The sequence below is a fragment of the Myotis myotis genome, unplaced genomic scaffold (assembly GCF_014108235.1).
Source record: "Myotis myotis isolate mMyoMyo1 unplaced genomic scaffold, mMyoMyo1.p scaffold_m19_p_3, whole genome shotgun sequence".
Lineage (NCBI taxonomy): Eukaryota > Metazoa > Chordata > Mammalia > Chiroptera > Vespertilionidae > Myotis > Myotis myotis.
Window position 1 is genome coordinate 98,015,760 of NW_023416335.1, and position 144,179 is coordinate 98,159,938.

A 144,179-nucleotide genomic window follows, 5' to 3' on the forward strand; every position below is an offset into this window, starting at 1 on the left:
CTATGCTATTGTATGTGTCCATGAGTCTCTCTTTTTTCTTTACTTAATCCCTTCACCCTTTTCACCCAATTCACAATCCTCTCCCCTCTGACAGCTGTCAGTCTGCTCTCTGTATTCATGAGTCTGCCTACACTTTGTTAGTTTATTTTGTTCATTAGATCCCACATATGAGTGAAATCCTATGGTACATATCTTTCTCTGACTGGCTTATTTCACTTAGCATAGTACTCACAGTCCATCATTGCTGTCATAAAAGGTAAGATTTCATTTTTCTTTTTCTTTTTTACAGCTGAGTAATATTCTATTGGGTAAATGGACCACGGCTTTTTTATCGACTCATCTATTGATGGGCATGTGGGCTGCCTCTAAATCTTGGCTATTGTAAAAACACTGCAATGAAAATAGGGGGTGCATATATTCTTTTGATTTGCTGGTTTGGATTTTTTAAATAGATTCCCAGAAGTGGAATTGCTGGGTCATAAGGCAGTTCCGTTTTTAATTTTTTTGAGGTAACTCCATACTGCTTTCCACAGTGGCTGCACCAATCTGCATTCCCACCAACAGTGCATGACGGTTCCCTTTTCTCCACATCCTCATCAGCACTTGCTGTTTGTTGATTTATTAATGATAGCCATTCTGAGAGGTGTGAGGAGATATCTACATTTCAATTTACATTTCTCTGATGATTAGTGATGATGAGCATCCTTTCATATGTCTATTAGCTGTTTGTCCTTTTTAGAGCAGTGACTATTTAGGTCCATTGTCCATTTCTTTTCTTTTTTTTAATTTTGTTTTATTGCTTAAAGTATTACAAAAAGTATTACATATGTCTCCTTTTTTTTCCCCCTTGACATTCTCCCGGCCTCCTCTACCCCCAAGTGTCGTATGTCTATTGGTTGTGCTTATATGCATGCGTACAAGTCCTTCGGTTGATCTCTTACCACCCGCCCCCCCCCCACAACCCTCCCCTGCCAGAGAAAGGGAGAGTGAGAAAGAGATAGAAATAACAATGATGAGAGAGAATCATTGATTGGCTGCATGCCCTACACTGGTGGTCAAGTCCACAGCCCAGGCATGTGCTCTGACCCGGAATCGAACCATGACATCCTGGTTCATAGTTTGATGCTCAGCTACTGTGCCTCACTGGACAGGTCCTTTGTCCATTTCTTAATTGGATTGTTCAGGGTTTTTTGTTGTAGAGCTGGTTTTTTTTTGTTTTTGTTGTGTTGTTGTTTTAATTTAAATTCTTTATTGTTGAGAGTATTACATATGTTTCCTTTTTTCCTTTATTGACCTCTCCCTAGCTGCTCCCACCTTCCAGCACATGCCTTCACCCCCTATTGTCTATGCCCATTGGTTATGCTTATATGCATGCATACAAGTTCTTTGGTTGAACTCTTACCATCCCTCCCTTACCCTCCCCAATTTCCCTCTGAGGTTTGATAGTCTGTTCAATGTTTCTATGTCTTTGGATCTATATTTGTTCATCAGTTTACCTTGTTCATTATGTTCCACAAATGAGTGAGTTCATGTGATACTTATCCTCCTCTGACAAATTTCAATTAGCAAAATGATCTCTAGATACATCTATGCTGTTGCGAATGCTAAGAGTTCTTTCTTTTTTATAGCAGTGAAGTATTCCATTGTGTAGATGTACCATTGTTTTTTATTTTTAAAAAAATCTTTATTGTTCAGATTATTACAGATGTTCCTCTCCCCCCCCCCACTTTACCCTCCACCTGGTTCCCACCCCACCCCATGCTCTTACCCCCTCCCCCCACACTATCCTCATCCATAAGTGTAAGATTTTTGTCCAATCTCTTCCCACACCCTCCACACCCCCTTCCACCTGGGAAGTGTCAGTCCACTCCATTTCTATGCCCCTGATTCTATTACATTCACCAGTTTATTCTGTTCATCAGATTTTTTATTCACTTGACTTTTAGATTCACTTGTTGATAGATATGTATTTGTTGTTCATAATTTTTTATATTTACCTTTTTCTTCTTCTTCCTCTTCTTAAAGAATACCCTTCAGCATTTTATATAATACTGGTTTGGTGGTGATGAACTTCTTTAGATTTTCCTTATCTGTGAAGCTCTTTATCTGACCTTCAATTCTAAATGATAGCTTTCCTGGGTAGAGTAATCTTGGTTGTAGGTTCTTGTTATTCATCACTTTGAATATTTCTTGTCATCCCTTTCTGGCCTGCATAGTTTCTGTTGAGAAATCACCTGACAGTAGCATGGGTACTCCCTTGTAGGTAACTAACTGTTTTTCTCTTGCTGCTTTTAAGATTCTCTCTTTGTCTTTAGCCCTTGACATTTTGATTATGATGTGTCTTGGTGTGGTCCTCTTTGGATTCCTCTTGTTTGGGGTTTTCTGCATTTCCTGGACTTGTAAATCTATTTCTTTCACCAGGCAGGGGAAGTTTTCTGTCATTATTTCTTCAAATAGGTTTTCAATATCTTGCTCTCTTTCTTCTTCTGGCACCCCCATAATTCAGATGTTGGTATGCTTGAAGTTGTCCCAGAGGCTTCTTACACTATCTTCATATTTTAGGATTCTTTTTCCTTTGTTCTTTTCTAGTTGGGTGTTTTTTGCTTCCTCGTGTTTCAAATCTTTGACTTGGATCTTAGGATCCTCTTGTCTACTATTGAATCTCTGTATATTAATCTTTATTTCAGTCAGTGTATGCTTAATTTCTGACTGATCTTTTTCCACTTTTTTGGCATTCTCACTAAGATCCTTGAAGGTCTCACTAAGTTTCTGAGAGGTTTCTGGAAGATTCTTGAGTAACTTTATAACAGTGGTTTTAAACTCTATATCCAGTAGTTTGCTTTCCTCCATTTCTTTCATTTGTGACATGTTTCTTTGTCTCCGCATTTTGCTGCTTCCCTGAGTTGATAGAGTGGCCTTGTGTGGTAGGTTCCCTATAGAGCTCAGTGTCTCAGCCTCCCCAATCACCTGAGGTGGACACTCTTGGTGCACCCCTTTGTGGGCTGTGTGCACAGTCTTGTTGTAGTTAAGCCTTGATTGCTGTTGGTATCACTGGGAGGAATTGACCTCCAGGCCAGTTGGCTGTGAGGACCAGCTGTGTCTACAATGGAAGAACTTCTGTGCAGGAGACAGCCTTATGGGGCAGGACTTGCTTCAATGGGGCTTTGGTGCTCACTAGTCTGTCTCTTGAGTGTGTCACTTATGGATGTGAAGAGTTGTAATCTGGTATGGTCTCACACTGACCACTGGATACACTGGCTCTTGGATCTCCAAGGAGGTGCAAAGTCAGCCACTGACTGAGGCCACCCAGCAGGAGCTACAGAGAGGTCTGCAGATTCTTCCTCTTTGTATGGAGTTTGGAAGTGACCAGATGAGGCCCAGCTGTGAAGCAAGGAACGCTGCTGCTGCTGGGGCCTTGGGCCTTCTTTTGGAAGCTTTGGAGCTCTCTGACCCAGCTGCAGTTTGATAGGTTTTAGGCTGAGAAAGGACAGGCCATTCATATGCAAAAGCCGCTGCTCACAGCTTGGTGGGGTTGTAAATTGGGTTGTGTGGGGTCTCAAGGATTCATTAGGGCAGAGAAAACAGCAATGGCTGCCAGTCAGCCCTTCACCAGAGAGGTCCCCAGGTCTCCATCTCCACATCCTGTGCCCCCACGCAGGAACAATGATCGCTGTGAGCACCTCTGAGAGAAAGCAGGCCAGCCTGATGCAAGACAGTTTAGTTTCTCCCCATATGAGTCTGGGTCCCCACAGTCTCACCCAGAACTGGAGTTCAGAGCAATCGGGAGCTTGTATCTCCCTCCTGATTGAAAAAAACAAACACACACACACACACACACACACACACACACACACACACACAAAACCCAGCACACCCGGTTGCCAGCCCGTCCCGCGGGCCTCCACACCACTGCACCTCCTACCAGTCTCAATGCGCTTTTTTATTTCCTTCTAGTTGTAGAAAGTCCACTCAGCCAGCTTTCCCATGGTTCTGGATGATAGATGTTTTGTATTTTAGTTGTAAATTTGATGTGCTTGTGAGAGGCAGCAAGCACAGGTGTTTACCTATGCCACTATCTTGGTTCTCCCTCGCCACTGTTTTTTAATCTACTCATCAGCTGATGGGCACTTAGGTAGGCTGTTTCCAAATCTTAGTTATTATAAATTGTGCTGCTATGAACATAGTGGTACATATATCCTTTCCAATTGGTGTTTCTGAGTTCTTGGGATACATTCCTAGAAGTGGGATTACTCGGTCAAATGGTAGTTCTATTTTTTTTTATTTTTTGAGGAAACTCCATACTTTTTTCCACAGTGGCTGGACCAGTCTGCCCACCAACAGTGTACCAGGGTTGCTTTTTCCCCACATCCTCACTAGCACCTGTCCTTTGTTGATTTGTTAATGATAGCCATTCAGACAGGTGTCAGATGGTAACTGATTATCATTTTGATTTGCATCTCTCAGATAATTAGTGACTTTGAGCATGTTTTCATGTGTTTCTTGGCTTTCTGAATATCCTCTTTCAAAAACTGTCTATTTAGGTCCTTTGCCCATTTTTTGATTGGAATGTTTATCTTCCTTTTGTTAAGTTGTATGAGTTCCCTGTAAATGTTGGAGATTAAACACTTATCTGGAGACTGCGTGGGCAGCCAGGCTGGCAGGGGAGGGTGCAGTTAGGGGAGACCAGGATGGCAGGGGAGCAGTTGGGGGCGACCAGGCCAGCAGGGTGGGCAGTAAGGGGCAACCAGGCTGGCAGGGGGGGCAGTAAGGGGCGACTAAGCCATCAGAGGGAGGCAGTTGGGGACAATCAGGCCAGTGCGGGGGGGGGGGCAGTTGGGGGCAACCTGGCTGGCAGGTAGGTGAGCAGTTAGGAGCCAGTGGTCACAGATTGTGAGAGGAATGTCCAACTTCCAGTTTAGGCGCAATCCCTAGGATCGGGCCTAAACCGGCAGTCAGACATCCCCTGAGGGGTCCCAGATTGGAGATAGTGCAGGCTGGGCTGAGGCGACCCCCCCCCCCGCATGAATTTCATGCACCAGGCCTCTAGTATAATTATCCTATCTAATAAAGAGGTAATATGCAAATTAACCCTCATGCCTTCACAAGATGGCTGCCTATGACCAGGCCGGCAGGGGGGTTAGTGAGGATCGACCAAACAACTGAACAAGCAGGCTGCATGGGGCAACCAGGCTGGCAGGAGGGTTAGTGAGGGACCACCAAACAAATGAACAGCAGGCTGCGTGGGGCAACCAGGCTGGCAGGGGAGCCGTGAGGGGTGACCAGGCGGGAATGGGGGGCAGTTGGGGGTGACAAGGCTGGCAAGAGGGAAGTTGGGGCGATTAGGCTGGCAGGGGACAGTGAGGGATGACTAGGCCTGCGGGGGAGGGGCAGTTGGAGGCAACTGGGGGGGGCAGTTAGGAGCAACCAGGTTGGCAGGGAGGGGACAGTTGGGCACAACCTGGCTGGCAGAGGGGGCAGTTGGGGGCAATCAGGCCAGCACACAGAGGCAGTGAGGGGCAATCAGGCCAGCAGTGGGGGGCAGTTAGAGGCAACCAGGCAGGCAGGCAGGTGAGTGATTAGGAGCCAGTGGTCCAGGATTTTGAGAGGGATATCTGACTGCTGGTTTAGGCCCGATCCTAAACCAGCAGTCAGATGTCCCCCAAAGTGGCCCCGGATTGGAGAAGGTGCAGGCTGGTTTGAGGGGACCCCCCTCAACCCCCTTTGCATGAATTTCATGCACTGGGCCTCTAGTAACTATATAAAAATCATGATTATAGTTATACATGTAAATCATGAACATTAGAAACAAAAATAATTCTGAGTTAAAGAAATTAAGAATTATGAAATATTTTTAAGTAATGTTTTATGTGTCACCTTCTGCAATTTTTCTCCACATTATTTCTCAAAATGCTTAGCAACTAAAGGTCAAGTTTTGCATCTGATTCACCCTAATATCAACTACAGTTGCTCATAGTTGCCAGTAGTTTTATATAAATCAGGATAGATTAGATTGTGTTGCACTAACAAATAACCCAGAAGTCTTGAAATAACAACAGTGTATGTCTTGCTCTGGCTACAAATCTGTTGCGGTTGGATGGAGCAGTGGGACTGTTCTGCTCATCAGTCACTCAGGAGAGAGTGAGAGCAGCCACCACTCCAACCATTGATTAACACCATGCCAGAGGTTTTTTTTAAAAAAAGTATGCAAGCTGCATATTGGATTTTAATGCTTCTGCCACATTATTTCCACTCACATTTCATTAGCCAAAATAGGTCACGTGGCCATGCCTAAGTTCAAAGGAAGAGGGAAAGTACACTTCTCCCATGTGCCTGGAAACCCCAAATATTTGGCAAACAGCCCTAATGACTACCACAGGGTTACAACAAATGGCTATTGGATGCCTAACACTGTTATATGTGCAGGAGGTAGACTTTTTTTTTAAAGCCCTAGTGAAAAAAAAAAATTTAAAAAAAAAATTAAAAAAAAAAAACCCTTATCTGAAATAGCATTGGCAAATATGTTCTCCCATGCAGTGGGCTTTCTTGTTGTTTTGTTGATGGTTTCTTTTGCTGTGCAGAAGCTTTTTATTTTGCTGTAATCCCATTTGTTTATTTTCTCCTTAGTTTCCATTGTCCTAGGAAATGTGTTGATAAACATAGTGCTATGAGATACATCTAATATTTTGCTGCCTATGGATTCTTCTAAGATTTTTATGGTTTCCCATCTTACATTTAAGTCCTTTATCCATTTTGAGTTTATTTTTGTGTATGGTGTAAGTTGGTGGTCTAGTTTCATTTTCTTGCATAGATCTGTCCAATTTTCCCAACATCATTTATTGAAGAGACTGTCTTGACTCCACTGTGTGCTCTTGCCTCCTTTGTCAAATATTAATTGAGCATAATGGCTTATGTCGATTTCTGGGTTCTCTGTTCTGTTCTATTGGTCTATATGTCTGTTCTTGTGCCAGTACCAGGCAGTTTTGAGAACAATGGCTTTGTAATATAGCTTGATATATGCACCCAATATAGGAGTACCTAAAACTATTAAAACAAAAAACTTCTAGAGGACTTAAGTGGAGAGATCAACAATACAGTCAAAATATGGGAATTTAACACAACTCTGACTTCACTGGATAGGTCTTCCTGACAAAGACGTAACAAGGAAACAGAGACTCTAAAGGACACACCTGATAAGATGGATTTAATTGACATTTATAGAACATTTCACCCCAATGCAGCAGAATATACATTACGCTCAAGTGCACATGGATCATTCACAAAGATAGACCACATAGTAGGACACAAAACAAGTTTCTACAAGTTCAAGAAGATTAAAATCATATCAGGCATCTTCTCAGATCACAGTGAAATGAAATTAGAAATCAACCACAGTAAAAACACCCCTAAATATTCAAACACATGGAAGCTAAATTGCATGTTATTACACAATTAATGGTTACCAATAAGATCAAGAAAGAAATAAAAAACTTCCTGGAAACAAATGAAAATGAATGCATAACAACCCCAAATCTCTGGGACACAGCAAAAACAGTCCTGAGAGGGAAGTTCATAGCACTACAGGCATACCTAAAAAACAAGAAAAATAAGTAATAAACTATTTAACCCTACACCTCAAAGAACTAGAAAGAAAACAAAAGAAAATCCCAGAGTGAGTAGAAGGAAGGAAATAATAAAGATTAGAGCAGTAATAAATAACATAGAAACTAAAAAAAACAATACAAAAAATCAATGAATCAAGAGCTGGTTCTTTGAAAGATAAACAAAATTGATAAACCATTAGCCAGACTCATGAGAAACAAAGAGAAAAGACCCAAATGAATAAAATCAGAAATGAAAGTGGACTAGTAACCACTGACACCACAGAAATGCAAAGGATTGTAAGAAAATACCAAGAACAACCATATGCCAACAAGCTGGACAATGTGGTTGAAATAGACATATTCCTAGAAAAATACAATCTCCCAAAACTTAATCAGGAAGAATAAAAAAACCTGAATAGGCCAATGAAAACTGATGAAATAGAAGCACTAATCAAAAAGCTCCTACCCAAAAAAGCCCAGGTCCAGATGGCTTCACAAGGGAGTTTATCAAACATTCGAAGAAAACCTAACACATATACTGCTCAAACTATTTCAAAAAATCCAAGAGGAAGGAAACTTTCAAACTCTTTTTATGAGGCCAGAATTATCCTCATCCCAAAACCAGGTAAAGACACTACAAAGAGAATTACAGGCCAATATCCCTCATGAACATAGATGCTAAAACCCCCAACAAAATATTAGCAAATCACATCCAGCAATATATTAAAAAGATCATACACTATGATCAAGTGGGATTTATTCCAGGATGCAAGGCTGGTAAAAAATTCCCAAATCAATAAATGTGATATATCACATAAAAAATTAAAAGACAAAAATCACATGATCATATCAATAGACACAGAAAAAGCATTCGACAAAATCCAACACCTAGTCTTGATAAAAACTCTCAGCAAAGTGGGAATAGAGGGAGCATATCTCAACATGATAAAGGCCATATATGACAAACCTAAAGCCAACATCATAGTCAATGGGCAAAAACTAAAACCATTTTCCCTAAGAACAGGAACAAGACAGGGATGCCCATATTCACCACTCCTGTTTGACATAGTACTGGCAGTGCTAGCCATAGCGATCAGACAAGAAGAAGAAATAAAAGGCATCCAAATTGGAAAAGAAGAAGGAAAACTGTCATTATTCACAGATGACATGATATTGTATATAGAAAAACCCCAAAGACTCAATCAAAAAACTACTAGACTTAATAGATGAATTTGGCAATGTAGCAGGATACAAAATTAAAACTCAGAAATCTATGGCTTTTTTATACACCAATAATGAACTCACAGAAAGAGAAACAAATAAACAAAACAAAACAAAAAACCAATCCCATTTAACATTGCAACAAAAAAAAAATATTAAGATACCTATGAATAAACTTAACTAAGGAGGTAAAAGGCTTATACTGGGAAAACTACAGGATGTTGAAAAAAAAGAGACCTTTTGAAAGAGGACATAAGGAAGGACATATAAAAACATGCTCAAAGTCACTAATTCATCTGAGAGATGCAAATCAAAACAACAATGCAGTACCATCTCACATCTGTCAGAATGCCTATCATCAACAACTCAACAAATGACAAGTGCTGGCGAGGATGCAGAGAAAAAGGAACCCTCATGCACTGCTGGTGGGAATGAAGACTGGTGTAGCCACTGTGGAGAACAGTATGGAGTTTCCTCAAATAACTAAAAATGGAACTCCCATTTGACTCAGTGATCCCACTCCCAGGAATATATCCCAAGAAACTAGAAACACCAATCAGAAAGGATATATGCACCCCTATGTTCATAGAAGCACAATTTACCATAGCTAAAATTTGGAAACAGCTTAAGTGCCCATCAGCAGATGAGTGGATTAAAAAACTGGTACATCTACACAATGGAATACTATGCTGTGGTAAGAAAGAAGGAATTCTTACCATTTGCAACAGCATGGATGGACCTGGATAGCATTATGCTAAGCGACATAAGCCAGTCAGTGAAAGAAAAATACCACATGATCTAACTCATTTGTGGAATATAATGAACTACATAAACTGATGAGCAGAAACAGATCCAGAGACAGAGAAGCATCAATCAGACCTTCAAACCTCAGAGGGAAGGTAGGTGAGGGTGGGGGTAAGGGGGAGACATCAACCAAAGGACTTGTATGCATGCATATGTTATAAGCCTAACCAATGGACACAGACACCAGGAGGGGTGAGGGCATGAGTTGGGGGGTAAGGAGGACATTGGGGGATAAGGACACATATGTAATGCCTTAATCAGTAAAGGGGGAAAAAGTGAAGATAATTTAAGAATTCCAGAATAAAAAAATAAAAAAATAAAAGAAAGAAAGAAAAAGGAGATAGGGGAAGATATAAACATATGGATGAATATACCGTGTTCATGGATTGGTAGAATCAACATCATTAAAATGTCCACACTACCCAAAGCAATCTATAGAGTCAATGCAATCCTCATTAAGATACCAATGGAATATTTCACAGGCTTAGAATGAACTCTCCAAAAATTCATCTATATAAATAAAAATGTAAATGTTCATTTGTTCAAAATCTTAAATCTCCGAAAGTTCTTCACCGATTGCTTTGAAATTTTGACACAATGTTGCATTCAAATACGCATGTGTTTTTATATACCTATATACCTACTATTATATAGGTGTCACACCTGTGACAGGTAAAAACATGCTTTTTTGAAAACCAGCGCCATCTGTTGGACGTAAAAGCAACACATGCTATACTAAATATTTTATGATTCCATTTCAATGTTTCTGTTTACAATTATAAATTGTAGATAAAATTAACTACAAATATGTGTGTCCAGCTGCAAAATGATTGATCAGCTGAGATATTCTCATATCAATTGCTGGAAATTGGGAACGGAAAGGTGCCGGTTGATCTGACCTCAGAACGAATTTCATTGCCTCATAACTTCTGCAATTTAGTGACGTCAAAAGAAGAATTGGTTGAAAAAGTATTTCCCAATATTCAAACCAATTATAAGAATCACGATTAGCTGAGTGAACGAACTATTCTTGCAGCCAAGAACAAAGACGTCTACGAACTTAACAATATTATTCAGTCTAACATTCAAAGCGAGGCAATCACATACAAGTCTGTCGACACTGTTGTGAAGCAGATGAAGAGGTTAATTATCCAACAGAATTTTTGAATTCATTCCATCTGCCAGGGATGCCACTGCAAGTACTGCAATTGAAAATCGGCCTGCCAATTATCATGTTGCCAAATATCAACCAGCCAAAGCTTTGCAACAGCACACGGCTTGCAGTAAAAAAATTAATGAGCAATGTCGTAGAGCAACAATCTTGACAGGACCTTTCAAAGGTGAAGATGTCCTCATTCCTTGCATTCCTATGATTCCAACGGATATGCCATTTCAATTTAAGAGATTGCAATTCCCAGTTCGATTGGCATTTGCAATCACCATCAACAAAGCTCAGGGCCAATCTTTAGAATTGTGTGGTTTAGATCTAGACACAGATTGCTTCTCACATGGACAATTATATGTTGCGTATTCTAGAGTCTGCAAACCAGACAATCTCTATATCTGCACAGACAATGGAACAACCAAAAATATTGTATACCCACAAGCATTGTGAAATTAGACATATTAGAAACGTGCGCTTTCTCCTTTCTTTCTTTTCCATTTAACCAGACTGAGCCGCAGCAACGCGTGGCGGGGAAAAGCTAGTATGGAATAAAAAAAGACTCCAAATAGTCACAGCAATCCTGAGAAAGAAGAACAAAGTTGGAGGGATCAAGTAGTTCTTAATGATTTATGAAAAATCAAATAAAAATTATTTTTTTAAAAATCAAGATACAAAACAGGATTAATTAGGGTTAGCTTTTGAAATATTTTTGGAAATGACTGTCTGGCATGCCACATTGAAGGGTAATCTGAAAGAGTATCTGGGTTCAGCAGGAAAGAATACTAGGATCACTAATATCTTCCATGAGCAGGAAAGGGAGTAGGAACAGCACACATGCAAAAAATCTGCCATCCCTAATAGTCTAGGCAATATGGATCCAATCATTTATTAGCATACTAGAGGCCCGGTGCATGAAAATTTGTGCACGGGGGGCGGGGGGCGTGGTCCCTCAGCCCATCTGTGCCCTCTCACAGTCCAGGAGCCCTCAGGCGATGTCCAACTGCTGGCTGAGGCCCATGGGGAGCGGGCCTCAGATGGCAGTCAGGCATCCTTAGCGCTGCCACAGAGGCAGGAGCAGCTCCTGCCACTGCTGCTGTGCTCACCAGCAGTAAGCCCAGCTTCTGGCTGAGCAGCACTCCTCCTGCATTGAGCCCCCTGGTGGTCAGTGCATGTCATAGTGACAAGGCATTCCATCGTTCGGTCAATTTGCATATTAACCTTTTATTATATAAGAGAGGTTTTCTGTGCGTGCAAAATCTCTACATTGTAAAACTGATTATCTTCAGAGTATAATATTAGGTTGATTGGGGATTTTTAAAAAATATTGAACACACATTGGTTTTGTATTAATTTTTTATTTTTAGATCTTTAAATTGTTCAAGTGATTTTTTCATTAGAATATTACACTTGTTCTGGGGAAGATGACAGGGGTAGGGGGTAAAAATACAGGCAAATAAATTTTTGAGAGATGTTGTAGATGCTTTCATTTTCTTCTCCAGGAGGTAACTATATTATTACAGTTAGGAATATATTTTGCAGGACCCATCAGCTCTAAATCACTTCAAAACTGGTTATGAATTAGAATGTGACCTTTTATATCCTATGGAAATCCATGCACTTGAAAGATTTCTGTGAATAAGCTTTAAAAAAGAACCAACTTTTGTCATTATAAATAGTCAAAGGGAACTAATAAACCTATATTTGCAAATGCCAGTCTTTGGGTGAGTTTTGAAAAATTTTAAACAATTAGTGACCATTTTTATTTTTCCCCAAGTTTGTATTCTGCTGAGTTATCTCTATTTTAAAAGCTAATTTTGATATTTTCAAAGCATAGGTTTATTTATAGAGAGTAATTACCTGGTAAGGAAACAAGCGAGTGTGGTTTTATGGCTGAATTTCTTCCACCTCTTGAGATGGAGCCTCAGAATTGAAAACCATAGGCTTCTGGGAGTCAGAAACAAAGGTCCAGATGCAGCTCTTCCTTTAATTAGCCCTGTGACATGAGACAAGTCATTTGCTCTGTTTTCTTTCTGAATTTCTACATTGTAATGTGGAAATAAAGTGATAGTATTGTCCTCCAGGGCATGATATGTGAGGTTAAATTTAGTAAAAGATGCAAGATGTCTAAACCAACTGATGGCCATACTTTCTACCACATCTGTCTCCCAGATGACTGTGTACAAATCCCTCCTAAGATGTTAACTGATAATTAGGATGTTAACTAGCAGTCAAGGAGTCCATGATTTTGAATTCTGAAAACTAAATTAAGTGGGATTGGGCCAAATTTCAGAAGTAAACAGTGTCAGCAAGCTCTACTGCTGACCTCAGAGAGCCTGGGAAGGATGTCTGGTTATAATTTCACACAGCCTCCCTGAGTTCTCTCAAAATTAAAGCCTGGAAGTATTCCTTCCTAATGGATTTTTTGGAATAGTTTCAGAAGGATAGGTTTTTATTATTATTATTATTATTATTATTATTATTATTATTATTAGTTAAGGTATTACAAATGTGTCCTCATTGCCCCCATTAACCCCCAACCTCCCCCCCACACACAAACTCATGCTCCCATCCCCCCGTTGTCCATGTCCATTGGTTTGGCTTATATACATATATACAAGTCCTTCGGTTGATCTCTTCCCCTTACCCCCGCCCTCCCCTACTTTCCTTCTGGGGATTGATAGCCTGATCGCTATTTCTCAGTCTTTGGGTCTGTCCCTTTTCATCAGTCTATGTTGGTCTCTGTAATCCACAGATGAGTGAGATCATGTGGTATTTATCTTTCTCTGAATGGCTTATTTCACTTAGCATAATGCTCTCCAGTTCCATCCATGCTGTTGCAAAAGGCAAGAGTTCCTTTTTTTTTTAACTGCAGCATAGTATTCCATTGTGTACCACAGTTTTCTAATCCAGTCATCTGCTGATGGGCACTTAAGCTGTTTACAAATCTTAGCTATGGTGAATTGTGCTGCTATGAACATAGGGGTGCATATATCCTTTCTGATTGGCGTTTCTGGTTTCTTGGGATATATTCCTAGTAGTGGGATCACTGGGTCAAATGGGAGTTCCATTTTTAGTCTTCTGAGGTAGCTCCATACTGTTCTCCACAGTGGCTGCACCAGTCCGCATTCCCACCAGCAGTGCAGAAAGGTTCCTTTTTCTCCACATCCTCTCCAACACTTGTTGTTTGTTGATTTGTTGATGATAGCCATTCTGACAGGTGTGAGAGGATAACGCATTGTCGTTTTAATTTGCATCTCTCGTATAATTAGTGACTTTCAGCAGGCTTTCATATGTCTTTCGGCCTTCTGTATGTCCTCTTTCGAAAAGTGTCTATCTAGGTCCATTGCCCATTTTTTTATTGGATTGTTTATCTTCCTTTTGTTAAGTTTCATGAGATCCCTGTAAATGTTGGAAATTAAACCCTTATCGGTGGTATCATTGGCAAATATGTTCTCCGATGTAGTGGGTCTTCTTGTTGTTTTGTTGATGGTTTCCTTTGCTGTGCAAAAGCTTTTTATTTTGATGTGGTCCCATTTGTTTATTTTCTCTTTAGTTTCCATTGCCCTAGGAGCATTATCAGAGAAGAAATTTCTTCGGCATATGTTTGCGATTTCGCTGCCTGTGGATTCCTCTAGTATTTTTATGGTTTCCCGTCTTACGTTTAAGTCTTTTATCCATTTTGAATTTATTTTTGTGTATGGTGTGAGTTGGTGATCTAGTTTCATCCTTTTGCATGTATCTGTCCAATTTTCCCAACACCATTTATTGAAAAGACTGTCTTGACTCCATTGTATGCTTTTGCCTCCTTTGTCGAATATTAATTGGGCATAGTGGTTTGGGTCGATTTCTGGGGTCTCTATTCTATTCCATTGATCAATATGTCTGTTCTTGTGCCAGTACCAAGCTGATTTAAGAACAGTGGCTTTGTAATACAGTTTGATATCTGGTATTGAGATCCCACCTACTTTGTTCTTTCTCAGGATTGCTGCAGCTATTCGGGGTCTTTTTTTTATTCCAGATGAATTTTTGGAATGTTCGTCCTAGATTTGTGAAATATGCCGTTGGTAATTTAATGGGGATTGCATTGAATCTGTAAATTGCTTTGGGTAGTATGGACATTTTGATGATGTTGATTCTACCAATCCATGAACACGGTATATTCTTCCATCTGTTTATGTCTTCCTCTATCTCTTTTTTCAGTGTCCTGTAGTTTTCAGCATATAAGTCTTTTACCTCCTTAGTTAAGTTTATTCCTAGGTATTTTAATTTTTTTGGTGCAATGGTAAATGGAATTGCTTCTGTAGTTTCACTTTCTGTAAGTTCACTATTGGTGTAAAGAAATGCCATGGATTTCGTAGCATTAATTTTGTATTCTGCTACATTGCCGAATTCATTTATTAAGTCTAATAATTTTTAATGGAGTCTTTAGGGTTCTGTATGTACAGTATCATGTCATCTGCAAATAAGGACAGTTTTACTTCTTCTTTTCCAATTTGGATGCCTTTTATTTCTTCTTCGTGTCTGATCGCAATGGCTAGTACTTCCAGTACTATGTTGAACAGGAGTGGTGAGAGGGGGCATCCCTGTCTTGTTCCTGTTTTTAGGGGGAATGGTTTTAGTTTTTGCCCATTGATTATGATGTTGGCTGTGGGTTTGTCATATATGGCTTTTATTATGTTGAGGTATGATCCCTCAATTCCTATCGTGCTGAGAGTTTTTATCAAGAAAGGGTGTTGGATTTTGTCAAATGCTTTTTCTGCATCAATTGATATGACTATGTGGTTTTTTTCTCTCAATTTGTTTATGTGATGTATCACGTTTATTGATTTGCGGATATTGTACCATCCTTGCATCCCTGGGATAAATCCTACTTGGTCATGGTGTATGATCTTTTTGATGTACTGCTGGATCCGATTTGCTAGGATTTTGTTGAGGATTTTGGCATCTATGTTCATGAGGGATATTGGCCTATAATTCTCTTTCATTGTATTGTCTTTATCCGTTTTTGGGATTAGGGTGATGTTGGCTTCATAGAATGAGCTGGGAAGTGCTCCTTCCTCTTGGATCTTTTGACATAGTCTGAGGAGGATAGGCTTTAGGTCTTCCTTGAATGTTTGGTAAAATTCCCCTGTGAAGCCATCTGGCCCCGGGATTTTGTTTGCTGGAAGCTTTTTGATTACTGCTTCGATTTCCTCCATAGTTATTGGCCTACTGAGATTTTTAGATTCTTCCTGGTTAAGTTTTGGAAGGTTGTATTTATCTAGGAATATGTCCATTTCCTCCAGGTTGTCTAGTGTGTTGGAGTAGAGTTGTTCATAGTATTTTCTAACAATCCTTTGTATTTCTATGGGGTCTGTTGTTATTTCTCCTCTTTCATTTCTGATTTTGTTTATTTGGGTCCTCTCTCTTTGTTTCTTGGTGAGCCTGGCTAGAGGTGTATCAATCTTGTCTATCCTTTCAAAGAACCAGCTCTTGGTTTTGTTGATCTTTTGTATTGTTTTTTTGGTCTCTATGTCGTTTATCTCCACTCTGATCTTTGTTATTTCCTTCCTTCTGCTAACAGTGGGCTTTTTCTGTTGCTCTCTTTCTAATTCTTCAAGTTGTAGAGTTAGGTCATTTATTCTCATTGTTTCTTGTTTCTTGCAGTAGGCTTGTAGAGCTATGAACTTCCCTCTCAAGACTGCTTTTGCTGTGTCCCATAGGTTTTGGATTGTTGTGTTTTCATTGTCATTTGTTGCCATGATGTTTTTTATTTCTTCTTTGATCTCACTGGTGACCCAGTCATTGTTTAATAGCATGCTAGTTAGTCTCCATGTGTTTGATTTTTTTGGATTGTTTTTGTTGTAGTTGATTTCCAGTTTTATGCCTTTGTGGTCTGAGAAGATACTTGATATGATTTCAATTTTCTTGAATTTGAAGAGACTTTGTCTGTGACCCAATATATGGTCTATCTTTGAAGATGACAAATGTGTACCTGAGGAGAATGTATATTCTGTGGCTTTGGGGTGAAATCTTCTGAAGATGTCAATTAATTCCATCTGATCTAGTGAGTCATTTAGGATTGATGTTTCTTTGCTGAGTTTCTGTTTAGAGGATTTGTCCAGTGGAGATAATGGGGTGTTAAGGTCCCCTACTATGATTGTATTGCTGTCAATCTCTCCCTTGATCTTCTCCAGAAGATTTCTTACGTATTTGGGTGCTCCTATATTGGGTGCATATATATTTACCAGAGTTATTTCTTCTTGTTGGACTGCTCCCTTTAGTATTATGAAGTGGCCTTCTTGATCTCTTTTTATGTCCTTCACTTTGAGATCTAATTTGTCAGGTATAAGTATTGCTACCCCGGCTTTTTTTTCACTTCCATTGGCCTGAAAAACCTTTTTCCATCCCTTCACCATCAGTCTGTGTGCGTCTTTTTTTCTGAGGTGGGTTTCCTGTAGACAGCAGATATATGGGTCATGTTTTCTTATCCACTCATTTACCCTATGCCTTTTGACTGGAGAATTTAATCCATTTACATTTAAAGTTATTATTGATAGAAACTTGTTAGTCGCCATTTTTGTTCTTTACCGCTGCGTTCCTTCTTTGTTTCCTGTTTTTTCTATTGACAGCAGACCCTTTAAGCATTCCTTGCATTGCTGGTTTGGTTGTAATAAACTCCCGTAGACCGTTTTTGTCTGTGAAGCTCCTGATTTGACCCTCAATTTTGATTGATAGCCTCTCTGGGTATAGTATTCTTGGATTCAGACCCTTCCTTTGCATGACTTTGTATATTTCATTCCATTCCCTTCTTGCCTCATGTGTTTCTGTTGAGAAATCGGTCGCTAGTCTGATGGGGGATCCTTTGTAGGTAACTTTCTTTCTCTCTCTGGCTGCTTTTAAGATTCTTGCTTTGTCGTTGGTGTTTGCCAATTTAATTATTATGTGCCTTGGTGTCGGTCTTTTCGGGTTCATTTTGTTTGGGACTCTGTGAGCTTCTTGGATTTGTGTGAGTTTTTTCCTCCCTATATCAGGGAAATTTGCTGTTACTATTTCTTCAAACAGGTTTTCTATTCCTTGCTCAGTTTCCTCTCCTTCTGGCTCCCCTATTTACTCGGATGTTGTTTCGTTTAGCATTGTCCCAGAGTTCTGTTAGGCTCTCCTCCTGCTTTTTAATTTTTTTTTCTAGAAGCTGTTCTGTTTGGGTATTTTTTTCTACCTTGTCATCTAGCTCGCTGATGCGGTCCTCTGCTTCTTCTAATCTACTGTTGATGCTTTCTATTGAGTTCTTTATGGTAGTGATGTCGTTTTTCATTTCTTCTTGGTTTCTCTTCATTTCCTCTTGGTTCTTCTTCATTTCCTCTTGGTTCCTACACATATTGTTGAATTGGTCTTCCATTCTTTTCATCCACCTTATGGCCATTACTCTGAATTCTTTCTCTGACAGGTTGCTTGCCTCCATTGCCTCCATTTCGTTTACTTCCTTTTCTGATGATGCCTGTTTTTCTTTCATATTTGGGTTGGTTCTTTGTTTCACCATGATTTCTCTTCTCAAGGTGTTTGGTTATGTAGTTCTCTCTCTGCTGCGCTGATTCAAAGGCACAAAATACAACACAACAAGGCACAATGTACAAGGCACCGAACTAAATGCATTCATGATATTAATAACCCCAAATAAAGGTGACCCCCCCGCGCGAAGAGAATTAGGGGATAAAGAAGAAAAAAGAGAAAAAGATTAAAGAGAAAAATAAAAAACAAAAAGGAGTGCCGAAATGAGATTGGGAAAAGGGAGAGAAGAAAAAAACAAAAAGACAAAAAACAAACAAACAAACAAAAAAAGTTAGAGAATGAAATAGGTGGGGAAGAGGCTATTTGTATGGGGAGAGCGAGGGATTGGAAATTAGATATATAAGTAGGGTCAAATTTAGACAGTGGGTAGAAAGAAGGAATAGGTAAAATCCAAAGCAGGAATAGGGTAAGAGAAACAGGACAACAAAAGGGGAAAAGTGAGGAAGAGAGTTTTGGCTTAAGGGTAAATGTAAGATAGAGAGAAATGATGCTAAAGGAACGATGAAAATAGAGTGTAGAACACTAATCCCAAAATAAAATAAAGAAAAATAAAAAAAATAATAAAAAATAAAATGACACTTGAAAAAATGGTAAAAGGATAGCAATAATACTGGTTAAAAAATGTAGTAATTAAAAAGGCAAAATCAAGTGATGAAAAAAATAAAAAATAAAATAAAATAAAATAGGTTCTTAATGAAATGGTGAAAAAAGAATTAAAAAATATATATATAAAAATATTCGGAAGTGAAGGTGCTTCAGATCTTCCACTCTTCTTTTTGGCATGCCTCAGTCCTGCCAGGGATTCAGGGGAGTGTTGAACTTCCCTGCAATACACTGTCCCTCCGTGCAGTAAACCACAGACCTGATTTTAAGGCAGGTTGTATTTGTTGACCAGACTGCCTTTATTTGTGATTGCAGAAGAGACAGTTCGTGGCTCTGCCTCTGGGTGGCAGTGTGTCTGGATTGACCTCCGAGGCTATAAGTCCTCTCTATCAGTAGGGTTTTGTTTTTTTGTTTTTTTCCTCTATGGTATTTGGAACTGATTCGGGAAAGACCACTGCCCAGAGCTGGTTCCTTGCCACTCCCCGCTGTTTCCCAGGCTCCCCAAAAAGAACTTTCCCCTACAGGCTCTGCAAATGACCCCAACTGGGGAATCCCATGCACTGGGTTTAATAATCAAATGCACGGATCTAAGGGGAACTGTAACAAGAGCCTGATAGTTGTGTGAATTCGCAAGCCTCCACCTTCCAGGTCTGCGCACAGTCTCTGCGCGCAGTATCCGCGCGCCCACTCGCCCCTGGCACCAAGCAGCCAGCAGATTGGCAAAGTCCAAGGCTGCTCCTTTACATCCAGTCCAGCTATGGGCTCATTTTTCGAGTTCCCTTCTGCCAGCAGCCCTGTGGGGCCCCTTCCCCACTCGCGGGTCACGCTGGTCCCAACGGCTGCAGACTGCGCGGGGCGCAGATTCCGCCCCACGCGCGCGAGCTCGGTCCTCCCTCCAACCCGAACTGCAAACCGCACCTTTAGGGGATGTCCAACCTTTCCGTGAGAAGAAGCAGTGCTCGTCTGAGTTCAGGCAGTCACGCTGCTTGAGATCCCTTGTTTCCAGGTTAGTAGCTGGTCTTTGGATGCCGGCAACAACCACCCAAGATGGCGCCGTCTCCGCTGCTTAGCTGGCGCACCACGAGAGGCTTCAGCAGCAGTCTCCAACCGTCCTTTTTTTTTTCCTGGGGGTTCTCGGTCTTTCCTAGCTGCAGGCAGTCTCTCAGCTGAAAATCCTCTGCCTATTCAGGCTGCATGTTACCCGTTTCAGCTGCTCACCCTTATCTGCTCCAGGACAAGGCACAGGACAAGTCTGTTTATACCACCGCCATTTCCCGATCCAATCAAGAAGGATAGGTTTTAGTTCTTCTTTGAATGTATGGCAAAACTCCCCTGTGAAGCAGTTAGATCAGGGCTTTTGTTTGCTGGGAATTTTTTTTTTCTTAATTACCACTTCAATTAGATCAGTTGTTATTGGCCTATTCAGGTTTTCTGATTCTTCCAGATTGAATTTTGAAAAATTGTATTTTTGTTCAAAATTGTCCATTTTGTCCACATTGTCCAGCTTGATGGCATATAGTTGTTCAGACTATAACTTCATGCCATTGTGATCTGAGAAGATGCTTGATATGATTTCAAGCTTATAAAAATTTGCTTTGTGTCCTAACATGTGGTCTCTTTGAAAATGTCCTATGTACACTTGAGAAGAATGTATATTCTGCAACATTGGTGTGAAATGTTCTGTAAATATCAATTAAATCGATCTTATCTAGTATGTAATTTAGAGTCACTGTTCCCTTTTTTATTTTTTGTCTGGAAGATATATCCAGTGAAGGTATATCCAGTAGGATGTTAAAGTCCACTACTATGACTGTATTGCAGTCAATCTTTCCATTCAAGTCCTCCAGAAGGTTTTTTATATATTTAGGTGCTTCTATATTGGGGCATATGTGTTTTTCAGGGTTATATCCTCTTGTTGAATCAATGTTTGCCTTCATTTTGAAGTCTATTTTGTCAGATATGAGTATTGCTGCTACAGATATTTTTTGTTTCCTTGTGTGGAAAATTTGTTCCCACACCTTTACTCTCATGCTGCGTGAGTCTTTTGTTCTGAGGTGGGACTGTTGTAATCAGCATATATATGGGTCAAATTTTCTTATCTATTCAGCTACCCTATGTCTTTAATTGGAGAATTTAATTCATTTATAGTTAAGGTTATTATTGATAGGTACTTATTTATTACAATGTTTATTCTTTATGCCTATGATTCTCCCTCGATTTCTTTTTCTTATTACAGTAGTACCTTTAATATTTCTTGCAATGCTAGCTTGGTGGTGATAAACTTCATTAGCCTTTTTTTGTTTTGTTTTGTTTAATAAATTTTTATTGATTTCAGAGAGAGAAAGAAACATAAATGATGAGGGGGAATCATTGCTCGGCTGCCTCCTGCATGCCCCCTACTGGGGATCAAGCCCACAACCAGGCATGTGCTCTTGACTGGAATTGAACCTGGGACCCTTCAGTCCAGAGGCCGATGCTCTATCCACTGAGCAAAACTGGCTAGGGCTCCATTAGCCTTTTCTTTCTTTTTTTTTTTTTTTTTTTTTTTTTTTTTTTTTTTTTTTTTTTTTTTTGCCTGGGGTGCTCTTTATTTCACCATCTATTTTGAATGATGGCCTTGCTGGATACAGTAGTGTTTGTTTCAGATCCTTGCTTTCCATGACTTTGAATATTTTAGGCCATTACCTCTGTCCTGTAGATGTCTGATGAGAAATCAGCTGACAGCCTTATGGGAGTTCTTTTGTAGGTAAAACTTGCTTTTCTCTTGTTACCCTTAAGGTTCTATCTTTAAAATTTTTCACGAGGCCAGCATTATCCTAATTCTAAAACCAGATAAGGGCCCAAATCATTTTGGCTTAGTGGACAGAGCGTCGGCCTGCGGACTGAAAGGTCCCGTGTTCGATTCCGGTCAAGGGCATGTACCTGGATTGCAGGCACATCCCCAGTAGGAGATGTGCAGGAGGTAGCTGATCGATGTTTCTCTCTCATCGATGTTTCTAACTCTTTATCTCTCTCCCTTCCTCTCTGTAAAAAATCAATAAAATATATTTTAAAATAAAATTAAAAAATAATAAAACCAGATAAGGACACTACAAAGAAAGCAAATTACAAGGCCATAGCAATGATGAACTTAGATGCTAAAATCCTCATCAAAATATTAGCAAATCAGATCCAGAAATATATTTTAAAAATCATATATCATGACCAAGTGGGATTTATTCCAGGGATGCAAGGCTGGCACAATATTTGCAAATTAATAAATGTGATACATCACATCAACATATTGAAAGACAAAAGTTACATGATCATATAAATAGACATAGAAAAAGCATTCAACAAAATCCAACACCCATTTTTGGTAAAACCTCTCAGCAAAGTGGGAATAGAGAGATCATATCTCAACATGATAAAGGTCATATATGACAAACCTACAGCTAACATCATACTCAATGGGCAAAAACTAAAACCATTTTCCCTAAGAACAGGAACAAGACAGGAGTGTTCACTTTCACCACTTTTACTCAACATAGTACTAGAAGTCCTAGCCACAGTGATCAGACAAGAAAAAAAATGGCATAAAAATTGAAAGGGAGGAAGAAAAACTCATTATTTGCAGACAATATGATATTGTACATAGAAAATTCCAATGACTCCACAAACAAAAAATAGATTTAATAAATGAATTTGACAATGTAGCAGGATACAAAATTAACACCCAGAAATTGACACCAACAATAAATTATCAGAAAAAGAAACTGGAAAAAAATTCCATTTACTATTGCAACAAAAAAATAAGATCTTTAAGAATAAACTTAAGCAAAGAAATAAAAGACCTGTACTTGGAAAACTACAGGACATTGAAAAACGAGATAGAGGAAGATATAAACAAACTAGAGGTCCAGTGCACGAAATTCCTCCATGGGTGGGGTCCCTAGGCCTGGCCAGCAATCAGGGCCTATAGGGGCCATCTCACCCAGTCCCAACTGAGGCTGGGCCAGCTGGGGCCTCCTGCCAGCTGCCGGATGGGGCCTCCTGCTGGATGGGGTGGGAGGAACAGGAAGAGGGACCGGGGCAGGGGGGGCGTTGGCTGGCCATGGGAGGTTGGCTGTGGAAGCGCACTGACCACCAAGGGGCAGCTCCTGCATTGAGCGTCTGCTCCCTGGTGGTCAGTGCACATCATAGTGACTGGTCGAGCAGTCATTCCAGTCATTTGGTCATAATGGTCACTTAGGCTTTTATATATATACTAGAGGCCCGGTGCACAAAAATGTGTGCACTTGGGGGGTGGAGGGGGGGGGTCTCTCAGCCCAGTCTGTGCCCTCTCGCAGTCTGGGACCCCTCGGGAGATAACGACCTGCTGGCTTAGGCCTGCTCCAGAGTGGCAGAGGGCAGGCCCAATCCCTAGATGCAGCCCCTGGTTGGGGTCAGAGCAGGGCTGATTGGGGAGATGGGGCCCCGCCCCCCTGTCAAGCACAGAGCAGGGCAGATTGGGAGGTTGCGATGCCACCCTCAGTCACGCTCAGGGTAGGGCCGATTGGGGGGTTGGGGCACCGTCCCCTGTCACACTCAAGGCAGGGTCGATGGGGAGGTTGCGGCGCCACCCCCTGTCAAGCACAGAGCAGGGCTAATCAGGGGGTTGGGGCACTGCCCCCTGTCACTCACAGAGCAGAGCCCATCGGGGGGGGTGGGGCACCACCCCCTGTCACGCACAGAGCAGGGTCAATCAGGGGGTTGGGGAGCTCCCCCGTCACACTCAGGGCAGGGCCGATGGGGAGGTTATGGCTCTACCCCGTCACACACAGAGCAGGGCCTGTGGGGCTGGGGGGTTGGGGCACCACACCCTGTCACACACAGAGCCACAGGGTGAGCAGGGGGTTGGGGAGCTCCCCCCTATCAGGTACAGAGCAGGGCTGATCAGGGGGTTGGGGCGCCTTCCCCTGTCATGAACAGAGCAGGGCAGATAGGGAGGTTGTGGCCCCGCCCCCTGTCACACACAGAACCACAGGGTGATCAGGGGGCTTGGGCGCTGCCCCCTGTCAAATTGATCCCGGTGCTGGGAGGCATATTACCCTTTTACTATATAGGATAGAGGCCTGGTGCACAGGTGGGGGCCAGCTGGTTTGCCCTGAAGGGTGTCCTGGATCAGGGTGGGGGTCCCACTGGGGTGCCTGGCCAGTCTGGGTGAGGGGCTGAGGGCTGTTTTCAGGCTGGCAGGTGACTGAAGCTCCCAACCGCTTCTTTTTTTCTTTTTCTTTTTTTTTTTTTATTCTGGGCCAGCTTTAGCTCTGAGGCTTGGCTCCAGCTCTGAGGCCTCTGCTGCTGAAAGCAGGTATCTGGTTTGTTTGGGTTCTACAATCAAAACACTGTTTCAACTCCAGCTCTGAGATCCCCGCTGGCTGAAAGCAGGTTTCTTGGGTATTGTTTAGCTTCTGTATTTGTAACAATGTTTCAAACTGCAAGCTCAGAGGCCAGCAGCGGCAGGCGGGGAACGTTGGAGTCCTCCATCACTGAAGCAAGCAAGCCTCCTGTTCGCTTCAAGTTGCCTGGCTGCCAGCCGCCATCTTGGCTGGCAGTTAATTTGCATATCACCCTGATTATCCAATGGGAAGGGTAGCGGAGGTAAGGCTAATTACCATGTTTGTATTTTATTAGATAGTAATAGGGGCCCGGTGCACAAAATTCATGCACTGGGGGGGCCCTCAGCCTAGCCTGCCCCCTCTCACATACTGAGAGCCCTCATGGCATGTCCTACTGATGGCTTAGGCCCGCTCCCTGCTCCCCTTGGGGAGTGAGCCTAAGCCAAAGTCTGGCCTCCTTTTGTGGGAGGCAACCGGACTGATCAGGGAAAGGCACCAGCCCGATCACCCTGCTGCTGCAGTCACTGACAGTCACCGCAGCCACCAAGGTGTTTTCATCAACACAGACTCCAGTCCCTTCACCATGAAAAAATGACAACTTTCTTTAGGCATTTTCAAGATGTGTCTTTCATAGGATATGACATTTCTTTCTCTCTCTCTTTTTTTAATTCTCACCTAAGGATATGTTTCCATTGATTTTTAGAGAATGTGGAAGAGAAAGGGAAAGACAGAGAGAAACATCAAAGTGAGAGGAACACTTTGATTGGTTGCCTCCTGCATGAGCCCTGACCTGGGCCCTGGCCAGAGAGGATCCTGCAACCTAGGTATACGCCCTTGGTCAGAATTGAACCCAGACCCTGCAGTGGGCAGGCCAAGGCATTATCCACTGAGCCAAACCAGCTAGGGCAGTATATGACATTTCTTAGCCCTCCAGCAGCAGACCTTTTTTTTTTCTCCAGGAGTGTGGTGGAAAAATCCTAGATCACCTTTTTGGATTCTTATTACCCAAGTTACTAAGAATATTACCAGTGGCATACAGGGAGCTTAGCCAATGAGTGGTCAGAAAAAAGTGTTTCCTCTGTAGTTCACTCCGATCACTGGCTTAGCCCCTCCGATCGCTGGCTCCAACCCTGCCCAGGCCTACAGCCTCTGGCCCAGGCTTTAGGCATGGGCAGGGGACCCCCAGACCTCTCTGATTGCCGGCTCCGCCCCTGGCTTAGGCCCTTCCTAGGCTGCTTAAGGCCCACATGGTGCCTACCTCAGAGTGACCTGGGTGCCGATGATGTTCCCAGGACCCAGACCGTTGGGCGCCTATGTATGTAAACTAACCGCCATCTTTGTTGGGTTAATTTGCACACTCGTCCGATTAGCTGGTGGGTGTAGTGGAGGGATGGTCAATTTACATGTTTCTCTTTTATTAGGTAAGACTAGAGGCCCAGTGCACGAATTTGTGCAAGAATGGGGTCCCTCAGCTGGGATGGTGATCGGGACCAATGGGGGCCATCTCACCCAGTCCCTATTGAGGCGATTGGAACTGGCTGGCTGGGGAGAGGGACTGCAGGTGATTGGTCAGCTGGCCAAGGGGAAGGGGCCAATCTGGGCTGGAAGGCAGGGGGGGGGGACCATAGGAGGTTGACCAGCCGGTCCTGATCAAGGCTGATCGGGGCCTACCAGTGGGAAGGAGGGATCATGGGAGGGTGACCCGCCATGGGAGGTTGGCTGTTGGAATGCACTGTCCACTAAGGGACAGCTCCTTGTTGAGTGTCTGCCCTCTGGTGGTCAGTGCGCATCACGGTGACCAGTCATTTGGTCAACCAGTAGTAACAGTCGCTTAGGCTTGTAGATAGATAGATAGATAGATAGATAGATAGATAGATAGATAGATAGATAGATAGTAGAATATACCATGGATTGTTAGAATTAACATCATTAAAATGTCCATACTACCCAGAACAATCTATAGATTCAATGCAATTCCTATTAAAAAACAAATAGCATATTTCACAGATCTAGAACAAATACTTCATAAACTTATATGAACCCCCCCCCCACACACACACACACACACAGATCTCGAATAGCCTCAGCAATCTTGAGAAAGAAGAACAAAGTAGGGGGAATCACAATAAAAAGCCATTGTGCTCAAAACAGCCTGTTACTAGCACAAAAATAGGCATATAGATCAATGCAACAGAACAGAGATCCCAGAAATTGACTCTAGCCATTACAATCAATTAAAGGAGGCAAGAGCATACAATGAAATAAAGACAGTCTCTTCAATAAATGGTGTTGGGAAAATTGGACAAGTATGTGCAGAAAATGAAACTAGACCACCAACTTACACCACACACAAGAATAAACTTAAAATGGAAAAAACATTTAAATATAAGTAATGAAATTATAAAAATCCTAGAATAAACCATCAGCAGCAAAGTCTCAGACATTTCTCTCAGCAATATGTTTGCTGATACATCTCCTAGGGCAAAGGAAACAAAGGAGAAAATAAACAAATGGGACTATGTCAAAATTAAAAGCTTTTACACAGCAAAAGAAACCATCCATAAGATAACAAGAGAGCCTACTGCATGGGAGAACATATTTGCTAATAATCCATCTGATAAGGGGTTAATTTCCAAAATATATAAGGAACTCATACCACTTAACAGAAGGAAGACAATCTAATTAAAATATGGGTAAAGGACCTAAATAGACATGTCTCCAAAATGTACATATGAAAAAATGCTCAAAGTCACTAATCATCAGAGCAATACAAATTAAAACTACAATAAAGTATCACCTCTCACCTATCAGAATAGCCATCATCAACAAATGAACAAATGACAAGTTCTGGCAAGTATGTGGAGAAAAAGGAGCCCTAGTACACTGCTGGTGAGAATGCAGAATGGTGCACCAACTTTGGAAAACAGTATGAAGTTTCCTCTAAGAATTAAAAATGGAACTACCATTTGACCCAGTGATCCCACTTCTAGGAGTATATCCTAAGATTCCCAAAATACCAATCCAAAGAAATATATGAGATCTTAAAACAGCCAAAGTGAACATCAGTAGATGAGTGGATAAAAAAGCTGTGGTACATTTACACCATGGAATACTATACAGCTGTAAAAAGAAGGATCTCTTACCCTTTGAGTCAGCATGGAGTGACCTGGAGAGTATTGTGCTAAGCAAAATAAGCCGTCAAAAAAAGAAAAGTATCACATGATCTCACTCACTTGTGGAATCTAATGAACAAAATAAACTAAAGAACAAAGTAGATCCAGATACATAGATGCATGGAACAAACTGTCAAATCTCAGAGTGAAAGTGGGGGTGGGTGGGTGAGTAGACATCAACCAAAGAACTTGTATGCATATATATGCATAACCACTGGATACAGACAATAGTGTGGTGAAGGCCTGGCAGTGTTGGGGGAAAGAGGTTGGAGTTGGTCAATGGGGGAAAAATGGGACATCTGTAATACTTTCAACAACAAAGATAATTGTGAAAAAAACCACCTAAAGTCTATTAAAACAATCAGCCGTTGTCTTTTATTAATTCACTAGAGGCCCAGTGCACGAAATTCATGCACGGGAGTGGGGGGGAGATGTCCCTCAGCCCAGCCTGCACCCTCTCCAATCTGGGATCCCTCTCACAATCCAGGACTGCTGGCTCCCAACCACTTGCCTGCCTGCCTGCCTGATTTCCCCTAACTGCTTCTGCCTGCAAGCCTGATCACCCCCTAACCCAGGGGTGGGCAAACTTTTTGACTCGAGGGCCACAATGGGTTCTTAAACTGGACCGGAGGGCCGGAACAAAAGCATGGATTGAGTGTTTGTGTGAACTAATATAAATTCAAAGTAAACATCATTACATAAAAGGGTACGGTCTTTTTTTTTTTTAGTTTTATTCATTTCAAACGGGCCGGATCCGGCCCGCGGGCAGTAGTTTGCCCACGGCTGCCCTAACCACTCACCTGCCAGCCTGATCAATGCCTAACTGCTCCCCTGCCGGCCTGGTCGCCCCCAACTGCCCTCCCCTGCAGACCCGATTGCCCCTAACTGCCCTCCCCTGCCAACCTGGTCACCCCCAACTGCTCTTCCCTGCAGGTCTGATTGCCCCTAACTGCCCTTCCCTGCAGGCCTGGTTGCCCCTAACTGTACTCCCCTGCAGGCCTGGTCATCCCCAACTGCCCTCCCCTGCTGATCTAATTGCCCCTAACTGCCCTCTCCTGCAGGCCTGGTCGTCCCCAACTGCCCTCCCCTGCAGGCCATCTTGTGTCCACATGGGGCAGCCATCTTTGACCACATGGGGGCGGCCATCTTGTGTGTTGGAGTGATGGTCAATTTGCATATTACCTCTTTATTATATAGGATATTCAATTAGGGCTAAATGAATTTGTAACCTTGCCCATAGCTAATGTTTGCATTTCTCTGCTCCTTCAATATGCATTCTTTGTTCCTATAAACACTGAGATACATGGTAAAGTAAAAATTAACCACCTGTACCAAGAGTGGGATCAGTCTTTGAGAACTAGTTATTGAATAGGTGCTATATAACTAGTGTCTTCTCAGAGAAATCCTAAATATTCCAAGGATATACCTGTAGGCCCCAAGAAGAAAGATCCCTTTTATATAAACCCCCAGAATGAATTTATCTGCTGAGGTGAACTCTCCACAGTCAATCATGGGCCCAAAGTCAATGAATACTAAAAGCCTAGGGTCTCACAGAGGCTCCTCTTGTACTCTATATATGTGGAAGAACCTCTGACTGAACTTTCTCAGCTTCTGTACTATGCCCTGCTTGCTTACACCACCTGAGTCAACCCATGCAAAGAAGTCCCGGTTTCTCTGTCTACCCATAAATTCAGACTTGCCCTATGAAATCAGAACTGAACAATTTGGATTTCTCACTTACATAAACGTACCTAATTGAGAACCTGAGTGAGAATTTTTACTATAGATGGTGATATCCCTTTTGTCTCAGTGGAACACCTGAATCTGTGTTTCCTTGGCTATAGCTCCTTTTATTCAAATAAATGCTTATTATGCTTCATTGCAATCTAAAATTAATTTTTGCTTACACCTCCCCCCTCTAAATCAGCACTTCCATTATATCATTGCATACCCCCCTTTATCTTTCCTTTCTTTCTCATATCTATATTCCTTGCAGGTTTATCAAATGCTTATCCTGTGCAGGCACTGTATGGAGGGACAAAGGAGCAATGGACAAGAGTTATTATTGCATGACTTTCACAAGTATTTATATTTCCAAATTGTGGATTGATTTTTAACTTACCTAAGTTCAAATAACCCAAAGCATGAAGAGCCTTGCTTTCCATTTATTTAAATTTATGGTGAAATATATAAGCCTGATAATTTCCCATTACATATAAAATGTTGTAACCTCATTAAAATCACATTCCTTTTCTTATTATTAGGTAGGTAACTACTTTGGGGGAAATTTTAAATTTTAATATGAATACCCATCAAAATATATAGATACTAGAGGCCTGGTGCATGGAATTCATGCACTCGGGCGGTCCCTCAGCGTGGCCTGTGCCCTCTCACAGACCGGGAGCCCTTAGGGGATCTCCTATGGGGAGCAGGCCTAAGCCATCAGTCAGACATCCTTAGCACTGTTGCAGAGGTGGGAGAGGATGCTGCTACCGCCACTGCACTCGTCAGCCGTGAGCCTGGCTTCTGGCTGAGCAGCACTCCCCCTGTGGGAGTGCACTGACCACCAGGGGTCAGCTCCTGCATTGAGCATCTGCCAACTGGTGGTCAGTGTGCATCATAGCAACTGCTCATTTGGCCGTTCGGTCAATTTGCATATTAACCTTTTATTATATAGGACAAGAGGCCCGGTGCACAAAAATTTGTGCACTCAGGGGGAAGGCAGGGGTCCCTCAGCCTGGCCTGTGCCTTCTCGCAGTCTGGGACCCCTCGGGAGATAACGCCCTGCTGGCTTAGGCCTGCTCCAGAGTGGCAGAGGGCAGGCCCAATCCCTAGGTGCAGCCCCTGGTTGGGCTCAGACCAGGGCCGATTGGGGAGTTGGGGCGCCGCCTCCTGTCATGCACAAAGCAGGGCGGATTGGGAGGTTGCGATGCCACCCTCAGTCACGCTCAGGGTAGGGCCGATTGGGGGGTTGGGGCACCGTCCCCTGTCACACTCAAGGCAGGGTTGATGGGGAGGTTGTGGCTACACCCCTTGTCATGCACAGATCAGGGCCAATCAGGGGGTTGGGGCGCTGCCCCCTATCACGCACAGAGCAGGGCCCATCAGGGGAGTTGGGGCTCCGTACCCTGTCATGCACAGAGCAGGGCCGATCAGGGGTGGGGGCGCCACACCCTGTCACACACAGAGCAGGGCGGATAGGGAGGTTGTGGCCCCGCCCCTTGTCACACACAGAATCTCAGGGGGATCAGGGGGTTTGCGCGCTGCCCTCTGTCACGCTGATCCCGGTGCCAGGAGGCCTCTTGGCTCCACTGATCCTGGTGCTGGGAGTCATATTACCCTTTTACTATATAGGATAGAGGCCTGGTGCACGGGTATGTGCCGGCTGGTTTGCCCTGAAGGGTGTCTTGGATCAGGGTGGGGGTCCCCACTGGGGTGCCTGGCCAGCCCGGGTGAGGGGCTGAAGGCTGAAGCTCCCAACCGCTCCTTTTTTTCTTTTTCTTTTTAAATTCTGGGCCAGCTTTAGCTCTGAGGCTCCAGCTCTGAGGCCTCTGCTGCTGAAAGCACGTATCTGGTTTGTTTGGGTTCTATAATCAAAACAATGTATAACTCCAGCTCTGAGATCCCGGCCGGCTGAAAGCAGGTTTCTGGGGTTTTGTTTAGCTTCTATATTTATTACAATGTTTCAAACTGCAGGCTCAGAGGCCAGCAAGGCAGTCGGGGAACATAGGTTTCCTCCGTCACTGAAGCAAGCAAGCCTCATGCTAATTTCAAGCTGCCTGGCTGCCGGCCGCCATCTTGGCTGGCAGTTAATTTGCACATCGCCCTGATTATCCAATGGAAAGGGTAGTGGTCGTACGCTAATTACCATGTTTCTCTTTTATTAGATAGGATAAGAAAGCACGGCATATGGCATGTTATGTAAAATTAAAGATTTTTTTAAATTAAATCTTTATTATTGAAAATATTATGTATTTCCCCCTTTTTTAGCCATTGACCTCTTCCAGCCTGCCCCCGGACCCCACCCCAGGCTTTTACCATGCTATACTCTGTGTCCGTGGGTTATGCATATATGCAAACAAGTTCTTTGGTTGATCTCTTCTCACCCACCCACACACCGCCACCTTCCCTCTGAGATTCAACAGTCTATTGATGCTTCTATGTTTCTGGATATATTTTATCACTTTATCTTGTTCATTAGATGCCACATATGGGTGAAATCATGTGATACTTTTCTTTCTCTGAATGGCTTATTTTGCTTAGCATGATACTCTTCAGGTCTCTCCATGCTGTCTCAGAGGATGAGAGATCCTTCTTTTTTACTGCTGCATAGTATTCCATGGTGTAAATGCACTACAACTTTCTTATGCACTCATCTGTTGAAGGGCTCTTTGGCTGCTTCCAATTCTTAGCTATTGTAAATTGCACTGCTATGAACTTAGGGGTACACACATTCTTACTGATTGGTATTTTGAGTCTCTTAGGATACATTCCTAGAAGTGAGATCACTGGGTCAAATGGTAGTTCCATTTTCTTTTTAATTTTATTTTATTGTTTAAAGTATTACAAATAGTAGTACATATGTCTCCTTTTTTTCCCCAATTGACCTTCCCCCAGCCTCCCCTACCCCCTGGCACGTGCCCTCACCACCCCCCACCCCCAGTGTCTTATGTCCATTGGTTATGTTTAAATGCATGCATACAAGTCCTTCAGTTGATCTTTTATCCCCCGCCCCCAAACAGTCCCCAGCCTTCCCCCTATAATTTGACAGTCTGCTCGATGCTTCTCTGCCTCTGTATCTATCTTTTTATGCATCAGGTTATAATGTTCTTTATTATCCATAAATGAGTGAGATCATGTGGTATTTTTCTTTCACTTCCTGGCTTATTTCACTTAGCATAATGCTCTCTGGTTCCATCCATGCTGCTGTAAATGGTAAGAATTCCTTCCTTTTTATATAGCAGTGTAGTATTCCATTGTGTAGATGTACCATAGTTTTCTAATCCACTCATCGGCTGATGGGCATTTAGGCTGTTTCCAAATCTTAGCTATTGTAAATTGTGTTGCTATGAACATAGGGATGCATATATCCTTTCTGATTGGTGTTTCTGTTTTCTTGGGATGTATTCCTAGAAGTGGTATTACTGGGTCAAATGGCATTTCCATTTTTAATTTTTTGAGGAAACGCTATACTGTTTTCCACAATGGCTGCACCAGACTGCATCCCCACCAGCAGTGAAGGAGAGTTCCTTTTTCTCCACATCCTCTCCAGTACTTGTCATTTGTTGTTGATGATAGTCATTCTGACAGGTGTGAGGTGGTACCTCATTGTCGTTTTGATTTGCAAATCTCAGATAATTAGTGACTTTGAGCATGTTTTCATGTGTCTCTTGGCTTTCTGAATAACCTCTTTCAAAAAGTGTCTATTTAGGTCCTTTGCCCATTTTTTGATTAGAATGTTTATCTTCCTTTTGTTAAGTTGTATGAGTTCCCTGTAAATGTTGGAGATTAAACCCTTATCTGAAATAGCATTGGCAAATATGTTCTCCCATGCAGTGGGCTTTCTTGTTGTTTTGTTGATGGTTTCTTTTGCTGTGTAGAAGCTTTTTATTTTGATGCAGTCCCATTTGTTTATTTTCTCGTTAGTCTCTCTTGCCCTAGGGTCTGTGTCTGTAAAGATATTGCTCTGACATATGTCTGCAATTTTGCTGTCTATGGAGTATTTTAGGATTTTTGTGGTTTCCTGTCTTACATTCAAATCCTTTAGCCATTTTGAGTTTGTTTTTGTGTACGGTGTAAGTTGCTGATCTAGTTTCATTTTTTTTTTGCATGTATCGAACCAAATTTCCCAGCACCATTTATTAAAAAGGCTGTTTTGGCTCCATTGTATGCTCTTGCCTACTTTGTCAAATATTAATTGAGTATAATGGCTTGGGTCAATTTCTGGGTCCTCTATTCTGTTCCATTGGTCTATATGTCTGTACTTGTGCCAGTACCGGGCAGTTTTGAGAACCGTGGCTTGGTAATATAGTTTGATGTCTGGTATTGTGATCCCTCCAATTTTGTTCTTCTGATAGTTCCATTTTTAATTTTTTGAGGAAACTTCATACTCTTTTTCACAGTGGCTGCACCAGTCTGCATTCGCACTAGTAGTGTACTAGGGTTTTCTTTTCTCCACATCCTTGCCAGCACTTGTCATTAGTTTCTTTGTTGATGGAAGCCATTCTGATAGGTGTCAGTTGATAACTCATTATCATTTTAATTTGCATCCCTCTGATGATCAATGACTTTGAGCATTTTTTCATGTCTCTTGGCCAACTGTATGTCTGCTTTGGAGAAGTGTCTATTTAGGTCATGTCCCATTTTTTAATTGGATTCTTTGTCTTCCTTTTGTCAGCTGTATGAGTTCCCTATATATTTTAGATATTAAACCTTTATCAAATGTATCATTGCCAAATATATTCTACCAGACAGTGGGCTGTCATGTCATTTTGTTAATTTTTTTTCTGTGCAGAAGTTGTTTATTTTCCCCTATTTTGTTTTATCCTAGGAGATGTAACAGCAAACATATTCCTATGTGAGACATGTGAGGTTTTGCTGCTGATGGTTTCTTCTAAGATTTTTATGTTTTCATGACTTACATTTAAGTTTAATTTATTCTAATGTAGGAGCTCCAGTTGCGCAATCGGTTAGCGCGCGGTACTTATAATTTATTCTAATGTATGGTGTAAGTTGGTGGTCTAGCTTCATTTTTTGCATGTATCTGTACAATTTCCCCAAAACCACTTATTGGAGAGACTGTGCATACACCATTGTATGTTCTTGACTCCTTTGTAAAATATTGATTGAGCGTAATGGCTTGGGATGATTTCAGGGTCTCTGTTCTGTTTCATTGATCTATATCTGTTTTTGTGCCAGTACTAGGCTTTTTTGAGAACAGTGGCTTTGTAGTATAACTTGATATCTAGTATTATGATTCCTCTAACCTTGTTCTTTCTCAGCTATTTGGGTCTTTTTAGGCTCAATATAAAATTTTGGAGTGTTTATTCTAGAACTGTGAAATATGCCATTGGTATTTCAATAGGGATTGCATTAAATCTATAGATTGCTTTGGGTAATTACAGACATTTTAATGATGTTGATTCTACCAATCCATGAATATGGTATGTTCTTCTACTTGTTTACATCTTCCTTTATCTTTTTTTTCAATGTCCTGTAGTTTTCCAAGTACAGGTCTTTTGCTTCCCAGGTTAAGTTTATTCCTAAGTATCTTAATTTTTTGGTGTTACAATGGGTAAATGGGATTTTTTTTTTTTTTTTTTTTTTTTAGTTTCTCTTCTGAGAATTCATCATTGGTGCATAAAAATGTCATAGATTTCTGGCTGTTACTTTTATATTCTGATATGTTGCCAAATTCATTTATTGAATCTAGTAGTTTTTTTATGAAGTCTTTAGGATTTTCTATGTAAAATATCATGTCATCTGCAAATACTGACAGTTTTACTTCCTCCTTTAAAATTTGAATGCCTTTTTTTTTTTCTTGTCTGATTGCTATGGCTAGGAATTCTAGTACTATGTTGAATAGGGGTGGTGAAAGTGGGAATCACTGTCTTGCTCCTGTTCTTAGGGAAAATGGTTTTAGTTTTTGTTAATTTTGTTGAGTATGATGTTGGCTGTAGATTTGCCATATATGAGGCATGATCCCTCTATTCCCATCTTTCTGAAAGTTTTTACCAAAAGAGGGTGCTGGATTTTATCAAATGCTTTTTCTGCATCAATTGATATAATCATGTGATTTTTGTCTTGCAATCTGTTTATGTGATTTACCACATTGATTTGCAAATATTGTACCTGTCTTGCATCCCTGACATAAATCCCACTTGATCCTTGTGTATATTCTTTTTAATGTATTGCTAGGTCTGATTTGCTAATATTTTGAGGATTTTAGAATTTATGTTCATCAGGGATATTGGTCTATAATTCTCTTTCTTTGTAGTGTCTTTATCTGGTTTTGGAATTAGGATAATACTGGCCTAATAGAAAGAGCTTGGAAGTGTTTCGTCCTCTTAGATTTTTTGAATATTTTGAGGAGGATACGTATTTTTGAATGTTTGGTAAAAGTCACTGTGAAGCTTCCCAGAAGAGGGTTTTTATTTGCTGGGAGTTTTTAAATTACTGCTTCTATTTCATCAGTTGTTATTACCCTATTCATGTTTTCTGATTCCTCCTGTTTGAGTTTTGGAAGATTATGTTTTTATAGGAATTTGTCCATTTCATCCACATTGTCCAGTTTGTTGGCATGTAGTTCTTCATAATATTTTCTTACAATCCTTTGTATTTCCATGGTATCAGTTGTTACTTCACTGCTTTTGCTTCTGATTTTATTTGGGTCCTCTTTCCTTGTTTCTTGATTAGTTTGGCTTAAGATTCATCAATCTTGCTTAATTTTTCAAAAATTCAGCTCTTGGGTTCATTGATTTTTGTTTGTTTGTTTGTTTGTTTTGTGTTGTTGTGTGTTTTTTAGTTAGGCCTATAATGCTATGAACTTCCCTTTCAGGGTCGCTTTTGCTGTGTCCCCATAGATATTGGGTTGTTGTGTGTTTTTATTTCTTTCTTGATCTCATTGGTAACTCATTCATTGTTTAATAACATGCTACTTAGCCTCCATGTGTTTGAATGTTTTTGAGTATTTTATTGTAGTTGATTTTTAATTATCTTTCATTGTGATCTGAGAAGATGCTTGATATGATTTTAATCTTCTTGAAATCATAGACTTGTTTTATGTCCTAACATGTCATCTATCTTTGATAATAACTCATGCGCACTTGAGAAGAATGTATATTCTACAATTTTGGGGTGAAATGTTCTAAAAATATTAATCAAATTCATCTATTCCAGTGTGCCATTTAGAGTCTCTGTTTCCTTGTTAAATTTGTATCTGGGAGATCTATCCAATGAAGTCAGTGGAGTGTTAAAGTTCCCTACATTGACTGTATTTCTGTCGATCTCTCCCTTGAAGTCCTCCAGAAGAATTGGTATATATTTAGGTGCTTCTATATTGGGTGTATATATGTTTACCAGGCTTATATCCTCTTTTTGGATTGATCTCTTTAGTATTATGTAGTCACCTCTGTTGTCTCTTGTGGTGGCCTTCATTTTGAAATCTGTTTTCTCAAATATGATTATTGCTACCCCAGCTTTTTTTTTCATTCCAATTTGCATGGTAATTTTTTCCCATCCTTTCAGTCTCATCCTGTGTGAATATTTTGTTGTGAGGCAGGTCTTTTGTAGACAGCATATAATTGGATCATGCTTTTGGATTCATCCAGCTATCCTATGTCTTTTGATTAGAGCATTTAAGACATTTATACTTAGCTAGAGGCCCGGTGCACAAAAATTTGTGCACTCGGGGGGAAGGAGGGGTCCCTCAGCCCGGCCTGTGCCCTCTCAGAGTCTGGGACCCCTTAGAAGATAATGACCTGCTGGCTTAGGCCTGCTCCCGGGTGGCAGAGGGCAGGCCCAATCCCTAGGTGCAGCCCCTGGTCGGGCTCAGACCAGGGACGATTGGGGAGTTGGGGCGCCTCCCTTGTCATGCACAGAGCAGGGCAGATCGGGAGGTTGTGATGCCACCCTCAGTCACGCTCAGGGTAGGGCTGATTGGGGGGTTGGGGCACCGTCCCCTGTCACACTCAAGGCAGGGTTGATGGGGAGGTTGCGGCACCACCCCCTGTCACGCACAGAGCAGGCCCAATCAGGGGGTTGGGGCACTGCCCCCTGTCACTCACAGAGTAGGGCCGATAGGGGAGTTGGGGCACCACCCCCTGTCACACACAGAGCAGGGCGGATCAAGGGGTTGGGATGCCACACCCTGTCACACTCAGGTCAGGGCCGATGGGGAGGTTATGGCTCTACCCCGTCACACACAGAGCAGGGCCGATCAGGGGGTTGGGGCGCCGCACCCTGTCACACACAGAGCCACAGGGCGATCAGGGGGTTGGGCAGTTTCCCCCTATCAGGCACAGAGCAAGGCTTATCAGGGGGTTGGGGCGCCTTCCCCTGTCAAGAACAGAGCAGGGCCGATAGGGAGGTTGTGGCCCCACCCCCAGTCACACACAGAGCCGCAGGGCGATCAGGGGGTTTGGGCGCTGCCCCCTGTCACACTGATCCTGGTGCCGAGAGGCCTCGTGTCTACACTGTTTCCGGTGCTGGGAGGCATATTACCCTTTTACTATATAGGATAGAGGCCTAGTGCACGGGTTGGGGCCGGCTGGTTTGCCCTGAAGGGTGTCCTGGATCAGGGTGGGGGTCCCTACTGGGGTGCCTGGCCAGCCTGGGTGAGGGGATGATGGCTGTTTGCAGCTGGTCATACCCTTCAGGGTGGGGGTCCCCACTGGGGTGCCTGGCCCGTCTGGGTGAGGGGCTGAAGGCTGTTTTCAGGCTGGGGGGTGACGGAAGCTCCCAACCGCTCCTTTATTTCTTTTTTTCTTTTTTTTATTCTGGGCCAGCTTTAGCTCTGAGGCTCCAGCTCTGAGGCCTCTGCTGCTGAAAGCAGGTATCTGGTTTGTTTGGGTTCTATAATCAAAACAATGTATAACTCCAGCTCTGAGATCCCGGCCGGCTGAAAGCAGGTTTCTGGGGTTTTGTTTAGCTTCTATATTTATTACAATGTTTCAAACTGCAGGCTCAGAGGCCGGCAAGGCAGTCGGGGAACATAGGTTTCCTCCGTCACTGAAGCAAGCAAGCCTCATGCTAATTTCAAGCTGCCTGGCTGCCGGCCACCATCTTGGCTGGCAATTAATTTGCACATAGCCCTGATTATCCAATGGAAAGGGTAGCGGTCGTACTCTAATTACCATGTTTCTCTTTTATTAGATAGGATGTTATTATTGATAGGTATTTATTTATTGCCATTTTAATTCTTTATCCCTATGTCTCTCTCTCTCTCTCTCTCTCTCTCTCTCTCTCTCTCTCTCTTTCTCTCTCTCTCTTCTTATTACAGAAGTTCCTTTAGCATCTCTTGCAGTACTGGTTTGGTGGTGATAAAGCCCTCTAGCCTTTTTTTTCTGGGAAGCTCTTTATTTTACCATCTATTTTGATTGATAGCTTTGGTGGATATAGTAATTTGGGCTTCAGATTCTTGCTTCTCATTACCTTGAATATTTCATGCCATTCCCTTCTTGCCTGTAGAGTTTCTGATGAGAAATCAGGTGACAGCCTTATGGGAGTAGTTTTGTAGGTAACAAATTGCTATTCTCTTGCTGCCTTTAAGAGTCTCTCTTTGTTTTTAATATTTAGCATTTTAATTATGATATTTCTGGGCATGGGCCTGTTTGGGTTCTTCTTGTTTGGGACTCTCTTTCCCTCCTGAACTTGTGTGACTTTTTCTTTCCAAGTTAGGGAGATTTTCTGCCATTATTTCTTCAAATATGTATTCCATTTATTGTTCACTCTCTTCCCCTTCTGGGACTCCAATGATGGGAGCACGTTACATTTCATTTTGTCCCACAGCTCCCTTAAGCTTTCCTCCTATCTTAATTGTGGTTTGTTTGTTCCTTTTTTTTTCCAGTTCTTTGATTGAGTGATTTTTTTCTACCCTATCTTATAATTCACTGATCTGATCCTTGGTTTCCCCTAATCTGCTGTGTATTCCTTGTACTGTGTTCTTTATTAGTGCTATGCCATTCTTCATAGTTACTATATCTCTTCTCATGCTGTTGAGCATCTTTCTTATCATTATTCTGTACTCTATGTCTAATAAATTTCTTTTCCATTTCATTTAGCTCTTCTTTTGGAGAGTACTCTTGTTCTTTCATTTGGGGCTTATTTTTCTGTTTCCACATTTTGGCTGCTTGTTTGGATTTGTGTCTGTGTATTAAGTAGGTCTGCTACAACTTCCTATCTCTAATAAAAGACAATGTACGACGTTAGTTGTGCCTGGCCCTGAGTACCCTGTTTGGAGCTATCAGCAATCCACAGCTTGTATCTCCCTCTGCTGGGGATGGGTGCCTTTGAAAAGGACCAAGATGTGCATCAGGTTCTGCTACACCTAGTCTTGGGCCTGGGATTAGATCAAGCAAAGACTCAAGGCCTCCAGAAACCTGCCTCTGTCTGCAGTCCCATTGACACTCAGACTTGATTAGCCTCAGACTATTTCCTCTGCAGCATGAAGAAAACCAGGGTGGCTGCCTTCTGAGCTCCAACCCCAGAGCCCTCAATCTTGACTTCTGCTCACATAGCTCCATTCCACTCTGCCTTCCCTCCACCAGAGCCCAAGGTGAGTGGCTCCACACAAAATTTTGTGCATTGGCCCTTAAGATGGTGCCTTCATTTTCAGCAATCTCTGGCTGGCAGACAGCAAACCTGATGCTTTTCACAGCCAGATGTTATAATGTGGGCACCTTTATCAGTTTTGTTGCTCTGGGCTGTGGAGCCCAGCTTTGGGATTAGAACCCAGAGTTCTCAGTGGGAATCTCCCACAGCTGAGATATCCCTCTGGAATTTCAGCTGCTATCTGTGGGAGCCCGGCCACCCTTTTTGTGACTTTGCACTTCCTCCCAGTGTCTATGCTCTCTACTTTATGTCCTTGGTTATTAGGGTTTTCTCCAGCTGTCTTCAATTGATTTTTCAGGGTGGTTTTTCAGTATTTTAGTTGTATTTCCAGTTTGGTCCTGGGAGAGTGTCAGTACAGCTTCCACTTAATCTACCATCATTTTGGAATCCCAATCCTAAAATTAAAAATATTGCTAAAACTTGATTCTCTCTCAAAGATAACCATTTATTTGTGACTAAAGTTTAACAATGTTATTGTGGAACATTGAAAAGAAAAGCAGCTTATCCAAAGTAAAGAACCTTTTATAAATGTATAAATGCTGTCTGTGTCCTAATATAGAAAATATTTATTTCCATTAAAATTGGTTTACATTTTGTTTTGCAGTAGTGATTTTTTTCAGTTGTGCAGCCTTCTAGCCAGTGGACACCATTCTTCATTCAAGAAATAGAAAATTCACCTCTTCTTGTATTTTTTCACTTAGCTCTTAAGTATTAAAATAATTTCCTAGGGGTGGTGAAGCCAAATCATAAATCATATTAAGACCAATTGACATGTGATTCAGAATTATTTTATTTACATTGGACTCACTATATTAAATCTTTGATATGATTTCATACTTGCAATAAGGTAGGTGATTCTGTGTATGGTCAACCAAGCAAGGGGTTAAACCTGAGCCAAGGTGTCCCTGATACTTTAACCAAGGAGGCACCAGTTAAGTTCAATGACAGTAGGGAGATGAGATAACTGGCAGGAGGCTTCTAAGTACCCAGAAGGACAGAGATACAAACTAGCATCAGGGTCAGAAATGGGATAAACAGCAGGTGGGCAAGAAGGTGCAGATGTAAATGAATGTGGAGATGTAAATTCATGGCTTACAAACATGAATTCTTTATGTGAATGCTTGATCTGGTAGAAACTTTCATTCCACATTAGACTAGCAGCTTCTCACTTGAAGTGGGACAGTGTGCAATACCCTGGATACTTCAGAAAGCCACGAAGATAGGCTTTATTTTTCTACATGATCAAATGACTAACTTTTATAAAAGGCATCCTTTGTAGAGTAGACCTGGGATACCCGAAAGACATATTGAGGGAATTATCTTCTCCTTCCCTCTCTGTTCCATTCCTACTCTGATCAAGCCCAACCTTTTTTGGTGAATATAATGGCAGACATATGCATTATTTTAGGAGTACCTATCAAACAAAATTTTAGTTTGACAAATTTGGAAATCATAGATATTGGAACATGGTGGCCAACAGGACGTCAGTGAGGGAGAAAGTGTGAGTGAGTAAAGGAGTGAAAGGGGAGTATGTGGACGTGTGTGATGTGTGTGTGTGTGTGTGTGTGTGTGTGTGTGTGTGTGTGTGACAGTTAGGTCTCGCAGGAGTCCAGGGGACTGGCAAATCAGGTTCTACTGAATGACAGGAAGCCCCTGCTACTGCTGCAGGCACTCCCAGGCCAGTAATGGCTTTGGCACAGAGCCCACACCATCTTGAAGAGGGGAACAGTGTAGTCCAGGAGCGCAGCCACACCAACATCCAGACTCCCCTAAGACACCACCCTGAACCCAAGTGGTGAGCCTCTCACCAGCCACCACTGGGCCCTTAGACTGAATGGAGCCCTACCACGCCACCAGTTCCCAGATGCCCACAGTGACTGTAGGCAAGAGAGACCTCCTGTGCTGTGACTCCCTACTTGTGCTCCCAAACACAGTGTTACTAGACCCTGTGCTCCTGGACCACCAGTGGTGAGTGAAAGGTAGGGGACCCCACACCCCTATCCACCCAGCCCTTGGGACTGAATCAACTACATGCTTGCTGCAAACCCAGGAATCCCAGCCCAGCGCCTGCCCAGCCGCAAGGACTATCAGACCAGGTTCCTGGCCAGCCCCAAGGATAGCACCGGCTGTACTGGCCAGGGACCCCAGCATGATACCCCACCCAGCCCTCCAGAACAGGCTTATGGGGTAAGCCACAGGGTCCTACTGCACCACCCTGTCCCAGATGCTAGGGCTGCTCAGTGAATAGCATGCCAAAGGGCTCTGGAACCTCACAGGGAGTCACACAATGGAGAATCTGTGCAACTGACCCTGCCAACACCAGCACCAGCAGCGGAAAACTAAGGGAACAGATCTTTGGAGGAAGAGAATGCAACTCAGAGCAGAGAAATTAAAGGTGTAAGACTCAATGCAGACCCAGCCTCTGAGCTAAGGAGTCCTGGATCATTGGGGCACTAGGGGCTTCAACTTCTCAGACCAAAAGCAGGCTGCCCAAGGCCATAAATTGTCAGCAACTCACATTAGATAGAAACAAATACCAAGGGACAGCAAAAATGGGGAGGCAAAAAAATAATCCCCAAAGGAAAGAAAAGGAAGAATCTCCAGAAAGAGAAATAAATGAAATGAAAGGAAACAATTTGTCAGAGAAAGAATTCAGAGTAATGATTATAAGGATGTTCAAACGTCTGAATGAGAAATTCCCCAAAATGTGTAAAAATTAAGAGGAAATGAAGAATGACATTGCTGCAATAAAGAACACAATGCAAGATTTCATCAGTAGACAAAAAAATCTGAGGACCAAATCAGTGAGTTAGAAGACAGGGTAGAAAAACACCCAATCTAAACAGCAATTGGAAACAAAAATTAAAAAGCAGGAGAGTTTAAGGGAGCTTAGGGACAAGATGAAATGAAGCAACATCTACATAATAGGGGTGCCAGGAGGAGTTGAAACTGAGCAAGGAATAGAAAACCTGTTTGAATAAATAAGACAGAAAACTTCCCTGACTTGAGGGGCTAGTCACACAAGCACAGAGTCCCGAACAAGATGAAACCAAAAAATCCACACTAAGAAAACGACATAATTACAATGGCAAACATTAACAACAAAGAAAGAATCTTAAGAGCTACGAGAGAGACAGAAAGTTAACTAAAAGGGCTCTCCAATTAGACTATCAAATGATTTCTCAACAGAAACACATCTGGCCAGAAGGGAATGTGATGAAATATGCAAAGTAATTAAAAGCAAGGGACTGAACTCAAGAATACTCTACCAACAAGGCTATCATTCAAAATTGAAGGTGAAATTAGGAATTTCATAGACAAAAACAGGTAAGGGACTTGATCACCACCAAACCAGCATTGAAAGAAATCCTAAATGAACTGATATAAGAAATAGGAATAGAGAGAGAAGGAGAAACACAGACATAAAGAATTAAAATGGCAACAGACAAGTACCTAGCAATTATAACCTTAAATGTAAATGGATTAAATGCTCCAATCAAAAGACATAGGGTGGCTAATGGATAAGAAAACATGACCCATATATATGCTGTCTACAAGAGACCCACCTGAGAACAAAGGGCTCACACAGACTGAAAGTAAAAGGATGGGGGGAAAATTTTCTGGCAAATGGAAATGAAAAAAAAGTCAGGGTAGCAATACTATAGCTGACAAAATAGACCTCAAAATTTAGGCCATAGACAAGAGATAAGGAAGGCCACTTCATACTACTAAAGGGATCAATGCAACAAGAGTATATAACCCTGGTAAACATATATGAACATAACACAGGAGCATTCACATACATAAAAACACTTGTGGAAGATATCAATGGAGAGATTGGCAGCAATATAATAACCATAATAAGAGACTTTTAATACCCAATTTACATCACTGGATAAATCCTCTAGACAAAAAATCAACAAAGAAACATCAATCCTAAATGACTCACTAGATCAGATGGAACTAATTGACATCTTCAGAACATTTTGTCACAAAGTCATGGAATATACATTCTTCTCAAGAGCACATGGGAAATTTTCAAAGATAGACCACATATTAGGACACAGGCTAAGTCTACAAATTCAAGAAGATTGAAATCATATCAACCATCTTCTCAGATCACAATGTCATAAAATTAGAAATCAACAAATAAAAACAATCAAGCAGAACCAAGATGGCGGCATAAGGTATAAACCTGTATGTGCTGCCCCCCACAACAACATTAAAACTACAACTATAAGACAAAACAACTATCATCCAGAACCATGGGAAAGCTGGCTGAATGGAAGTCCTACAACTAGAAGGAAAGAAAAAAAAAGCATTGAGACTGGGTAGGAGGTGCAGAGGCACCAAGAACAGAGGTACGGAGGTGTGCGAACCAGGCTGCACCTGGGTGCACGTTTTTTTTCAATCGGAAGGGGATACAAGCTCTTGAATGCACTGAACTCATTTACGGCGAGACTCTGGGGTCCCAGACTCCTACAGGGAGAAACTGGACTGTCTTGCAGCAGCTCGGAAAGCGAGGGTGACTTTCTCGCAGAGCTGCTCTCAGGGATCATTGTTGCTGTGGGGGTGTGGGACTCGGGGACTCGGGGATGCAGAGACACGGAGTTGCGGAGATGGCTGACGACAGCCATTGCTGTTTGCTCCGCCCTGGTGATTCTCTGAGACCCCACCCCACTCAGTTTACATCTCCATCCAAGCTGTGCGCAGCAGCACAAAAGAATCACCTGTGCTTTTGCAGCCTAACCTAACAAACTGCAGCTGGGTCAGAGAGCTCCAAAACTTCCAAACCCCAAAGAGGAGAAATCTCCTGATATCACTGTAGCTCCTGCTGGGTGGACTCACACAGTGGTTGACTTGAGATCCAGGAGCCAGGGTACCCCTAGTCAGACACCAGATTTCAACTGCTCACATCCATAAGAAACACACTCAAGAAGCAGACTCAGTGAGCACCAAAGCCCCACTGAAGCAAGTCCTACCTCATAAGGGTGTCTCCAGCACAGCATTTCTTCCACTGTAGACACAGCAGGATCTCAAAGTCAGCCAAAAATTCGGAGACAAAGAAACATGTCACAAATGAAAGAAATGGAGGAAAGCAAACTAATGGAGGACATAGAGTTCAAAACCACAGTTATAAGGTTACTCAAGAATCTTCTACGAACCTCCAAGGAACTTTGTGAGACCTTCGAGGATCTTAATGAGAATGCCAAAAAAATGGAAAAGGACCAGTCAGAAATTAAACATACACTGACTGAAATTAAAAATAATATACAGAGATCCAACAGCAGACTAGAGGATCCCAAGAATCAAGTCAAAGATTTGAAATACGAAGAAGCAAAAAACACCCATCTGGAAAAGGAAAACGAAAAAAGAATCCAAAAATATGAAGATAGTGTAAGGAGCCTCTGGGATAATTTCAAATGTACCAACATCCGAATTATCGGGGTGCCAGAAGAAGAGAGAGAGCAAGATACTGAAAGCCTATCAGAAGAAATAATGACAGAAAACTTCCCCTACCTGATGAAAGAAATAGACTTACAAGTCCAGGAAGCAAAGAAAACCCCAGATAAGAGGAATCCAAAGAGGACCACACCAAGACACATCATAATTAAAATGTCAAGGGCTAAAGACAAAGAGAGAATCTTAAAAGCAGCAAGAGAAAAACAGTTAGTTACCTACAAGGGAGTACCCATATGACTGTCAGCTGATTTCTCAACCGAAACCATGCAGGCCAGAGGGGAGTGGCAAGAAATATTCAAAGTGATGAATGCCAAGAACCTACAACCAAGATTACTCTACCCAGCAAAGCTATTATGTAGAACTGAAGGTCAGATAAAGAGCTTCACAGAAAAGAAAAAGCTAAAGGAGTTCATCACCACCAAACCAGAATTATATGAAATGCTGAAGGATATTCTCTAAGAAGAGGAAGAAGAAGAAAAAGGTAAAGATAAAAATTGTGAACAACAAAGTGACAACAAATAAATATCTATCAACAAGTGAACCTAAAAATTAAGTTAGAATAAACTGGTGAATATAATAGAATCAGGGGCATAGAAAGGGAGTGGACTGACAATTCTTGGGGGGAAGGAGGTGTGGGGGGTGCGGGAAGAGACTGGACAAAAATCTTACACCTATGGATGAGGACAGTGGCAGGGTGTAAGGGCATTGGTGGGGTGGGAACCAGGTGGAGGGGAGCTATGGGGGAAAAAAAGAGGAACATCTGTAATAATCTCAGCAATAAAGATTTATTAATTTAAAAAAAACAAACATTTGGAGACTATATAGCATGCTATTAAACAATGACTAGGTTACAAAAGATATCAAGGAAGAAATAAAAAATATTCTGAAACAAATGACAATAAAAACACAACAATTCATAATATATGGGACACAGTGAAAGCAATCCTGAGAGGAGAGTGCATAGCACAACCGGCCTACCTCAAAAAAACAACAAGAAAAACTAGTAATAAGTTATCTAACCCTACAGCATAAAGAATTAGATGAAAAAGAGTAACAAGAAAAGCCCAGAGTAGGTAGAATAAAGAAAATAATAAAGATCAGACTGGAAATAAATGAAAACAATACAAAAGATCAATAGAACCAAGAGCTGGATCTTTGAAAAGATAAACAAGATTGATGAATCTCTAGCCTGGCTCACCATAAAGCAAAGAAAGAGGACTCAAATAAACAAAATCAGAAATGAAAGAGATGAAATAACAACCGTCACCACAGAAATACAAAGGATTGTAAAAAACAAAACATGAGAAACAAGTCTATTCCAATAAACTGAACAACCTAGATGAAATAGACATATTCCTTGAAAAATACAATCTTCCAAAACTCAATAAAGAATCAGAAAACCTGAATAGACCAATAATTACTGATGAAATTGATGCAGTAACCAAAAAATTTCCAGCCAACAAAGGCCCTAGTCCAGATGGCTTCACGGGGGAGTTTTTCCAAATATACCAAGAAAAACTAATATCTACCCTCCTCAGACTACTCAAAAAAATTTAAGAGGAAGGAACACTTTCAAGCTCTTTCTATGAATCCAGCATTAACCTAATCCCAAAACCAGACAGAGACACTACAACGAAAGAGAATTACAGGCCAATATCCCTAATGAACATAGATGCTAAAATCCTCAACAACATTTAGCATATCTCATCCACCAATGCATTAAAAAGTTAATACACCATGTGGGATTTATTCCAGGGATGCAATAACGTGATACACCACATTAACAGATTGCAAGACAAGAATCACATGATCATATCAATTGATGCAGAGAACGTATTTGACAAAATCTAACACCCTTTTGGATAAAAACTCTCAGCAAAGTAGGAATAGAGGGATCATACCTCAAAATAATAAAAGCCTTATATGACAAGCCTACAGCCAACATCATACTCAATGGGCAAATACTAAAAAAATGTTCCATAACAGCAGGAACAAGACATGGATGCCAACTTTTACCATTCCTGTTTGACACAGTACTGGAAGTGCTAGGCATAGCGATCAGACAAGAAGAAGAAATAAAAAGCATCCAAATTAGAAAAGAGGAAGTAAAACTGTCCTTATTCACAGATGACATAATATTGTACATAGAAAACTCTAAAGACTCCATCAAAAAACTACTAGATTTAATAAATGAATTCAGCAATGTAGCAGGAGACAAAATTAACACCCAGAAATCTATGGCATTTTTATGCAGCAATAATGAACTCACAGATAGAGAAATTTAAAAAACGATCCCATTTACCATTGCAGCAACAAAATTAAGATACCTAGAAATAAACTAAATTAAGGTAAAAGACCTGTACTCGGAAAACTACAGGACATTGAAAAAAGAAATTGAGGAAGGTATAAATACGTTGAAAAATATACCATGTTCATGGATTGGTAGAATCAACATCATTAAAATGTACATACTATCCAAAGCAATCTATATATTTAGTGCATCTCCATTAAAATACCAACAGCATATTTAACAAACTCTCCAAAAATTTATGTGGAATAAAAAACTACCCCTAATAGCCACAGCAATCCTGAGAAAGAAGAACAAAGTTGGAGAGATCACAATATCAGATATCAAGCTATACTACAAAGCCACTATGTTAAAAACAGCCTGGTACTGGTACAAAAACAGATATATCGACCAATGGAACAGAACAGAAAACCTAGAAATTGACCCAAGCCATTATGCTCAATTAATATTTGACAAAGGAAACAAGATCATACTATGGAGTCAAGACAGTCTCTTCAATAAATGGTTTGGGAAAAATTGACAGATACATGTGAAAAATTAAACTAGACCACCAACTACACAAAAATAAATTTAAAAAAATTTTTAAATCTATTTTTATTTTTTTAAACTTCTTTATTGATTAAGTTATTATATATGTGTCATTATCCCCACATTACTCCCCCCATCCTCCCCACTCATGCCCTCACCTCCCTGTTGTTAGTGTCCATTTGTTAGGCCTATATGCTTGCATATAAGTCCTTTGGTTGATCTTTCCCCCTTACCCGCATCCTCCCCTCCCCTACCTTCCCTCTGAGGTTTGACGATCTGATCAATGCTTCTCTGCCTCTGGATCTGTTTTTGTTTTATCAGTTTATGTTGTTCATTATATTCCATATGTGTGAGATCATGTGATATTTATCTTTCTCTGACTGGCTTATTTCACTTAGCATAATGCTCTCCAGTTCCATCTATGCTGTTGCAAATGGTAAGAACTCCTTCTTTTTTAACCTCAGCGTAGTATTCCATTATGTAGATGTACTACAGTTTTTTAATCCACTCATCTACTGATGGGCACTTAGGTTGTTTCCAAATCTTAGCTATGTGAATTGTGCTGCTATGAACATAGGGGTGCATATGTCCTTTCTAATTGGTGTTTCTAGTTTCTTGGGATATATTCCTAGAAGTGTGTTCACTGGGTCAAATGGGAGTTCCATTTTTAATTCTTTGAGGAAACTCCATACTGTTCTCCACAATGGCTGCACCAGTCTGCATTCCCACCAACATTGCACGAGGTAAGTTAAAAATTAATAAAATATTTAAATGTATGAATGGAAACCATAAAAATCTTAGAAGAAGCCATATGCAGCAAAATTTCAAACATATCTTGTAGCAATACATTTACTAATACATCTCCTAAGACAATGGAAACTAAGGAGAAAATAAGCAAATGGGACTACATCAAAATAAAAAGCTTCTGCACAGAATAAGAAAGCATCAACAGAATGAAAATGGAGCCCACTATATGGGAGAACATATTTGTCAATGTTACATCCGATAAGGGTTTAATCTCCAAAATTTACAGGGGACTCATACAACTTAACAAAAAGAAGATAAACAATCCAATCATAAAATGGGCAAAGTACCTAAATAGACACTTCTGGAAACCTGACATACAGAAGGCCAAGAGGCATATGAAAAAATGCTCAAAGTTACTAATCATTTGAGAGATGCAAATCAAAATGACAATAAGGTACCATCTGACACCTTTCTGAATGGCTATCATCAAAAAATCAACAAATGAAAAATACTGGCAAGGATGTGGAGAAAAGGGAACCCTGGTACACTGCTGGTGAGAATGCAGACTGGTGCAGCCTCTGTGGAAAACAGTATGAAGTTTCCTCAAAAAATTAAAGGTGGAACTCCCATTTGACCCAGTGATCCCACTTCTAGGAATAAATCCTAACAGACCCAAAACACCAATCAGTGAGAATGTTTGCACCCCGAAGTTCATAGCAATGCAATTTACAATAGCTAAGATTTGGAAACAGCCTAAGTGCCTATCAGTAAATGAGTGGATTAAAAACCTGTGTTACATCTACACAATGGAATACTATGCTGCTGTAAAAATGAAAGAACTTTTACTATTTGCAACAGCATGGATGTACCTGGAGAGCATTATGCTAAGCAAAATATGCCAGTCAGAGAAAATAAGTATCACATGATCTCACTCATTTATGGAATATAATCAACAACAAAAACTGATGAACAAAAATAGATCCAGAGACAGTGAAATATGCAACAGACTGACATATTTCTGAAGTTGGGGGATGAAAAGAGATTAAACAAAGAACTCATGTTCATGAATACATAGCCCATAGACAAACAATAGTTCAGGGAAGGCCTGGGGAAGGGGCAGGAGGGGGATGAAAGGGTCAATGAGGGTTTGACAAGGAGTGTACATTTGCAATATTCTCAACAATAAAGTTTAAAAATATAAAAAGGTATTTATATTTATATATATATCTTTCAAAACAAAAATTTATTGAGCATTCCCTATATACTAGGTTCTATCTAAAGCTTAAAGGGCATTTGATTTAGTAGAAGAAATGTTAAAAATGTGTTTCCACAGTGTGTGATGAAGTACAACATTAGAGGTAATAAGATATAAGCAAACACATAAAGAAAGGAGTGATCAGATCTAACCAGGAGGTTTGGAAAGGCTCCTCGGTTGATTATTGAGCTGAGTTTTTAAGTTGAGTATAGTATGCTTTGAAGATGAGGGTAGAAGGGAACTCTAGGCAGAGAAAAACGCATGTTCATAGGTGCAGATGAATGAAGTCAGGAATCCCAAGTAGTTCAACCTGGAAGACAGAATGAATTGTGGGTGGAAGAGGTAGTGAAAGATTTTTGTCAGCCAATGTAAGCCTTTGAACTTCATTCTGCAAGTATTAAACAGAGCTCCAATCTGCAGATTAAATGAGTATTTTGGAGGCAAAGCAATTAATGGATTAAATGGTTTGTAGACTGAGAAGCTAGTAAGCAGGCAATTGTTAAAGCTCCTATGAGGCATGTTGGTGGCCTGAGATTACGTTAAACTGTATTTTAAAAAGGTTATTTTAAAAGGAAAACATTAGATCTTTAAATTCTGAAATGTGTTGTACTAAGACTGAATGCTATATGGGGTTCATAAAAAGAGAGTAATGAACTAGAGCACCTTCATGAGGAGAGAAGAGAGAAGAGGATATATATGCAAAAGCATTTATTGCATTGCATTTAATTGGAAAGGATGTCTTTTACCTGAAACTAAAACTTATTACCATAGCTTGAACTATAAATAAGTGTTGCAATAAATTCTGATGTTGCAGAAAGATAAACAGAAAGAAAATATAGAAAACTCATTTTAAGTAGATAATCTTCTATCTCTGGGACTCAGGTCCTACTGTTGGGACTAAATCTCTCTGTTCCCAAACCACCTTAGCTGAAAAGGATCATACTCGGTTAGTCTCAGAGGGAAGGGGGAGTCAAAACAACTGTTCAGGTTTCCTACAATCCCTTCAAGGGCCAAAATGAGCATCAGATCTTTTTAGAAACATTCTCACAGGGCACCCTTACGAATCCCCAGTCATTGTGTTCTGATCTTCCCCATCTTGACTCCAGTCATACATGCCCAGATAGAGGGAAGTGCTGTGTTAACTCTTCCCATTTAGACCTAAGAGAACCAAGTAGGTCCCCACCTGTTTTCTGGTCCCTTCTATATCTGTAGTTTAGGAAACTCATTCTGGATGCAAAATGGACAATGAATTTGAGAGAAACAAGAGCAATAAGGTGGCAATGGTTGCCTGGAGTAAATGGTAGCTACAATTATAATGATAAAAATATAGATTTGAAAGCTATATTTCTCAGAATTTTAGGAACTGATTGAAAGTGGCTGATGAGGGAAATGAAACAGTAAAAAAAAAATACCTTATAGGTTGTTTTTTTTTATCTAAGCAACTGGGTAGGTAGTGGTGCCATTTATTGAGCTAGAGGACATAGGACATATAAAGTTTCATTGTAAACCTTGTGAAGTTGAGACACCTGTGAGGCTTCCCGGGTTTTGGCACCAAATGTTAGATTAGGTGGCTCAGGAAGCAGCGTAAGAAATAAAGAGTCGCGTGAATCAGAAAAGGAAAGGAAAAGATTATTGCGTCCCCGGGAGACCCATGTACCCCAAAGACAGGGCACGTGGATTCAAGCCAACAGGGAGGGGGTTGCTTTTTTTATACTGCGGTTGGGTGAGGGGCAGGGACATGAACTGAGGAAGTTTCAGCTGCAGGGGGTCAGCAAGGTATTCAGGAAGGAGTCAGTATCTGTGTGGGGGTCGTGTTGATTCAGGGAGAAGCCAGTACCTGTGTCTGGCACGCTGATCTGTTAGAAATGCCAGGGAGAGTCCATTATCTCATCACACGTCTGCATGCATCTGATCCTGGGCTCTCTCCGACCTAACAGTAGGTATGTCCAGTAGTTTGAACATTCATGTTTGGTTGTCAGGAGAAGAATCTGGACTGGATAAAATTATTCTGATATCATAACATATAGATAGCAACGTTAGGATCTCCTCAGGAGAATGAGTTGAGCAAAAATAACCAGAACCCAAAAAAAGACATGTATTTTTTTTTAAAAAAATTACAGAAGAAGAAGCCTTTGGAGAAGACTAGGAAATTCTACTGCAGAGAGAAGAGACAAATCAGGAGAGTAAAATTCATAGAAATGTACAGTAATCATAATCTGTAATATACTACTGAGAAGTGACTAATCACTGAAAGGTATTCATTAGTTTTAGGAATATAGATGCTACTGTGGACCTTGAAGAGAGCTATTTCAATGAAGCAGTAATAGCAGAAAACAAATTACAGTGCCTGTGGAAACAAATTGAAAAGGAGAGGCCAATTACAGAAATTTATTCAGGAGGCTTGTCTGAGAGGAGGGAGGAAGAGTAGGTGGAGAGGAACATGTAATGAAAATAGAGTATAATGAGACTATGATACATAACAACAACAAAAAAGAACAATTTTAAAATAGCCATGCAAACAAATGCGAACAACTGTGGACCAAACCAATAACATTGGGGTACACAAGGAATCTGAGTAAAGAGCAACTGTTGTAGGCTCAGGTGACTGTATAAGTAGCTCCAACATATTGTGAAAGTCAGGAGAGTTGAGTTTAAATTCTTGTTCTGGCACTGACTAAAACTTTCTAATCTGTAAAATGGAGATAATCCTTACTTTTCAGAGATAATCTTCAAGTGTCATCTAGTAAAAAAGTTATCACATGTTAGTTTCTTTTTCCTTTTTCTTTTGTAGGTTGAAAGAATGGAGCAAAAAGACTCTAATAATAGAATATATATATATATATATATATAGTCACATAAGAAAGAATTTTTGTATTTTCATATTTAAAATGCACTAAATTAATGCCCTATAATAATGTCAGTATCTTCTTTTGACTTGTTAAATTTGATCTGTTGTTTTATTTTAGTCTCACAACAACTCTAGGAGGGAAGTAGGACAAATATTCTTTTCTCTTGTTAAAGATACAGAAACTGGGGCACTCCACGGTCAGGAAACAGCCCATCCTCAGTTGTTAGTGGGGCAGGCTGGACTAGAACTGGTCTCTGGAGTTCAGTGCTTTGTTTAGTAACCCATAATATGCAGAGAAATGCTAATTGCAGTCTCGGTAGCACATCTAGAGTACTGTTAAATGGGAAATTATTAGGTACTTACTCCTGAACTTTCAGAAATGATTAGTTTAAATTTCATTCAGCATGTTTTTATATCATTCCTAGAACAACTAATTCACTGGAATTGAATCATTCTTGCCTCTGAGACTAACCAAATGTTTTCCTTTAAAACTAAGGATACCCAGGAGCAGATAAGCTTAATCCTGGTACCCCAGAAACAGGACCTGAGCTTCCAATGAGTTGGCAAAGAGAACAACAAACTCATCCAAGTGGCGCAGCAACCAGGGAGAGGATGCTGGGTTAAAACATCCAGAAAAAAAGGCTCTTTAGCAAAAGGGAACTACAAAAGAAGATACATATCAACCCAAACCAAGGTATTCCTGGCATTACTACTAACACTACCAACAACAATAGTCATAGCAGTGCAGGGAAGAAGTCCATTACACCACATACCAATATGTATATGTATATATTTGGAAATGAAAATATATGATTTTAAAACTAAAAAAAAAAAAAAAAATCAAGTAAGAGAAATTTTAAAGGCCTAGAAATTATGACAGAAAACATGAGACTTGGTAGACATGTCCAAGATATGTAACATGAGAATGAGAGAAATTTCAGGAAAAAATGACAGATCGAAAAGAGGGTCTAATTATGTACATAGAAGAAAAATACTGTCCCTGAATTGAAGGAATATAATAGATTTGAAGGACTCACTGAGTTTCAAGCATATCACATATATAGCATAACTGATTTTAATTCCTGAACTTAAAAAAAGAAAGAACAAGTTTAAAACAAAGCATCAGGCCCTGGCCAGTGTGGGTCAGTTGGTTGAGTGTCCCACATGCACCAAGAGGTCATTGGTTCGATTCCTGCTCAGAGCACATGACCAGGTTGCAGTCTTGATTCCCAGTAGGGGGCGTGCAGGTGGTAGTCAACCAATGTTTTTCTCTCATTGATGTTTCTATCTCTCTCTCCCTCTCCCTTTCTCTCTCTAAACATATATTTAAAAAAAAAACAAAAAACATCAGCTATGTTCATAGCAGCACAATTTACCATAGCTAAGATTTGGAAAAAGCCTAAGTGCCCATCAGCAGATGAGTGGATTAAAAAACTGTGGTACATCTACACAATGGAATACTACGCTGCAGTAAAAAAGAAGGAATTCTTACAATTTACAACAGCATGGATGAAACTGGAGAGCATTATGCTAAGCAAAATAAACCAGTCAGAGAAAGATAAATATCACATGATCTCACTCATTTATGGAATATAATTAACAACATAAACTAATGAACAAAAACAGATCCAGAGACAGAGAAGCATTGATCAGACTGTCAAACCTCAGAGGGAAGGTAGGGGATGGTGGGGGTAAGGGGGAGAGATCAACCAAAGGACTTGTATGCATGCATATAAGCCTAACCAAAGGACACCGACACCGGTGCCAGGGGGTGGGGGGGAGCGGTGAGGACATGAGTGGGGGGGTGGGGGGGCAATGGAGGAATAAGGACACATATGTAATACCTTAATCAATAAAAAAAAATCAGAAAGACTTGGCTTCTTATTTATATACAACAGAGGAACACAGAAAATGATAGAATACTATCAATTGATGTAAAAAGAAAAGGACAGCAGCCCAAGAATCCTAAAATTCTCCAAGATACCACTTACCAGCCAGGTTAAAGGAGAGATATTTGCCAAAAGCAGAAATTCAGATAACTGCCATTAAAAAGAGTAGTGAATATATACTTGCAAATACATGGCAAATTAATAAGAAAATGAAACAGCAGTGACAAATTAACTCTGCAATATGCATATTTAAATTTAAATGGATAATAACTAGGAATGTGTAAGATATATCCTACCTGAGAATTATTGTAATAAAACAGTTATACTACAAGTGAAAGCTTAATAGTTTTGATAGTAAAAATTATCTCAACAAAACTGAGGAAGTGGGATGTTAGTGAAGAAAGGGCTAACTTCCTGTTTCTATAGGGGAGACTGGAATGAGGAAAGTAAAAACATTCTAAAATGCCTCATAATGGGTTGGAGTTATTGGGAGAAACCTTTCTTATTGTCACTCAGTAATATATATATATATACTAGGGGCCCGGTGCACGAAATTTGTGCACTGGGTGTGTGTGGGGGGGTGTCCCTCAGCCCTGCCTGCCCCCTCTCACATATTGGGAGCCCTCAGGCGTTGACCCCGATCACCCTCCAATCGCAGGATCAGCCCCTTGCCCAGGCCTGACGCCTCCGCCAGAGGTGTCAGGCTTGGACAGGGGACCCCCATCTCCCCCCGATCACTGGCTCTGACCCCCGCCCAGGCCTGAGGCCTCTGGCCCAAGAATCATGCCTGGGCAGGGGACCACCATCTCCCTCTGATCGCTTGCTCCACCCCCCGCCCAAGCCTGACGCCTCTGACCCAGGCTTCAGGCCTGGGCAAGGGGACCATCATATCCCTCCAATCCCCGGCTCCGCCCCCCACCCAGGCCTGATGCCTCTGGCCCAGGCATCAGGCCTGGGCAGGGGACCCCCAGCCCCCTGCCCAGGCCTGATGCCTCAGCCAGAGGAGTTGACCCTCATCACCCTCCAATCACCAATCACTGGATTGGCCCCTTGACCAGGCCTGAGGCCTCTGGCAGAGGTGTCAGGCCTGGGCAGGGGACTCCCAGCTCCCCACGATCTCCCGCTCTGCCCCTGCCCAGGCCTAACACCTCTGGCCGAAGCATTAGGCCTGGGCAGGGGACCCCCAGCTCCCCGCGGTTGCAGGCTCCTCCCCTGCACAGGCCTAATGCCTCTGGCCTAGGCGTCCGGCCCGGGCAGCGGGGACCCGCAGTGGCAGCGGTTGGGGGGGTGCCGCGATCGCCGGGGCTCCGCCCCTGCCCCTGTAGGACGCTTCTGGCTGAGGCGTCTGGCTCGGGCAGCGGGGACCCGCAGCTGCAGTGGCCACGCGATGGTGGGCTCTGCTTTAGGCCCAGGCAAGGGACCCCTAGCTCCCAGGACTGCCAGCTTCGACCGTGCCCAGCTCCCATTGCTGGCTCCCCGCTACTTCCTGCTATCACTGGCCAGGGCGGCAAAGGCGCCTGATTCTCTGATCATGGCTGGGGGGCAGGGCAAACCTGCCCCCCACATCTTAGCTCCCCCCTGGGTTTCCGATCACTGTCAGTGGCAGGGGGCTTCTTCCTGCTTTCCCTTTCGCCTCCCTGCATTGTGCCTACATATGCAAATTAGCCGCCATCTTAGTTGGCAGTTAATTTGCATATAGCCCTGATTAGCCAATGAAAAGGGTAGCGCCGTACACCAATTACCATTTTTCTCTTTTATTAATATATATATATATATATATATATATATATATATATATATATATATATACTAGAGGCCCGGTGCACAAAAATTTGTGCACTCAGGGGAAGGGGAGGGGGGTCCCTCAGCCCGGCCTGTGCCCTCTAGCAGTCTGGGACCCCTCGGGAGATAACGACCTGCTGGCTTAGGCCTGCTCCCAGGTGGCAGAGGGCAGGCCCAATCCCTAGGTGCAGCCCCTGGTCGGGCTCAGAGCAGGGCCAATTGGGGGGTTAGGGCACTGTCCCCTGTCACACACAGAGCAGGGCCCATCAGGGGGGTTGGGGCTCCGTACCTTGTCATGCAAAGAGCAGGGCCCATCAGGGGGTTGGGGAGCTCCCCCCTGTCACTCACAGAGTAGGTCCGATAGGGGAGTTGGAGCACCGTCCCCTGTCACACACAGAGCAGGGCAGATCAGTGGGTTGGGGCGCCGCCCTCTATCACCCACAGAGCAGGGCCAATCAGGGGATTGGGGCGCCGCCACTGTCACACTCAGGGCAGGGCTGATGGGGAGGTTATGGCTCTACCTCGTCACACACAGAGCTGGGCCTGTGGTGGGGCTGAGGGGGTTGGGGTTCCACACCCTGTCACACACAGAGCAGGGCCAATCAGGGTGTTTGGGCGCTGCCCCCTGTCATGCTAATCCCGGTGCCAGGAGGCCTCTCGGCTCCGCTGATCCCGGTGCTGGGAGGCATATTACCCTTTTACTATATAGGGTAGAGGCCTGGTGCATGGGTGGGTGCCAGCTCATTTGCCCTGAAGGGTGTCCTGGATCAGGATGGGGGTCCCCACTGGGGTGCCTGGCCAGCCTGGGTGAGGGGATGATGGCTGTTTGCAGCTGGTCACACACCCTTCAGGGTGGGGGTCCCCACTGGGATGCCTGGCCAGTCTGGGTGAGGGGCTGAGGGCTGTTTTCAGGCTGGGGGTGACTGAACTCCCAAACGCTCCTTTTTTCCTTTTTTTTTTTTTTTAATTCTGGGCCAGCTTTAGCTTGATGCTTGGCTCCAGCTCTTAGGCCTCCACTCCTGAAAGTAGGTTTCTGGCCTTTGCATACAATGTTGCGAATCTGCTGGCTGAAGTCTGGTGGTATTTGTTACAATGTTTGAAACTGCAGGCTCAGAGGCCTGCAGCCGCAGGCAGGGAACATTGGTTTCCTCCGTCACTGAGGCAACCAAGCCTCATGTTAGTTTCAAGCTGCCTCGCTGCCGGCCGCCATATTGGCTGACAGTTAATTTGCATATCTCGCTGATTAGCCAATGAAAAGGGTAGCGGTCGTACGCCAATTACCATGTTTCTCTTTTATTAGTGTAGATATTAGAGAGAGAGGCATTTATGAATGTTAGAAGAGAATAACTACCAGCTTGATGGAACACAATGGGAGGATTTCTAAATTAAGGAGGGGGTGAGGTTGAGAAGAATTCATAGTAATAACACATCACAACAAAAAAAAAAGAAAAGGAAAAAAGAAACCTCAGAATAACATTAGTAGTTACTGCAGTAAGATAAAGGAATAAAATATGATAATGATATATGATTTTTTAAATCTGCACAAAAATATCAAATTGAACTAAGATGCACATATTCTTATTAAAATATTAACAAGTAGATTTCTGCTGGGGTTCATGTCCCAGCATCAAGAAGGGTTCAGAATTCTGAAAAAGGCTGCGCGTAGATGACATAGGAATCCAGAGACTAATAAAGAGTCCGGAGACGAGATATAATTTTGAAAGGCATTGGGAGTCAGAGGACCTTCAGCTAAAGGAACTGAAGAGTGTCCCTCCTTGTCTAGAACCCTTGCTTTTATTAACACAATTTGTCCTAAGGCAAGGTGGAGATAATACACTTCAAAGGGTACAGAAGCATTGTCAGTTTGCTGGGGAATAGCCTAAGGCTGTTCAGGTGTTTGGCCAGTAGGAGGCAATAACATGTAGATTAAGATGCCCTTTAACTGTCTGGGAGCCACAATCAGTTTCCTATTCAGGTTTGGGGAAATCCCTTTAGCCATTCCCAACAGGTGACTACATGTGTGACTCAACCCTGTTGAGTCCCCAAGTTTCATCAACCTTTTAATGAAACTCTTGAAATTATTAAATGCTGGAATTAGTTTATGGCAGATTTCAATATTGTGTCAAAAGAAAATACTAGCAATTCTATATGATTAAGTCATACTTTCTCTGTGATTGAAAGAATTTTTCAAAATCAGGACATTTTTTAGTAAAGTTACTTACATTAACAAAGGAGAAAAACAAATGACTTTATCAGTAGATGCTAAAAAGCCTTTGATAAATTCAGCAGCTATTCTTAATAAAAAAAACTCTAAGTAAAATAGCAATAAAGGAAAACTATTTGAATATGATTAAAAAATACTTACCAAGAGAGAAACCAAGATGGCGGCATATGTAAACACTGGAAATTGCTGCCTCCCACAAAAAATTCAAAAATACAACTAAAAAACAAAAAAGACATCATCCAGAACCACCGGAAGGCTGGATGAGTGGAAATTCTACAACTAGAAGGAAAGAGAAAAGCACACTGAGACTCAGAGGAGGTGCGGAAGTGCAGAAGTACGGAGGTACATGCGGCAAGGACTGGCAACTGAGAACAAGGCTGTCTTTCTGAATCAGGAGGGAGTCACAAGCCCCTGTCTGCTCTGAACTCCAGTTCCGGGTGTCTCTGGGGACCCAGACTCATACAGGGAAAAACTGGACTGTCTGGCAGTGGGCAGAACTCGGAACTCGAGAGTGGCTTTCTCTCAGAGGTGCCTGCAGCGATTACCAGTACACTGAGACGTGGGGCCCCTTAGGGCAGTGCTGATGATCAACCATAGCTGCTTGCTCTGCCCTGTTGATTCCCTGAGACCCTGCCCCACCCAAGCTGCTGCAGATGCTTTTGCATATGAATGCCCTGGCCCTTTGCAATCTGAAAATTACCTAACAAACTGCAGCTGGGTCAGACAGACCCAGAACTTCCAAGAGAAGGCCCAAGGCCCCACAGCAGCTTGTATTGCTTCACAGCTGGGCCTCATTTGGGCACCTCCAAACCCCAAACAAGGAAGGGGAATCTGCAGATCTTCTCATAGCTCCTGCTGGGTAGCCTCAGACAGAGGATAAATTAGCACCTCCTTAGATACAAGAGCCAGTGTACCCAGTGGTCAGAGTGGGACCATCCAATTACAACTCCTCAGATCCATAAGGGACACACTCAGGGGGCAGACTCAGAGAGCACCAAAGCCCCAATGAAGCAAGTCTTGCTTCATAAGGGTGTCTCCAGCACAGAAGTTCTCCCACCGTAGACAGCTGATTCTCACAGCCAATTGGCCTGGAGGTCAATTCCTCCCAGTGATACCTACAACAATCAAGGCTTAACTAGAACAAGACTGTGCACAAAGCCCACAAAGGGGTGCACCAAGAGTGTCCACCTCAGGTAATTGGGGAGGCTGAGTCACTGGGCCCTATAGGACACCTAGCACAAAAAGCCACTCTGCCAACACAGGAAAGCATAAAAAATGCGGAGACAAAGAAATAGGTCACAAATGACAGAAATGGAGGAAAGAAAATGACTGGATATAGAGTTCAAAACCACACTTATAAGATTTTTCAAGAACTTTCTAGAAACCACTGATAAATTTAGTAAGACCCTCAAAAAGTCTGGTGAGACTGCCAATAAATGTAGTGAGACCCTCAAGAAATCTAGTGAGACCCTTGAGGTTATGAAAAAGGACCAACTAGAAATTAAGCATACACTGACTGAAATAAAGAATATTATACAGACTCCCAACAGCAGACCAGAGATCGTAAGAATCAAGTCAAAGATTTGAAATACGAAGAAGCAAAAAACACCCAACCGGGAAAGCAAAATGAAAAAAGAATCCAAAAATACGAAGATAGTGTAAGGAGCCTCTGGGACAGCTTCAAAAGTACCAACATCCGAATTATAGGGGTGCCAGAAGAAGAGAGAGAGCAAGATATTGAAAACCTATTTGAAGAAATAATGACAGAAAACTTCCCCTACCTGATGAAAGAAATAGACTTACAAGTCCAGGAAGTGCAGAGAACCCCAAACAAAAGGAATCCAAAGAGGACCACACAAGACACATCATAATTAAAATGCCAAGAGCAAAAGACAAAAAGAGAATCTTAAAAGCAGCAAGAGAAAGATAGTCAATTACCTACAAGGGAGTACCCATACGACTGTCAGCTGATTTCTCAACAGAAACTATGCAGGCCAGAAGGGAGTAGCAAGAAATATTCAAAGTGATGAATGCCAAGAACCTACAAAAAAGATTACTTTATCCAGCAAAGCTATCACTCAGAATTGAACGTCAGATAAAGAGCTTCACAGATAAGGAAAAGCTAAAGGAGTTCATCACCACCAAACCAGTATTATATGAAATGCTGAAAGGTATCCTTTAAGAAGAGGAAGAAGAAGAAAAAGGTAAAGATACAAATTATGAACAACAAATACTTATCTATGAACAAGTGAATCTAAAAATCAAGTGAATAAATAATCTGATGAACAGAATAAACTGGTGATTATAATAGAATCAGGGGCATAGAAAGGGAGTGGACTGACTATTCATGGGGGGAAAGGGGTGTGGAGGATGCGGGAAGAGACTGGACAAAAATCGTGCACCTATGGATGAGGACAGTGGGAGGGGGGTTAGGGCGGAGGGTGGGTGGGAACTGGGTGGAGGGGAGCTATGGGGGGAAAAAAGAGGAACAACTGTAATAATCTGAACAATAAAGATTTAATTTAAAAAAAAAAAAGAAAGAAAGCAGGAGTCAGAGAACAAGATGTGACCACAGGCAGATGCAATTGTTTTGAAGGTGGAGGAAGGGGCAGAGAGGGGGGCTCTAGAGAAGCTGGAAAAGACAAGGAAGTGGATTCTCCCCCAGAGCCTTCAGAAAGGAATGCATTGATTTTAGCCTGATGAAACCTGCTTTGGACTTCTAGCTCCCCAAACTGTAAGATAACAAATTTGTGTAGTTTTAAGCCACCAAAAAAAAAAAAAAAATACTTACCAAAACTAATTACAAAATATTATTTTTAAATTATAAAATGAGACTTTTTATGAAATTCAGATATAAATGTTTGTACCACTAGTATGATTCAACACTGTTTTAATGTTCTAGAAAATGAAATAAGGCAAGAAAAATATATAATCAATATAAATTGGAAAAGACTAAAAGTTCATATTTGCTGATTACATTATTATATCTAAGGAATCCAAGAAACTATAGGAAAACACTACTTGAACTTGGTAATAAATTTAATAAGGTGATTTAATACTAATAAATGTACCAACAGTATTTGCTTTCTTCCTCCATTCGCAATGACTAGAAATATTCTATTCATAATGATGTTGAAAACAAATAAAACAGTTAGAATTAAATGTAACAGGAACATAGAGCCTGCATAAAGAAAACTGCAAGATGTTATTAAATGACATAGACAGAAGTCATTTTATATCCTTGAACACTTAATATAATTTTTTGTTTTTGTTTTAAGTTTATCTTTATTGTTGGAAGTATTACAAATGTCTCCTTTTTTTCTCCATTGACTCCCTCCCCGAAGTCCTTCAAGGCACTAGCATGGACAAGCATGTGTGTTTGTCCATGGATTACTAGCACATATGCATATACGTGCTAATCCATGGACTCAGTTTGTCCATGGATTAGCGCATATATGCATATACGTTCTTTGGTATTGTTTTTGATCCAAAGTTGAGAACACATAATATTAAAATGTCAAATCTCTTCAAATTAATATATTCAGAAGATTACTTCAAATTATAATCCCAATTTTAAAGGAATGAAGAGTTTAAATAATATAATATTAGAGTCGATGTAGTTGAATTAATATCCAAGAATAATGAAAAGAAAATTATTTATAAGGGTAATGAGAGGAGATTTTGCCTAACTGGATATTAAAATGTATTATAAAGCCAATGTAATTAAATAGTATAATATTGACACAGAAATGGACAAATAGATCAATGAAACCAAAGAAAAAACCCTGAAATATATATAGGAGTATTTAGTTTAGTATAAAGAGAGTGTTTCAATTCTGTGGAATAAGTATAGTTTACATACTTAATAATGTTAGAACATTGTATTTCACACATTCCGAAAACAAAATTCCAAGTGGATAAGGGACTTAAGTGTAGAAAATAATATAACAACTGTTTTATAAAATGAAATTTAGTTTATAAATTTATAAGTGTGATAGTTAATTTTATGTCAACTTGATTGGGCTAAGGGATGTCCGGATAGCTAACAAAACATTATTTCTGGGTATTTCTATGAAGATGTTTCTGGAAGAGATGCACTTGAATCAGCACACTAAATACAAAAGATCACCTTCCCCAGTGTGAGAGGGTGTCACCCAATTCTTGATGGTCAGAGTAGAACAAAAAGTCAGAGGAAAAGCAAATTCTCTCTCTCTTCTTAAGCTGGGACATCTATCTTCAACTGCCCTCAGACATTGGCTCCTGGCCTTCAGACAATGACTAAATTATATCACCAGCTTTTTTACAGACAGTATGTCATGGGACTTCTCAACCTCCATAACAGCATGGACCAATTCCTATAACAAATCTCCCTTGTATATATGCCTATATGTAGGCTATTGTTTCTTGTTCTCTGGAGAACCCTAACTAATACAGTAAGTAAAATTTTAAGCTTTTACCCTGACTTGTGCGCTCAGTGGTTAGAACATAGGCCCCAGGACCAAAGGCTCACAGGTTCCATTCCCTGTCAAAGGTAAAAACAGCCCGGGTCAGGGTATGTGTGGGAGGCAATTAATTAATGTGTCTCTTTTACATTGATGTTTCTCTCTCTAGCTCTCTTCCTCTCTCTCTGTATCCCCCGCCCTCTCTCTTTCTCTCTATCCCCTTCCCTTCCACTCTTTCTAAAAAAAAAAAATCAATGGAAAAAATATTCTTTGGTGAGGATTAACAAATAAATAAATAAAGTTTTAACCTTTTGTATGGCAAAAGATATGCAGACCAAGTAAATAAACTAATAAACTGAGCTTTAAAATTTATACATATAATGACATTCATATCTTTATTAAACAACTAGTGGCCCAGTGCACAAATTTGTGCACATTGAAAGGAAATTAATTAGAAGAAATATTTTAATATCACTATTCGCCCTTTCTTTATAATAGAAGCGTCAACCAAATTCACCATCAACAATGACAGATGGAAACACACACATGCAATTGGCACCAGCAAGAGCTTTATATATATAGATAAACTTGCTTAATTAATTTCTGATTTAGCTAAACATTTTCCCAGCCCAGTGAAGCACCCCAACTTTTCTTTTGTCAGCCACACAGCAGTAAATATCAACATGAAGCAAATTATTATTGTAGATCATACAGGGAGAACAAAGGGTGAAATATTTGACTGTGACAGTGTTTGACTATATTCTGCACAGTGAGAAAACCTGAAGTCATTTTCAAGGTCCACCATTTCTTAATTCTTTTCAGTCGGGTCAAGTTTCTAAACTTTCTAAATCTCCATTTTCCGGCTAATGAAAATAAAACAGGATTCTACCGAATCTCCTATCTACCTAGTCCAGGACTTCTGTGAGGTTCAAATGAGATGAGGCACAGGAAAACACATAACAAACATTTGATTAAAGTGTAAAATGTTTGCACCTGGCTATAAAACAAGTCATATGCCTGGGCTGAAGAAACTGCAAGGAGGCTAGTCTCTGGGGAGAGGAAGCTGGGTGTTGTTATAGGACATCATCACCTGGTGCCCACAGCCACCATTTCGGGCTAGGCTGGGCTGGGCTGGGCTGTGGGCCATGGGGTCTTGGCAGTGTCAGCTGCGATTTGATGGGGTGTTGCTCTGGGGTGTTGGCGGGGCCTGTGTCTCACTTGGGGGAAGCTGAGTGTTGCTTTGTGGGCACCAGGTCCACGGTGCCATTTCTCTGTGTGTTATGGCAGCTCCTGCATTGACTGTCTGCCCCCTGGTGGTCAGTGCACATCATAGCGACCAGTCGGATGGTTGGACACTTAGCATATTAGCCTTTTATATATTTAGATGATCTCATAGAAATTAATGAAAACAATAGGAAAGGAATGTGAATGGATAATTCACAGAAAGGCAAATTCAAATGACTATAGTGCATATTAACCTCCAAATAAGTCAGGAATATGCAAATAAGGTAATAATCAATTCATAATAATTTAAAATTTTGATAATATCTGCTGCTATTAGAGATACTATAAAAAGGTTACCTTCAAACAAATTAGAAAATATATAAATTGTTAAAGCATTTTGGGAATATAACTGAAATGTCTATTGAAATTTAAAATACACATCTTAAGTCCAGCAAAAACACTCCTAAGGAAACAAAACTTTCCAATATATATAAGAATATAATGGGGGAAAAAAGGAAAAAAAAGAATATGATGTTTATGCAACATTGTTATAGTGGCAAAAGATGGAAGCCAAAGAAAGCATCTAGAATACGTAGTTGAATAATTTGAATAATTTGCAGTACATTTATAATATGAGATAATATGTAGTCATTAAATGAATGAATTAGATTGTTATTAATTGATTTGGTGTAATTTCCATGATGTGTAGTTAAATAAGAAGTGCACAATGAAACTATATTTAATAGTTTCCTTAAAATGAAAGTGACTCTTCTAAAACCCTAGTTACTATATACATGTTGTGTGTGCGTGTGTGCGTGTGTGTGTGTGTGTGTGTGTTCTTTCAGTTCCACTAGGCCTTTGTATATGATATTCCTGCTTGGAATATTCTTCCTTACCATTATTTCCTTTTCTCTAGTCCTAATCCTGCTTCCCATGATCACCTTTTAGCCACTTCACTTCTCAGGAAGGTTTCTGTAGTCCTGTAAATGAAGTTAGGTTCCCTTCTTATTTGCTTCCTTACATATTCCCCCTCTGTCACAGCTCTTATGATATAACTAGAGGCCCAATGCATGAAATTTGTGCAAGAGTAGGCCTTCCTTCCCCCGGCTGCCTGCACCAGCTTCCCTCTGGCACCCAGGACCTGGGCTTCCCTCACAGCCCTGGCTTCATCCGGAAGGTCGTCCAGAAGGGCATCCAGAAGGACATCCAGTCTAATTAGCATATTATGCTTTTATTATTATAGATGATTATCTTAGTGGTTTTTCTTTCCCACTAACTTATGTTTCATGTAAACAGGAACTATGTTGTTCACCACAGCTTCTTGCAGAGCTCCTAACATATTCTAGGGTTTCAAAACTCAACTTACATAGGTTGAATGAATGAATGATTCCCTCAGAAGGTTCTCAAGTGCATGGTCAGCATCATTTACTTAAATGTATCTTCCTCCACTCCTAGAGAGTGTAGTCTGGAGTCTAGAGATAGTTTCATCAGGAACTATTTATTGAGTAAATACATGAATGGTGGCAGAAAGTATCATAGTTATGACATGTGAAAGATTGAACCACTTCCTACAGTAGACTTAGATAAAATTCAAGATGCTAGGCCAGTTATGGTGTTTAAGGGAATCAGAGCTGGTAAATAGGACATTTAGGGACTGGAACATGTCTTATTCACTTAGGTCCGATTTGAGACAAATTGATTGTATCACTTTTCCTCCATAGATCACTTGAGTGTTCAGAGATGAATATACTTATAACTAGGGCTGAAGACATGGATTTACACAGTTCTATATAGCTTGTGACCACACATTCCCACACACGTCTGCAGTTGCTTAAGTAAGGCATGGACACCTGACCCAAATGTATCTAATTTTACCCTCTTCATTAAATATGAAATTGGGAAACTGAGAGACTCTGGAGCCAAAAAATAACATACAAAATCAGGACCAAACTATTACATAACAGAACAAAGCCAATGACAAGCTTATCTCCAGTGAACGGAAGGAACCACGCATAGCAGAGAAATGCAGATAAGAGAGAGGCATACAGGATGATGGAATATCTAGTAACATGAGAAATGAGGAGAGCAACCTCATTTATTTATTTATCTATTCAAATATTTACTGAACCTCCTAGAATCCCTACATTGCCGTAGGTGCTGGGGATTCAACAGCAAATGGGACAATACAAGTCCATGCCTTCAATACAAGTCCTATAAAAGGACTAATAGGAACAGATTATAATGAAGTGTCACCAGTGTTATAACAAGGAAAGTTAAGGACACTCTGGAAATATAAAACTAGGGAACCCAACCTGGTATATCTTTACTACAGACCTTCCAGTTCCAACACTTTTGTCGTTCAGTTGTATTTCATTTCCTACCCTTTCATTAATCTTTATTACCTCAAGAATAAGTTCTTTGTTCTAGTATGAACAAGCATACTAGATATCATATGTATTTTGTCTACCCAGCACCTTTTTGGATGTTATCATTATAGAAACTGTCCCTTCTCTTCCTGTTGCGGGGTTAGGGGGTTGCACACAAACTACCCTGGGTGACTTGGAATCCTTTTGTGGAGACTGATAGAGAGTCTCTGTCCTTCTTTGTCCTATCTAGCACAAACGGTCTTTTGAGATTGTAGTTGTTGGGGCTGTTCTTGCCACCACTCAGAGGATTTACCTAAGCATAAAGCACAAAGGATGGCAGAGCCAAGAGTGTCTGAAAAAGATGAAGATTCTTAATGACATACTTTTAAGTATCTCTAAGGCTTTCTAGTTGCAGTATTCAATGAGTTCATTTTTTCCTAATTTATATGAGTTTCTTTCAGTCACAACTAAAAGTATCCTTACTGCCGTGACTGGTTTGGCTCAGTGGATAGAGCGTCGGCCTGCAGACTGAAAGGTCCCAGGTTCTATTCCAGTCAAGGACATGTACCTTGTTTGCAGGCACATCCCCAGTGGGAGGTGTGCAGGAAGCAGCTGATCGATGTTTCTGTCTCATCCATGTTTCTAACTCTCTATTCCTCTCCCTTCCTCTCTGTAAAAAATCAATAAAATATATTTTTTAAAAAATTTAAAAAAGTATCCTTACTAATATAACTATTATGAATAAATTTATATTTCATGCATAAATAACCCCTGACCAAGATGATTTAGTGGGGTGGGAGTGTGGAGAACAAAATTAACTTGCCCTATCTTTCCCATACTCTTTCCCAGCTTGTAATAACTCATTTGAATAATACTTTATGCAATAGTTATTCTCATAAGTTCCTACAGCCCTCCTTCCATTTCTGTGAAGTAGATATTAAAACACCATTTTTCAGTGGTGTTCTAAGGTTGATTTGGTACTTGGAATGTCATTCTGAAACCAATACACAGCTCTGATTCCTGTTCCCCCAAACCCAGTCCCCCAGTCTCAGTGCCACCATAACCAACCAGCTCTAGTCCCTTGGGGTGCTAACTGGAAAATGCTCACTGGAAAATTATCCATAAATTTAATTATCTTTCTTGAGGGATTAAAATCATAACATACATTTTATTACCCAGCAAGAGTTTAATTTTCATATGCAAAGTTTTATTAAGTTAATAGTATTATCAGATTTTTTCAAGAAGCATGCCAAGTTATTTAATGCATCAGATAAATACATATTTTCTTGAAACTTGGCAAAATATCTGGAAATAGTTATAGCAATAATCACACATAGGTATAATCACACATAGACAATAGACAGAAAGATCTTTTTTATCTAGAGTTCTCTTAAATATATGAGAGTCAGCAAAAAATAAAACCCAGAAAACTGTAAGTGTTTGTTAATAAAAAAAATTCCTATATTGCTACGAGATATAATCCTTAAATCTGTAGGATTGGGGAAACAGAAATAATATTTTCTTCCATTACTCTAAAACATTCTAAAGAAATATTAAATTTGGATTGGAACATTTAAAATATCATTTATTTCATTCATAATGAAATTTATGTTAAAATGGGGCTCTGCACTTTATTTTCTTAACAGCCTAATAAAACTAAACTTTCTCTTTCAAACTCCACTATATTTTTAGTGTTTAGAATTTCATTTGGATACTATATTGTTATTTTTGTGTCCTGCCGGGAGCCAGTCCATCCTTGCTGTTTCAAGGGACCTGGCATATATGGCATACTGTTCTTAATATGTTTGCTCACCTTCTTGGCACTATGTGTTTTAACCAAGGTCACCTCTCTGAGAAAGGTTGTTTCCCCAGGTAGGGATTTTCCCCTGAAGTTAGGGAGGGAATAAAACCCCTTAACTAAGTGCCAGGCGGGTAATTAATCACTTTAACTACGAACAATCATGCTTAAGCTACATAATCTTTACTCCCTGGAACGGAGATAAGAAACGCCCTAACCTTTGGAATAGAGATTGATAGGATTGGAATCAACTGGTATAAATACAGATGTAACAAGACAACAACACAGAACCTAGACACAGAACCTACACAGAACCTAGAGACAGAAGAACTTCGCTTGAGAGAACATGGCAAAAGATCCTGGACAGAAACTGGCCACAGAACCTAGACACAGAACCTAGACACAGAACCTAGACACAGAACATGGCAAAAGATCCTGGACAGAAACTGGCCTCAGAACCTAGAGACAGAACCTAGAGACAGAACCTAGTGAAAGAACATGGCAAAAGATCCTGGACTGAACCTGACTACAGAAGTTGGCAAGAGAACCTGACTAGAACCTGGCGACTGAACCTGGCTGGAGAACCTGGACAGAACCTGGCTGGAGAATCTAGCAAGAGAACATGGACACAGAACCTGGCTGGAGATCCTAACCAGAACTTTGCTGGAGATCCTGACCAGAACTTGGCTAGAGATCCTGGCTAGGCTGCTGATCAACTGAACGCTGTTTCTGTGTCATTCCTTCTTCGCCGACTCCGTCCACACCTTTGGGGACCCCTGGACCTGCTGGGGTTGGACCCCAGCAGTGTCTGTTTTTGAAGAATGACACCAACAATTATGCACTTGAAAGCCCTCTGCTAAATTACCTGCTAAAATAAGCCAGGGGCTATCACCACTCAACACACTTTTACTTTGATGTGCTAGTAATTAAAGCTTTATTTTAAAATATAAATATTGCCACTTGTTATTAACATAGGCAGGGGTCATTTAATAAATCTCATATTTGTGTTTGTAAGCCACAATTTTATTCTATTTATATATTAAGCAAAAGAAAAAAATCTAAAAATTCTTTTCCAAGCTCATTCTGAAACCCTTCTTTGATTATTATAATTCTATTTAAGAATTTTTCTGAACTTATTTCCATCTCACTTACACAAAAATGAAGCATTAAATAATAATCAGACATGAAGATTCGATCCTGTGTGCAGGTGAGTAACTGCCTATGCAATATGATTTTGAAGACTCCACATCTCTCGAAATTGAAATCACTTAATACAGTCTGAGAGCAGGGACCTTTTTATCTCCTTGCAGTATCATTGTCAACTGCTAACATCTGGCCATAGATGAACAAATCAGATTTTCTATTATAGCAAAACATTAAAGGAATGAAACAGAGAATCGATGTGTTTAGTCAGAAGAGTAGAGGGGACAAGAAGAAAGTCCCAGATGACTGCATGGAGCTGTGAACAGCCAGGGAGCATCAGAAAAGCCCATGAGTCCTGGAAGTAGGGAAGGGCAGAAATAAAAGATATGTTAAAGAACCTAAAGAGAAACTCACAAGAAATTTCACCTACTTCACATTTTAGACAGCACTAATTCTATTTAGTAACATTTTCAAAATATAATATAAGTATCATGACATTAAAAACAGACCCTAGAACTAAGGGTATTGGTGGTAGAAATAATTCTCTTAAGTTCACCGAGATAGTTGGCTAACTTTGGCAATGAAATTTATTCTTTTCCCCATTCTCTCATATGCACACTCTGCTGTACCTTACTGAACAAGCTGAAAATTCAATAGATAAATTCATTCATTAATGATTTAGTATAACCCAAAAGGAAAGGAATGATGCCAGAGTCACTCCCAGGGTCTCCACTTTGCCTAAAATGATTACAGTGGTGCAGAACTGATCTTTCGAACCTGGCTGTGGGGGGCCTGGAATGCTGTTTGAGCGATCCTGTAGCTGTCTCTCTAGCCTTAGGATTTGCACACCCACAGTGAGAAAAGAGAAATTTAAATGCATTCATGTTAAGGGTTTTTTTCCTTCTCTCCCTTCATTATGCACCAAGAGATGTTCTAATAAAATTCAAGACATCAGCTTAGAATATGTTAATGTTCATAAATTAAATTGCTCACAGAAGGTGATCAATTTTTAATGTTTACACTCAAGATGTTCTTTTTAATTAACACTTAGCTACATTTGTACTCTCTGTTCACTCAGAAAATGTATGAACTTGCAAAGAACTGCAATAAGTTGTAAGACATCAAACTACAGTAATTTTCAAAGCTGTGCCCTTCAACTGAACAAAAAGGCATTAGCTGGAGAGGGTGGACATCACAGAGACCTAACTTACTCTTAAAAAGTGGTGGGAAGCTACTCTGTGTGCATAAATATTTTTGGAAAGTTACCTATATTTCTAATATGGAGGTAGAAATTACCCATCCTTAAATTCCTATGATGTTTTCTAAGACATGTATGTGAAAATTAAAAGGGAATTTCTAAATTTAATGAGCAGAAACTCATTAATGAAAAATCCACTGCTTTTTAATTACATTAATTGATCACTTATTAGCTATATAGGACTATAAGCAGATTGTTTACTAGCTGTGTAACCTTGAAAAATTCACTTACTCATCAGTCAAATTGAGAATATACAATGGTTTCTTATGACCATTAAGTAACATAGCACTTGTCAGTACCCTGCATCCATTAGATACTAAATAAACATTAGCTTCTTTCCAGTGTATACTACCATACTTATTTGCATTGTGCTTCTTAGTACTTTTTCTCTAAAAATGGGAATATGATATGTATAAGTGGAGAATGTTGCTTCTGGTATAGTCCAGGGGCCTGCTCCATGATAGGAACAACTCAGGAAACAGACCCAGGACTGTAAAGTATTCTCCAAAGGAAGAAGTATTGCTTATAATTTAAAGAAAAACTAGTCTCAGTAGAAAAACAAATACTCATGTATCATAAACAGCAGAATGACTTTTATGGTGGAATTGTCAATTATATGGGAAATAAAAGCAGAACAGTGTAATGAGAGTATAAAAGAGTAATTTTTTAAAATGTTATGCATTCTTTCTCATCCTTAAGTTCTCTCTGTGCTGTTTTTTAAGTATCTGTAAGAATATCTCAAGCAGATTTCAAAGTTGTTTTAGTTTGCTGGGAAAATAAATTTCAAGCTTAAAGAAGATAGCAATAAAGGAAAAGTATTGGCACCAAAAAGGGTGGGTGGGGCCAAGACAAATTTTGCAGACTGATATAGTGTGATTTTGACAAAGTGTATTTTTTGGCATAATTCCACATACCTATGCTCAAACTAGCTGTTGAGTTGCTGAAATATCTATAATGATAAAAACGTAATATGCTAATTAGACCAGACAGCTGAATGACCTTTCAGACATCATTCTGGACATCCTTCCAGACGAAGCCATAGTGGCAGGGGCCAAAGCAGAGGCAGGGGTGATCAGGCAGGCAGGCAAGCAATTAGGGGTGATCAGGTAGGCAGGCAAGTGGTTAGGGGTGATCAGGCATGCAGAGGGGTTAAGGTGATCAGGCAGGCAGGCAACCAAGCAGTTAGGGGTGATTAGGTAGGCAGGCAGAGTGGTCAGGGGTGATCAGGCAGGCAGGTAGAGGGGTTAGGGGGCAATCAGGCAGGCAGGCAATCGAGCAGTTAGGCAGGCAAGCAGTCCCGGATTGCGACAGGGATGTCCAACTGCCGGTTTAGACCCAATCATCAGGCCTAAGCTGGCAGTCAGACATCCCCCGAGGGGTCCCAGATTGCAAAAGGGTGCAGGCTGGGCTTAGGGACACCCCCCCCCCACACACACACACACACCGTGCACAAATTTCATGCACCTGGCCTCTAGTTAAATTATAAATGCATAATTTTTACTGTTGGTGTGTTAACCTGACCAGGAAGTTCTCCAGATATATTTTTGGGATAAATGTCCGGAAGTCTGAGTTTCTTCATCTATAAATAATTTCTGCTTATATGTAATTCCAATAATTCATATGTCTTACTTCCATATTTCTATAGAAAATTTTGGTGTGTGACTTATTCAAATTATTATTTAAGCCCATAAAAGTCAATGGTGCACTAGACAGGTCAATGAGAGTGTATATTCTTGGTATACTTAAAACCAGAGCTGTGAGAGAGCTTCCTGATCCACTATTTCTGGGATATTCATTATAATTTGCTACATGTTAAAGTAGGAAAAATGATTTGCCTTTAGCTTACCAAAACTTAATCTTCTTGTATTTTAACTGATTTCCCAAATACTTTCTAAGCATTGCAATGTAAACAAATTTTCTAACAGCAGGACAGAATATAAGTATATATGGAGCTTTATTTTCTAAAGTTGATGATTCAAGAGTATTAAGGCACAAAAAATACACTTCAGTGACTTTTTTGTTAGCCTGACAATTAGTTTTAAATCTGGAGGCTTGTGGGGGAATCAATGCTACTTTACCTAAAAGAAACTTGGACCAGCAAAAATTCCATTGGCTTGGGACTTTAAGAGGACCCGCCCAATCTGAATTAAACACCCACCAGTTCCTCTTAATTTTGTTTTATTTTGTTAAGCTATTTCAGATTTACTTTATATCCTATTTGAGTCACTGTAAGTCAAACTGGAGAATTATACACTATAACCCACAGAGCAAATAGTTGAAGTGTAAAATAATAACCCTGATCAGTGCTTTGTAACTTTGATGCACATCAGATTCAGCTGAGTAGCTTCAGAAAACATGCAATACCCATCTCCCACACAGTTCATATCCAAGCAATTGTAACACTACCCAATTGATTTTTTATGTGCAGACAAGATTAAAAAGCACTGCTCCCAATAAAGCCTTTTATTAGATAGGAAAGAAACAAAAACTATGTCCACCATAATTCCATGAATATGGTCAGCAGTTGATAAATACTAGAGCCTTAAGTATTTCAATCCATTAGGGTTGGCAATTTTTTCTATAAGAGGTCAGATCATAAATATCTCAAGTTTTGTAGGCCATAAGGTCTCTGTCACAACTTCTCAATCCTGTCATTATAACACAAAGCAGCCATAAACAATATGAAACATATGGACCTAGCTCTGTTCCAACAAAACTTTACTTACAAAAACAGGTTGCAAATTGCATGTGGATCACCAGCACCTGGCAGTCATTTGCCAACCCCTGCAGTGCATCACCTCTTAATTCTATTGTATAGCTAAAAATTGCCGTGGATTGCCAGAGTCCATTCATTGTCTTCACTAGCTGAGTTTAGACAGAGACCCCCCAAAAGATAGTAACCCTTGAAAGTCCTAGTAAAGGTCAGGGCTTGAAAGTCCTAGCAAAGGTCAGGGCTGTGCACCACCCAGTTAATCTAGGAACCACTCAGTTAATTTAGGTAATAATAGTTGAAGCATCCCCACCTTAGTTCCCTTAATTCCTTAGATACTTATGTAGATCCTTGTTGATTATTGTTAATCAGATACACCTGGAAATCTATTGATGAGCTAATCAGATACTCTGCCTACACTCGGGAATATATTGATGAGTTAATCAGATACTTTGTCTATTCCTGGAAATTGTCTGCTGATCTGTGTGTCATTGAAACTTCCTTACCCTAAGGGCTACTCCAGATCAATAAAAGATTGGAGCAGCCTGAGCATGGGTGGAAGTCCTTCAGGACTTGCCCGCCTAGTCCTCCAATACTGAAAAATTATCTCGTGTCTTTTTCTCTCATTTGTTATGCGGCTCCTCTTTCAGATACCAAACCCTACTCCACGCAGAACGTGGAGGGAGTCATACTCGACATCTGGCGCCTGACGGGTAATCTGGAAGTGCAGGTCTCGCTGGAGTGAGAAAAGGAAGTTTTCACCGAAAAGGTGTGGAAAACTCACCGAAAAAAGGTGAGGGGAATTCCACCGCACGCAATGCCCAGGATCAACTACAGAAGCCCGGGTCTGTAAGTACACTGGGAACGTTTTCTTAACCAGGCTAACAAACGGGGCAGGATTTGGCTTTAAAAAAGTAGATTCAGCTTTAAAAAGGTATACTTGGCTTTTAAAAACTAAGAAACTTTATTATAGACTTTTGATTTGCATGTTTAAAGTGTTAAAATTTTAGAAGGTAATCTTTTACAGTTTTTGCATGTTATTATAGAACATAACCTTTGTTTTTCTTGAAAAAGGTACTCTTTTATATCAGGCTGAAAAAATAGTGCCATGGTCATCTTAATGTGTTTTCTTATCTTAATTTGTATTTGGAATCTATCTGTAATAAGAAATGGAACCCCGCTGCCGAATCTCTCTCTGGTTTGGAGAGATTCAAAGGTGACAGAAGAGCGCAGAGCAATAAGTTCTCCCGCAATGAGATTACTTAATGTTCTGTTTAAGAATTACCTGAGAACATGTCGGGAAGTGCAAAGTCTAGCCAATGTCACCTTGGGTGCTAGCTATTACTTTGGAAAGCGAAAAAGGAAAAAAAACTTTAAAATCTGTTTTTCTATTAAGCATGACTTTGGGAACAAATACGCCATCTGAGTCATTTGCTGAAACTTCCCCCAAAGCAGGATGTGGTGGAAAGGAAAAGGGAGCACATGGCGATCCAATATGGACCCCTCCTCTAATTTAAAGTCTCCTCATAATTGAAAAGTTTTACAAAAATTTAAAATGCATCTGGGATTTCTGTTCACGTGTAAAGAGAAAACTTGGCTTGGAACTAATGTGCGCTCGTTCTGATTTTGGACATTTAGATAGAGTTTTGAGCTGGAATTTCTTTACAAATGTGCAGAATAAAACCCAAGACTGATTATTTCCTAAAGAAAATGGCGAATTTGACCCAGGGTAGAAATTCTAGCAACAATATTGGTATTTTTCCATAATAATGTTAATGAAGCCTATTCCAAAGCTAACTTTAACACCTCTAGAAGGAAAATCAGTAAAATTGTCTCTGTTACAAAAATTTGCTAAATTAATTGCCTTAAAATAATTGAATTTGAATCTCATAGTTAATTGAAAAGGCTGGCCAAAACATTTCTAAGGAGAAAAGGGACTAGTTGCTTCCCGCCTGTAGCAAATTCTTAAAGAATGTGGTCAATTTACATCTGATTGGTCCAGGGTAGGCCAAACCTGTTCTTCCAGGGAAAACGCCCCCCCCCCCTTCCTCCCCCAGCCCAATTTTGAAACTTCCCACCGGCAAGCAAGGGGCAGGAAACAATGTAGCTACAACCTTGTTTCTTGACCTTCCCCAGAGGAAAAAATTATGGTCCTTTTAAAATCAAAGGCTGGGCCAGGCCTGCCTTGCCAGCCTCAAATGTGGTTTTCCAAAGCTGCTGGGAAATTTAAGACCTTGGGAGTTTATACCTAGGTATCTTGAAATGACATACTACTGAAATAAATGAGATCTGAGTATGCCTCGTACAAAATCTAGAGGACAGTATTAAATCTGTTGGTTGATTATGTCTTGCATTTTTAAAGTTTAGTCTTAATGTTACTGATTGAGAAATGCTAAAAATTTGACTTGCCAGCTAAAAGTTTAAATTCGGATTGAATTGGGAAAAACTGTATAATTATGATAGCTAAATGCCTTAAAAGTAAAAAATATTTTTTTATTTTTGAGAAAATAATTTTTGTTTTCTCTGAAATAATTAGAATTCAAAATATGTTGCTTACTGATCTGATAAAAAGAGGATTAATTTTATGATCTCAACTGAAAATTTTTAATACAAAAACCAGTTTAAACTTAATTGATATTCTTTAAAATAATTATAAAAGGTATAAACAGCTAATGGGATTTCTGCTTGTCTGAATATAATGTTGGCCATCTATCTTTTAGGGGTTTTGGTTTCCTCTTCCCTTGTTTATTGTCAGAATGAGGAAATCATGTTTTCTGTCAGAGAACAGTTTAGACAGCCACAATGTTGAGCTGCCTGACTTGGCAGCCTCCATGTTGGCCACATGGCCTGCTGCTCCCCCTGGGGGCTGCCATCTTGGAACAACAAAGGCCCCTCCCTCTGACTTAGACAATCACAGAAGGAGTGTCTGCTCACTGAGGCAGGATGGGATTTCAGGGGTGGAGTTTTAAGGCGGAGTTTTACTATGGAAATGTGGATGGGGCAGAAAGTGTGCTTGCCTCTCGGATTTATTTAATACTACTTGTAAGAAGATATTTTTAATGCTTAATAAATTAGCAATCATGGTCTTAATATAATTTCAGTGGTATGATAGACCAATGTTTTAAGCAGTTGGCTTTATAAGGGCCAACAATAGAGGTCATATTTCTTAAAAGGCTTGTAGATACATTTTTAAAAGATATCTTAAATTCTCAGTAGAACCACAGTTATGCATATATCATAAACAAATTAAGAGTAGTTGATTCCATGGTCAAGACTAGATCCTATTATGTTGAGAACTGTTTAAAAAGTGTTGAAAATGTTTTAATTAGACATGTATTTGGCAGTTTTTCCCGAGTGCAATATTTCAAAATATAATATACTTGGTTGCATAAGGAATTTCTGCCAAATAAAAGAAAAAATTGATTTATTAGTAGCAATGTCTTTATTTAAACTAACAAAAGCTCCTCGCCACTGCATTTTAAATTAGGCTGGAAGTGAAGCAGCGTTTGCATCTCGTGTATCAAAATAAAACTTTACTAAATTTACTAATCTTTGTAAGCAATTGAATTCTAGTAAAGTAAAATTCTTCTAAAAAGTTACTGAAGGCTTCCCATGATCCCTCTGTATATGCAAATAAGCCAAAGAGTATATTCTTTAAAAATATAATTGCTAATATTTACAGATTGTTGTTGAAATACTCAATCTGACAATAATTAGTCACCATAAATGAAAAATCACTTGAAATATATAGCTTTGCGACAGTATTTCTTAAAATCTCAAAAGGCAACCATGTTCCTTACATTTGTTGCTGTGTGAGAAAGAAAGCTGTCGGGAAGGAAATAAAAAGAGGTTTCCTTCAGATGTCTAACTAAAATTAAAAATCAATATATTGGGCCTCATAAGCTAAATTAAATAATTTGTGTTTTGCCTCCTTAAACAAAGTTTATGTAAATTTACCCAAAGACTAATACCAGAAATTTAATTACTGTCATTTACTGTCCATAACTTAGGACAAGTAAAGTTAAAAGAATAAATGTTATTTCAAACTGACTTAAAATTGGCAAATTGGGCTAAGTGGATATTCAGGGAAACTTAGCTGTCACCTATTAAAATATAAACTACTACATTTTTATATAAGACCTCCATCATTATACCAAAAAAACACTAGGCAGGAACCAATTCCTGGAGTTTTTTTTTTTTTTTTTTTTTTTTTAACATACATCATTCTTTATTTTGATCCATTTCCCACCTATAGTTTTATTTATTTATTTTTTTTTATTGCTTAAAGTATTACAAAGGGTATTACATATGTGTCCATTTTATCCCCCCGCCCTAGACAGTCCCCTAGCCTCCCCTATCCCCCAATGTCTTATGTCCACTGGTTATGCTTATATGCATGCATACAAGTCCTTTAGTTGATCTCTTACCCCCCTACCTCCTGCCCCCCAACCCTCCCCGGCCTTCCTGCTGCAGTTTGACAATCTGTTTGAGGCAGCTCTGCCTCTGTATCTATTACTGTTCAAAAGTTTATAATGGTCTCTATTATCCATGAATGAGTGAGATGATGTGGTATTTTTCCTTCATTGACTGGCTTATTTCACTTAGCATAATGCTCTCCAGATCCATCCATGCCGTTGTAAATGGTAGGAGTTCCTTCTTTTTTACAGCAGCATAGTATTCCATCGTGTAGATGTACCACAGTTTTCTAATCCATTCATCTACTGATGGGCACTTAGGCTGTTTCCAGATCTTAGCTATGGTGAATTGTGCTGCTATGAACATGGGGGTGCATATATCCTTTCTGATTGGTGTTTCTGGTTTCTTGGGATATATTCCTAGAAGTGGGATCACAGGGTCAAATGGGAGGTCCATTTTCAGTTTTTTAAGGAAACTCCATACTGTCTTCCATAGTGGCTGCACCAGTCTGAATTCCCACCAGCAGTGCACAAGTGTTCCTTTTTCTCCACATCCTCTCCAGCACTTGTCGTTTGTTGATTTGTTGATGATAGCCAGTCTGACAGGTGTGAGATGGTACCTCATTGTTGTTTTGATTTGCATCTCTCGGATGATTAGTGACTTTGAGCATGTTTTCATATGTCTCTTGGCTTTCTGAATGTCCTCTTTTGAAAGGTGTCTATTTAGGTCCTTTGCCCATTTTTTGATTGGATTGTTTATCTTCCTTTTGTTAAGTTGTATGAGTTCCCTATAAATTTTGGAGATTAGGCCCTTATCAGATATGACATTGGCAAATATGTTTTCCCACACAGTGGGTTTTCTCGTTGTTTTGTTGATGGTTTCTTTTGCTGTGCAGAAGCTTTTTATTTTGATGTAGTCCCATTTGTTCATTTTCTCTTTAGTTTCAAGTGCCCTAGGAGCTGTATCAGTGAAGAAATTGCTTCGGCATATGTCTGAGATTTTGTTGCCTTTGGATTCTTCTAAAATTTTTATGGTTTCCTGTCGTACGTTTAAGTCCTTTATCCATTTTGAGTTTATTTTTGTGTATGGTGTAAGTTGGTGGTCTAGTTTCATTTTATTGCATATATCTGTCCAATTTTCCCAACACCATTTATTGAAGAGACTATCTTGGCTCCATTGTATGTTCTTGCCTCCTTTGTCAAATATTAATTGAGCATATTGGTTCGGGCCGATTTCTGGGCTCTCTATTCTATTCCATTGATCTATATGCCTATTCTTGTGCCAGTACCAGGCAGTTTTGAGAACAGTGGCTTTGTAATACAACTTGATATCTGGTATTGAGATCCCACCTACTTTGGTCTTTTTCAGGATTGCTGCAGCTATTCGGGGTCTTTTTTTATTCCAGATGAATTTTTGGAGAGTTCGTTCTAGATCTCTGAAGTATGCCGTTGGTATTTTAATGGGGAGTGCGTTGAATTTATAGATTGCTTTGGGTAGTATGGACATCTTAATGATGCTGATTCCACCAATCCATGAACACGGTATGTTCTTCCATCTGTTTATGTCTTCCTCTATATCTTTTTTCAATGTCCTGTAGTTTTCTGAGTAGAGGTCTTTTACCTCTTTAGTTAAGTTTATTCCTAGGTAGCTTAATTTTTTTGGTGCGATGGTAAACGGGATTGTTTTTATAATCTCTCTTTCTGAAAGTTCACTATTTGTGTATAGAAATGCCTCGGATTTCTTGGGGTTAATTTAACTGTTTTTACTGATGGGTCATCTAATGGGAAAGCTGCCTATCATACTATAAATTCTGACCAAGTCATACTGACCAGTCATACTTCTGTACAAAGAGTTGAATTAAAAGCTATTAAGACTGCGTTGCAAGATTTCCAACAGCCTGTTAACATAATTTCTGATTCCTCTTATGCTTCGGGCCTAGTAAGTAGAATTGAAACTGCCCGGTTGAAATGGTTTAGTGACCAAAGTTTATTCTTACTATTTAAGCAAGTTCAACAGATTGTGCAGCAGAGAAAATACCCTTTTTATATCACCCTCATCAGGGCTCACAGCATATTACCTAGCCCATTAACTAAGGGAAAGGCACATGCTGATCAATTGGTTGCTTTATTAAAAGAGGCTTCAGAGTCTCATCAGCTTTTAAAAATCCCAACTTGAAAAACAAAAAAGGGGGATGATGGAGAAATCACCTACAGGTAGGCTGCACCTAGCTTTAATCACTCTAAAATTTTTCACTTGTGATGCTAATGGAAAGACACCTATGGAGCTACATTGGTGTCAGAATAAAAGGAACAGCCCAGAGACCACCTGGGGCATGGTAAAGTGAAGTATGGTAATAATCATTTCAGGTAAAAACTATAGTTTCATACTGGTCTTAGAAGGCACATTTTTCCTTTACCTGGGAAGGACAGCATAGGTATCCCAAGGTCAGGGGACTCCAGTTAATATGTCAACTCAGTGCTCTAGAGACCCAGAACTGTAATTTAGAGAGCATATTGTCTCTGCTTCTGTAAATTTCTTCTTCTTTTTTTTTTAACTAGGTTCCTCATTCCAAACCTTGAGTTTGAAATTTAAGTTGTCATGACCTAGAGCAGAGAATATTCTTGCATGGTATTATTCTACAAAGTTTTATTAATAATTTTTGATGCTTTACAACAGTATATTATGCATTTATCCCAAACAAATTTACAAATGAATTTGAATGTTTTACATGAAGGGATTTATTCCCTCCTGGGAAGGCACTTAAGCATTCTGTATTTACCTCTCTTGACCTTTTTGCCAAGAGGATTTCCTCTTCTCACAATCCAATTGTCTACAGCTGTTATCTGAGCTCTCCGTTCAAACTGGGATCATGAAAAGCTGGTACCATGGATCTGTCTCTTGCCCAATGGCGTAAGTTGGGCCCTCTCTGGAGAAGAAACCTGGGTTCCCTATGATCAATGCTGGGGCCCGCCAGCAGGCGAGGGGATCCAAAGGCAGTTGCTGGGCATGGAGGCCAGAGGGACATAGGCTATCAAGGAGACAGAACTGAACCTCACAACACCCTACTTGGCCCAGAGATGGCTGGTAGTCAAAGACGGGTAAGACCCCCACAGGGTGGGGCGACCTAAGACAGGCACAGTCGGGGGCCAGTAGGAGAAAACTTGGGGATCAACAGAGGTTGGGCACAGATCCTCACCCCCCAATGGTGCAGGGGCTTGAACACTTGCCCCTTCTGAGGAAGGTCTCCTGACCCCATGGCTGCTTCTTGCTTCCCATGCCCAGCCCAGATCAGGAACCAAATAACAAAAGAGATTTGGTCCAGCTGAAATCAGAATCCAGATAAGCGGAGGCTTGGCTAATAGACCCTATGTCTAAATCTAGCCTAACAACAGGAATGCTCAGAGCCTTCACAAGGATGTAAAGTGATCCTTTTCATTAATATTTACAGTGTAAATTAAGATTATTGTTAAAATATTAAATTTGACAGTAAAATAGTTTTCAAATTAATTAAAGTCAAGTTTTCAAATTAATTAAATTTGGCTAATTTGAAATAAGTAATTGTTCAAAAAGTATTAACAAAAATTTTCATTTCGTGGTAAAATTGCTTATCATGCTATGAACCTAAAGCAGTCATATTTTTGTGCAAAAAATTAATATTTAAAGCTATCTAGACTGCATTATAAAATTTCTAAGAAGCCTTCTAATTAAATAAAAAAGGGGGATAGTGGAAAAATATAGTGGAAAAATGGCATGTAAGAAAATAGATCTTATAACTAAATTAAAATTTTTCATTAGGGAGACACCCAGAAAAAATACACATTATGCGAGGGTAAGCCAGGAAAGATCATTTTAAAGAAAAGACCCCAAGTAAGGTTTTTTCCTTTAACCTTTGGTCGAGAATATGTTTGTATACTTTCAGAGAACAGCTACAAGACCATGTGGATTCCTGTAACAACGGATCCCAGAAAGCCAGCCACAAAGACAGAAGAGACAGTTCAGAGATGGAGATGGTGAAGACGCCTTGCCATGCTAGCAGTCAGCAGCTGTGCGTCGCTGCAGGGTGCCCAGGACCAGACCAGAAGGGACCGGACCTGCATTTTCCACCATCCAGAACCAACATTTCATTGCTGGCATGTACACATGAACTTTTGGACATTGAAACATGGACTCAGAACTTTTGGACATTGAAATTGGGACTTGATTATTTTTTAAAGAAAAGATAAGGGGGAGATGCCGGAGTCCATTCATTGTCTTCACTAGCTGAGTTTAGACAGAGACCCCCCAAAAGCTAGTAGCCCTTGAAAGTCCCAGTAAAGGTCAGGGCTTGAAAGTCCTAGCAAAGGTCAGGGCTGTGCACCACCCAGTTAATCTAGGAACCACTCAATTAATTTAGGTAATAATAGTTGAAGCATCCCCACCTTAGTTCCCTTAATTCCTTAGATACTTATGTAGATCCTTGTTGATTATTGTTAATCAGATACACCCGGAAATCTATTGATGAGCTAATCAGATACTCTGCCTACACTCGGAAATATATTGATGAGTTAATCAGATACTTTGTCTATTCCTGGAAATTGTCTGCTGATCTGTGTGTCATTGAAACTTCCTTACCCTAAGGGCTACTCCAGATCAATAAAAGATTGGAGCAGCCTGAGCATGGGTGGAAGTCCTTCAGGACTTGCCCGCCTAGTCCTCCAATACTGAAAAATTATCTCGTGTCTTTTTCTCTCATTTGTTATGCGGATCCTCTTTCAGATACCGAACCCTACTCCACGCAGAACGTGGAGGGAGTCTTACTCAACAATGGATTAAATAACTAAGTAGCTAACATAGATTATTATTAAAGAAATTGTATAAATGAGAATGATCAAAATAATAATCTCTGTGCTTTTTATGAGATTACCATCTCTAATGATGTTGATTATGAGTGAATTTCATTAAACTTTACCTAGCCTAACTAATATAATTTTATAAACTACTAGAGGCCTGATGCATAAGAGATTCATGCAAAGCTTTCCCTTCCCCTGGCTGCCGGCACCGGTTTTCCTCCGGCACCCGGGACCCAGGCCTTCGCTCCAGCTGGAGCTGCCTTCCGTCTTCGCTGCTGCTCCGGGCCGGAGCTGCCTTCAGTCTTTGCTCAGCTGCTTCATGCCTACGTATGCAAATTAACTGCTATCTTTGTTGGCGGTTAATTTGCATATCGTGCTGATTAGCCAGTGGGAGGCGTAGTGAAGGTACGGTCAATTACCCTGTTTGTCTATTATTAGATAGGACTAGAGGCCCGGTGCACAAAAATTTGTGCACTCGGGAGGAGGTGGGTCCCTCAACCCAGCCTGTGCCCTCTCACAGTCTGGGACCCCTTGGGAGATAATGACCTGCTGGCTTAGGCCTGCTCCCAGGTGGCAGAGGGCAGGCCCAATCCCTAGGTGCAGCCCCAGGTCGGGCTCAGAGCAGGGCTGATTGGGGAGTTGGGGGTGCCGCCCCCTGTCATGCATAGAGCAGGGCGGATTTGGAGGTTGCGATGCCACCCTCAGTCACGCTCAGGGTAGGGCCGATGGAGGGTTTGGGGTGCCGCCCCCTGTCACACTCAAGGCAGGGTCGATGGGGAGGTTGTGGCACCACCCCCTGTCACGCACAGAGCAGGACCCATCAGGGGGGTTGGGGCTCCGTACCCTGTCATGCACAGAGCAGGGTCCATCACACAGAGCCACAGGGCGATCAGGGGGTTTGGGCGCTGCCCCCTGTCATGCTGATCCCGGTGCTGGGAGGCATATTACCCTTTTACTATATAGGATAGAGGCCTGGTGCATGGGTGGGGGCCGGCTGGTTTGCCTTGAAGGGTGTCCTGGATCTGGGTGGGCATCCCCACTGGGGTGCCTGGCCAGCCTGGATAAGGGGATGATGGCTGTTTGCAGCTGGTCTCACACCCTTCGGGTTGGGGGTCCCCACTGGGATGCCTGGCCAGTCTGGGTGAGGGGCTGAGGGCTGTTTTCAGGCTGGCAGGTGACTGAAGCTCCCAACCACTCCTGTTTTTCTTTTTCTTTTTTATTCTGGGCCAGCTTTAGCTCTGATGCTTGGCTCCAGCTCTTAGGCCTCGGCTGCTGAAAGCAGGTATCTGGTTTGCTTGGGTTCTATAATCGAAACACTGTTTCAGCTCCAGCTCTGAGATTCCGGCTGGCTTAAAGCAGGTTTCTGGGGTTTTGTTTAGCTTCTATATTTGTAACAATGTTTCAAACTGCAAGCTCAGAGGCCTGCAGCGGCAGGTGGGGAACGTTGGAGTCTTCTGTCACTGAAGCAAGCAAGCCTCATGTTCACTTCAAGCTGCCTGGCTGCCGGCCGCCATCTTGGCTGGCAGTTAATTTGCATATCTCCCTGATTAGCCAATGGGAAGGGTAGCGGAGGTATGGCTAATTACCATGTTTCTCTTGGATATGAAGTGACTAAATAGGAAAGGAGCTATTTTATTATTTTCATAGAATGTACCATGGTCAATGGTAAGAAATACTTGGTATATAAAGAGCCACTTTCCTCTCTAGGAAATACATTGCCAATCAATTATAACTAAGCCTGCATGTGGCCTCATAATATTTCTTAATATTGCTGCAGCACTCACTACAAATTAGAGTTAGCAGACTGAATGAAATCTATGAGATGTTCTTAGCACAAAAGGAAATGTTTTTACAGCTCAGACAACAAGCAGGAAATTATTCTCCTCTCCAAGGGTATAAATACCCATCCCATCACTTCACTGAAAAGTTGGCATTTCACACAGCATATTTGGAAGACAGCAATAATTCCTATTGAAATCAATTGATAAAAATTCTGTAATTAAGGACTATACTTTGAGCACCTGCAAAAAGGAACAGTTAAAACTTTCTATTTATAAAAAATTTATTTAGTTTATAATTTATATAAAATAAAGCCTGAAGCAGAGATTTTTGGATAGCTGACAGGAGACTAGAGAAATGCGTGGCACACCAAAGGTGATCCAGATTGTTCCAAAGCTTTTTTCATACTCTCATGACTGGTATTTTGTGCTCTGCTGTTACCTGGGCATCATGGTTCTGCTCCCCTTAGCCTCTCATCTTCCAGTTTCCTATACCAGTTTCCTCACATTGTGGTCTCAGGGAGCATTCAGTTAGAGCAAAGACCAAAGCTGAAAGGCCTTTGAGGCCTAAGGTCCAGAACTTGCAGAACATCACTTCAACTGCATTCTTTAGGTCAAAGCAAGATTCAAGGGTAGGAAAAAAACTTTGTGGGAGGCTCTACAAAATATTTGGACATGCTTTTGAATCTGCCACTCATGCTGGAGTCATAATCTTACTTAACACGTTCTTCTGTTTCTTCATAAAATCCCAAAGTAAGCCCTTCCAATTATCAGGTATGAATAGCAGGACCAGATGGCCTCTCTGACACAATTTAAGGTTAAGATTGCCAGAGTGGCCAAAATGTATAAGAAGTTGATCTAATAAAATTCTGTCACAATGAAGCTTATTTCTGTTTACGAAATATATCTTACATGTTCACTCTCCTCTCATATTTAATTTTTTAGGATCTCAATATTAAAAAGAAGAAAGACCTTAAATACCATTATACTTCATGGCAAGCCAGGTTGCCAAGTCATGAAAAAAAAAATTTGTTTTATTAAAAAATAGTTTGAGTTCCATGGGGAAAATTATGCCTCTTTTTTTTTTTTGAATAGTGCAATGCAGTACTTTTTAGTGACTAAATGTTTACTATCTGACTATATTTAAGCAAAAGCAAAGCTAGGAAGGCAATGTAACCAATTCCCTGGTTTCCTAAATGAGAAACAGAGAGGGAAACTAAGGGTCTTGCTCAAGATAACAGAGCTAGTTAATGGCAAAATCTGTGTCATAAGACAAAACTTCCCACTCCCCAAGGTGTTTTACCCATTGCTCCATCAGGACAGTTATGTGAATTCAGGAAATGTATACTAGTCTTTATGTGTAGAGCACGCTGCTCTGCCAAGATCAGAGACCAGTAAACTTGTTGTAAAGGGATATATAATAATTATTTTGGACTTTTCAAGCCAGATAGCCTCTTGTCACAGCTACTCAACTCTGCCATTGTAGCAGGAAAGCAGACATAGACAATACATTAAAAAATGAACATGTCTGTGTCCCAATAAAAATCTATTTATAAAAATGGACAGCAGGCCAGGTTTGACCCAGGGGCCATTATTTGCCAATTTCTGCATCTGATCTAAAATTAAAGCTATTAAGGACCCCCATTCCTTCCTCTTTCCTGCAACCATACCCTTGCTATATCTTCATTCTGTGTACAGTTTATTACACCTTTACATTGGACTTGAACTTGGGTTGAATTGTATCCCCTCCCAAACAAAATATTTATACCTTAAAGTTCTAACCAACAGTATCTGAGAAGGTGACTTTACTTGTTGATAGGTTCTTTGCACATTAAAATAAAGTCATTAGGGTGAGCCCTAATCCAATCTGAGTGTTATCCTTATAAAAAGGGGAAATTTGGAAATAAAAGGAAATCACTATGTGAGTATGAAGATGGCCATCTATAAGCCAACGAGAGAGGCCTGGAACAGATCCTTCCTTCACAGACTCTAGAAGCAATCAATTCTGCCAATATTTTGATTTTGGACTTCCAAGAGGTTCTCTGGTGCAATCAATGTCAGTGCCTTGCCACACACCTGCTGCCCCAGTGGGGCTGAGAGGACTGGGGGCTGCCATCTTGTGGCAGTGGGCACTGCCATCTTTGAGGGCATAGCAGTCAATTAGCATATTCACTCTTTATTAGATAGGATTATTATTTTGTGTATAACCTGTTCTTTATTTCATTTCTTTTCTTCCCCTTTTTTCTCTCAGATCCCTTATTTCTCTCTTTCCTTTTCTTCACTTCTTTCTTTGCTTTTATATTTATTTATTTATTTCCATTTTCCTTTTCCTATTCCGTAAATTATTTTATTAACTATTATTATCTCTTAAAAATTATTATTATTATGTCATACTAGAGTCCCAGTGCAAGAAAATTCATGCACTCAGGGGTCTCTCACCCCGGCCTGTGCCCTCTCACAGTCCGGGAGCCCTCGGGGGATGTCCGACTGACAGATTAGGCCCAGTCACAGCGGACATCCCTGTTGGGAGCACACTGATCACCAGTCACCACTCACTGATGCCCCCCTGGATCGCTGTCCCCTCACGCTGCCTGCTGGCACCCACCTTGACTGGCCTGGTGCCACCTGCTCACCACCCCTGCCCCTGAATCACCAGTCATTCCTCAGTTCCGTCAATTTGCATATTAGCCTTTTATTATATAGGATTTTCTTCTTCTGTTTTTGTGCCAGAACTAGGCAGTTTTGAGAACAGTGACTTTGTAGTATAGTTTGATATCTGGTATTATGATCCATCCAACATTGTTTTTCTTTCTCAAGATTGCTGTGACTATTCAGGGTCTTTTATTATTCCAGATGAATTTTTGGAGAGTTTGTCCTAGGTCTGTGAAATATGCCATTGGTATTTTAATGGGGATTTCATTGAATCTATAAATTGCTTTGGGCAGTATGGACATTTTAATGATGTTGATTCTACCAATCCATGAACACGGTATGTTCTTTCATTTGTTTATGTCTTCCACTGTATCTTTTTTTCAATGTCTTGTAGTCTTCCGAGTACAGGTCTTTTACTTCCTTAGTTAAGTTATTCATAGGTATCTTAATTTGGGGGTGTGTGTGAGGGGGGTAATGGTAAACGGGATTTTTTTTTCTTTCTGTGAGTTAATTATTGGTGTATAAAAAAGCCATATATTCCTGGGTGTTAATTTTGTATCCTTGGGTTATGTCGGATTCGACGTACATTGTTTCGTGGTTACGTCGCCATCTCCCATTTACAGTATTTATTAAAAACAAACAAACAGTTCCATCATTTCAATGTATGTACATATGTGTTTTATGTTTTTTATTATTTATTTACTACAAGTAAAGGTCAGGAATTGTTATCTTTTTTTTAAATTTTTTTTTGCTGTTTCACTTCATTACTGCTGTGTATGTGCTCCATGTGAGTAACGTACGTGCTTATGTAGATGGGTTCCGACTTATGGCGTAAGTAGAGTTACATTGAGCCATAGGAACGAATCTCCAATGTAAACTGACGACTGCCTGTATATTGCAGAATTCATTTAGTAATTCTAGTAGTTTTTTGATGGAGTCTTTGGGTTTTTCTATGTAAAGTATCATGTCATCTGCTAAAGATGAGAGTTTCACTTCCTCTTTTCCAATTTGGATGCCTTCTATTTCTTCTTCTTTTTCTGATCACTATGACTAGCACTTCCAATACTATATCAAACAGGAGTGGTAAAAGTGAGTGTCTCTGTCTTGTTCTTGTTCTTAGGGGAAATGGGTTTAGTTTATGCCCATTAAGTATGATGTTGGTTGTAGGTTTATCATATAAGGCTTTTATTATGTTGAGGTATGATCCCTCTATTCCCACTTTGCTGAGCATTTTTATCAGGAAAGTGTGTTGAATTTTGTCAAATGCTGTTTCTGCATTGATTGATATGATTATGTGGTATTTGTCTCTCAATTTGTTTTTGTGATGTATCACATTTATTAATTTGCGGATATTGTACCATCCTTGCATCCCCGGAATAAATCACACTTGGTCATTGTGGAAGATCTTTCTAATGTAATGCTGGATCTGATTTGCTAGAATTTTGTTGAGGATTTTAGCATCCATGTTCATCAAGGATATTGGCTGTAGTTTTCTATCTTTGTGGTGTCTTTATCTGGTTTTGAATAGAAAGAGATTGGAAGTGTGCCCTTCTCTTGAATTTTTTGGAATAGTCTGAGAAAGATAGGTTCTAGATCTTCTTTGAATGCTTGGTAGAACTCCCCTGTAAAGCCATCCAGACCAGGGCTTTGTTTGCAGGAAGATTTTTGATTGCTGCTTCAATTTTTTCAGTAGTTATTAGCCTATTCAGGTTTTTTTTTTTTTTTAATTCTTCTTGATTGAGTTTTGGAGGCTTGTATTATTCTAAGAATATGCCTGTTTTGTCTAGGTAGTCCTGTTTCTTGGACTAGAGTTGTTCATTTTTCATCATTTTTTGTATTTCTGTGAGGTCGGTTGTTACTTCACCTCTTTCATTTCTGATTTTCTTTATTTGGGTTCTCTCTCTTTGTTTCTTGGTGAGCTTGGCTAGAGGTTTATCAATCTTGTTTTTATTAATCTTCTGTATTTTTTTTTTTTTTTGGTCTCTATGTTGTTTATTTCTGCTCAGATCTTTATTATTTCCTTCCTTCTGCTTACTCTGGGCTTTTCTTGTTGCTCTCTTTCTTTGACTTGTAGGGTTAGATAATTTAGAACCATTTTTTCTTGTTTTTTGAGGTAGGCCTGTAGAGCTATGAACTTCCCTGTCAAGACTGCTTTCACTGTGTCCCATAGATTTTGGGTTGTTGTGTTTTCATTGTCATTTGTTTCCAGGATGCTTTTTATTTCACCTTTGATCTCTTTGGTAACCCAATCATTGTTTAATTGCATGCTATTTAACCTCCAAGTGTTTGATGTTTTTTCATTGTTTTTATTGTAGTTGACTTCTTATTTTACACCATTGTGATCTGAGAAGATGCTTGATATGATTTCTATCTTCTTGAATTTGAAGAGACTTTTCCTTTCTCCCAATATGTAGTCTATCTTTGAAAATTTTCCATGTGCACTTGAGAAGAATGTATATTCTGTAACTTTGGGGTGAAGTGTTCTGAAGATGTCAATTAAGTCTTTCTGATCTAGTGAGTCATTTAGGATTGGTGTTTCTTTGTTGATTTTTTGTTTAGAGGATTTATCCAATGATATCAGTGGGGTATTAAATCCCCTATAATGATTGTATTCCTGTCTATCTCTGCCATGATATCTTACAAAATTGTTTATGTATTTGGGTGCTCCTGTATTGGGTGCATATACACTGAGTGGCCAAATTATTATGACCACCTGATGTTTGTAGGCAAATTAGCTCTAATTTCGCGTTGAAGTTGCTAGAGGGCCAGACCATTATAAATAGAGAAGCAGGTTGTTTACCATGGCAGTAGAAGCGATTTTTTTCTGAAAATATGGGTAAACAATGTGATTTAACAGCCTTTGAATATGGGAGATATATATATATATATATATATATATATATATATATATATATATATATATATATATTGAGTGGCCAGATTATTATGACCACCCCATCAGCACTTCGTTGGGCCACATTTTGCCTTCAATACTGTGGCGATTCTTCTTGGCATTGATTCCACGAGACGTTGAAAACTGATGCGAGGAATCTGACACCATGCCGGATGAATAGCACTGTCCAGTTCTGTGAGATTTGATGGTTGTGGAACCAGCTGCCTGATGGCTCTTTTAACTTCGTCCCACAAATGCTCAAGCAGATTGAGATCTGGTGATTGTGGGGACCACCTAAGCAAGGTAAAGTCTCCCTCATGTTCTTGAAAGCACTCCTGCACAATACAAGCACCATGGAATGGCGCATTGTCTTATTGGAAGAAGCCATCTCCATTGGGATACACCATCAACATGATAGGATGAACCTGATCAGCAGCGATACTTAGGTATGTTGTGCTATTCAGAGGTTGTTCCACATGAATTGAAGGGCCCAAATCATGCCAGGAAAACATGCCCCAAACCATAGCACTGCTCCCACCAGCTTGAAGGGTGGTACTCATGCAAGTGGGGTGCATGCTTTCATGCTGTTTCCACCAAACTCTCACTCTGCCATCTGTATGATGCAACTGGAAACGTGATTCACCAGACCACATGACTTTTTTCCAATGCTGAACTGTCCAATCCTTGTGTTCCTGTGTGAATTGGAGAAGTTTTATCTTGGGAACAGCAGACAGCAAAGGTGTTCGAACAGGCCTTCGGCTATTTTGCTGATAACAAAACTCGCTCCATGGCTCCAAGTGCCAATAATCACCCCACGTTCAAAGGCTGTTAAATCACATTGTTTACCCATATTTTCAGAAAAAAATTTTTTAAAAATATATTTTATTGATTTTTTACAGAGAGGAAGGGAGAGAGATAGAGAGTTAGAAACATCGATGAGAGAGAAACATCGATAAGCCTCCTCCTGCACATCTCCCACCGGGGATGTGCCCGCAACCCAGGTACATGCCCTTGACCAGAATCGAACCTGGGACCTTTCAGTCCGCAGGCCGACGCTCTATCCACTGAGCCAAACTGGTTTTGTCAGTCTAGTAGTTTTTTGATGGAGTCTTTAGGGTTTTCGATATACAATATCATGTCATCTGCGAATAATGACAATTTTACTTTTTCTTTTCCAATTTAGATGCCCTTGATTTCTTCTTCTTGTCTGATTGCTATGGCTAGCACTTCCAGTAATATGTCGAACAGGAGTGGTGAGAGAGGGCATCCCTGTCTTGTTCCCGTTCTTAGGAGAAATGGTTTTACTTTTTGCACATTGAGTATGGTGTTGGCTGTAGGTTTGTCATATAAGGCTTTTATTATGTTGAGGTATGATCCTTTTATTCCTACCTTGCTGAGAGTTTTTATCAGAAAAGGGTGTTGGATTTTGTCAAATGCCTTTTCTGCATCAATTGATATGATTATGTGATTTTTATCTTTCAATTTGTTTATGTGATGTATCAGCATTTATTGATTTGTGGATATTGTACCAGCCTTGCATCCTGGAATAAATCCCACTTGGTCATGGTGTATGATCATCCTATGAAATGCTGGATTCAGTTGGCCAGAATTTTGTTGAGGATTTTAGCATCTAAGTTCATCAGCGATATTAGCCTTTAATTCTCTTTCTTTGTCGTGTCTTTATCTGGTTTTGGGATTAGGGTAATACTGGCTTCATAGAAAGAGCTTATAAGTGTGCCTTCCTCTTGAATTTTTTGGAATAGTCTGAGAAGGATAGGTTTTAGTTCTTCTTTGAATGTTTGGTTGAATGTTTAGTTCTTCTTTGAATGTTTGTGAAGCTATCCAGTACAGGGTTTTTTTTTTTGCTGGAATCTTTTTGATTACTGTTTCAATTTCATCAGTAGTTATCAGCCTATTCAAGTTTTTTTATTCTTCCTGATTCAGTTTTGGAAGCTTGTATTTTTCTAGGAATATATCCATTTTGTGCGGTTGTCTAGTTTATTGGAGTAGAGTTGTTTGTAGTATTTTTTTTTTTTACAATCTTTAGTATATCTATCAGGTTGGTTGTTCCTTCACCTCCTTTATTTCTGATTTTGTTTATTTGGGTCCTCTCTCTTTGCTTCTTGGTGAGCCTGGCTAGAGGTCCATCAATCTTGTTTATCTTTTCAGAGTACCAGCTCTTGGTTTTATTGATCTTTTTTTGTGTTGTTGTTGTTGTTGTTTGTTTGTTTTTTTGTCTCTATGTCATTTATTTCTGCTCTGATCTTTATTATTTCCTTCCTTCTGGTTACTCTGGGCTTTTCCTGTTGCTCTCTTTCTAATTCTTCAAGTTGCAAGGTTAGATAATTTATTGTCATTTTTTCTTGTTTTTTTTTGTTTGTTTGTTTTGTTTTGTTTTGTTTTGTTTTGTTTTGTTTTTGAGGTAGGCCTGTAGAGCTAAGAACTTCCCTCTCAGAACTGCTTTCATTGTGAACCATAGATTTTTGGATTGTTGTGTTTTCATTGTCATTTGTTTCCAGGATATTTTTTCTTTCTTCTTTGATCTCTTTGGTAACCCAATCATTGTTTAATGGCATGCTATTTAGCCTCCAAGTGTTTGATTTTTTTCATTATTTTCATTGTAATTGATTTCTAATTTTATGCCATTGTGACCTGAGAAGATGCTTGGTATGATTTCAATCTTCTTGAATTTGGTGAGACTTTGCCTGTGTCCTAATATGTGGTCTATCTTTGAAAATGTCCCATGTGCACTTGAGAAGGATGTATACTCTGTAGCTTTGGGGTGAAATATTCTGAAGATTTCAAGTCCATCTGATCTAGTGAGTCATTCAGGATTGATGTTTCAATTGTTTAGAGAATTTTTCCAGTGGTGTCAGTGGAATATTAAAGTCCCATGCTATGATTGTATTGCTGTTGATCTCTCCTTGATGTCTTCCTGAAAATTTTTTTTATGTATTTGGGTCCTCCTGAATTTGGGTGCATATATGTTTATCAGAGTTATATCCTCTTGTTGAATTGCTCCCTTTAGTATTATGAAGTGGCCTTCCTTATCTCTTGTTATGGCCTTTACTTTGAGGTCTATTTTGTCCTATATAAGTATTGCTACCCCAGTTTTTTTCTCATTTCCATTTGCCTGAAAAAAATTTTTCCATCCCTTCACTATCAGTCTCTGTGAATCCTGTGTTCTGAGGTGGGTCTCTTGTAGTCAGAAATACATGGGTCATGTTTTCTTATCCATTCATCTATCCTATGTCTTTTGATTGGAGCATTTAATCCATTTATGTGTAATGTTTTTATTGATATGTACTTGTTTGTCACCATTTTTACACTTTATTCTTGTGTTCCTTCTTGCCTTTCTATTTCTTCTTTTTACAACAGTCCCTTTAGCATTTCTTCCATTGCTGGCTTGGTGGTAATAAACTCTCTTATCCCTTTTTTGTCTGTGAAGCTCCTGATTCCCCCTTCAATTTTGAATGATAGTATTCTTGGATTCAGTCCCTTGCTTTGCATTACTTTGTATATTTCATTCTATTCTCCCTTCTGGCCTGATGTGTTTCTCTTGAGAAATCAGTTGATATCCTAATGGGAGATCCCTTACAGGCAACTTTCTGTCTCTCTCTGGCAGCCTTTAATATTCTTATTTTATTGTTGATGTTTGCCAATTTAATTATGATGTGTCTTGTTGTCGATCTTTTTGGGTTCACCTTGTTTGGGAGTCTATGTGCTTCTTGGACTTGTGTGGTTTTTTTCTTGCCACCATCAGGGAAGTTTTCTGTCATTATTTCTTCAAACAAGTTTTCTATTTATTGCTTAGCTTCCTCTGCTTCTGGTACCCCAATTATGTGGATGTTCTTTCTTTTTGTGTTGTCCCAAAGCTCCCTTAGGCTCTCCTCCTGCTTTTTAAGTTTTATATCCAGTTGCTGCTGTGTTTGTGTGTTTTTTTCTACCTTGTCTTCTAATTCGCTGATGCAATCCTCAGCCTCTTCTAATCTACTGTTTAAGCCTTCCACTGTGTTTTTTATTGCAGCCAGGCCATTCTTCATTTCCTCTTGGTTCCTTTTCATTTTGGTGACATTCTCATTCAGCTCCTTATACTTCTCATTGAGTTGTGTGTATTTGTCATCCAGCCGTTTGAGCATCCTTATAACCATTACTCTGAATTCTTTCTCTGATGTGTTACTTGCCTCCACTTCATTTAATTACCTTACTGATGATTCTCTTTTTCCTTTCCTTTGGGGATTGTTATTTTGTCTCCCCATTTTTTTTTTTGCTGTAACGTTTTAATTGTTTCTATGTCATACATCCAACTGCTTTGCTACCCAGGTTCTTTTGGGGGTGGTGGTATGTAGTTGGTGATTTTGGGGACCAGTAGTGAGGTCTCTCATTTCTCCTGGGCTTGGTGATCTAGCAGATCCCCCTACTTGAGCTATTTCAGCTCTCTTCATGTAGTTGGGTCTTGAATGTTAGTTTCTTATTTGTGGATGAAGTCTCATCACAGATTGGCAATGTGACTCACCCCTGGCTTCATTGTGCAAGCTGATTTTGATGTGATCATGGTCACAGTTCTTGTGGTAAAGTTTGGTGAGGTCTCACTGGTTTGTGCTCACTGTTGATTCCCAGAGTCCACAGCCTGGGAAGAAGAAGTCTCAGGGCCTGAGGCTCAGGTACTATGACTTTGGTCAGTGTTGTGTGACTCTTGCTGGAGTAGCATCACTCTGCAACTCACTATGAGGGTCCTGGAGCCCATGACAGTGAGGGTCAGGTGTCTTTTAGTCTGCAGTTGAGGCAGTGGGACTCTGGCCAAAGTGATTTCCCTCTCTGAATCACAGGGGGGTTCAGGAGACTGCAGCTGGGGATGTGGGAATCTCAGAGTGTGTGACTAAAATGATGTGACCTTGTCTGGGGAGGCAAGTCCTCAGTAAATCACCATGGTGTCCACAGGTAGGCAGCTGGGAGGGGGATGACATGGATCCTGCTCAGGGAACAGTACACCCTTGGTTGGAGAGGTACATGCATAGTGGCAGCTAACAGAGGGGCCAGGAGCCGTCTGCCAGGGATGTGTGTGCCCTCTACCCCAGAAAGAGAGAAGTCCTAGTTTCTGCTTTGGTATATGTGTTCCCTTGGTTGGATATGTGGCTGCTTACAGAGGCACCCAGGAGCTATCTGCTGGGGTGGTGGACTCAGCCGGCCCATGTGCTGGAGAAGCACTACCATGGGGACTGGATGCCAGTAGCCAGGGTGTCATAACCTTTTAAAGTGAAAAAGAAACAAACTTCCATGCTGAGAATGTACTTTTAAATCATACATTCCACATAGCAGCAAAAGCTATAGCTTAACTAATATGACTGGCTTAATTAAACATTCTATTAAAAAGTGATAGAAGTCACTAGAAAGGCTATCACAAAGCAGAGATCTCTCATATTAAGCTTTCCATTATTTAGGGGTAGGAAGTATTATTCTGGTTTAGAGTAAAACTAGAAAGTTGAGAACACATAATCATGTACCTCCCAGTTTACTGCTCATCTACTTTAAAAGAATTACTGTTTCCAAGGAGTACCTATTTGTTATAGAAGTGTGTGTATACATATACATTTACATTTACTAAGCTTGGTAAAATAAAGACAACATCCCAGTCTTAATCTCATGTAAACTGAGGGATGAAGAACTCAGAATGTAGGAATAGCCTTTTCATGTTATCTATTTTTGTATTATTTTTCTGGGCATAACCCAAAATTTATAGACATGATGGATGGTCCTCTTTGAGGTAACACTGAGAGAGATTGTAAAGTTTTGAATAGTTTTTGGCTTTTAAAATTTCTTATCATGATTCTAGTTAAATTCCTTATATAGTAATATTAGTTTTAAGCAGTGGTCATGGGTATTATTCCTAATTTATCCATTTGTATTTATTGAGCATCTAAAGTATACAGGACACTATGCTACAGCCTTTGGCATGAAGAAACTCACAGTCTAATGGGGAAACAGAATATAAATAATTATAAAACTGGTGTGATAAATACATATAATATAGTATGTTGGAAACAAGCATAGACTAATCTATATATAAATAAAAAGCCAGCGACCAGAACACCGTAACAGCCAGAATGATTGGTTTCTATAATGCCCACTGCATCCAGCAAACCTGTCCGATCAGGGGGTGGGGCCTGCCAGCCAACCTCCTGTGACACCCCCCCCCCCCCGTCTCCTTCCCCTGATCAGCCTCTTTCACCCCAATAGTGGGTGGAGGAGCCAGCCAACCCTCCTGCATCCCTTCCCCCTGGCCAGCCCCACCCCCAATGGGCCCCCACTACCCCAATGGGTCCACAGCCCCTCCCCCAGGCAGGCCCCACCCCTGATTGCCCCCCCACCCTATAGGGGGCAGGGATGGCTGGCCAACGTCCTGCAGCCCCTCCCTCCTGGCTATCCCCACCCCAGATGGGCCCCCACCACCCTGATTGGCCCTCGGCACCTCCCCCCAGACAACTCCACCCCCGATTGGCCCCCTCACCAGCTCTGATCAGGGACAGAGCTGGCCGGGAAACCACCCAAGTCCCCTCCCCCAGGCCACTGGCCCCCGATCAGCTCCCCCCACCCTCGAATGGCCCTCCCCCAGCTGGCCCACAGCCCACAGCCCCTCCCCACAGCCAGCCCTACCCCTGATCAGCCCCCACCACCCAGATCAGCCCGTGGCCCCTCCCTTCAGCCAGGCTGGTCTTGATCAGGCCTCGATTGGGGCGGGCCAACCAGCCAACCTTCCGTGGTCTCCTCCTCCTGACAGGTCCGCCCCCGATCTGCCAATTGAGGCCGGGCCAGCCAGAACCAACTTATGCATGAATTCGTGCACTGAGCCTCTAGTAATAGCATAAATAAGTAGACCTAGTCAGACCAAAGTGGACAAGAGTAGGAAGTCTTCTTAAAGATGACTGAACTGTGTATTGAAGAATGAGTAGATATCATCATGTGGTGAAAGAACTTGGGTGAAGGCACTGTCTTGGGAGAATCTGGCATATTTGATGATCTACAAGTAGCTAGAACAGCTTGAGAATAGGATATCAGGGAGGTATTTGAGATATGAAGCTGAAGAAAAATGAAGAACTCAGGCTATAAAGAGCCTGTATATCTTGTTGATGAGTATGAATTTTGTCTTGATTTCAATGAAGAACTATATTATTTTTGCAGGGAATTGCCATGCTTAGATATGCATTTTTGAAAATCATCTCATAACACAAGCAGCTGGATTGGAAGATACAAGCCTGGAGGTAGGCAGATCAGTTATGAGATTATGAACAGGTCTCATGAGAGGGTGGGAAGACTCAGAGGAAGAAGAATGCAATAGGGACTGCTGCAGAAAAGTCACACAAAAAATGCTTTGGAATGTTTCCATTGAACTTAGCAAAAGAGCAGAAATCTCTTTGATGGAATAAAAAGTGTGAAAAACAGAAATTAGTTCAGGAGTAAGTGGGTAATGATCAATGGAAAGAGCAAGCATTTTGAAGGTAGTTTGACTGTGCAAGGATGAACAAAAGTTAGAGGTGGATATATGGTTAAATAATTTGTCTTAAAAGGGGAGAGTCTTAAGCCTGTTTCTAAAAACTAAAGGAAGAATCAAGGGAAAAAAAAAGTAAGAATTAAGTATCAGAAAAGGAGAAGCAACCAAAAAATGCAGCAGGCAGACATGATATCCAACCCAAAGGAAAAGGACTAGCCCAGGCTCTTCCTTTCTGTCTGGCAGCAGCCATCAGGTAAGCCAAGATGGGCCCTTGCTGAGAAGTACATCCAGGAGCTATGGAGGAATAAGCAGTTTGAGGTGATGTACTTCCTTCCCAGGGTGAGCTACTGGCAGTACCGCAGGATGTCTGCCATACATAAGGAACCTCTGCCCATAACCAGATAAAGTGCACAGGGTAGGAAACAAAGTGAAGCAAGGTTTTATCATACATCAGATTCATGTGCACCCTGGTAGCCTCAAATGCCCTGTTCCTAACAGTGTAACCTCTGGCAAGCCTGTCCATTGTGCTAAAGTTTTCTTGAAGCCTTCAGTCTGTTGCCAAGAAAGGAGCTGGATGCCACTGTGGGGGCTCTGGGGATCCTGAATTCCTTTTTTAATTTAAATATATTTTTATTCATTTCAGAGAGAAAGGGAGAGGGAGGGACAGAAACATCAATGATTAGAGAGAATAAGTGATGGGCTGTCTCCAGCATGCCCCCTACTGGGGATGGAGCCCGCAACCCAGGCATGTGCCCCAATCAGGAATATAACTAACTTCCTGGTTCATGGGTCCACGCTCTACCCCTGAGTCACACCAGGTAGGCCTGAATTCTTACTGGGTTGGTGAAGAGTCTACCTACAAATTCTTTGAGGTTATCCTCATTGATCCATTCTATTCCATAAGCCTATCAGAAGGAATCCTAAAACCCAATGGATCACCAGACCAGTCCACAAGCACAGGAAGAGGCGAGGGCTGACATCTGCAGGTCTCAAGAACCCTGAAGCTTGGAGAATGCACAATACTCTCCAGCTCCATCATAACCACTAATATAAATAACTAGTGACCTGATGCATGGATTCGTGTACTTTGAATGGAAATTAATTAGAAGGTGGCCAGTGGAACAGGATTGGGGAAGATGGGCCAGACACATTCTGGAGCCAACCTCCTGCTGGCTGCACCTGGGGTGGCACCATGGCTCAAAGGGCATCTGCGGAGTGAGTGGACTCCCTCAGGGAGGTGGGATCCCTCAGCCTGTCTTGTGGGGATCGGGCAGAAACCAGCTCTCCGACATCCCCCAAGGGGTCCCAGAGTGTGAGAAGGCACTCTGCAAAGTTGCTGTCATACAGGGTGTGGAATGCAGATGCAAGTGTGCAGTAAACCAGATTCGGGGCCGACAGTGCCCCAGCAACAACATAGCCCACAGCCAAAGGTGGAATCATGCAGCCCCGTGAGGAATTGGGCTCCCTCCTCTCTGGTTTCTGGGTGTGTCACCCAAGAACAGATGCTGCCAAGTCACTTCAGCTTGGCAGCTCCTGCATTGAGTGACTTCCCCCTGGTGGTCAGTATGTGTCATAGCTACTGGTCAGATGGACACTTAGCATATTAGCCTTTTATATATATACTAAAATCTGTGCACTTGGGGGTGGGGGGGGGTGAGGGATGGGGCCAGACCCCTCAGCCTGACCTGCACCCTCTGTCATGTTCCAAGACCCCGGCCACTCCTGGCATAGGCACAGGCCTACAGGCTTGAGGTGGCCTGGCTTCCGAGGCTCCATTTTATCAAGAGAACAAAGTCGGCATTAGTTACAGCCCTCACCGAACCCGGTACTGTGCATCTGTGCGTACAACTGCCTCGTTCATGTGCCTGCTTCGACCTGCTGAATTACTAACATCTTGAGGACATAGCTCTGTCTTATCCTGCTTCAACTTCAGTGCCTGGCCTGGTGCCAGGGACCTGAGAGGGTTTGCTGAGTGAGTGAGTGAGTGAGTGAGTGAGTGAGTGAGTGAATAATGAGTGAGTGAATGAGTGAATGAATGAGTGAGTAAGTGAATGAGCAAGCAGCTATGGGGCGGGAACTTCTGCCACGTTGCCATGGCTCCCCTCTCCCAGCTGCATAGTTTGGGCAGGGCAAAGGCGGCCCAGGTTCTCTGCCTTTGCCCTGCCACCCGGCTCTTGCCTGCCGCCTGGGTTTCCAATCACCGTCAGCGGCAGGTGGCTTCTTTCATCCTTCCCCTTTTGCCTCCCATCATCGTGCCTACATATGCAAATTAACCACCATCTTTGTTGGCAGTTAACCGCCATCTTCGATGGCAGTTAATTTGCATATCGCCCTGATTAGCCAATGGGAAGCATAGTGGAGGTACAGTTAATTACCCTTTTTGTCTTTTATTAGATAAGGCTAGAGGCCTGTTGCATGAAAAGATTCGTGCAATAGGCCTTCCCTTCCCCTGGCTGCTGGCACTGGTTTTCCTCTGGCACCTGGGACCCAGGCCTTCGCTATGGTTGGAGCTGCCTTCAAGCCTTCGCTCCGCCACTTCAAGCCTACTTATGCAAATTAACTGCCATCTTTGTTGGCAGTTAGTTTGCATATCTCACCGATTAGTCAATGGGAGGCGTAGCAAAGGTACGGTCAATTAACATGTTTGTCTATTATTAGCTAGGCTATATATAAATGTTTGTAAAATTCTTACCTAGTGAATAATTTAGGACAGTAAAAAATAAAAGGGACTAGCCCCATACATGAGGTGGAATATATGAGAAGTAAAAGAAAGCCAAAGAAGATATAAATGTGTTCTAGGGCTGGGTAGAAAGTAACTAAAAAAAATTTTGTTTCATATGTTTGTGTGCATGTTATATTTGAGGTCTTCTACTTTTATCTCAAGGTGGAAGATCAGGCTGTCTGTTAAGAATAAAAGAACATATCCTATATAATAAAGAGGTAACATGCAAATTGACCCTCACGCCCTCACAAGATGGCTGCCTATGACCAGGACGGCAGAGGGGTGAGTGAGGAACGACCAAATGACTGAACAGCAGGCTATGTGGAGTGACCAGGCCAGCAGGGGTGCAGTTGCAGGTGACCAGGCTGGCAGGGGGGCATTGGGGGCAACCAGTTAGGGGCAACCAGGCCGGCAGAGGGGGGAAGTTGGGGGCAACCAGGCCGGCAGGGGGAGGCAGTTAGGGGCAACCAGGCAGGCAGGCAGGTGAGCAATTAGGAGCCAGCGGTCTAGGATTATGAGAAGGATGTCCGACTGCTGGCAGTTGGACATCCCCCGAGGGGTCCCAGATTGGAGAGGATGCAGGCTGGGCTGAGGAGACCCCCCGCCCCCCATACACCAGGCCTTTAGTGTTGGAATAGGAAACCTGAGCAGTGTTAAAAGAGTGAATAGGGGTGTAAGAGGAAGCAAAATAACACCACAAGAAATGATTGTCGCTGAAACCGGTTTGGCTCAGTGGATAGAGCGTCGGCCTGCGGACTGGGGGGTCCCAGGTTCGATTCTGGTCAAGGGCATGTGCCTGGGTTGCGGGCACATCTCCAGTGGGAGATGTGCAGGAGGCAGCTGATCGATGTTTCTCTCTCATCGATGTTTCTGACTTTCTATCTCTCTCCCTTCCTCTCTGTGAAAAGTCAATAAAATATATTTAAAAAAAAGAAAAAAGAAAAAGAAATGATTGTCGTCATTCCTGAGGATATTGCCAAGGTTAGAGGTTGTACATTTGTAGTAGCACTAGCTTCTTGATTTCTGTGTTTTCTCCAGCAGTATTCAGCAGCTTGGGTTTAGGGAATGGAGAAGTCTACAAAAGCATTGAAGCAGGATTAAAACTTCTCTGGGCATTCATGTCAGGTGATAAAGGAAGCTAAATATATTAGCTTGAATTTGGTTGTATCATGCATTGTGTTATATCACATATCATGTGATTTAGTGAAATAAGAAAGTTAAGGCTGGCTCCCCACTTCTGGCCTCATTCACTCATTCTGGCCACCTCAGGCCTTTCCACTGTTTCCGTGGGGGTTTTAATACCTGCTCCCCAGGTGGCTCTCAGCGCCAGGTCCGGGTCTTTCCCCCATTTGCCCCCAGCGGCTGGCTCCTCATCCCCAATCTCATGGAGGCTGAGGCTGGGTTCTGCCCCCCGCTGGGCAGCCACATGGGTCATTGGGGCTGCTGGCTGGGCTGCTGGTGCTGCTGGTGCTGCTGGTGCTGCTGCTGCTTGTTCTGGGACCCGGAGTAGCCTCCAAAATCACCTTGGAGCTGCCCAACACTGCCAAGCAGTGTTTCTACGAGGACATCATGCAAGGCACCAAGTGCACCCTTGAGTTCCAGGTGATTACTGGTGGTAACTATGATGTAGGTTGTCGATTAGAAGATCCTGATGTTAATGTGTTACACAAGGAGATGAAGAAACAGTATAGCAGTTTTACTTTCACAGCCTCCAAAAATGGGACATACAAATTTTGCTTCAGCAATGAATTTTCTATGTTCACACATAAAACCGTATATTTTGATTTTCAAGTTGGAGAAGACCCCCCTTTGTTTCCTAGTGAGAACCGAGTCAGTGCTCTTACCCAGGTAAATAAAAAGTCAACGATATAATGCTGGTGTGTGAAACACATAGTGTGCATTAACTTGATAAACACAGAATTTTGATTTTTTTTTTAACACAATCATTAAGACTTATCTTAACTCTTACAGTAGATTAGGCATTTCACAGAGAACCTCCGACTTTTCAGTGAAAACCAGTGTTAAAAAGGATTTTATGAACTTTTAAGTGTAAAGAAAATAAGAAGTGTTACAATAGGAGGATCATTTAAGTAGAAACATAGTGGCAAAGGAAATTTAGGAAGTCTAACCAGCGTTCCAGCATTCTGAAGCATTTTCATGGAGGAATGTTGCTACCATAGCTTAGCAGATTAATATAACTGGAAGCAAAATGATGCCTTAATTAATATATAAAGATACCACAGGTGGTATACCAATATTTATGTTGTTCAAGCTACTGTTACAATAGCTTTTGCTGTAACTTCAGGTAAAATATTAAAAGATTAATAAGAAGTCATCTAACAAAAATAGTTAAGGAAGCTAAACTGGTTTTTATTTTGAAGAATAGCTTAATGAGAAAAAGATAGCAAAATAAATTTAAAGTCAGTGAACAGGTACTGCTGAGGTGATGAAAGGACTAATTTAGTTCTAGTTCAGATGCAGTATGAGCTCAGATTATATCTAAAAGATACTCAATTAAGTATTCAGAGGAATTATTTAACACCTGCTTGTTAAAACCTTAAACTGGCATTTCATTGTTTCCATGTTTCTTGGCAAAATCATGTGATGATAGGGGTAGTTTTTAAGAATGTGTAAGAACCCCTATCCGGTCTTGCTCAGTGGATAGAGCATTGGCCCTCAGACTGAAGGATCTGGGTTCAGTTCTGGTCAAGGGCACACACCATGGTTGCAGGCTCAATCCCCAGCCCTGGTTGGGGTGCATGTGGGAGGCAACCAATAGCTGTGTCTCTCTCACATTGATGTTTCTATCTATCTCTCCTTCTCCCTTCCACTCTCTCTAAAAATCAGTGGAAAAATATCCTCAGGTGAGGATTAACAACAACAACAAATTAATAAAAAAAAAAGATCATTTTACTAAATCACCATTTTTTTAACCAGTAATAAAGTGCTGGATCTAGAGTAGGCAGTAAAACCACTGCTAAAACCATCAGGTGAAAGGCAGATGGGAAACCTTATAATGGATAGATCAGACTGATATCACTAAATCTAATGATATTTCACAAATGGAGAGGTAACTAGACATGTGTCTTCTGATAATAGGCAGTAATGGAGTACACAACATTGCCTATGCAATGTTCCCACTAAGAACATTACACTTGAATCCCACCAAATCTCTGGTTCCAACTACCAGTTTATAAGAAATACAAAGGACAGAACAGCACCATGGGAATACAATTACCAAAATTCAGAAAGTGGGAAATGTTATAGAATTGAGGTCCCAATTTCTTCAATAAATGGATGAGATAGGAAAAAAGAGAGAGAACCAAAAGATTAAAGAAGACATATCAACCAAATTATTGTGTTGACATTGTTTGGGTTCTGACTTGTAAACAACTTTTGAGGCATTTGGGGAAATTTGAATACTAATTTTATATTTGATATAAAGGAACTATTTTTAATTTAAAGTGTTACTTTTCAGAAATAAATATGAAGTATAGAAGTAAAAAAAAGAAAGTTAATAGAGGAACAATTGATAAATTTGGAAAAGAGATAAGAGGTCTAGATTACTCAAGTCAGAAAACAGTTTAAATAGTAGTAAGAAATATTATAAACAATTAAAATGAGAATCAGAGAATAAGGATATTGAAACTTATGATTTTGTACATAAAATGCTTGAGACCATTAAAAATGACTAGGATATAGGCTGTGGGAGTTTGAATACAAAAAGAAGCACAGGTTGTCAAAGCTGAGGAAATTAAAAATTTATGAAGTTAAATGGATCAAACAAATGGGCACAGAAATGAAGCCAAGTAAGACAGTAATAGGACCTGAGTGGAGTGGAAGTTTTGGAAATTAATGTGGTGGTGGGTTGTTAGAAGGTAATATAGATGAATGGAAATATGCTAAAAGACGGAGTTTTTTTTTACTAGGGTAGAGGAGCTATGATTTGGAATGGCAATGTGAAGCTAAAAACACACAAAGCCACTGTTAAATCCTGTGATCACTGAGCCTTTGAGAAAATGACCAGCCTCCACTTGAATGCATTTCAAGGGAAGCAATGTCTCTATAGAGAAAGTTGAATTTTAATTAAAGCAAAGAAATGGAGTGAATGTCCTGTGACGGGTTTCCCAGAATTCACAGTAGAAAATTTGGGGAGGGAAGAAAATTTGATTCAGAAGTCAGGCACAGAGAAATATGAAGATGAGAGAATGGAAAGAATAAGTAACTAAAGGTTTTCCCCAAAAGAACAAAATTATTTTGTAGTTGCCTATTGTCTTTCCTTGTTGTTCTTATATAGATACAAATAAAGGGCTTCCAAGATATCCTAATCATTCTCCATAGAGTTCAAAATAGTTATTTCTAAGGTCACCTCCAACAAGAATTAATTATTTGACTTAGGGCAGAGACTGAATGTAAATAAAAGCAAAACAGCCTCTGATGTTGTAAGGAATGAAATAATTTCACTTTGAACAAAATTAGAATCTTTTCTATAAAGAAAACTGACCAATGTCAATTTTTAGGGTTAGTCATAAAATTTAGAAAAGGCATTTACTTAGCTGTGCCTTTTTCAGTAAAAATCAAGTGCTGTCTTCAACAGGTGCACCTCCCAAGAGATCGATAAAGTCAATGAGAAATCCAATATCTGTATGTTAGTAAAGATATGGGAAGCTTGATAGGTCTTATGGGACTGAACCACTAGTTAAAGATTCTAAAACATAGTAAATGGAGTGTAGATGCCAAATATCTCAAGAGATCTTTCAGGAATCAAATGTGAAAGATGGAGACAAATTTATAAAATTGCTGCTGGCCTAGACCTGAATTTCCAGAAGATGGGAAAGGAATATCATACAAAGAAGAAAAAAAGAATAAAGAATATTTGCACTTTTTGCAAAAGAACATGAAACTTGCTGAAGAAGGACCTTAAAATGTATAAATGAATGCATTTTGGAAAAAAAATATCCTTTTGGTATTATAAAAACTCAATCTTTAATAGCTACTATTATGACTGCCAAACCCTAATTTCAAAAATTATTATTGCTATTTTAAAAAGATAATGGTTTAAGCACATTTAAATTAAGAGAAAGTATTTTCAAATTTAATTTTATTAAATACTCAAATTTGACTTTTGAATATGTATCTATGATCAGATATTGCTGTTTGTAGGTCCCATCATCCTAATGATTTCTTTATACCTGCTATGTGCTGCAATTTACACATACTAACGGTGGCTCCTCTTAGAATCCAATATGCCTCAGAATCCTCTTTTTCTCATCCATGGGTAATAAACTATAGTCCCCCTTTGTTAGAATCCTTAAAGAAGGAATATTGCTTACTTAAAGTAAAAGACCAACTTAAATGTAATCCTTTTGTCTCAGTAAATGGGCTCACCCTACAACTCTAAAGTATTAAGAAATTTAACACAGTTTTACACAGAACCTGGCTGGAGATCCTGGATAGAACCAGGCAGGAGAACTTTGCTATGCCGATCAACTGAACGCTGTCTCCATGTCATTCCTTCACTGACTCTGTCCACACCTTTGGGAACCCCTGGACCTGTTGGGGTTGGACCCCAACAGAAGCAGGATGAGGGGCCACAGAGACCAGTGTGGAGACTGCATCGTAGTACAATTTAAAGGGAGCATGAATATCTTTATTCATGAGCCTGGATTCCTGAGAATGGTGCCTATATTCCTATTTCTTAAGCACTCTCGTTAATTACAAAACACTCAAATACCTATTTGGCCTGCAGTTAGTACCTGGTCTTCTGCAGCCTAGAGTACTTTATAATCATTAGCTCATTATCATTAATCAAAAAGCATCTTAGCGCATCATGCTGCGGAGTTACCACTGAGTCCATTCTGAAACCCAACGATCTGCCTTGCTTGGAGCAAGCCTCCCTTATGGATGGATGGCTTTTGTGCCACAGCTGACATGGCCCTCCCACACCTGACCTCATCATTTCTGATCCATAAGTTTGGCTGGCTTTGGTCCTCCTGCCAGATAAGAACCACTGTGCCATTGCTTCCTTTCTGGGAATGGCGTTTTGTCCCTGCTTGGCTTGATTTTATGTTTAAGGACCAATGCCTAGCCCCCCCCCCCCCCCCCCCCCCCCCCCCCCCCCCCCCCCCCCCCCCCCCCCTTCCTCCAGTGAATGTCTAAAGCTTTTTGGAGCCCCCCATCGGGTGACCTCCGCCTGCCGGGGCCATTTTTCTTGAAAGCTTCTCTTGAGCCCTGACAGGACTGTCCATTCGGAGCAGGAGAGCTTGGCAGACAAGCCCCTGGATTGTTGTGGGAGACCTCGGGTCGCTCTGGGGCGGAGCGCGCCTTTCAGGAACCCGGGAGGCTGGGACTTGAATTCCGATGAGAGGGGAACACTCGGGAACACTCGGAGAAAGCAGGCCTTGATGTATGCCCCAGTGGACAAAAGCTGCTAGTGTCAGCTTGATTTGCAAGATCAACATTCATGAGTTCGACTGCTTAGAAAGGGGGATTATCTGCAAACTGGGGCCTGAATAGAAGCCATAAATAAGTGATTTCACACTAGCAAGCAGGAAGAATATTTCCCCTCCTAAATTATTCCCAACAGCATGTTCAGCCCCCCCCCCCCCCCCAAAAAGAAATTTAACACAGTTTAAAAGTGGGTAACACAGTGTGAGTCCAGACTTAACTAGATTTACAAACTGTGAAATCAGGGTGTTACAGAGTCTTAGTCACATCTTTCTAGAGGCAGCAACAATTGTACTGCATGTGGTTCTTTCAGATGTTCTGATCTAGTTTTCTATTATTGAGAGGTGATCCTTGAACCTGTAATAATGGCATATCTATTTCTTGTTCATATTCATGAGCAGCATTAAATAAGGTAAAATCTCCAACAAAGAGATTCTAAAATGAACCTAATCATCACTGAAGTAATCACAGCAGGTCATCTGTGAAAATAAAAGACAGCAGGATTCTTGAGTCTTTTCCTCAGGATTTGTTGACATGAGAAAATTGCAGATAAAAAAAAAAATGAAGACATGGCAACTCACCATATTACTCCCTATTTCTCAATATTCAAATCCAAATTAGACTTAATCCAATGTTTATTGCACCATCTTCTCTGTTCCTTGGCAATGACCTGCTTCATTTATTCAGTCAACAAGCATTTATTAAGGGCCTACTTGTTCTAGGCACAAGGGATCTAGCAGTGCATGAGACAGAGGAATTCTCTGCTCTCATAGACCAAATAATCTATAGGAGCAGATAATAATCAAATAAATATATCAGTGGTATGTACAACGGAAGAAACAGGGCTATAAGATACTTAGTTCTGGGTGAGATGACTCTCCTCTACATTGTAGTCTCTCTCTGAGGAGGTCATCTATCTATAATAATAAAAGCGTAATATGCTAATTAGACTGGACAGCCAAACGACCTTCTGGACATTCCTCTGGATGACCTTCCAGATGAAGCTGGGACTGCAAGGGCTGAGGCAAGCCGCCGTGGCTTCGAGGGCAAAGCCCCTTGCATGAATTTCATGCATTGGGCCTCTAGTATATCTATGTAAAAGCCCTAGCTGGTTTGGCTCAGTGGATAGAGCATCGGCCTGAGGACTGAAGGGTCCTGGGTTTGATTCCAGCCAAGGGCACATGCCTGGGTTGCAGGCTCAATCCCCAGTGGGGGGGCATGCAGGAGGCAGCTGATCAATGATTCTCTCTCATCATTAATGTTTCTAATTCTTTGTCCCTCTCCCTTCCTCTCTGAAATCAATAAAATAAATGTATTAAAAAAAAACAACCAACATATTAAAAAAAAAAAAAAAAAGCTAGTGGCCAGAATGCAGGAACTACTGGAACAACCAGAATGACTGGAATGATTAGTTGCTATGACACCCACTAGGGCTGGCCAACCGGCCTGATCAGGGGCTGGGCTGGCAGGCCAGCCTCCCGCATCCCCTCCCCCATGCTGGCCTGGCCCTGATCAGCTGTCATGCGGCTGGCCAGTCGGGCCCCACCCGTGCACGGATTTGTGCACTGGGCCTCTAGTGTGAAAATAAGAAGTAACAATAGAAGAACTGTTGTAACAACATTCCAGGCAGAGGGAACAGTTAGCACTAAAATCTAAAACAGTAGTCAGTTCAGAGACAGAAAAATATTATGTGATTTTATTTATATGCAGAATCTAAAGAATGAAATAAATGAACAAACAAAACAGAAACAGATTCAGAGATACAAAGAACTGACTGATGGTTGCCAGGGAGAGGGGGATTGAAGAGCTGGGTCAAAAAGGTGAAGGGATTGAGAAGTAAAAATTGGCAATCATAAAATAGTCATGGGGATGTAAAGTGCAGCATAGGGAATATAGTTGATAATATTGTAATAACTATGTATGGTGTCAAATGGGCACTAGGGGTGATCACTTTGTAAAGTATATGATTGTCTAACCACTATGCTGTATACCTGAAACTAACCTATAATAATAAAGAGCTAATATGCTAATGGTCGGGATGCCCTCATGCATAAGGACTGATCAACAGGAGGCTGTGCGCAGCAGGAGCCAGTGGGCAGGGACTTGCAGCGTTGGGGACATGCATGAGGCTGCATCCCCTTCCTCGGCCAGCACCCTGCATCCCTCCCTGACCACTGTGACTCTGAGCCAGTGAGGTTCGCCTCCAGGCGGCAGCCCCAGGTCCCTTTCCCCCACCCCAGGCCCGAGAGCACAGCACTGGGCAGGGGTGCCCGTGGGGCCAAGAACACAGCGTAAGGGGCCAGCGCAACCCCAGAAGGGGCAGCATGGGGGATCTGTGCTTATACCACCAAGTTCCCCCGCTTCCACCCTGGCCCGCGCATCCCTCCTCCCTCCCCTCAGCAGCCTGGCTCCTGCCTATGTGCATGCGGTGCATGCTGGGCAGGCCTGACTGCACCAGGGAGTGAGCCATTGCGATCAGGACAGCCACTTCCTGGGGTGGGCAGTCAGGGCACGGTGATTCACGATGGCGAAGAGGCCTGCAGGCCCCGCGCAGCCCTTGGGCAACAGAGGCGGCCGACCAAGCCCGAGTCCAACTTCGGTGGGGCCAGCAGGAGTCCGAGGCCACCCCAGCCCCCACAAGTCCCAGGCTGGACGGTGGCTCAGTGGCGGGCTGCATCTCCATACACAGTGCCTGAGGGCAGCTGCGAGGGGCACAGGACCTCACTGTGAGCTGCTGTGCCACCACTGCTGCTGCTGCTGCTCAGTGGGAGCCTGGTGGCCTGGACCCGGGAGTGGGCATGCACAGATGGCTAAGCCCGCAAGCGCCATGCACCCTGCCCCGCCCCAGCCCAGCCCCTGGACCCGCATCCCCGGCCAGGGACCCCGCCCTGGGCTTCAGGGAGGGGGAGGAGGCTCATGGCTGCCTGTGCCCTAGGCCGCACCACCTGCGCTGCCTGCTTGCTGGACTGGCAGGGACCAGAGCATTGCAGGTGAGCTGCTCTCGCACCTGGTGGTGGAACGGGGAGCAGGGAGGGGACCTCAGCCGGGGGTCCTCCCGGAACAGGGAAAGGGCCTGGCCTGGGACAGGTGGGGAGCTTAGGAAGTCTGGCTGAGTAGGCGCCAGTTCATACAAACTCTTACTCTGCCATCTTCTTCCAGCTCTCCAAGCTAGCCCCCCTGCTCCACCTACCCAGGGGAATGGGCTCCAGGCAATCTCCCCAAGCACAGACTGTGGGCCTGGAGACTTGAGGAAGAGTCTCCAGGGGGCTAGTGCAAAACTACCAGAGCAGAGCTGCTTCAGTGTCTTGGTGAAGTTTGCAACCCACCCAAGGAGGTAACTGAGAGGGGAGAGGCCAGGAGCTGTGAATTCCCAGTGCTTTAGCCACTTGAAAATAGCCCTGCTTGGAATGTGAGGCAGCTGTACCTTCAGCTGAGAATTAGGGAGCTGAACCCCACCTGTTGCTGGGCTCCAGTCTGTCCGAGGACCAAGCGGCCACCTGGAGAAGGAAAAATGGTGGGAGGGGCCCGGAGGAAGGGAGGACAATCGAAGGAAATGTGTCTAGACTTTCCCCAGCCCTCTCCCTCTTTTCGATGCCCTCAAAAGCCCTGGACCCGGCCACAGTTTTGTCTCCACCTTTCAGTCCCCTGTTCTCCAATCACAGAGGAAAGAAATAAGGAAGGAATCCATGCTGCCTCCAGAAAGTATCTATATACCTGATCAGCCAGTCACCTCCCGCAGAGGAGTGGGCCTAAGTCATCAGTAGGACATCCTGTGAGGGCTCCCGGGCTGTGAGAGGGGGCAGGCTGAGGGACCCCCTCAGTGCATGAATTTGAGTGCACTGGGCCTCTAGTCTATATATGTAAAAGCCTAAGTGACCATCCAACCAGCTGACCATTTGACCGTCCGACCAGTAGCTATGACATGCACTGGCCACCAGGAGGCAGACACTCAAAGCAGGAGCTGCTGAGCAGCAATGACTTGGCAGCTGCAGTTCTTGGGTGATGTACCCAGAACCAGAGAGGAGGGAGCCCGATTCCAGAGTGCATCATCCGAGAATTGCCCTCTCGCAATCTGGGACCCCTTGGGGGATGTTGGAGAGCCAGTTTCGGCCTGATCCCTGCAGGCCAGGCTGAGGAACCCCACTGATGCATGAATCTGTGCACTGGGCTTCTAGTCTCTATATATAAAACCCTAAGCGACCAGTTTATCGTTGAACCGGTTGACCATTTGACCAGTCACTATGACATGCACTGACCACTAGGGGGCAGATGCTTAATATAGGAGCTGCCCCTGGTGGTCAGTGCACTCCCACAGCAGGAACACTGCTCACCAGACGCCAGGCTCACGGCTGGCAAATGCAGAGGTGGCAGATGCAGTGGGGTCAGGATAAGCAGGAGCAGTGCAGCGCCTGGCCCGAGCTCAGGCACCTCCCTGGCTGCCTGCAGCTTCGCACACTACTACATCCCCTGAGGGGTTCTCAATTGTGAGAGGGTGCAGGCCAGGCTAAGGGACCCCACTGGTGCATGAATCCAAGCACTGGGCCTCTAGAATCCTATCTAATAAAGAGGGAATATGCTAATTGACCCTCACACCATTGCAAAGATGGTGGCACCCACAGCCAATAAGGAGGGAATATGCTAATTGACTGCCCCGCCCTCAAAGATGGTGGCACCCACAGTCAATAAGGAGGGAATATACTATTTGACTGCCATGTCCTCAAAAATGGCAGCACCCACAGCCACAAGATGGTGGTGCCCAGTCTCCTCAGGCCCACCAGGGTGGCAGGCACACAGCGCAGGCAAGCCTCAGATGGTGGCTGCCCAGCCACCCAGGGCCGCCCCATGCTCAGGTAACCAGGGCCAGCTGAGGCTTGCACTGCTGGCAGTGGCAGCAGCAGAGGTGTGATGGGGGCATCACCTTCCCCTGATTGCTGGGTCGCCTCCCACCCCTGAGAGCTCCCAGACTGTGAGAGGGGGCAGGCTGGGATGAGGGACCCCCCCCCCCCATCCAGTGCATGAATTCTCATGCACCAGGCCTCTAGTAAAATAATATTGAGCCCTAGCTGGTTTGGCTCAGTGGATAGAGTGTCTGCCTGTGGACTGAAGTGTCCTGGGTTTGATTCCAGTCAAGGGCATGTACCTTGGTTGCAGCTCAATCCCCCGCCCCCATAGGGGCCACATGTAGGAGGCAACCAATCCATCATCTCTCTCTCTCTCTCCCCCTCCCTTCCACTCTCTAAAAAATCAATGGAAAAAATATCCACAGGTGAGGATTAACAAAAACAACAAAACAATGATTTTTAACACTGTGACAACCATATACTTCTTTCCATTTTTATTGTGCTATAGTTGACATATAACATTGTATTAGTTTTAGTTGTACACATAATGATTTCCTATATGTATCTATTGCAAAATGACTACCACAATAAGTTTAGTCAATATTCATCACCTCATTTACTAGTAGTTACAAAATTTTTTCTTGTGATGAGAACTTTTAAGATCTTTCTTAACTTTCAAATATACAATACAGTATTGTTACCTATAGTAACCATGCTTTACATTGTGTCCTCAGGGACTTATTTATCTTATAACTAGAAATTGGTACCTTTTGACTAACCTTTTTCCTATTTTTTCCAACCCCCATGCTTGCCTCTGGCAACCACTTATCTGTTCTCTGGATTGATGCATTTGGGTTCTTTTAGATTCCTCATACAGTATTTGTCTTTCTCTGTCTGACTCATTTAACTTAGAATAATGCCCTCAAAGTCCATCCATGTTGTCACAAATGTCAGGATTTCCCTCTTTTTTATGGCTAATTAATATTCCATTGTATACATGTAGCACATTTTCTTTATTTATCCAACTTAGTTTCTGTGTCTTGACTATTGTAAATAATTCACTGTAGTGAATGTGGGGGCATAGATGTCTTTTCACAGAAGTGATTTAGCCTGGCCAGTGTGGCTCAGAGGTTGAGCATCAACCTATGAACCAGGAGGTCACAGTTCCATTCCTGGTCAGGGCACATGCCTGGGTTTGTGGGCTTGATCTCCAGTGTGGGGTGTAAAGGGAAAAGCCGATCAATGATTCTCTCTCATCATTGATGTTTCTATCTCTCCCTTCCCCTTCCTCTCGGAAATCAATAAAAATATATTTTTTAAAAAGTTTAAAAAGGAAAGTGATTTAATTTTGTTTATATATAAACCTAGAAGTGTAATTTCTTGGACATATGGTAGTTTTTAGTTTTTTAAGGAACCTTCACATTGTTTTCCATAGCAGCTACACCAATTTACATTCCAACCAACCATGCATTTTCTCCACATCCTCAATACTTATTAACTCTTATCTTTTGGATGGTAAGCCATTCTAACACATATGAAATGATAATTTGTGCATGGGGGTGGCGGGGGGAGGGGGTCCCTCAGCCCGGCCTGCTCTCCCTCACAGTCTGGGAGCCCTCATAGGATGTCCCACTGCGGGAGATGACCGGCCAATCAGATACATAGATACTTTCTGGAGGCAGCACGGACTCCTTCCTTATTTCTTTCCTCTGTGGTTGGAGAACAGGGGACTAAAAGGTGGAGACAGAACTGTGGCCTGGCCCGGGGCTTCGGAAAGAGGGAGAGGGCTGGGGAAAGTCTAGACACATTTCCTTCGATTGTCCTCCCTTCCTCCCGGCCCCTCCCTCCATTTTTCCTTCTCCTGGTGGATGCTTGGGCCTCTGACCAACCAGAGCCCAGCGACAGTGGGGTTCAGCTCCCTAATTCTCAGCTGAAGGTACAGCTGCCTCACATTCCAAGCAGGGCTGTTTTCAAGTGACTAAAGTGCTAATCCACAGCTCCTGGCCTTTCCCCTCTCAGTTTCCTACTTGGGTTGGTTACAAAGTTCACCAAGACACCAAAGCAGCTCTGCCCTGGTAGTTCTGCACTGGTCCCCGCCGGGTACTCTTCTTTGAGTCTTGGGGCCCACAGTCTGTGTTTGGGGAGGTCGCCTAGAGCCCATTCCCCCGGGTAGGTGGGGCAGGGGGGTTAGCTTGAAGAGCTGGAGGAAGATGGCAGAGTAACAGTTGGCATGAACCAGCGCCTGCTCAGCCAGACTTCCTAAGCTCCTCACTGGGCCCAGGCCGGGCCCCTTGCCTGCTCCGGGAGGACCCCCGGCTGAGGTCCCCTCCCTGCACCCAGCGCCCTCCTCTCAGTTCCACCACCAGGGGCAGGAGCAGCTCACCTGCGCCGCCTTGGCTATGACCCTCCTCCCCTTGCCTGAAGCATGGGGCGGGGTTCGCAGCCAGCCGCAGAGGCAAGAGTGGGGGCGGGGGCAGGGCATGCAGCAATCTGTGCATGCCTACTCCGGCTCCGGGACATGGGGCTCCTGCCCAGCAGCAGTGGCGGCACAGCAGCCCACAGCGAGGCCCCGCACCCCTGGTAGCCGCCTCTGGGCGCTGTGCATGGAGACACCGCCTGCCGCTGAGCCACTGTCCAGCCCAGGACCTGCGAGGGCTGGGGTGGCCTCAGGGTCCTGCTGGCCCCGCCAAAGCTGGATTCGGGCTTGGCCAGCCGCCCCCATCCCAGCGCACCAGTCGGGAGTGGCCTCCTCCTCCGAGGCAGCATGTAGCTAGTGCTGGGCAAACCTGTGCGCAGCTGGGCAGGCCTGTGCGCATCTGCGCTGGGGGCAGAAGTCCCTGCACCCATCCCCACCCACCAGCTCCTGCCTGGTCGTGACTCGGACACCGTAATGGACAAATTAGCATATTACCTCTTTATATGTATAGATTTATCCCAGTACTGAATACCCTTCCTGTGTGTTCCTCAATTACAGGATACAACTGAGCAAGGCTTGATACTGTGAACTAGCAGTTCAATAAATGATTGTTGGGTGAATTAAAAAGCTTATCATTTATTTTTATCAGGTGCTTAGAGACCATCTTTGCTTAAGAAAAGTACCTTATTCCAAAAGTATTCTTATCTTATTTCTTCTTGTATTAAAAATCCCAGTTTCTAAGTAGCACTATTAAGCTTATTTTCAGTAATGAAACTGAGCTAATCAACTGATAATTACAGTTCAATATACTTCTAGAGGATATTTGTGTTTTCAAACAAAACACTTGTTAAGACAATGAAATTAATTTTAGTGATGGGATAACTAAGTATGTGTCAGCTAGATAAAGAATGGTGGAAAGGCATTACAAGTACAGGAAGTAACATGGTAAGAAAACCCAAATGAACAAAATAGGCTGTTTTCAGAAATGTCAAAAAGTAGACCAGTATGGCCAAAGGGAAGAGAAGAGAAGGATGGTAATAATGATAACTACTATCAAAAGTAACTTTTAAATTATATGCTAGGCACTGCCATATGTGCTTTATGTGCCTCGCCTCATTCAATGCTCACACAATCTTATCACAGAAGTGCTATTCACATCTCTATTTTCAGATGGAGGAAACCAAAGCATAAAAAGGTTAAGTAACTTGCTTATATTCCCACCTGTAGTAAATGCAATATGATGCCAGAATATTATCAACTCCGGGCCTTGTGTAGGAGGCTGAAGAATTTGACCTTTATCCTGAAATTGATGGGAGTCTGAGAGTTGTAAGCAGGAAAGCAACCTATCATGAGCAGATTTACAGTTTTAGAAAAATTCCTCTGGAGATTGGGTAGGAGAAAGAATTTGTGCAGTCTAGAGGCTGAGAAAGTAATAATCCAGGCAAAAAGCAAAGAGGTCCTAAGATCATGGTGGTACAATAGGAGAGAAAGAGTGCCAACGTATATGTAGGAAGTAAAATCAGAACCTTACGTGATGAGGATAAAAGGGGCAGAGTTTAGAATGACCGGTATACCAGGTCATTGGGTGAGTGATTGTGTCTTCAGATAGGGAAAAATAGAAAGGGAATAAGAGATTTTAATTGTATTGAGAATAATTTGATTAGGCAACTTTTAGATATAAATGTCAAATACAGAACAGACCCCGTGGGTCCAGAGCCCAGCAGTTGTGTCTGAGCTGGGTATAAGGAGTTGGAGACACTGGGTCATAAGTGGTTGTTGAAAGAAAGCACTCATTTTAAACATGGAGAGTTAATTTAAACATGGTCACCTATGAGAATATATGTGGACAAAAGAGCACAGAACAAAAAAATCAGGCTTTGAGCACTGGTGGCAGCATCACTGAGGTAAGACTGAAAAATGATTGGAGAAGACAGACAGCTAGGCAAGAGTGGTTTCACTCATACTAAGTCAAGTTTTAAGAATGGAGAGTGAGCAGCCATATTAGATGCCGCAATGAGGTCAAATAAAACTAGGACATAAATTGTCATTGAAATTGACAATTTGAAGACAAATTATGACTTCATGGAGAGGAGTTTTAGAGACTGAAATCAGATTACAACAAAAAGTGAATATGCAGAGAAGAAGTAAAGAAAGTAAGCATAGAACCACTAGTTGTGAAGCATGGCTTTAAAGGGAAGGAAAGTGGAAGGGGCATGAAAAGGAGAAAAAAGGCATTTGGGTGTGCAGATTTGTTTTGACCACATCTCTATACACAGGAAACACATTCTAAACCACCCGTTCTAGAGTTTGTTGAACCTTCTATTGCCTTCAGAGCATGAAAGGCCCTGATGAAATGGCAATATAAATAGGGAGAAGGAGTCAAGATCAACTTGGAGAAATGTGTAGGTTTCACATAGCTTAGAGTTAGTTAGGGAAGGTAGCTGAGGTCTGCAATAGGGCTGCTTTCCAGTGGGAACAGGGCCTCATATAACAAGCCTACATATATTAAGTCTACCTAAGTGGGGTAGACCATTCACTAAGGGCTCACCTTATAGGATTGCCTAACCACTCCAAAAACTCAGTAGTGATAAAACACCAGTGTCAGTGATCAGGTTAGGGACTCTAGCAGCCAGATCCAGCTGAAGAAACCTCCCCACACCCAGCATACTGCCCATGTGACCAAAATCTCCATTCCTCCCTTGTTGCGGCTGCTGAATATTTTAATCACCTCTTATTTACCCTGTAGTTGAGAGTGGGATTCCTGCCAAACACAGGTCACTCAGCACTGGACCCATGAGAGGACAGCAGTTTATTAGTTACACATACTCACAGCCCATGGGAGGAGGACAGCACACCATGCAAGGCCTCATTAGGTTGCACAGGAAGAGAGTAAACAAACAGGGATGCTGGGAGGCAGCCCTTGGAATATAAAGAGAGAAAAGAGATCCTGTGGGAAGATGAGATTGGCTTGTTTGCATAATTCTGGGCAGGCAGGGAACTGACTTCCCACTGCTTTGGGATAAGCAGCACTATGCCTGGTCCCCTTTATAAGGAGGGTTGGTTGGCTAGGGACTTTCTTCATAGAGCAGAATAGGGAGAATAATTTGGGATTAGGCCATTTGAGGTCCTCCCAATGCTACCAAATGGCAAAGTAGCACCTAATGTTGGGTCTCAATTTTAGGTCTTACGTCACAGGGGTGATGGGCCAGAGGATTAGATAGTTAGAGGCTGTCTTAGTCCATTTGGGCTGCTATAACAAAATATGAGACTGGGTGGCTTATAAACAACAGAAATTTTATTTCTCACTTTCTGGAGGCTGGGAAATCCAAGATCAAGGCCCTGGTGGATTTGTGTCTGGTGAGGACTGCTTCCTGATTCAGAGCTGACCCTCTTCTCACTGTGTCCTCATATGGCAGAAGGGGGATAAGGAGCTCTCTGGAGTCACTTTTATAAGGTCACTAATTCCTTTCAAGAGCTCCTTCCTCATGACCTAATCACCACCTAAAGGCCTAACTCTATCACAGTAGGGGTTAGGATAACAACATATGAATTTGGGGGGACACAAACATTCAATCTTTCACAGAAGTGGATTAATGTAGGCAGAAAGTAGGCACTGAATCAAACAGTGACAGTTAATAACAATAAAACCTGCATTTGATTGAATATTTACTTGAAAGATCCTCAATTTTAAATCAGAAGCAACTGGAAAATTTACTGGTCTGGACTGTTTTTTGATTGGACCAAATTTAGTTTTTCTGCTATTGAGCAGTAACAGAGCCTGTCAAAGGAAAGTATATGCTGTCATAAAAATAAAATGGGTTTTATGTTTCCACCAAGCTGATTACAGATATCCAATTCATACTCACCATGCCCACAGTTGAAAGTTGCAAAGGAGCCATAGAGAAGTTTAGGGTGCTTCCAGGAGAATGTGAAAGACCACCTGTCAAGAAGCCTCACAGGTGACATTACTTTTGACGAATTTAGCAAGGCCCCCAGTCTGGCTCTCAGCCCTGTCAATTTTTCAGAGCTGAAAAGCCTCAGTAAATATGATTCATGGCAATCTGTTCACAAGAGGCCTAAGTAACTTACAGTGTGAGATAATCAATCCTGGTTTCTGGAATCCATGTATTCTCTATCCCTGTATTCCTTCTCTGGAATTAGGGGACTCAGGAAGGTAAACTAATAATCCATTATTGGTGAGTTGGGGGTTGGGGGAGTAATATTTCATTAGTTTGTGAAATGATTAACCGTCTCTACTTCACTGACAGAGATACTTTTCCAGTGACTAGAAAGTGCACCTTGGCCATGGTTGGTATTTCTGTATTGTGTTGAATAAACACCTCCCAGATCTGTCTTAATTCTTCCCTTTTTTAAGCTTCACACTGACCCAGACTGGGATCAGTGTGTGTTGTATGGCTTTCCTTAACATGCCCTGACCATATAAAGACCAGAGTGTATTTTGATTAACTGTTTGCTAGTAACTCCCTTATCACTGTAAAACCTTTAGGGCAGGAGAATAGTGCTATCATCTTCTTTATCCTACTTCCATTGTTGATTCCAGACTAATCCACTCAGGCAAAACCCCCTCTTCCATTTCCTGCATCGACCTTCAAGTTATTCTCTTACGGTCATGAGAATGTTTTGGCCTCTGGCTCTAGGTCTTCCTCTCCTCTTCTGGTCCTGCTTTACTCTGAGGAACTTCAACTGCTCTGTGACTGATCAATGAAAGGTCTTCACTTCCAATTGCACCTCACATCACTTCAACCCACTTTCTTCACCACACCATGGACTTCCCCATCATCTGGAACTGCTCTTCCAACTGGAAGAAGGGACTGACCTGAGTGAAAGGCCAACCTGGCAGCAGGGCTGAGCTTGAAGGGACCAATTGTTAAGTTGAATTGGAAAGCAGGTTTACTGAAGAAGAAATTAAGCATGACAGCTGAGGATATTGGCCCAGTCACCCTGTTAACATCGATATTACCTTGGAGAAACTCTCTGAGGACTTGTATCATGTGCTTTGAATAACACTCTGGCTGGGTAGTGAATGCTGGAGGTGTAAATTTGTTCTTAGATATCCTTTAAAAGGGTTCTTCAAAAGTGAGATGCAAAAAGTAGATTTTGGTCCGATATATGAATGTGTTAATTCGCTAGGGCTGCCATAACAAAGTACCACAGATTGGATGCATAAACAATAGAAATTTATTTGTTACAGGTCTGGAGGCTAGATATCCAAGATGAAGGTGCCATCGGGGTGGGGTTTCCTCTGAGGGCCAAAAATAAAGGTATTTTTGTTCCAGGCTTTTCATATTACAAATGACTGCTATCTCACTGCCTTTTCACCTGGTCATTTCTCTAAAAGTGTGCCCTAGTGTTTCTTATTATTACAAGTCCACTCATCGGATGAGGGCCCCATCTTATTTAACTGAGTCATCTCTTTAAAGAGCTTAACTCTAAATATGGCTATAGTATGAGGTACTGGGGTTTTGGACTTCAGCATATGAATTGGTCTTGGGGAAGGACACAATTCAATCTATAAAAATGAACAAAGTTAGAACAGAGTAAGTGCTGAATAATTATTTGTTGAATGATTTTTCCTCCCACAAATTATTTATATTCTTTTTTAGTTTTTCTAAGCCATGAATTAACATAAGATTTTATAAAACAGAGTAGGACTCTGTTGTGAATATACTCTTCGGAAACAAATTTCTCAATGAAAGTTTTGATAGAATAAAGTCAAAAATATTAATTAGGATTGAAGGCTTAATATTTTGGGGGTAAATATTGATAATACATATCAAGAATTACATTTACATTGATCTAATAAGTAAATACTGTTAAAATAATTTTTAAAGATAGAAAAAATCATCACTCTCATACAGATATAAAACAAACATGTGTTAAAGATCTCATTTAACTAATTGATCAATGAGCTTAAAAGCAATTCAAAGAAGTATAAAAAACACAGAAAACAAACAAACAAAAACAAACCAAATAGACCAACAGACACATTTCTAGATCAGGACTACTGAAATAAATTTAGAAATTAAAACTAATTTTTTTTCCTTAAGTGGAAAGGCTGGTCCCCCCATCAGACAGAGTTTACTTGCATGTCTAGAGACAAGAATTATTTGCAGAACTGTCAACTGACTTACAGAACTGGAAAAAATATCTCCCATAGGATCAGAATCCAGTACATGAAAGAAAGCTCTATAGACAATGCACAGTTTTTGATGGAAGCACAAATTTTTCCTTACAGTCTCAAAGACTGAAATTTTGATACTCCAAATTAAATAATATTATAATAATAAATTGTTAAAATATATTCAGAAGGATTCTGATTGATGAATTTCAGGCATCATGTTGATAGAGATTTTGGTGTTGTGGGAAGAAGCTTTCTCACATTAAACTCCATCATATGGTATATAAAACCACCTATAGGCCATCTACCACTTTCTCACTTTACTCAAGGAGATTATTATAGTACTGAGTTAGCATTATTGAAAACGAATTTGTAGACCTCTTATTTTGATTAGAACAGTGCCTTAACAGATAAAAACCTATCTGATAGCTTTGCTACTCTTTTTCTATAAATAAATTCCTTCTGGAGTTCAACCTAAATGGATGCATGCTAAAAAAAAAAAAACAAAAAAACAAAAAAAAACAAACCACATATTTCTAAACACTCAAATGCCCTTATCTTGAAGATATCCTTGTGGAGGATAATATTTTTCAATTACTTTCCTGGTTTTGGTCTCTTGATCAGAAATTAAAACACTAAAAATTATTGTATTTTAAGTTGCTTTCCAGTTTTGTTTTTAATTGTTTCTCTTGCAACTTATTTTGGTAACTTAAAATCAGCTACACTATCAATACAGATTAAAACATTTAATAATCTGACCCCTGATTGGTCTATAGTAGTGAAACTTTGCTCTAATACTTTTACATCACAAGGACTGTGAATAAATTATATCTCAGGTGTCTGATAGGTCAGATAGATTACCTTCTTCCTTTAGTGCTGAACATGTTAGCTTGATTTGTGCATCATCAGTTATCAGCAAAGGCACCTGATCATTAGCAGGGCCTCATGTACATTGAAAGTCAGCACTCCATTTCCCAGGCTCTGGGTAACTTGAAAAACACATTTAATTGAAGAGTTAAGGCAGTACAGGCAGCTTAAAACACTTACTCTACCACCATCAACACTAACTATCACAGGCAGTCTTATTACAGAATGTCAAATACACATCAATATACCATCATTCAACATTGATAATTCAACACAGTACTTTCTCTGCTGACCCAGAAATAGCCTTAGAATCCTCAAGACAGTGCTCAGGGCAGCCACTACTAATGAATCAAGTTGGCATGCAATTTAGAAATTATTTATAATATTTGCTCCATCTCCTGTTTTTGAATTTCAGTCTCCATAAATATCATGAAATATGCAATGACTGACAGAATCAAATATTGTTCTTCCAAAAGTCACAGAATGAGAACTTTCAGACAGAACTCAGCCTACTGCAGACAGATTTTGTTTGGCCTAATTCAATAGTGATTTTTTTTTTTTTAAATTATTGGTTGCCAACATTAAAACATCAGGAAATTTGATTCAAATACTCTGATCTCTGTCTTTTCTTTAAAAATCATATTTGGACTCTGTCCAAGTAGCTCAGTTGGTTAGAGCATCATCCCAATATGCAAAGATTGCAGGTTCGATCCCCAGTCAGGGTACATAAAAGAATCAACCAATAAATGTATAGATAAGTGGAACAACAGATCAATGTTTCTCTGTCTCTCTCTTTCTCTCTCCCCTCTCATTCTCTCTCATCAATGAATAAAAATTCCTATTTGAGAACACTGGCCTTTTATTGGCACATTGTCACAACTGACTGGACCTGAGAACTGGCTCTCCCTTAAAGCTATGCAAGCTCAACAGTCTGCTGCGAATCCCACTCATTCTGGCTCCTTTACATGATGTACTTTAAATGGACACACCTTTGTTGTCCTACTATGATGTTCCCTAGGTCTTTCACTCTGTTTGATCCTATGAAATTTTCAGGCTAGGAAGTATGGGGGTAGGATCTGTAGGTCCCCTTTGAGGTGCTAAGGCAGCTTTGGAGATAAATAATGAGAGCAATGGGCACTCCTGTAAGTTATCTCCTTCTCCTGTGGTTCAGGTCAATGAAGTAGGGCATGCATTTCTCAGCTAGCACTGGAGTCCAGAAGGCAAATCCCCTCAGGTGCTGACCAATTTCATTTTGGTGCGATTGGTATGATGCCTGCAGCCTTGCAGCTGCCAATGAGACATCACCTCTAAATAATTAAAGACACGGCAGTTGGTAGGGAGGAAGAAAAAATCCAAATAGAACCCCAATGTGTTTTCTTTCAGTCTATACATTTAGAAGGAAAAAAAAAAAAACAGATATGAACTGGTTGTTCTTTGAAGAAACTGGCCTAAACTACAACAAAAGTTGAAATTTCCAAACCCCTCTGTGTACTAAGGAGTTCTTAAGACAGCTCAGCAAACTCAGATACAGTAAGGATCAAGAAAGCTTAAGAAAATGATAAGCCTTATACTTAAATCTTATATCAGAATTTTCTTGATTTGAAGAAAATATTAGTCATGGGAGATCTAAGTGATGTAGTTTTTGACTTCTTATCTTTGGCCCCTTGCTGTTCTAACACTCCAGGCATGCATGATTTCAGGGTTCCTTTGCTGCATTTCTTTCTTCCTTTAGGGCTTCCTATGATGTCTCTGAGTTATCCCACTGACCTCCCCATCTTACCTTTCCTCTTTAATGTCTCTCCTTTGCTCTTAAAGCTATCTAATAGATATGTTTAGCTTCCTCATTTTGTTTAGAGTGGGTGTTCCTTCCACTAGCTGGATAAGTGAAGAAGGTTTTGTCTGTTGTTTACTGATGTATCCCAGACAGAGACAGGTACATATTAAACACTCAACAATTGTTTATTGACTGGGGTGAAAACTACTTGGGTGCAATACGTGCATAGCACCAGGTCTCATAGACTATGCGAAGTTGTGTCAGGTTTCCCAGACCCCATGAATTTTTTAAAAGCTGGGGGCAGGGATGATAGAGTATAATATCTGCAATCTCTCAAATTTCATTATTGAAAAACTGCAAGAATGTAATATTAGGAGGAAGATGTAAATTCTCATGCAATTTTCAAGCAAACTGTTTAGAGAGATGATGTAAGTTATGCAAATGTAAGAAAATTTCAAAATAGAGATGTGGGTCAAAGGTGCTTGCATTGCTTTGAGGAAGAGAATGTAAATGGCACAATGGTCCATTTTCTCTGCTTAAAGGAGAGAGAGAGAGGCAGGGGCTCTTTTTGTGAAAGACAAATTAAATATAAAACAAATCAAAACATGGAGGTGGCCCATTTTAACCTCTGGAACAGGGTCTATATTTTATAGTCACTCAAACTATTTTCTGTAGTTTTTTTTTTAAATCTTTATTGTTGAGATTATTCTAGATATCCCCCTTTGTCTGTATCCATAGCTAATGCATATATGCATATAAGGTCTTTGATTAATCTCTTACTGCCCATCCCACCCCCATTCCCTCTGAGATTTATCATCTGTTTTATGTTTCCATGCCTCTGGTTCTATTTCATTCATCAGTTAATGCTGTTCATTAGATGCCTTATTTGTTTATTTTTATTTTTAGATTCAATTATTGATACATATGGATTTGTTGTCATTTTATTGCTCATATTTCTTCCTCTTCTTCTTTTTCTTCTTCCTCCTCTTCTTCCTTTTTGTAAAGAATACCCTTCAACATTTCATGTAATACTAGAGGCCCAATGCATGAAATTCATGTAAGGGGCTCAGCCCTCACAGCCCTGGCTGCCTTGGCCGGCCCTCGCAGCCTCGACCAGCCCTCTCAGCCCCTCACAGCCAAGGCTGTGAGGGGCAGCCCCGGCTTTGTCTGGAAGGTTGTCCGGATGGTCATTCTGCTGTTCAGTCTAATTAGCATATTATCTCTTTATTATATAGAATTGGTTCAGTGGTGATTAACTCCTTTAGGTTTTTCTTGTCTGTGAAGCTCTTTATCTGACCTTCAATTTTTTTTTAAATAAATCTTTATTGTTCAGATTATTAGAGTTGTTCCTCCTTTTCCCCCCCATAACTCCCCTCCACCCAGTTCCCACCCCACCCTCTCCCCCCCACCCCCCGCACTGTCCTCATCCATAGGTGTACGATTTTTGTCCAGTCTCTTCCCACACCCCCCCACACCCCTTTCCCCCCCTGAGAATTGTCAGTCCACTCCCTTTCTATGCCCCTGATTCTATTATATTCACCAGTTTACTCTGATCATCAGATTTTTTATTCACTTGATTTTTAGATTCACTTGTTGATAGATAAGTATTTGTTGTTCATAATTTTTATCTGTACCTTTTTATTCTTCCTCTTCTTAAAGAATACCTTTCAGCATTTCATATAATGCTGGTTTGGTGGTGATGAACTCCTTTAGCTTTTTCTTATCTGTGAAGCTCTTTATCTGACCTTCAATTCTGAATGATAGCTTTGCTGGATAAAGTAATCTTGGTTGTAGGTTCTTGGCATTCATCACTTTGAATATTTCTTGCCACTCTCTTCTGGCCTGAATAGTTTCTGTTGAGAAATCAGCTGACAGTCGTATGGGTACTCCCTTGTAGGTAACTGACTATCTTTCTCTTGCTGCTTTTAAGATTCTCTCTTTGTCTTTTGCTCCTGGCATTTTAATTATGATGTGTCTTGGTGTGGTCCTCTTTGGATTCCTTTTGTTTGGGGTTCTCTGCACTTCCTGGATTTGTAAGTCTATTTCTTTCACCAGGTAGGGGAAGTTTTCTGTCATTATTTCTTCAAATAGGTTTTCAATATCTTGCTCTCTTTCTTCTTCTGGCACCCCTATAATTCAGATGTTGGTACGCTTGAAGTTGTCCCAGAGGCTCCTTACACTATCTTCACATTTTTGGATTCTTTTTTCTTTTTTCTTTTCCGGTTGGGTATTTTTTGCTTCTTCGTATTTCAAATCTTTAACTTGATTCTTGGGATCCTCTTGTCTGCTGTTGGATCTTTGTATATTTTTCTTTATTTCAGTCAGTGTATGCTTAATTTCTAGTTGGTCCTTTTTCATATCCTCGAGGGTCTCACTAAATTTATAGGCGGTTTCTAGAAGATTCTTGAGTAACCTTATAATCGTGGTTCTGAACTCTATATCCAGTAGTTTGCTTTCCTCCATTTCTGTCATTTGTGACCTGTTTTTTTGTCTTCTCATTTTGGCTGCTTCCCTGTGTTGATAGAGTGACTTTCTGTGCTAGGTGTGTTATAGGGCCCAGTGGCTCAGCCTCACCAATTACCTGAGGTGAACACTCTTGGTGCACCCCTTTGTGGGCTTTGTGCACAGTCTTGTTCTAGTTAAGCCTTGATTGTTGTAGGTTTCACTGGGAGGAATTGACCTCCAGGCCAATTGGCTGTGAGAATCAGCTGTGTCTACAGTGGGAGAACTTCTGTGCTGGAGACACCCTTATGGGGCAAGACATGCTTCAGTGGGGATTTGGTGCTCACTGAGTCTGCCCCCTGAGTGTGTCCCTTATGGATCTGAGGAGTTGTAATCTGGATGGTCCCAATCTGCCCACTGGGTACAAGGCCTCTTGTATCTCTAAGGAGGTGCTAATTTAGCCTCTGCCTGAGGCTGCCCAGCAGGAGCTATGGAGAGATCTGCAGATTCCTCTCCCTTGTTTGGGGTTTGGAGGTGCTCAGATGAGGCCCAGCTGTGAAGCAATGCAAGCTGCTGTGGGGCCTTAGGCCTTCTTTTGGATGTTCTGGGTCTCTCTGACCCAGCTACAGTTTGTTAGGTAATTTTAGATTTCAAAGGGCCAGCCCATTCATATGCAAACGCCTCTACTAGCAGCTTGGGTGGGGCGGGGTCCCAGGGAATCAACAGGGCAGAGCAAGCAGCTATGGCTGATCCTCAGCCCTGTCCTAAGAGGCCCCCAGGTCTCAGTGTCCTGTCTCAGTGTCCCGGTAATCGCCACAAGCACCTCTGAGAGAAAGTCACCCTCGAGTTCCGACCAATGCCAGACAGTCCAGTTTCTCCCGTATGAGTCTGGGTCCCCACAGACACTCCGGGAACTGGAGTTCAGAGCAGCTGGGAGCTTGAGACTCCCTCCTGATTGAAAAAGACACCGGCGTCCTCCATTGCCAGCCCTTTAATAAACCAACTAAGAAAAGCTAATCAGAACAATGTGTCCCATTGTGGATAAAACATATAATTAACAACACAAGGGGAAAGGACAGGCCCAGTAAATAGTTTAAGAAAATTTAGCCTACAAATATTAGAGATAGCTAAGAAAATTAAAAAATTCTATGATATAGGAAATTTCATTTGAAGAATAATTAAACATTTTTTTCTTGACCTGGAAGATTATCACATTAAAAGAGTAGCTGGACTCTTGAAACTATCATCAAAGACAATAAAAATTCATTTGGCTATATTTACTGAAATATAGTAAAATAAATATTAAAAGAAGACTAACAGAAACTTAATGTGGTTCATATAACTGATGCAAGTTTGTTACTTAAAAATATTTTTCTGCCAATTTTATATGTGAGTTTATGAATACTCAGACTCCTTGTGAAAAATTGTCAAGAGTGAAAGAAATTTTAGAATGTTAATTACCCAGAGTAATTGCATGCAGCCTTTTGTGTGTGGGAAGCTACAGAAACCAAAAATTGAAAGAGAGGAAAAGTTTAGAGCAAAAGATTTTAAAAAATATTCCTGAAGCATTCTTTCCTGCAATTTAAAAATCACAGTGTGCAGTGAGAGAAAATTTTATTGATAGTGGGTTGTGTTAATGAATGGTTTGCAACCATACCAAAAATTTAAAAAGATGAAGACTATCTGGTTTTGACACAAGAAAAACATGAGCATTAAATAATTATTAAAAGTACACACTTTGCTAATTATTAATATGTAAATTAAGTTTTGAGATACAATTAAATTGGCAAGATATATAGCTCATTGTTTTAAAAGCATATGTATATGTAGGTCAATGATAATCAGAAGCATATAGCAACATAATTTAATTAATTTAGGTTTTTAATTCATATGTGTGCATATATAAACACACATAAACAGAAAGAGAGATTTTCTGGTTAGAAAATAAGTAAACATCAACGCTTTAACAACATTATTAGTTCTACTCTGGAAGTATTTATTTTTCCTTGGCACTTTTTTTATATCTTTCTTTATGTATCAGATATTATCCTGAAAGTGATACTACAGAAAAAGAAGACAAGGAATACTGATGAAAATATCACAGAGCTCTAAAATAACTTCAGAACTGTTTGGGCTATGGCCATGCTGGCTGGACTTCAGAAAATGTCTTCCTGAGGCAAATGTCTCTGAGATGCTCCAGGAAGAACTTTTAAGATTGTTTAGCCAGCACCGGTTTGGCTCAGTGGATAGAGCGTTGGCCTGCGGACTGAGGGGTCCCAGGTTCGATTCCGGTCAAGGGCATGTACCTTGGTTGCGGGCACATCCCCAGTAGGGGGCGTGCAGGAGGCAGCTGATCGATGTTTCTCTTTCATCGATGTTTCTAACTCTCTATCCCTGTCCCTTCCTCTCTGTAAAAAAATCAATAAAATATATTTAATAAAAAAAAAAAGATTGTTTAAAGTCAGACCCTTGAAATTCACCCTAGTGATGAATTTTATCTTTCCTTGGAAAACATGCTTGTGAAGGGATTTTATAGGTGGTAGCAGACTTAGAAACTTTATGGTGGTAAAACAATAATCCAAAATTTAGCTTTTGATGAATTGTAAGTGGTGACAAATTTGAAGAGGGTATTGTAAAACAAAATGGAATTGAATAGTTTTATATATTATACTACATTTCATGGAGGGGACCTAATAAATGGAATTGATCAGAGCCATTCTGAAGAATTCCTACTCACTGGTCTGACAGTATCTGCTAAATGTTTACAGTTTTGAGTTCATACATGACTTTGTGAATTTAATATCTTGCAAAAGGTCTTCCATAGTTTTAGAGTTTGACTGAGAAAATCAGCTATTTTCATTGCAAAAAATATTTATTATTTTTTCTAAATTTGTGTATGTTACAGAAGACACAGTAAAAGTATCATTTTTTAAAAAAGAAGAAATGATAGGTTATGTTACAACAGAAAAAATAGAATATATGTCCTTAAAATGATGATGATCTTGTTACTAAAAAATAAAACAGTGCACAAAATTTCTAAATAAAAAAAAACAAACCCCACAAGACTCATAATCATCATGAAAATGTACCTGCTATACTTTAATACAACTTTGATTTTGTATCTTTCCTTCAACTTGCAATGAGGATGCTCATATAGGTAGAAGATATACTTAGGGAAGAAAATAAGACTTTCTGCAAATATCCTGAGGTGGAAGAAGCTGAAAGGGAAAAAGTAAGTTGCCAAAGAGCAACAATCCTGCAGAAAAAAAGATTTATAGTTGCAGATTACATTTTTTAATTTAAAGGAGCTATCAAAACCATAGAGAAAATATAGCAATTATTGGTCCAAAGATATTTAAAAGGAAATCTTGAGTCATAAAAATCAGAGAAGATTCATAGAGAAATATATGTAGTATCAAGTTATACGATGAAATTTGTCTACACTGTCAGTAAGAGCATATGAGAATTGTGTGAAATATGCAAATTATACTGGAATTTGAAAACTAAAAATGTTAAAGTTGAAATAACATAAAAAGAAAAGCCAATGTGAACTGTTGCATGATATGATGAATGATAGAGCTGTGAGTCTTTGTTTTAGCACCAGAAATAGCTTCAAATTCACTGTCATTTATAACTTGCATTGGTAGTGTTTTGGGTACAATAACCTGATTCTTTTCTCATGGAACAAGGGGCTTGTGCTAGAATCCAAGGCCTCACTCTCTGCACTAGCTGAGACGTATGATCCTGTCCTTGTTGAATTTTAGCTTTTAATCTATAAAATGAAGGCGTAGGGATATATGATTTCTAAGGTTCTTCGTGGGTGTGATTCTGTGTGTCTTATCCTTAGTTTACTTGTCCATGTTTATTTAAGGTTTGTTAAAGAGAACTGATGTGTACATGTGGATTTTGTTCATGAAACCAATAAAAGGACCTTCAAAAAGAAGGCTCACATTGCCTTCTGAACAATGGTTCAAGTGTTTTAAATGAAGGTATAAGGTTGTTATTATAATCACAGAGATAAATTCTGGGTACTCTTAATGGCACAATAATTAACATAACTGTTTAGATTGTTAGATTTGTAAACTTCTTCACATCCACCTGCTTAAATCTTTCTAAATCCTTAAGCATGGTTAGTCTTTACTGATGGGGATCCCAGCTTCAATGTCTTTTCAGAGGGAAGGTGGCAGGGGCGAGGGGGCGGAGAGATTAACCAGGAAATTTACATACATATGTGCTAGCCCATGGACACAGACAATAGTGTGGTAGAGACCTGGGAAGGGCAGGTGGGGGGTAAAGGGTGTCAATAGGAAAAACCCCCAAAGGGGACATCTGTAATACTTTCAACAATAAAGATAAATTTAAAAAAATCAAAACTGTACACTTTGCAGCCATGAATTGAGTTATTTGTATAGACACTAAAACCAAAACACTATACTTGTTTTTATCACTCAGATATTTTAAAATGAGTCAAGCTTCATAAGAAGTTTCTTTCATTTATTCTTGATTCTTGAAGCTCCATCAAACTACTGTATTCTTGTTGGCTTACTGTTGCTTCCAAATTTGTGTTGATTTGCTTTTCTTGTCTCATGGCTACAGTCACTGATATCCTGTAAAACTCATACATAAAGGAAGTCTGTTGACTTCCTTGTCCTCTTTTTTTTTTCAATGTCTCCCCATTCACAATACAGACCAGGCAAAGAGCCTGAGCTGAGGTGTATATGGGGTAAGTTTACTCTGCCTCCTATTTCTGTACAGTCAGTGTAAGAACACAGCCTGTGGTAAGCACCAGGAGGCCGACTTCCTTGTCCTCTTATAACAACTTCAAAACTGTCTGTTCTGATGATCTTATCCTCCTTCATTCCCAATGGCCTGAATGTAGTCTTCATGAAAATATGAAGAAGGCAATTTAAATGCAAACAGTTAGAAGTTATGGTTTAGATCATTACAAAAGTTAGACTAGGAATTTGACTAGATCAGAAGTGGGGAACCTTTTTTCTAGCCAAGGACCATTTGGATATTTATAACATCATTCGCAGGCCATACAAAATTATTATCAACTTACAAATTAGCCTGCTATATTTGGTCAAACATTTAATTATCTCACCCCTAATGCCTTGGCAGGGCCAAACCAAATGATTTCATGAGCCTTATAGGGCCTGAGGGCCAGATGTTCCCCACCCCTGGACTAGATCTTAATGTTAGCTTAAATTATGTGCTTATCAGTGTACAAAAAGGAGAATCACGTTAGATTTTTAGGGAAACAATTTTTCCTGGCATTGGGTTCTGAAATTTCTTGAGTGTGACATCACATTGAAAAAAAATGTCTCTAAGAGCCATATATTTTTGGGTCTATTATTCCCTCAGTACAAGCTCACATGGAACTCACAGAAAGAATTTCTGGGGAGCAAGACAAATACAAGCACATGAAATTTTCTATGATCTTAAATGACCTAATCTACAGAGAAATAAAAAGGCTATCCTTCAAGCAGTCTTCTGTATTATTTTTCTCAACTAGATTTTTGCCATACATTGGACAGAAAACTGTTTGAGGTTACTCAGGTAAATAATTGTGATTCCCAAATATTGTGAAGAGGATACAACACTTCTTTATCTTTTTTTAAAAATATATATTTTATTGATTTTTTACAGAGAGGAAGAGAGAGAGACAGAGAGTCAGAAACATCGATGAGAGAGAAACACCTATCAGCTGCCTCCTGCATATCTCCTACTGGGGATGTGCCCGCAACCCAGGTACATGTCCTTGACCGGAATCGAACCTGGGACCTTTCAGTCCGCAGGATGACACTCTATCCAATGAGCCAAACCGGTTTCGGCAACACTACTTTATCTTAATCTACATTCTTTCCTACTGCAGGAGCTGCCAGCTCTATCTCAATTTTTTTCTGAAAAACTTGTTCCCTGGCCTTAATCTATGTACCTCTTCTCTTTATATTCTTTTCTCTTTTCTGCACCATCAAATTCCAAATAATAAACCTACCAAAGGCAGAATCTTCCTTGGAAGGTGGGGAAGGGGAGGAAGATTAAATAGAAAGACAAGAATCTCTTTAGCAAGAAGATTAGTGGCTGAGTGGCTCTCTAATTTTTATTCAATCACACTGATATGTGGAATTGGGCAAGCTTGGACTCTCATTGTGAAAGTTTGAAGAATGAAAATCGTGGACTAAAAGATTTTTTAACAACTGTGTAGATGTTTATTGCAAGCATATACAAAGTTCCAAAGGGGAGCCCCTGGGAGGGGTCCCCAAAGGGTATAAACCTGCTCTATCTGGGAAAAAACTGGCCCTCTGAGTCTCTTTGTCTATGGGTTTATAAATGCTGGAAGCTCTTTGTTTGCTCATCCTGCTCTCTAATTGGACCCTTCCTTATTTTATCTCCCCCATGCTTTTCTAATTGATCATTTTCTTCCTTATTCCTATATAGTATCAGTTTCAAAGTTTTAAAGCTTCAGAGCCCACTCAGAGCTCCCCCGTCCTCTTTTGTAAGATAAACATTCTAGTGGCTTAGAGCTCTCTCTGCCAGTTATGTATACACTAGAGGCCAGGTGCACGAGATTCATGCACTTGGGGGGGGTGGGGCAGGGGGCGGTGTCCCTCAGCCCGGCCTGTGCCTTCTCACAGTCCAGGAACCCTCAGGGGATCACAATCTGAGACCCCCTCACTCCTTACCGCCCGCCTGCAGCAGAGGTGGGAGAGGCTCATGCCACCACTGCTGTGCTCGCTCACCAGCTGTGAGCCTGGCTTCTGGCTGAGCTGCACTCCCCCCTGTGGAAGCACACTGACCACCAGGGGGCAGCTCCTGCATTGAGCATCTGCCCCCTGGTGGTCAGTGCGCGTCATAGTGACCAGTTAGTTGTTCTGCTGTTCGGTCAATTTGCATATTAGGGTTTTATTATATAAGATTCCTCTCCCATGGACCCCACTTCCCTAAAACTGCCTCTCCTATCTCTAAAAGGATTCAACACATACATTAGCTTTGTTAAACTTAGCAATAATTCTGTGTGAGAGTTACTGATTTTCTGTTTACCATCAGGAAACTAAGGTTCAGAGAGTTTATGCAATTTGCTCAAGGCCTGATAGCTAGCAAATAGTTCAACTGGAATTGTGAACCCTGCCCTTGGCAAGATACTAGATGACAAGTTTTATGTGTGACTGGTTAAGGACAGATCCATGCTCTGTAAAAATTGGATGAGACAATGGTAATTATATTTTTTTATTAAAATGGAAGGGACTGACTCAGGCTTTTACCAGTTTCAATGGCTCACCAACTCACACATTGGCTAGGGAAACTTTCACACACCTAACACTCTAAATGAATGCAATGTACAACAAAGCAGAGTACAATAATTACACATGTACTCGATGGAAAAGTTATTAATCATAATCTTAAATTTTCCATTCATGTATATTTTCACAAATAGTTATGTGTTTGGGGATTCCCAAGACTACTCTCAGGTTCAGTGATTTTACTAGAAGAGCTCACAGAGCTCAATAAAACTATTATACTCATAGTTACTGTTTCTTCAACCAAAGGATACAGATTAAAAACAGCAAAGACAAAAGGCTCAGAGAGTGGAGTCCAGGAGAGACCAGGTTTAAACTTCAGTTGTCTTTTTCCAGTCGAGTCATATATGGCAGAACTTAATTAAATATCTCAGAAATTATGAATAACAACACATACAGAGTGTCAGCAACCAGGGAAGTTCACTTAAGCCTTTGTGTTCAGGGTTTTTATCAGGGGTAGGATACATAGGCATAGAGTACCCATATGACCAATTTTCGTTGCTCAAGCTTCAGTGCCTCCAAAGGTCAAACTGTTATGGCATGAGCATGGCCCAAGGGCCCCCAAATAAATCACATTGTTAGCTTAAACTATCTGGAATGGCCAAAGGCCCCAAGTAGATAAAGATACTCTTATCAAGCAGGATATTTCAAAGGATGAGAGGAGATCTCCCAAGAGTTGATGCAGAGTCATTCTTTGTTTGGAAAGTGCAGAGTTTGAATATTAAGCCTTTATCACACAGTTAATATTTGAGAAAACTCCATACTATTTTCCACAGTGGCTGCACAACTCCACATTCCCACCAGCAGTGTACAAGGGTTCCATTTTCTCCACATCCTCACGAACACTTGTTTGTTGATTTGTTCATGATAGCATTCTGACATTTGTGAGGTTATACCTCATTGTTGTTTTAATTTGCATCTCTCAGATGACTAGTGACTTTGAGCATTTTCTCATATGTCTCTTGGCCTTCTGTATATCCACTTTGGAGAAGTGTCTATTTAGGTTCTTTGCCCGTTTTTTAATTGGATTGTTTATCTTCCTTTTGTTAAGTTGTATGAGTTCCCTAAAAGACTCACACAAAATAAACTGAAGGGTTGGAAAAAAAATTTCCAGGCAAATGGGAATGAAAAAAAAAAAACTAGGGTAGCAACATTCATATCTGACAAAATAGACTTCAAAGTGAAAGCCATAACAAGAGACAATGAAGGTCACTTCATAATACTAAAGGGATAGATACAACAAGGGAATATAACTTTGGTAAACATATATACACCCAATATAGGAGCATCCAAATATGAAAACAAACTTGTAGAAGATGTTAAGGTAGATATGGACAGCAATACAATCATAGTAGGGGACTTAACACCCCACTGACACCACTTGATAAATCTTCCAGAGAAAAAATTAAAAAGTAAATAGCAATCCTAAATGACACACTAGATCAGATGGAATTAATTGACATTTACAGAACATTTCACCCCAAAGCTATACATTCTTTCCAAGGGCACATAAGGCATTTTCAAAGCTAGAGCATATGTTATGACACAAACTAAGTCTCTTCAAACATAGAAACATTGAACAGACCATCAAACCTCAGAGGAAAAGCAGGGGAGGGCAGGAAGGGAGGTAAGAGATCAAACAAAGGACTTGTATGCATGCATATAAGCATAACCAATGGACATAGACAGTAGGGGGGTGAGCATGTGATGGGGGGTTAGAGCAGCCAGAGAAAGGTCAGTGGTGGGGAGTGAGGAAGAAAGCATATGTAATACTTTCAACAATAAAGAATTTAAAATAGAAAACAAACAAAAAAGAAGATTGAAATCATGTCAAGCATCTTCTCAGATCACAATGGCATAAAATTATAAATCAACTATAATAAAAACACTCAGAAACATTCAAATACATGGAGGCTAAATAGCAAGTTATTAAACAACTAGAGGCCCAGTGCATGAAAATTCATGCACTGGGGATGGGGTCCCTCAGCCAGGCCTGCTCAATCTCACAGTCCGGGAGCCCTCAAGGGATGTCCTAAGCCTCAGTCGTGGGAGGCGATCAGGCTGATCAAGGGAAGGCACCTCCCCCATCAATATGCTGCGGCTGCTTATCCCTCGGCCCTCATAGCTGCCACAGCTTTGTCAGGAAGACGTCTGGTCTATCCGGTCTAATTAGCATATTACCCTTTTATTAGTATAGATGAATGGGTTACCAATGAGATCAAGAGAGAAATAAAAAAAACTTCCTGGATACAAATGAAAATGAACACACAACAACCCAAAACATAAAGGACATAGTGAAAGCAGGCCTAACTAAAAAGCAAGGAAAACTTCTAAGAAACTATCTAACCCTACAACTTAAAGATTTAGAAAGAGATAACAAAAAATCCCAAAATAAGTAGAAGGAAGAAAATAATAAAGAACAGAGTGGAAATAAATGACATAGAGACTAAAAATAAAAAATACAAAAGATCAATGAAACTAAGAGCTGTTTCTTTGAAAAGATAAACAAGGTTAATGAACCTTTAGTCAGACTCATCAAGAAACAGAGAGAGCCTTAGCCAGTTTGGCTTAGTGGATAGAGCATTAGCCTGCAGACCAAAGGGTCCCAGGTTCGATTCCGGTCAAGGGCATGTACCTTGGTTGCAGGCTCCTCCCTGTCCTGGCCCTGGTTGGGGCTCATGCAAGAGGCAACCAATCCATGTGTTTCTCTCACATCGATATTTCTCTCTGTCTTTCCCTAGCTCTTCCACTCTCTCTCTAAAAAAATAAAAATTAAAAAAAATCTGTGAAAAATATCCTCAGTTGAGAAAAAAAAAAAAAAGAAAGAAAGAAAGAAAGAGAGAGGACCCAAATAAACAAAATCAGAAATGAAAGAAGTGAAGTAACAATTGACCTCACAAAAATACAAAGGATCGTAAAAAGATACTATGAACCACTATATTCCAACAAGTGGACAACCTGGATGAAATGAACATATTTCTAGAAAAATACAATCTTCTAAAACTCAATCAGGAATAATCAGAAAACTTGAATAGACCCATAACTACCAATGAAATGGAAGTAGTAATAAAAAAAACCTGTACATATTGAGTATTTAATAATGAGTGCATAAATCACAGATTTACAGTTTTTTCCTTTCTAAATACTTTTCATGGTAGTATTATGAAAATATGATGCAAATCCCAAAGAAAATTTGTCTAGAGATTTGACAAAGCTTTACCTTGCCGTCCAATTAGAAAATGGATTATAGGAAAGAGTCATCTAAAAACTAGATAATATATTTATTGCCAGAATCTTCTTGAGAGAAACTGGCTATTTGGCTGTTTCCTGATCACAACCAAGTTCTCTTGAGTATCTGTCCCTGAGACATTGTTGCTTTCCTCCAAAGGAGCCATATAAATGCACTGAAACTCAGGAATAAAAGTTGCCTTGAAGCCTTTTGAGGATCTCCAATTTGGTTTTATGTTTTTCTTTCTCTGTGTTCACTCATGTTTCCAGGTTCCTGATTGCTGAACTTTGAATTGCCTTCTCTTTTGGTTCTTAAGCATTCATATTGCCAGCCCTCCTTTTTAAGTTTGCACTAACTATGGCTAGTCTCACAAGTTTGGATTCCTGACCATGTGATTCCTGACTACTATCTTCACAACTTGTCACACACTTTATCAAAACCAGTTTCCTGCCAAAACCGGTTTGGCTCGGTGGATAGAGCGTCGGCCTGCGGACTGAAAGGTCCCAGGTTCGATTCCGGTCAAGGGCATGTACCTGGGTTGCGGGCATATCCCCAGTGGGAGATGTGCAGGAGGCAGCTGATCGATGTTTCTCTCTCATCGATGTTTCTAACTCTCTATCTCTCTCACTTCCTCTCTGTAAAAAACCAATAAAATATATTAAAAAAAAAAAAACAGTTTCCTGCCAAGGCCGGTTTGGCTCGGTGGATGGAGCGTCGGCCTGCGGACTGAAGGGTCCCAGGTTCAATTCCGGTCAGGGGCATGTGCCTTGGTTGCGGGCACATCCCCAGTGGGGAGTGTGCAGGAGGCAGCTGGTCGATGTTTCTCTCTCATCGATGTTTCTAACTCTCTGTCTCTCTCCCTTCCTCTCTGTAAAAAATCAATAAAAATATATTAAAAAAAAAAAAACAAAAAAAAAAACAGTTTCCTGATCTGAGTCTACAGTCATGACTCATTATTGCTTTCATTCCAAAAAATGAGAGAGGAGTGCTCATCCCAGATGGCTGCCAGAATTCATGCTATCATTTTCTCTGTATTACTCTGTACTTTTCAAAGCATGACTACAATTGGTCTAATTTGTGCTTACAACAATTTCATTATACAGTGAGTTACTCATTCCCATTTTATTGTTAAGAAAACTGAGACTAAAATAGGTAAAATAGTTTACTTAATATTCAATCATTTGAAAGATAGTTTTGAGGAATTTAACTTCCTCAAAATCCATATTTTAAGAAATTTAATAGTCTTTTAGAGGAATGATTGTGTTGACTTAAAAAGTCTTTGTTCTTCTCTCATTAATAGTTGAAATAAGCAAATGTATTTGTATCAAGTTGTTGAATTTATTGAACTGCTAAAATCTCTGCCTTTTCTTTCTTCCTTCTTTTCTTTGCCCAAACATTTGTTGAGTACTAACCATGTATCAGTCAATGATCACAGTATATTACTGAAGATTTAATTTGCAAGAAAGACATAATCCTTGCTGTCAAGTAGCTGCGAATCTAGTGAGAATGAAAACAAAACATGTGGCAAATGACTACAACTTCATATTTTTTCATAAAAATAATTATAATAAAACTATCACCTTCCAAAATCATGTTATTTACTTACATTTTACAAATTTATTGTCTTGTGTCCTTTTTAGAATGCAAGTGCAACCAAGACAGGCACTTTGTTTTATTCATTGCTGTATTTCCTATGCCTTGGGACTATTCATGGCTTGCAGAATATACTCAATAGTAGTAACAAAGAAGATGTTTATTTTCTTTTAGGCTTTTTAATAACAATTATTCATATTATGTTTCTAGTGAATGAAGAATGTTTATCAAATACATGAATTCAATGTATTTTTCTTAAAGTTTTGGTTCTATTAGTCTGTGAAGCTTCTTATTTCCCCTTCAAGTTTGAATGATAGCCTTGCTGGATAGAGTATTCTTGGATTCAGTCCTTTGCTTTGCATCACTTTGTAAATTTCCGTCCATTCTTTTCTGGCCTGATGTGTTTCTGTTGAGAAATCATTTGACAATCTAATGGGAGATCCCTTGTATGTAACTTTCCGTCTCTCTCTTGCAGCCTGTAAGATTCTCTCTTTGTCCTGAACATTTGCCATGGTAATTATGATGTGTCTTGGTGTGGGTCTTTTTGGGTTCACCTTGTTTGGGACTCTCTGGGCTTGTGTGACTTTTTTCTTCCCCACCTCAGGGAAGTTTTCTGATATTATTTCTTCTAATAGGTTTTCTAATCCTTGTTCATCCTTCTGTTGTTCTGGTACCCCTATTATTCGTATGTTGTTTCGTTTCATGTTGTCCCAAAGCTCCCTTAGGCTCTCCTCCTGTCTTTTCATTTTTTTCTCCAACTGCAGTACATTTTGGGTGTGTTTTGCTTCCTTGTCTTCTAAATCACTAATTCGGTCCTCCGCTTCTCCTAGTCTACTGTTGATACTTTCAATGGAGTTTTTCATTGCAGCTATATCACTCTTCATATCTTCTTGGGTCTTACTTAAGTTGTTGATTTTTTCATCTGTTTCTTCTAGCTTCTTCCATATGTTATCGATTTTTTCATCTGTTTCTTCTAGCTTCTTCCATATGTTATCAATTTTTTCATCTGTTTCTTCTTGCTTCTTGCTGAGGTTGTCGATTTTTTCCTCCATCCGGTTTATGCACTCTAGGACCCTTATTCTGAATTCTTTTTCTGTCATGTTGCATGCCTCTGTATTACTTAGGTGCTTTTCTGGAGAGTCCTCCTTCTCTTTCCTTTGGGGGTTTCTTTGTCTACCCATGTTTGATCTCACTGACATATCTAGACGTTGAGTCGTTCAGTGGCTGCTCCCTTGGTGGCAGTGACTCCTTGGTCTGCGGTTGCTCTTCGGGCGGTTGCGGTAGCAGCTGCTCTTCAGTTGGCAGCAACTCCTCTGGTGGGTGCTGTTCACAGCTGTGGTGGCTCTTCTGGCTGGTGGGGCGAGGTTTCACGTACAGCTGCTGTTCCTCAGCAGAGGGTGTGGTGCTCAGGAGGTTGCTGTTGCTTGGATCTGCTGTGTTGATTTAAAGGCACAAAATACAACACAACAAGGCACCACGTACCAGGCACTATACACAAATATATTCACGATATTAATAACCCCAAATAAAAGTGACCACCTGAATTAAGAGAATTAGGGGATAAGGAAGAAGGAAGAGAAAAAGAGAAAAGAGAAAAAAGAAAAGAAAATTAGGGACCAAAAAAAGGAGTGCAAAAATGAAAGTGGGAAAAAGGAGGGGGGAAAGTAAAAGCGAGAAAAGAAAGGAAAAGAAAAAAAAAGAGCGAAAAGAGAGAATGAAGTGGAAGAGGGGAAGAGACTTTTTATATGAGGAGAATGCTCCTATAGAACAGCCATTAATCCCAACAAATTCCAGCAACAGCTCCCTGGAGATAAATGCAAACTAGAAACAACCAATAATATAACGATGAAAATAGAATGGAGAACACTAATCCCAAAATAAAATAAAGAGAAAATAAAATGGCACTTTAAAAAAATGGTAAAATGGTAGCAGTAATAATACTGGTTAAAAATAAGAAGGTAGTAATTAAAAGGGTAAAATCAGGTGATGGAAAAAAGAAGAAAAAAAAAAAAGAAGAAGAGGAAAAAAAAAAAAAAAAAAAAAAAAGAAAAAAAATTGGTTTCTTAGTTAAAAGGTGAAAAAAGAAAAAAAAAAATATTGCAGTAGTGAAGGTCCTTCGGTTCTTCTATTCTTCAGTGTGGCTCGCCTTAGACCTGCCAGGTATTCAGGAGAGTGTTGAGTTTCCCTGCGATACACTGTTCCTCTGTGTTGTAAACCACAGTCCTTATTTTAAAGCAAGCCGCATTTGTTTCCCAGACTGCCTTATTTTGTGTTTAGCAAAGAGTCAGTTTGTGGGTCAGCCTCTGGGTGGCAGTGTTCTGGGGTTGGCCTCTGAGGCTACAGGGCCTCTCTGTCCAGTGGAAGTTCACTGCCCCGAGCTGGCTGCGTAAGAGTTACCAGTGCTGTGTTGTTGCTGGGATTCCCAACACCATTTATTGAATAGACTGTCTTTACCCCCATTTTATGTTCTTGCCTCCTTTGTTAAATATCCACCCATCTATTGATGGGTACTTGGGTTGATTCAATAGCTTGGCTATTCTATATAATAAAAGGCCAGCCCTTTTAAGTGTAACAACCAGAATGACCACTTGACCAGTCGCTATGAAGTGTATTGACCACCTCTCGGTCCCTACCCCCCTCCCAGCCCGCAGGCTCCGATCGCAGCAAGGCGAACGGGGAAACACAGCAAACTAGTGTGGGTGGTGGTGGGGCAGGACTGGCTAGTGGTCAGAATGGCTGACCTCTTGGTCCCTTCCCCCCCACCCCCAGCCCTCAGGCTCTGATCGCAGCATGGCAAACGGGGGAACCACAGTGAACTGGGGAGTGGTGGTGGGGTGGGACTGGGGACTGGCGAGCAGGCAGAAGATGGCCCTGATTGCAGACTAGGCCTAGGGACCCTACCCACGCAAGATTTCATGCATTGGGCCTCTAGTCTATACTATAAAAGGCCAGTGGCCATAATGCCATAACAATGTAACGACCAAACAACCTGTCACCAGGAGGTGCATGGAGCACCTCTCAGGCCTTCCTCTCATCCCCTTGGGGCGCCAACAGCGTCGGCGGAGCATTGCGGGGTGCCAGCAGCATCCATGGAGCGTCGCGGGGCACCGGCAGATATGCGGAGCATGCGAGGTGTCATAGGGCAGCGGACATGGCCCTGATGGCAGGCTAGGCCTAGGGGACCCTACACACGCACGATTTAATTGTGCACTGGGCCTCTAGTTGTAAATAATACCACAATAAACATAGGCATGCATATATTCATATATTCTTTCAAATTAGTGTATTTGTTTCTTTGGATATATACCCAGAAGAGGAATTGCTAAGTCATAAGGCAGTTCCATTTTTAGTTTTTTGAGGAACCTCCATACTGTTTTCCATAGTGGTTTCACCCAGTCTGCATTCCCATCAACAGTGCATGAGATTTCCCTTTCTTCCAAATCCTAGCCAAAAATTGTTGTTTGTTGATGTATTGATGGTAGCCATTCTGATAAGTGTGAGGTGATATCACATTGCAGTTTTAATTGGCATTTCTCTGATAACTACTGACATTGAGTATATTTTCATACGTCTATTAGTCATTTGTATGTCCTCTTTGGAGAAGTGTCTATTCAGGTCCTTTGACCATTTTTTTATTGGATTGTTTTTTGTTTGTTTGTGTTGGTGATGAGTTGTATGAGTTCTTTATAAATTTCAGATATTAACTCCTTATCAGATGTGTCATTGGGGGAATATCTTCTCCTATTCAGTTGGTTGGCTTTTCATTTTGTTGATGGTTTTCTTTGTTGCGCAAAAATTTCAATATGATACAGCCCCATATATTCCTTTTCATTTTTAAAATATATTTTTATTGATTTCAGAGAGAAAGGGAGAGGGAGAGAGAGATAGAAACATCAATGATGAAAGAGAATCACTGATTGGCTGCCTCCTGCAAGCTCCACACTGGGGATGGAACCCACAACCCAGGCATGTGCCCTTACCAGAAACTAAACCTGCCCTCCTAGTCCATAGGTCAACACTCAACCACTGAGCCAGGCCAGCTGGGAGGCTATATATATACTAGAGGCCCGGTGCACAAAAATTTGTGCACTCGGGGGGGAGGGGGGGTTCCTCAGCCCGGCCTGTGCCCTCTCGAAGTCTGGGACCACTCGGGAGATAACGACCTGCTGGCTTAGTCCTGCTCCCGGGTGGCAGAGGGCAGGCCCAATCCCTAGGTGCAGCCCCTGGTCGGGCTCAGAGCAGGGCCGACTGGGGAGTTGGGGCGCCGCCCCGTCATGCACAGAGCAGGGCAGATTGGGAGGTTGTGATGCCACCCTCAGTCACGCTCAGGGTAGGGCCAATTGGGGGGTTGGGGCACCGCCCCCTGTCACACTCAAGGCAGGGTCGATGGGGAGGTTGCGGCGCCACCCCCTATCAGGCACAGAGCAGGGCTGCTCAGGGGGTTGGGGCCCCGCCCCCTGTCACACACAGAGCTGCAGGGCGATCGGGGGTTTGGGCGCTGCCCCCTGTCACGCTGATCCCGGTGCCGGGAGGCATATTACCCTTTTACTATATAGGGTAGAGGCCTGGTGCATGGGTGGGGCCGGCTGGTTTGCCCTGAAGGGTGTCCTGGATCAGGGTGGGGGTCCCCACTGGGGTGCCTGGCCAGTCTGGGTGAGGGGCTGAGGGCTGTTTTCAGGCTGGGAATGACTAAAGTTCCCAACCATTCCTTTTTTTCTTTTTTTTTTTTATTCTGGGCCGGCTTTACCTTGAGGCTTGGCTCCAGCTCTTAGGCCTCTGCGCGGCTGAAAGTAGGTTTCTGGCCTTTGCTTACAATGTTGCAAATCTGCTGGCTGAAGTCTGGCGGTATTTGTTACAATGTTTCTTAAACTGCCCGTTCAGAGGCCTGCAGCCGCAGGCTGGGAACGTTGGTTTCCTCCAACGATCCTCCATCACTGAGGCAAGCAAGCCTCATGTTAGTTTCAAGCTGCCTGGCTGCCGGCCGCCATATTGGCTGACAGTTAATTTGCATATCTCGCTGATTAGCCAATGAAAAGGGTAGCGGTCGTACGCCAATTACCATGTTTCTCTTTTATTAGTGTAGATTATATATATATTTTCTTCCCCAACGACATATATCAGGAAAAATTACAAAAAGAAATTGAAGAGATTTTCTATGCTTTCTTCTAAGAGTTTTATAGTTTCAAGTTACATTTAAGTCTTTAATCCATTTTGAGTGTATTCTTGTATATGGTTTAAAAAGGTGAAAAAGGTGATCTTGTTTCCTTCTCCTTCTCCTTCTTCTCTTTCTTCTTTTTCATTAGATATGTCCAATTTTCCCAACACCATTTATTGAAGAGACTGTCTTTACCTCCACTTTATGTTCTTGCCACCTTTGTTAAATATTAATTGACCATATAGGTGTGCATTTATTTCTGAACTCTATTTTGTTCCATATGTCTGTTTTTAGGTCAGTACCATGCTATTTTGATGACTATAGCCTTGTAGTATAGCTTGATATAAGGTAGCATGATACCTCTAACTTTGTTTTTTCCCCCTTTATTTTGAATTTATAGGTTGTTTTGAACATATCAATTAAATCCATCTGGTTTAGTATATCTTTTAAGGGCATTGTTTCTTTGTTAATTCTCTCTCTGGAAGATTTATCCATTGATGTCAATGGAACATTAAAATCCCCAATTATGACTGTATTATTGTCAATCTCTCCCTTTATATCCATCAAGATTTACTTTATGTATTTAGGTGCTCCCATGTTGGGTGCATAGAAATTTAAAAGAGTTATATCCTCTTGTTAGATTGATACCTTTATCATGATATAATGCCATTCTTTGTCTGTATTATAGCCTTTGTTTTATAGCCTATTTTGACTGATATAAGTGTTGCTACTTGAGCTTTTTTTTTTTTTTCCAATTCTGTTTGCATGAAATATCTTTGGCATCCCTTTACTTTTAGTTTATGTGTGTCTTTCATTTTGAGGCAGGTCTATTGTAGATAGCATGTATTTGGGTCTTGTTTTCTTATCCATTCAACTCACCTGTCTTTTGATTGGAGCATTTAAGCCATTTGTATTTAAAGTGATTATTGATAGGTATGTAGGCCATTTTACTCTTTGTAACTATGTTCCTTTTTTTTTCCTTCCTTTTTTTCCTTCTTAAAGAAGACTTTTAACATGTCTTGTATAACTGGTTTGGTGGTAATGTTCTCCTTTAACATTTTCTTGTCTGGGAAGCACTTTATTTCTCCTTCAATTTTAAACAATAGCTTTGCTGGGTAAAGTAGTCTTGGTTGAAGGTCCTTGCTTTTCAGCACTTTAAATATTTCATGCCAATCCCTACTGGCCTGAAATGTTTCTGTTGAGAAATCAGGTGATGGTCTTATGGGAATTTCCTTGTAGGTAAGTAAATACTTATCTCTTGCTGCTTTTAAGATTCTCTCTTTGTCTTTAACCTTTGCCATTTTAGTTAAGATGTGTCTTGGTGAGGACCTCTTTGGATTTATCTTGTTTGGGACTCTGCACTTCCTGGACTTCTGTGTCCTTTTTCCTCACTAGGGTTGGGAAAGTTT

At 41.1% G+C, this 144,179-nt stretch overlaps 1 protein-coding gene, 1 non-coding gene and 1 pseudogene across 2 annotated transcripts; 2 read left to right on the forward strand and 1 right to left on the reverse strand.

The window, feature by feature from the left end:
• Window positions 1-41,833: 41,833 nt before the first annotated feature.
• LOC118650506 lies at window positions 41,834-98,892 on the forward strand (annotated as a pseudogene).
• Window positions 98,893-100,818: 1,926 nt separating this feature from the next.
• Window positions 100,819-102,438, forward strand: LOC118650507 (transmembrane emp24 domain-containing protein 7-like). Its single transcript, XM_036298932.1, is given in 4 exon segments — window positions 100,819-100,848; window positions 101,880-101,991; window positions 101,994-102,016; window positions 102,019-102,438. Coding segments are annotated over 4 exon segments (585 nt in total).
• Window positions 102,439-130,155: 27,717 nt separating this feature from the next.
• On the reverse strand, window positions 130,156-130,287 carry LOC118652350. Its single transcript, XR_004966593.1, has one exon. It is a non-coding gene; the product is annotated as a small nucleolar RNA SNORA51 (small nucleolar RNA).
• Window positions 130,288-144,179: the final 13,892 nt, after the last annotated feature.